Here is a 144179-nt window from a genome sequence, read left to right on the forward strand (position 1 = left end):
TGAGAAACAATCATTTCCATGGAGTGAATTATAAATGATAATACAGTGACAATGGCCATGGCCCTTGCTTTTCAGTATAGAGATGGGAAGAGAAAAAAGGGAAGGTAAATAGTAAATATTTACTGAGACTGACTACCTACTCTTTGCCAAACACTGCTCAAGGGACTTTGCTGTCATACTTTTGCTTGATCCTCACAATAATTCTGGGAGATAATTGATATTACCATTATTTTACTGATAATAATTCAGATGGGTTAAGCCATTGGCCCAGTGTCACATGGAGAGTAAGTGGCATGTGAACCTGGAGAAAGCATAATCTTTTTATTGCATTGTGCTACCCAAGGAAAACAAAATCAAGACTATCCCCATCTCCCTCAGCACCCTACTACCCCCACCTCCAATAAAGCTTTGCCCTAACATTCTGTATCCCCTTAAAAACAGAGAACTCCTAAAACACTCTTAGATGGTCATGTTATCTACTTTACCAGACATTAATCTTGGATTTAGGAGATCTGGCTTTGTTTTCTTGCCCATTATCACTTAGTTATGAATGATGTTGGGGTAGTCACTAATTATCTTTGAACATTGGTTTTCTTCTCACCACAGATGCTGAACTACTTCATACATAATATTAAGAGCTCATATTTATGAAAGTGCTTCCTTAACTCTAAAGTAAAACAAAACTATAAAAGATTGCTACTTTAAGAGACATTTAAACTCCCTGGGCTTCAATTTCCACATATATAAAATTGGAATTGTAACTCTTATCTATCTCACAGGGTTGTTAAATTGTTCATTCATCAATGCTTATTGTGCATCTATTATGCACTAAGCACATTTTGTTTTGTTAGGGGAGAGATAGTGGTGGTAGACATGTGATAAACAATCAGCAAAAAGCAAATATAATAATTGCCCATTGTGATAGGTACTTTGAAAGAAATAAAGAAGCAATTGGGTTGGAGGTTGAGGGTGTTACTTCAGGTAGGGCAGTGAGAGAAAGCCTTTCTCGGAAGGTGATAGAAACCTGAGAGCTGAAGGACAAGAGATCACCAAAAATGATACTATCCAAAGGCTCCAAAGTGTGGAAACTAGTGTTATTAAAAGATATTGACAGAAGGCAAGAGGGCCATAAGCATAGCTACTCACCCTGTGGTCCATACACTAGTGGTCATCGTCACACGCTTTGTCACTGATCTGTAACAAGCTTAGGCGCTTGCACAGGAATGTAAATCAATGCAATGCTTCCTTCACCGAGAAAGTCTTGCTAAATAAAAAGTCAGCTGAATGTAGCAGTATGCTTGGTTGTGTAGTTGATGTTCATTCTGGTGTCCATAATTCATCCTACCCCAGTAACAATTTTCAGACTTTTATAAGATTTATAAGATAAAGTTGGAGAAGGCAGAGGTTAGACTATGCAGGTCCTTGAGGCCATGATAAGGTGTCTGGGTTTTATTCGAAGAGCAATGGGAAACATTGATAATTCTAAGCAAGAGAGTAGAATATCCGCTGCTGAGAGAAACAGATGCTCTAATGCACATGAAAACATTTTATAAACTGTAAAGTGATGATGAATGTGAGTTTTGACTCAATAATCTCATTTAATTAGGGCTTCTCTAGCTATTCTGCCAACAGTCTCCTCTTGAACTGGTCTAAATAACATATTTCATGCATCTCTTAAGGCCATATTGCAGCATGACATTTTCTTATTGTACCAAAATATATGCAACATGATTTTGAGGTTATCTCTTTCCAATTCAAATGAAATTCCATGCTTGGGAAGTAAATAAGTTACGTGCCTCTAGTTCAAGGGTCACGATCTCAAAATAAATCTCCTTTTGGCAGCATTAGTATTCCATATTCACACTGACAGAGCTTATTACTCACCTAGTACCCAATCGTACACATTTTGCTAAGAACAACTGCTTAAAATCTAGGAACTTCATATCTGCCCTTCATTCATGGAGGGAGCTTTAGTGTTTTCTGCAATAGAAACTGGTGAGTTCACTTTCTTATCACCCAGGAAATAGCTACATCCTTTGGAAAAGCTATGGCACTGATTTGTTTGACCCAGAAATTATAATTATTTCCCTTTCTTTCCTCCCTCTCTCTCTTTTTTGCTTCTTTCTTGACTTTCTCCATGCATCCATCCCTTCCTCCTTCACTCCCTCATTTGCTCTTTTCTTTCCTCCCTCCCTCCTTCCCGCCCTCCCTTCCCTTCTTCCTTCTCTCCTTCCAACTACTTACTGAGCATTTATAATATGGGCTAATAACTATGCTAGGCCCTGGAAATACTTCAGTAAAAAAGACAGATGCAGTCTCTCTCCAAAAGGAGATTATAGTCTTTATGGGATACAGATGAGTAACTAGAAAATTACAACCCAGTGTGATCTATGCCACAGTGACGGAAAACATAGAGTGTATATTGGAGAACATAAGCTAAGCATCTAACTTAAATCGTAGTCAGAACATCTTCTAGGAGGAAAGAATATCAGAGTCCAAGGAATAAAAAGTTATTACGTCGAAGGTTTGGAGATGGGCAGAGCATTCTTGGTAAAAAGTTCATGTGTGAAATCTTGGAGATGAGACAGTGCAAATGTGAGTTGCAGTAAACAAAAGAAGTTAAGTCTGGCTGGAGCTTTAGAGTCAAAGCGGGGATTGGAGAGGGAAGAAGTAGGAGATGTAAGTAGGAAACAGATCATGAAGGGCCTTATATACCATGTTGATGAGTGTGGACTTTATCTTTAAAGTGACTTTAAAGAGAGTCATTGAGGGATTTCAACAGGCAGGTGACATGATCATATCTGCTTTTTGAGAAATGTACTGGATCTGGGAAGGAGAATGGATTAAAGGGGTAAAGTTAGAGTCAGAAGACCACATAGAAGGACATGTCAGAGAATAACAATGTGGAATGAACAAATTAGAACACTATGTATGCAGATGGTGAGATATTATATTTAATTAGACACCCAGAAAACTGCTGACTGATTTTCTGGGGGTCACAGGGCACTTTGGAAAAGCAAGAACAGAGGCCAGATCTTCTAATCTGAGCATTGCTTTTCCAGTTAGAGCTGTTTTGAGAGCAGTCATCACTCATTCTTCTCCCTGCGCCCTAACCTACCTTAAATAGCTTGAATTCTTAGTCTTAAAGTGCAGAGTTTCTCTTTGATGGTAATTTTACTCTTGGGAGCTGTCCAATATTCTATTGCTGCATTAAAATATAAACTGACTTTAAAAAATAATGAAGGGGATAATATGCAGGCAGCTGTCGAGGGAATGATTGGAAATTAGTCCTGAAATTCTGTTGTATCAAACTCTGCAGATTTTAATCTGTCCCCCTAAGGTCTTTCTCAACACACACCCATGATGGAAAGAAGGGGGATTAATCAAAGAGCAAACGTGTGAGCTCAGTACAGAATGAACCACCCTGGGGGACAACAAAGAGAAAAAGTCTCCACCCTGAAGTTGTCTAGTTTGAAAGACAAAAGCAAACACATATGAAAACATCAAGCCACTTTGAACAATATCTAAGAATGCATTATAGTTATATGCTTAAAAGTGCAGTGTTCTAGTTCAGAAAACAAAGAGGACCAAGTAATCAGGAAAACGCTTCTGGGGGAAGTGGTATTTAAGCTAAGCCTTGGAGGGGCAGAGAGGAGAGGCCAGTAGGCTGGAGATCTGGCGTGGTGAAGACATGGAGGTGTGAATGACTGTATCATGTTGATGATACTTTAGTATGGAGCCTACAAGAGTGGTGAGAAAGTACTGAGAAACAGTGGGACAGAAGTGCAGCCAGGCAGGGTGTGGGCAATAATGGATGACTTCTAAGTCATGACATAGAAATTTTGAGAAATGGGGACCCAGTGAAGGCTCTAAAGTAGAGATGTTATGGGAAAGAATGATAAGATGTCCATATGAGTGGGGAGAATGGTCATTCCCAACTCCTACTCTAACTCAACTCACCTGCTATCATTCATCCTGACCAGTTCATGTCTATACTTCCTCCTGTCTCTGAGCCATCTTGTAGGTTAAATGAGATAGATGATGTGAAAGTGCTTTGTGGATCTTAAGTGATCCCCTTAGTTGTTATTGCCACCATTGCTGCCACCTTCACATTTCCCATGTCTTTCACCAAGGCCCTTTTCCAAAATCCAGTCCAAGTACCTGACTCAGTGAACTCCCTTACTCCTCCCTGCCAGGCATCCTCCACTTCACCACATTGCCTTGCAGCATTCTCTGTCCAGCTTTAGTCCATTGTGCTCTTTGATACATTTTCATCTCTAGCATCTTATACACATCTGGTTTGACAGCATCCAGTCTGATTAAACAACCCAATAAAACAAATCATAAGCTGAATTCAGCATTAAAAACAATGGGGTGGTTTGATCTACATTAATATGTAATTTTTGATCTGAGCTTAGGGATTTGATGGTCATGGCCTGAGTCTTCTGTTTCTTTCAGAGTTCCCAACAGGACATCGCACAGCCTTAGTAACCAACAGCTTTTCTATTCAAGTTCCTGACTGACTGCCCAGGAGGTAGATTGTCGCTTCTCCTTGTGGTTAAAAGTGCCGGTTTAGCAGCTTTTCATCATGGTCTTCTGCTAATATTTTTAGATGGCCAAGATGTTATCAAAAATAGTATTTAGCTGGGCAACTTCAATTATTGCCTCTCTCTGACAATATAACTTCTTGGGCTCAGCTGTGTCTGTTTAAATCCTCAATTTTGATCAGTTCTTTGCAAGGCACTGCTCTGTGTGTTTTGCAATAAGGGGCTGTGCATTTTTCAGTAGGTTCCCTACGTAATGAAGATCCACAAAGACGCGACTTTTGATTGATGACTGTATTTAAGAAGCCTTTTAAGGGCTATTAGTTTTCCGTGTTCTTTTGCTTGGGATCAGCTTTTTAAACTCCTCTTTCTCAGAAGCTTCATTCTGACAAGGAACATTTTGTTTGCATTTCATTTTTATTTTTAGGCATTTGCAAAAGAGCCTACCCTGAAACAGCGATCTGCTCTATCCAGAGGGGGGTAGGCCAGTGTCAAAAATTCACGTATTCAGTCCACAAATTTTCATCGAGCAAGTGAAGCATGCAGGCCCTGTTCTAGGCACCAGAGATACAAGGATGTGTCAGGACAACCCAGTCCTTACCCTCAGGGAGTTTACAGATTTGTGAGAGTGTGATTATTTATTTATAGTGATGATAATTGCTATGAAGAGGAAATACTGGGAGCTATTAGAGCATATACTGGAAACTCATCTACTCTGGGGGGCTCGAGGAAGGACTTCTTGAAGAAGTGGTAACTGATTGTATTTATCTGAATGATACATAAAATCTAGTAAGATAAAGAAAACAGTGGGGAGGGTTAGGGGTGGGCAGAATAAATAGAATAAATGAATTCCCTGAGGTTGGAAGGAACTAAAAAAAGAACTACAAAAAGGAGAAGAGGCAACATGTCTGGAACCTAGAGAATGAGGATGAAAATATTTGTAAGTTGAAGCTGAAGAGATGGGCAGGGGTTGGACCATATGGAGGCCTCGTAGCTATTGAAAGGCCTGTAATTTTCCTCTTGAGAGTGTGGAGGAAGCCATCGAAGAGACTTAAGCAGTGGAGTAACCACATCTGATTTGTATTTGTCAAGGATATCCCTGGCTCTAGATGTCTATCACAGAAGTCTGGGTGAGAGGTGACGTTGGCTTGGACTGGAGTTGGCTGTGATGAAGTAAAGCGATGCTTATGACTGGTAATTAGGAAGGAACATTGGCAGGATTTAGTGATTTAGTGGATGTAGTGGGTGAGGGAGAGGGAAGTATCAAAAATAACTTCAAGTTTCTTGGTATAGCACATAAAGGGAGGAGAGGGGAAATCAGGTGTGAGTAAATGTGCCAACCTTTTCCCAGGCCAATAGGAAGAAATTACCACTCATTGCTAATGCACAGGAAGCATCTCAGTTCCTAATTGTCAATGACTTTATAAATATAGCTTCTTCCAGGGGAAGGGATACCCAGAAGTAGGAGAGCTAAGGAATAGATAGCTACTTTAATTATTCTAAACTCCAATTATACTGTCTCTGGTGGCTGAATTATTTCCTGATATTTTCCCATTCCTTTTAGCTAAATTGGCTGCATCTTCGTCTGAGTATCCCCAATTCTCTGAGCACGTATGACTTAGCCTTTACCAAATCATACTTTAATCATCTGTTGATGTGCTGGTCTCTTCTGATAGTTGATTTGCTACTTACACTTAAGAACTCTCTTCTTTTTAGGATCTTCAGACATCACATCTCCTTTCTTTGGTAACTACACCTTGATTTTCATTTGGGAATCACCTATCCTGCACTCTGGGTTCATGAAGGGCTAAAAAATTCTCCCTCCCCTATCTCTGTGGCCATATTGTTTGCTTCAAGGACTCAGCCTCAGCACTTTGATTGGAACTACTGAGAAAGAGATGGTCCCCTTCCCCTGGGGTTTGCAGAACCAATCGCCATTTTGGAGCCACTGGTGGCCATTTGTTATTGAATAGGAGTCAGCCTGAGAATGAAGGCAACAAGAAGGGAGCAGAGCAAAGAGATGCAGAAAAAGTTTCCTGATGACATCATTTGAGCTTCTGGGCAGTCTGATTTACATGCCCTTAGCTTTTTCAGTTGTGTGATCCAATGTATTCCCTTCTGTTTAAGTGAGTTTTGAGTTGGTTTTCTGTTACTTGCAAATGAGAGCTCTTTCTTTTTTTTTTTTTTAATTTTTTTTTTAAATTTATTTTTCGCCCAAAGCCCCAGTAGATAGTTGTATGTCATAGCTGCACATCCTTCTAGTTGCTGTATGTAGGACCTGGCCTCAGCATGGCCGGAGAAGCAGTGTGTCGGTGCGCGCCCGGGATCCGAACCCGGGCCGCCAGTAGCGAGTGCGCACACCCAACCGCTAAGCCACGGGGCCAGCCTGAGAGCTCTTTCAAATACGGTACTCTAAGAAACTGAGATCAAGCCAGAATTAATGACTGACAATGATGATGAATATTTATTTAGCTCTTACTATGTGTGAGGTGCCATGACACTTAACATGCTTTCTCTAAATTTAATCTTCCCAACAACTGTATGACATAGGAGTGATGATCCCCAATTTACAGATGAGATAACTGAGATTCAGAGCTTGGATTCAAATCTAGGCAGCCTGACTCCAAAGCCTATGCTCCACTATATTTCCCAAGAATTAGAAAAGATTCCGTTATAACTGATACTTGTAACATTACCTGCTTGAGAATCATAACCAGTTTCTCTATTTGTCCAGCGTCTTTCCTGTAATGGAGAAGAAAAAGCAGCAATGGAAGCCATCGCTCATATTTCCTAGCTTAAGTCATGTGAAATATCACCATTTAAGGTCTCAATATCATCAGATTTTGACTATTATAAAAGATCCTTCCATCTTATCCAGCACTGCAAACTCGATGAAGGCACAGATCTCTCCACCTGGTTTCAGACCTATACAACCAACTACCTGTTTGATGTCTCAGATTATTTGGGTTACAGGAATCTCAAACTTTACATGTCAAAAATGAGATTTCTGATTCCCAAATGCCACCTCAACCTATGCCTCTGGCCGACTCTTCTATTTCCAACAATGGCAGCACCAGGCACTCGGCTTCTCAAGATGATAATATAGGAGAACTCCCTGACCTCTCCCTTTCCCTCTTTCTCTATGTCCCATCCCTCAGCAAGTTGCCAGTCCTATATCCAAACTATATTTGAAAACCATTCAGCAGCCATATTGGCCTTCTGCAAGTTCTTAGAACATTCCAAACTCTTCTGTATACTAGGAAAATTATTCTTGAGGTTCCTACTACCCCAAATGCTATTTTCCTGGTTCTTTCTATGGCTAGATCCTTTTTATATTTCAGTTCTCAGTTTAAACACCACCCTTCCCAGAGCCCTTCCTGGACTGCTCTGTCTGAGTCAGTACTTCCCCCCAGGGCCAGTCACTTTCCATCACATCATTTTCTTTATAGCTCTTATCTCAAATTAGAATTTTTTTGGATTATTAATTTGCTTACTTGTTTTCTGTGTCTCCCACTAGAATATAAGCTTCTTGAAAGTAGGTCCCAGGTCTCTTTAGTAGACCTTTGTATTCCCATACATAATGTAATGTCTGGCATGTTGTAGGCACTCAGTAATTATGTAAAATTATGACAAATGAGCACAAGATGATAGAAATGATGTAGTTAGAGAATCAGATAACTTCCTCTCTCATTGTCCAGCTATACATCATTGGCTAAATCACTGAATCTCTCTGGACTTTATGCTCTTAATCTGGCAAAAAAAAAAAAGAGGGAGGGGGCTTATGATAACCATGTTGCCCTTCTCAACCAGCAGGATCACAAGGCCTTTAACTGGAAAGAGCAAGGGCAGTGCAAATATCCAGGGAAAATTGTTAATTCATGACCCACGACTCAGGAGGCAGGCAATCAGAGCTATGGAATGATGACAAAAATGACAGTGTGGGGACCGAAAAAGAGCCCACTTGTAACATTTGCAGAGTAATTAGTGCCACACAGAATGAAACATTATCTAAACTTATTGCAGAAATACATTCAGCCATGGGGAATTCTCTTTAAGTATTGAAAAAAATGTTCCAGAATCCATGCTCATGCTAATGTCTACCACTAGAGTCCAGAGTTCACTATTCAGGGTCTTTTCACTCAGAAAAACTTTTGTGTCCAACAAAATTAAATTCTTGGGCAGAATAATTACATGTAAATGCTGCTGGGCTATTAGTCTCAAGGGGCCAATTTTCTAGCCGTTTGTCGCCATCTGAAATGTCAAATTTATTACACAGAGGGCATGGTAATACACACAACATCCTCTCCTAAATAGGACATGAAAGGCACTAATCAGCAATGCAGCTGCAAATGGTGAAGGCAGTAAGATGTTGCTTTAGCTAATAAGGTGTTCTAAATTAATTACGTGGATTATTTTAAGGAAAATAAAACATTCTTGTAATAGAAGTGCTACCTGAACATAGATTCCTCAGTTCAAAGACTGTCTGCTCTTGAGAAGACTAATTATTCCACATCCTCTCATATTTTCATAGATTTCCAGGGCCCGGGAGAAAAGGCACTGGGCAAAAATAGAAGCTCTGATTTTAAATCCTGGCTCTACTCTTGCCTTACTATGTGACCTTTGGCAAGTCACTTACCCTCTCTGATCTTCAGTTTCAGTTTTCTTACCTGTAAAGTTAAAGCTTGTGTTGTTCTGGTGGCATCCTTGAGGGCTCAAAGGAGGGCATTGGTAGTTAAGTGCTTTGAAAGCTGAAAATGTTATATCAATGTACAACTGTGCTCTGTGTAGTAGGCATTTGTTGATTTTGCCTGCCCACTGTCATTTCTACTGCTTTTATTAATGCTGAAAGACTCTCAGCTTCATTTTTTGGAAATGCTCCTTCCTTTATTTTAGTTCTCATAGTTCAGTTTGTTCTTATAAGTCCAGAAATGGTCACATGACCCAGGCTTGACCAGTTGAGCATTCTATTCATCTTGGCCTCAGTGACTGGTTCATAGATGATGTGTGACTTAGGTCAAGACAATGAGACTTAATTCTGGTGTATATGTTGGGGGATGATGGAAAAGTCATAACTTTTGCCTTTCGGAAGGTAATCTGGCAGGATATAAAACATGGTGTAGAGCAGAGAGAAAGGGTGATGCTGAGTTGTAATGACATCTTTTGAGCCCTGGGGGCTCAAAATGAGGCAGAGCCATTCTAGAGGTTGGCAGTGCCAGCCCCCAATACAACTAGGCATGGGCACCTGGCTGAGACTTCTTGAATTAGGTGCATCAGACACAGACTTTGAAACTGAAATACATTCTGTAATGAAGTACTAACCGTGCAGACTTCTCTCTGGGGAGAGTGGTGCTAGCGGGGGCAACTGCATGTGATCTTAGAGTCCACAGTTCTAGCAGTAACACCCAAAGCCTTACCTCAGAGGTGCTGATGGTGCCAACTGCAGAGTCTGTTTGGCAATGGAGACTGTGTGCCCTCGTCAGACCATCCATGAAAAGAAAAGATTTCTGGCTGTGTAACTTCAGACATGGTTCTCTGGACTTCCTAAGGATTATGGACACTACCCAATATCAATTAAATACATCATTTTCTGCTTAAATTAGCCAGAATCCATTTCTCTTGCCTGAGATTAAGACCTGATTGATACTTTAGTTATGACAATATAATTTCAGTGATGATAAGACTATGTTGCAGGGGAAAAAACAATCACTCAATTTGTAATGTGGAGAATAGACAGAGAGGAGTGAGATGGAAAGCTGAGATTAGTATGAGGCTGATTGTACATAGGAAGAGTGATGTGGGGTGGTAAGAGATGGTGAGGGATGATATGGGCTGGTAGTAGGTCTCTAACTATGTAGATGAGCAGAAAGGACTCTCAAGAGAGATATTAGAGATGAAATTAACATGACAGTTCCTTCAGCCATTGGACCATCTATGGTACAGAAATATTGAGACTTCTTGGCCTTAGATGCCAATGTTATTTGTTCAACTAGAGGTATTTGTATTGCTGGGAGTACAATTCACCTGCTGTATTTTAAACTGGGTCAAAGAACAACTAGGGGTAAGGTGCAAGGTTGGATTACCTCCTCTGAGTGGGGTGACTTGGCCTTTTTCATTTTTGTTCTTTCAAGTAGGTGAGCCAGACATTTCTCCAGGAGTCTCATATGCTGATGACATCCAAGTACTTTGCAAATGGTAAATATGAAATAAAAGTGCTCATGAATAAATAATGGGCCACTCATCACAATTTCCTTTGATGCTTTCTCACTGCCAGAATGCTGTAAGGCCAGCTTAATGAGCCACTTGTGATCATGGGGTGTAGGTGGGAGGGGAGCACAGTTCAGAGAGGGTAATCACTTTTTATTGAGATGTATAATTTTCCCCTTAAATTCATTAAAAGTTTCTAAAACAAATAAATAAGACATAATTGATACAGAGCCAGTCTTCTCTCCTTCCGTAGATCATTAAGGAGTTGTAATTGCTTCCCAACCCCCAGGAAGCTCTCGTCTCTAAGAATAAAGTGTTAGTGTGCGACTCCCTGGCAATTGTTATTATTCTGAGGAATTAATTTCCTCTAATTAGTTTTAAGCCCATTAACAGAAATAGAAAGCTGAGCAAGGGAAGGGAGGTCTGAAAACAACATTTTCCTCAGCCGGTTCTAAGAACTTTTCATGTGCTTAACGATTTGGCCACTGAAAATCAAGCCTTGTTAAAAACCAAACAAAACACATATAAATCAGGATATAACTAGGATGATTCCTAAAAGGCACATTAGTTCTTATTCTATTTTCTGAAAGTAAGAAACCAAGTATAATTTTTCTCTCCCAGTGGAAGTCTCCAAATTGAGTTCTAAGGGAATCCAAAACCAGAGAAATGACTGAAATTGAGGTACACAAAAGGCTGGTTTTGCTTAGGCAAAATTGTTACCTGCTTGGGATGATTCAAGAGGTTTTGGGAAAGTTTTATTCTCCCAGAAAGTAGCTTTCCTCTCCTGAGTCACTGTGGCTAGGAGTCCACCATGAAAGAAAGAAAGTGATGTCTTTGAGTTCCTTTCTTCAAGTCTTCTTTGAATGGTCCATTCACCCAGGAGGGGCCACACACCATCCTGTTCTCATGGAAGGGCTTGTGCATCTCAGAGCTCAGCTGTGGGGTGGACTATTATAGGGTGATTTTGAAGGCTGGAGGCTAGTCCACTGGGATCGAGGTGTCTCTGGAAGACACAGAGCTGCTGTGGCCTTCAGGGTAAACTGGGGACAAATGGTGGAAGCCATGGGGTTCAGACTTGGTTTTCTAGGCAATGGGGAGACTTTGGTGTTTTTGAAGAGACGAGTGACAAATCAGGGCTGTGCCACTTGGTGGAACGTGAAGGATGAATTGAAGAGCAGAGGCTGAAGGATGAAAGGCAAGTTAGAAGATCCAGGTGAGAAGTACGGAAGGCCAGAGAGCAGGTCAGTGAAGCGGCGAGGAGGGGACGGATATTGGAAATATTTCTGGGGTGGAATGGACAGAATATAGTGAGGGATGGGGTATAGCTAGAGACACCCTGAGGCTTTGGTCTTGGGTAACTAGGACAGTGAGGCCAGCAACTGGGATAGGGAGGGAACAAAAAGCCAGCACATTCCCAGAGTTGGAGACACTGGATTTGGTTTTAGACAAAACAGCTAATACTAATTTTTAAAGAGATAGGCTTCTGGGGAGAATAATCAGAATTTCCTCTAAAGTAGACATTGGTCAAACTTGTATACATTTTGAACCAGGCAGGAAATAAATAAATGACACTGAATGGAATTAAGGGTCCTTGGGTTTGGAGAACGTGCCTCATATAAAGCGGCAGCTACCACCCAGCCGCAGAAGGTCACTGCTGTGCAAGAATGGGGCCAGGATTGCCAAAACATCCCATTCCTTAAGAGGAATCATCCAATTCCTTAAGCCAGAAATCAGAAATGTTATATAGAGTCTCCTGATTCTTAAATGTTGACAACTAATTCAATTTAATTCTTTTTTTCTTGAAACTCTAAGTGAGCCAACCCCAGGCAAGTGTGCAGAGCAGCCCAGGGGCCAAGAGTTTGAGATTCAATGAACTAACCTGAATGATGATGGAATGGTGCAGAAGGGGAAGAGGCAGCTAAAGGTGAATCATTGCAGAAGTATTTTTGAGCAGCTGTAATTTTGCTAGCACAATGCTAGATATTGTGGGAGATATTATCTATGGCTGCTGCCCTCAAGAAGCTGACAGCTTAGCTGAGAATGCCAGACCAATGTAATAGCCACAGAAAAACACAGCACACCCTGTGATTAAGGGCTATGGATAATAAGGTTTCAAGCAAGGGAGAGATCAACATTGAACAGACAAACTAAGGGAGACAATATGAAATCCCTGTGTCTCAAATAGGTGAAGGAGAGCTTTGGATAGGAGGCAGAGGATGCACAAAGAACTAGAGAATTTTCTCCAAAGTTCATTTCCAAGTCAATAACTGCAGTTCAACAGGTTTTGTGATTTCTCCAGGGAGTCAGACATGGAGTTTCTGGGAGCAAGTGGAAAAAGCAAATTACAAGTGGAGCCCTGGTTCCACACTAACAATCACTAACAGACCAGTTTGGGCTATTTACTTTATAGTATTTTTGAAAGGTTTTCCCTGTTATAATTGCTAGGTCCTTGGCATCTAGCTTAAGAATTAAACATAAATAAATAAAACCCTGACAGCTTGCATTAGGAGATGACACATCTCTCTAAAATAGTGAGATAATCCCTAAAGCTGGAGCATCTCAGCCAGTGTTGGCTTAGTTAGAACTGCCCAAGGAGTGTGAAAAGAGGTTAACAGAACCATGAGATTCTTAGGGCAGGGGAGGCTGGTACAAAAGGGGAGATTTGTCATGTTTTTTGTAACTGGGCTTTGGGGATGCTGCAGAACGTCAAATAGAGTTTTCCCTGATGATATGCTTTATATTTGCTTCTTAATTTCTTGTCTTTCTTTTCTATTATTTGCTATTTTTTTAAAAAAAAATCTCTGACATTAACAACGAGGACAGATTTATTTGTTGGGGGATAAAGAAAATAGTGTCTTTGTCCTGAGTTTGTATCAATCATTTTATTTAAATGAGCTTTTTACTGATAGGCAGAATCAATTTGTGAACCAATTTGATTACTTCAGTTCAATTACTGCGGAAGCTGCCTCTAGGCTCAGGTGAGGGGGACTGAGAATAAATTTTTGCATTTCTCTTTCTGCAAGGGAGGACACGAGACTGTAACAACCTCACAGAAAACAGCACGACATTTGTCTGACTGCTCAGCTTTGGGGTTGAATGGCTCTCAGGGAAGGAAGCATTTTCAGAGCTAAGATGCACCGTTTTCCATAAATAGGTAGAGATTGGCATCTCTTGCCTCTCCCACCAATTTCCATTATGTGTGGGTGAAAAAATCAGACCATATTTCTCCCACAACAGCATAGGTTCTCACACCTGATGCAGTTTTGAGATTACTGGGCTCTTATCTCTGAAAACAGAGTGAGTGAGAAGGAATGGACCAAGGGGTGGAGGGTCATAGTGCAAAACTCCAGAGGGCATCCTTCCTTGCAGATTTCTCTGGGAATGTCAGCTGCATGTCAAGTCATGTGGTAGATTGAACCCAAGGTTCTCATAGAAGTCTTTAGAACTAAAATAATACCCCTTCCAAGAGCTACTGTCTTCTCCATGAGAGTGGGGGCTATTTTGGTTGTGCACAGTGGACGGATACTTGAGAGAGTAGTGAGAAGTCTCATTTCAGGGAAGGCTAAAATAATAATGACATCTAATTGCTTTCTGGCTGACTTTGAAAAGTCAGATTTCAAGCACTCTTTGGGGATTAGGTGAATTCTTTCTTTTCAGTTTCCTCTTTTATAGGATTCTGTATCTTCCTTCCACGATAAAGTAACCAAGCATTGGGGCAATTACAGGATTATTCCTTTGGGTTAACACAGTTAATGTCATACTATTTGGAAAATGCTGAAATTGTGTGTGTGCTTTGAGTTACAAACAACAGATTAAAGCCCTCCCTTACCTGGATGATAAAGTTTCCTTTCTTCTTTCTTTCTCCAAGCCCCAGCAAGGGCTGCTCTCTCCATACAGCTCCTGAGATGTCCAAGTCAGAGAGCATTAATCAGGGCTGGTGTCTGGTCAAGAAGAATTCACAGTTGAATTTATCAAACACGTTGGGAATTTATTATATGCAAGATATTGGGCTCTGTGCTGGGGGTGCAAAGATGAACGAAGCACATTACTTGCCATCAAGAAGCTAATAAAACAGGGAGAGACACGGAAACAGGAAATTTTGATACGATGTGTAAGTGGTAAGCCATAAAATAATGCGGACCCTTAACTCAACCTGGAAATCTAGAGAAGGCATCCTGCAGAAGATGATATCTGACTTGAGTCTTGAAGGAACAGGAGAAAGCAATCAAAAGAAAGAGGGAACATCAATGTGCAAAGGACGACCTATAGTTAGCATTCATTGAGTGCTTTCCCTGTGCTAAACTCTGCACCTTACATACATTCATTGACAGAATTTTCACAAAAATCCTGTAAGTTAGGGATCCTTGTCTATTTTATAGATGAAAAACCTAAGGCTCAGAGAAGCTAATTAAGTTGCCAGGTTAATATTGTTACTGTCTGGGAGAGAGAGGATTCAAATCCAAGACCTGATTCCAAAACTCAAAAGCTTACCCATTGCAGTATACTACCTCTCTGGCCCACAAGACATAAACTGCTGTGATTATTTCCAAAAAACAGAGAAATCTCCTAGAGTCCCTTTATTGGAAACTTGTGTGTCCCCATTTGGCAGAGTGAGGAAGAACACAGAACATTTAAAGCAGAAGTATCAGGCCGTCATTGACCATTGGAAGTTAATAAGAAATTATGCAATAAAAGGCTGAAATGATAAAGTCAGCTAAGGAGAAGATAGAACAATTGATTTAATACGATGTTTAAGCATGTCTGAACAAGTGACAGGTTGTGAATAGTTTTGTTTCTGTGGGGTCAACCTGATCCCACTCTCCCTATCACTCACTCAGGTCCAGCTGTACTGGCCTTCTTTTCTGTTGCACAAAACACCAAACTTGCTCCCACTTGAGGGCCTCTGCACTCACTCTCCCTTCTGTCTAGAATGTTCTCCCTCTATATTTTCTCTTTTTCATCACCTCATGAATCAGTTCAAGTGTCAGCTCCTCAAAGAGGCCTTCCCTGACCTCCTGACCTAATGAACCCAATCACTCTCTATCAAATTACCCTATTTTATTTTCCCATTGCATTGATTGCTCTCTGAGATGTCATATTTATTTACACATTTATTTGTGTAGTCTGCCTCCGTCTACTAAGATATTAGCTCTAAGGGGGTGAGGATTCTGTTTTGCTTGCTGCTGTGTTCCCAGAAACTAAAATAGTGCTTAGTCCACATATGATTTGTTGAATGAGTGCATTTGATGGTTAAAATAACTTTGTGAAGTGGAAGAGGCGTTTGTTTTTCGATCTTCATTTTACAGAAAATAAAATGGGGCTCCTTGTGGTAATAGAATATGTTCAAAGTCAAATAATGAAAATAAATAGAAGAGTCAGGAATTGAACCCAACTCTCCTTTCCCCACTACATGCCCCTGTCAGCTATCTCAGAAAAAATATTTGCTGGTTTCCTACTTTCCTTTCCTTTTGACGCTCACATTTGGGGATAGAGTTCCCTAAGGTTAAAAACTATACTGTGATGACTAGAGTTGTAATTTCTCCATTTTCTACTTACTGTACCTCACTTATTCATCTTTCTTTAATTCTCAGGGAGATTTCCTTTTCTATGAGATAGATCCCAGATTGACTGGGAGGAAGTGGGGTGGAGGGTGGATTGTACACCAGAAGCCTGGGTCATGGTGTGACTCTTGCTGTATGACCTGGGGCCCATCTCCTCTTCTTCCTGGACCTGTTAAGTGAGGGGAATGAACTCAACGATCTATGAGCAAATCCTAGATGGATACTTCAATATGAGGTTGGTAGTGCTAGGACTGGGTATGGCATGTGTATTTGAACCAAGAGTACTGCTCAATAAATCCTTATGGACTGAAAGATGGAGTGAATGAAGACGTTTGCTCAAACTTTCTGGCTTAGTGCCTCAGTATCAGTTTATTTTCTTATTCACAAGCAACAGAAATTAATTTTAGCTAAACCAGCAAAAGGAATTTTTTGGAAGGTTTTTCAGAGGCCCTGCAGAATCCAAATGAGGTTGGAGGATCAGGCATGACGATGAGCAGGAACAAAGACAGTAGGGGAGGGCATGGAAAGAGGAAGCAAGGCAATGGTTCTGTCACTAGAAAAACTTAGTCAAGACCATCTTACAGCCACATCCACTTTCTAATGAACACCGCCAGCCCATGCCTCTCCTCCTTATCAAGTTATATAGGAGTTAACATCCTGAGTGAGGGTGCCTGAAGCAGTCATAGGATGGTAAGGAAAACAAACCCATGCTAATTATTTTAATAGAGAGACTTTAATGTAGGGAATTGGTTAAACAGAAGTTGGAAGATTGCAACAGCGAAGGCAACCCAGATTTAGTACTTGCAGGAAGAAGCTACCAAGCTAGGACTGGGAAACAAGAGTAAAAGTTGGTGTTACCAGAATCTAGAAGCTTGGAGAAGAAGCATGGAGGAGCTGAGTCTCAGACCTTTGAGGGGAGGGCACTGGGTAGCCTCTGCTCGTATCTCAGGGGTTGGAAAAAGATTCTCACAGGGCTGGGGCTCAACCTCAGAGGAGCGGGTACTGCCTGTCTGGTACCTCTGGAAGAGTGAGAAGAGGATGGTTCTAGAACTGTGGAAAGAAGCTGGAAAGGAGCTAGTTGCTATTGGAATGAACTGTAGCTGCCAGATGAAGAGCAGTGGCTGGGTGATGCTGAAAGGAAGGCCATCAAATGGGGAGGGGCCAGTCACTTTTCTCCTCCTCCTACTTCCAATTTATTGGCAGAACTGATCAGGAAGCCAGCTGACAATGGAGAAATACAGTCTGCAGAGCCCCAGGTCCAGCATTACAAAGCTGGGTAGAGAAGTGTGTTTGGAGCTGACAGTCGCTTCATAATCTGCAGAGCACCTCATTGGCAGGCCTTAGGTCAAGTGCTTACCCTCTGGCTTACTGGGGCAGGGACAGGGAGGGTCTGACCTTTCACTTCTGTCATTGAAAATGGCATACTGGGATTGTTTTCCCAGTACTACACCCATGGGGAAGAGGTAATTCTCCATGAGGAAATACAGGCAATGCTAGACAGAAGGAATGTATGCTTGGGAGGCAACATGCCAAATATCTACTGTGGCCTCTTAGTAAGGGATGTCTTGGTGGAGTGCTGATGAATGTTGCTATCATTTTCCCTTCTGTATAAATATATGGAATTGACCGTTTTTTCCCTTTTACAGCATTAAAGCTGGTTATTTATGTCAAGCCACAAATTGCAGATGCCCCGTTTAGATGGGGATTATAAATCCCCCACATTGAACTTTAATTGGGGCCAAATAAAGAAAAGAGTTTGGGATTATTTTCTTCCGTGGTTTGGAGATTTATATAGGCTACTTAGAACCTGTTTATCTCTGCAAGCAGAAAGATAGTTGCTTAAATGGATTTTCATGCTTGTGGCTTCAAAACACAAAGCCCTATGCAGCTTGGTGTTTGTTTTGCAAATCCTTATCACACCCAAATTATTGTTTGTGGAAGGAGGGAGGAAAACAGCTTATAGCAGTGTCCCTTAGCTCCCCCCATTCCTCTATTTTATGTCTAAAGAGATACATGCAAACATGTAATAGATCTGCATTTGGAGGAATTCAATGCATGTAATTAGTGCACCGGCAGCTTTTGAATTTCTTGAAATTAAGAACATTGATTCTTTGCTGAAATGTAAGTTACTTGCAGACACTTTACTCCTTTTATTCTAGGTTTGCTAAAACAACTTGAGCTTATTTTCTAAGTAAGGTTTTTCATTTATGTTTTATGCTGCTTGACTCAGAAGACTTGGACGGGCAGTTTCTTAAAATTAAAAGCTCTCATGGATTTCTTCAAGGGTGATTACAAAGAATTATTGACTGGCTAAACTACAACAGCCAAAAGGAAGGTCAATTGTCAATCTTGCATACAGATTTATTACTTGAAAAATACTGAAAAAGAAGTTAAAATTGCCGCTGTCTACATAAAGAATATATATATCAATTAAGAAGTGAAATTTCTTTCTCCTCAGAAGTAAACTTGTTAGTATCATAAGATTTTTGTATACATGCATACACATATATACATATACTAAAAATAGAACTATGAATTATGTATTAGTCTGAAACATATTTTTTCAGATAAAAATATGTCAGAGATATTTCTAGGTCATTACATGTGGATTGCCCTCTATTTTACACAACATGATTTTTCATAATTTATTTAACATCACTCTGTTGATGGCTATTGAGATTGTATTCTTATTTTTTCTACCAGAAATGATGCCACAGTGAACATTGTTGTACATCTGTCTTTACATATATGCCCTATAATTTCTGTAAGGTAGATATGGGATCACTGGCCTTTTGCACAAGGATCCAGTTCAGAATCATGACTTGCATTTAGTTGTCTTGTCTCTTTAGTCTCCTTCAATCTGAAGAGTTCTTCAGGCTTTCCTTTATTTTCATGATGTAGACCCTTTTGAAACTAGAGAAGACCAGTTATTTTGATTTCTTTTTACCATATTTTTATTTGTTACCATATTTTATTTTGAGAAAGAATCCAAAGAGATTATCTGGGCATGCCATTAGGGGAATGATGCTCAACCTTGGCTATACATTAGAATCACCTGGAGGTGTTTTTAAAAAAATTACCATGGCCAGGGCCCCATTCACAGAAGCTGATTTAATTGTTCTCTGGTGGGGCTTGGGTATCTGTATTTTTTAACATTTCCTTGTGATTCCATTGAGCATCCTGGGCTGACATTAGGTATGGATGAGATCAGCTGCATAATTTGTGGGGCCCAGGAGAAAACAAAAATAATAGGCCCCTGGTTCAAAATTATTAATGATTTCAAGATGGCAGTAGCACATAACTAAACCATGTGTGGGGTCCTAAGCATGGGGCCCTGTGCAACCGCATAGCATGCATGCCCATGAAGCCAGTCCTTGGTGTATCACATTTGGTATAAGAAAGAAGGCCATGCAAATGAAAGGTATAAAGGAATGGTGCCATGAGAAAGGATAGCAGAGACATGAATAAGTATCCATGTGCTCCCTTACATTCCAGCTCTCTTGCAGTTAGATGAGGCCATATGATCAGGCCTGGACAATGAGCAATAGCAGAAGTGGTGAAGAGCAAGTTTGACTTCTGCATGCACTCTCAAAAGCCTCGGTCTGCGATGACAGTGTCGCAAGGGATCCACACCAGGGATCCAGTGTGGGTCCCTGAGTGACCGTGTGAAGCAGAACTCCCTGGCAACTCACGTCAGCTATGTACCACGAACAAGAGATAAATCTTTGTTATACTGAGCCACTGAAATTTGTTACAGCAGCATAGTCCAGCCTATTCTGATAAATACAGAAAGAATCAGGTTAAATTCCACAGGATCTCTGATTTTTTGCTGTAGGCATCAGGCAGAGCTCCATGGAGGATGATAAATATGAAATGGGATGGATAGGATTTGGAAATGTAGAGTGGGGAAGACAAAGGCTGTATTAATTAACTATTACTAAATGGAAAACCACCCCAAAACTTAGTGGCTGAAAACAACTACCATCTACTATTTCTCATAAGACTATGGGCCAGCTACATGGTTCTGCTCTTATGAGCTAGACTTAGCTAATGCATGCTGGGCTCTCTTATGCATCCGTGGTCACTGCTGGGGTGGCTGTGGGCTGGCTGGTTTAGGTTGACCTCATTCACATGTCTGGAGGTTGGCTGGCTATGGAGTGTTGTGCCTTAGTTCTCCCTCACATGGTCTTTCATCCTCCAGCAGGCCAGCCCAGGCTTGCATATATCATGGTGGCAGGATCCCAAGAGATAGTGTGGAAACACACAGGCTCTCTTTGAGCCTAAGCTCAAGACTGGCACATTGCTACTTGCACCCCTTCGATTGGTCGAAGAAAGTCACAAAGCCAGCCTAGATTGAAAGGGCGGGGAAATAGTCTCTACTTGTTGATCTCGTATTTCTGGCTTATGGGAGGTGTTCAATATTTGTGGAATAAATGTATGAATAATGGACCAGATTGCCTGGACAATAGTTTTTTGGAGCTCAGTCCTTATACTTTACTTCCCTTTCTACACTCTCTCCCCAGGTACTCTCATCCTATGCTCCCAATTGTGTATCTCCAGCCCAGGTCTCTTCCCTGAAGTTTCTCTCATAAAACCAACTACCTACTTGATATCTCACTTAGCTCTCTAATAGGCAGCTTATGCTTAACATGTACAAACCTGGACCTTATATTCCTTTCCCCTAGATGCTTTCCTCCCACAGGTTTTCCCATTTTAGTCAATGGTAGCTCCATTGTTGCAGTTGATCAGGCCATAAACCTTGGAGTCATCTTGATCTCCTTTGTTTCTTTCATACCTCATGTCTAATCTATCAGGAAATCTTTTCAGCCCTGCCTTCTTTTCAGAACTGTATCCAGCCCTACCTTCTATCCAGAATACAATTACTTCTCACTGTCTCTACCGCTATCACTGGGGCTAAGCCATAATGTCTTTGCCTTGATTATTGCAATAGCCTCCTCTCCTGTCTCCCTGCCTCTGCTCTGACCTCTACAGTCAATCTTTTCACACAATCACCAGAGTGTTCTTATCAATATGTAAGTTATTTTATATCACTCCTCTGATTAAGACCCTCCAAGAGTTTCCCATCTCACTGAAAGAAAACGCCTAAGTCTTTACAAGGGCTTACAAAGCCCTGCACGAGCTGCTCTTCTGTGACCACTCTGCCCTCATTTCCTACTCCTCTCTTGCTCTTGTTCACTTGGCTCCAACCACACAGCCTCCTCCCTGCTCCTAGAGCACACCAACACGCACCTGCCTCAAGGCCTTTAGTTTTGTTCTCCTCTCTGCCTGGACCACTCTTTCTCCTCATAGCTGCATGCCTCACTCTCTTCTTTCCTTCAAGTCTCTATCAGTGTCAACTTCTTACCAATGAAGACTTTCTGGACCTCGGTATTTAAATAGCATCCCCAGAACTCTCTCTACCCCTCACCCTGTTGTCTTTCTTTTTCCTGAGGAAGATTTGCCCTAAGCTAACATCTGTGCCAGTCTTCCTCTATTTTGTATGCAGGTTGCCACCAAGGCATGGCTGACCAGTGGTGTAGGTCCGTGCTTAGGGTCCAAACCCGGGAACACAGGCCCCTGAAGCAGAGCGCACTGAACTTACCACTACGCCATGGGACTAGCCCCTCACCCTGTTTTTTAATTTCTTCATAGCCCTTCCAGCCTTTGACATGTTCTGTATGTACCTGTTTATCTGGTTATTGTCTGATTCCTCTCACTAGAACATAATTCTAGGCAGGCAGGGACATTTTTTTCTGTGCTGTATTTCCAGAGCCTAGAAAAGCGTGGAAATATTTTCTAAATCAATGAGTAAATCGAGTTTGAGATTCTTATGATGGGTGAGAGATTGAATGAGATAATATCTAACTTGCTGCAACTCAAGTAGTCTATGATGCCAATGGGAGTAGAAACTGAAGTATTCTAGAAGTTCTATTTAAGATCCACCAGCATCTGGTATCACCATTGTCTCCTCCAATCTGTGCTCTTTACTAGTGCCTAAATCTGATGATTTTCTAGCTTCCTTCTTCTCCTAATTAGTGTCTTCTCCTCCTTTAGATCTAAGCTTAACGGTCACCTCCTTGAACTTCCTGCCCAAATTCTCTTTACACTATCTTATAGTACCTTTCACTATTTCATTATAGCATTTATCACAACAAAAAGCTGTACATTTATTGAGGAGATTGTTTTCATAGACTGTAAGCTCTCTGAGGGCAGGGAATCTGGCTGGTTCTGTTCGTCAGTACATCCACAGAGTCTAGCCTAGGGTCTGATCCACAGCAGGCACTGAAGCCTGCTAGGGACTGAATACGAGACTGAATGAATGAATCTGTCTTACCCAGATTGTACTGTTCTCTGATCACTGATTCTGCACTCCTGACTCCCAATTAATTCTGAGAGAGACATTTAAAAATGGATACCGTGTTTGAAATCCCTTTTTAGATCCTGGTCTCCAGAAAAATGTTAAGGCTGGGATAAAGGGTTGAGGGGAGAGAAAAATCTTAAATCTGATTAATAAAAGGACCGTGTCGCAGGGGCTTTTTGACAACACATTACATTAGAGGGTTAAAACTCACCGTCAGGCGTCTGGAGTGCTCTTGGTATCCATCCCTGGGGACTGTTTGTGAGGTTGTCGATAACCGGGACTTAGGGATTTGCTTGCAAGACAATGTTGCACAGAAGCTCTGGTCTTGGTAAACTCTTCCTGGGAGGAAATGTCATCTGTTAACACTCCAGGAGCAATTAGATTATTTAACAAAAACAGGATGGTGTTTGTCAAGTAGCTTGAAAGAGTCCATGGGGTACATCAAAATTGATTTTAAAGTAGGTCAGAGCTGTTCTGTACCTAGGCCAATTATGATGTGTAGGCAAGTGAATTCAGTTATCCAGCGATTTGGCTCAGCAAAAAAAATGCTCAATGGTAGGTAAACTGTTTGTCTTTGGAAGACTCCAGGTGTGAGATCCTCCAAGACCATCTTAGGCAGAGTTCTGGAGCCCTAGGTGGGAGGCGAATGCCAAATTTACCCTCTTCCCTTCCAATCTTCTCTTTCTGCATATTCTTTCCATCCCAGGCAGTATAGTGGACTTGGAGCCCCAGAGTCAACAGATCTGACTTCAAATCCCAACATTGCCACTTACTAGCTGTGTGATCTTGGGCAAATGACTTCACCTCTCTGAGCCTTTGTTTCCTCACCCGTAAATGAGCAATCACAATGATAGTGAAGGCCAGATAGGATTTAGCAAGAATTAAATAATGGATGCAGATGGCTTAGTAGTGTACTTGACATATAGAAAATTCATCATAAATGTTGATTATTGTCATTATTTGGAATGCCCCCTCTATAGAGGCATGAGAAAGAAATGGATAACATGAATCCTTCATCAAAGTCAGGCCCTCCTGGGGGATTTCAGGAGTTGGATCCAGATTCTGCAGCTGTTTAGGCATTCAGTTCGTGTCAGAGCGCTTGCCATTTAATATGTGGCTGAAAATCAGTTTTACTCCGAGAATTCTTCACTCCTCCCCATTCCCTCACCAAAATGAAAATGTAATGTCTGAAGGAAATGTCAGTTATTTCTGTATTGATCTTGAGGGACAACTTATTTCTGTTTTAGAGAGCATAGATGTTTGGGCTGGACGTCGCTGAGACACACGAGAAGAGCGGCACCAACCCAGCAGGCACACCACAGGACGGCTTTAAAGGTGGATTTTATTTCTCTCTTCTCATCTGCCAGCTCTTGTGGTTCTGACTGAGGCCTCTTCTTCTCCCAGTGGGATGTCAGGGAAAACAATCGGCACATTTAATTCAGGGAGGGAAGGAAGGAGGAGTGGGTGGGACGTGAGCTGAGCTCAACGTGCAATAGTAATAATGGTGATGGGCTCCTGGGCGCCTTGCGTTTCTGCTCCTGGTCTCCACGAGAAGGCTGGGCAGGAGCCGGAAGGCAGAGTTGCATCTTTACACTTCTTTTGAATTAGTACTGCGAACATCTCAGGCAAAATAGGGAGCTAGCCTCTGACCCTTCAAATCTGGCATATCAGAGGTTTGGGGGTATCGTGTCTTCATTCTTTCATTCATTAATTCAACAGATATGTATTGAAGGCCTACTATGTGCCAGCTGCTCTGCTAGACACTTGAAACTACCACAAATAACAAGACAGGCAAGTTTCCTGCCTTCACAGAGTAGGAAATAAGAAGAAAGAAGGTGACTGCAGATTCCGAGGGGTCCTGTTATCATGTTATGCTGTGCCGGATGATGCGACAGATGCTCAAGAGGCGTGAAGGGCTCCTTTCGATGCGGGGGCATGGAAGGGCGTCACCTTTGGCTACATCAAGAGCAGCCAATCAAATGTAAACCAAGATTCTGTAGGAAACACATACTAGAAAACACGTTCTCACAGGTCGTTCAATGTCATGTGGCCACAAGAGCTGGCAGATGAGAAGAGAGAAATAAGAGATTTTGAATTGTGGAAAATTCTTTCTCTGCTTAAGAGTCAAGTCCTCCGGCCCTGTTCTCTGCTACGTTCTTGTCCAGCATGAGAGGAGGGAGTATGAATATATTGCTGATGCTTAAGACACAACCCCCATGTTCTAACAGGGTCAAATAGTGTCAGGGCAAATAAAAATGAAAAATAACAGGTTTAACTTACCCGGTTAAAAATAAGGGAAGAGACCTTTCCCCTCCCTTTTCTTAGAAGACATACTTTAGAAAACTTGTAATTGTGAATTCTTTCTCTGCCCTTTGACGTGTACCTCTTTTAAAAAGTCTCTTGCCTGTCTCACAACTCAGGACTGTCTTTCTCAGGGACCTACGAGCCATCCCTTTGAAATGTAAACATTAAGGGAGATAACACCCCCATCTCCCAGTTTTCTGTGGGGGCCTAACTTCAGTGGGCACCTTGCCCCAAGTTGCAAAACTACCTCCTTTCGTAAAGATATGAGAGGTTTATTTTTCCTTTGTATAAAGCCAATTAAGTAACACAGATGGTCACCCCAATTACCAGGTGAGTTTAGGATGAACTCTGTGTGACAAATGGTGCTGTCAACATATTGCCTCCCCTGACTTGTATGTAATGGGATGTATCTGCGTGACTGTATGAAAAGGCGAGATTTCTTCCTGTTTTTGCAATCTTTTAGCAGATTGCCTATGCTACGCATCACATTCTGGTTTATTGCTCATTCAGTAATAAAATTGTTTTCTTTCTCTTCTACCTGGAGAGGTTTTCTATGTTGGGAGAAGATGTTGTTTTTAATTATACTTCCCAACAATAGCAAAGATATCCTTTCTGGGAATTTCCCAATTAGATAGATTACAATCCCACCTTTTATCAGAGAGCTTCTCTGAATTTGTGGAAGTTTGACATACAGTAGGTTTTTTTTTTTGGTTGTTGAACCCTTTCTTCAAATGAAATCTTATGTGGAGCCCCAGTGTAGAAAACCATGGAAAGAGGAGCAGTTCCAACCCAGAGTCCTGCCTATACCCCACCCTCACTCTGCATCCACTGGGAGCCGATGGGGGAAACCTGAGAGGTTTTGCAGAGCACAGGGCGTGATACTACCGTGTAGATGGTCTCCCTGCCCCTCCTGCCTTCAGCTCCCGTCTGCATTTCCATCTTCTTTCACTTCCAAGGTTTCTCACTTAAACCGGAACATATTCGGTCAAAACTGCAACCTGCGTGCTTCTTGCCGGGTTGTAAATGCCTTCCATCCCACATCACAGTTACGCCCGACACCAACCTTGTGAAATAGGCTCTTATTATCATTCCCATTTTGCAGAAGAGGAAATGGAGGTTCAGAGAAGCAGAATGATATGCAAATTATCTTACACACATCTTTCTTCCTGCAGTCCCCACACTGTATCATAACTGTCCAACCAGTTGTCTGTCTCTCCCACTGCATCATGCTCCTTGAGGGCAGAGACATATTTCCTTCACCTGGTGTCCACTTTGCCTGGCACAGTGCTGGGCATGCCCTAAGTATTGATAGGATGAATAAATGCATCTGCTTAATATCATGCAGCAGGGGGAATGGCAAAGCTGATATGGAAATCTCTCTCTGTTTTGTCCCAGAGTCTCTATCCTTGTGTTGTTCTTCTAAAGGACAACTCTGCAGCTGGTGCCTGAGCTAATGGAGATGTGCAGAGTGTGGGAAGAGGAAAATAAACCGTCTTCCTTGCATAAGCTAAAGCTTCTGATGTATCATACATTTTCATTGTTCTGTGTTTGCTCTATCACTCAGAGTGAATGAATCCACAGTTCGGTAGTGGTAAAGGATAGTGCGGGGACTGTTACATTTCATTTATCCTGCCAGCCTTCAGAAATCATAGAAGTTGCAGGTGCCATTGCTGATAGTCAATCCCCTTCAAATCAGGGGGGCTGCCATCTACAAACGAGACAGTTGGGTACACACATTTCTCTCGGTGTTAGTGCTGTGGCAGTATAAAGGACCACCCTCGTTCCTGGAAAAGGTGCACTGTCCTAATAACAAGTATCTAGATCGATTTGCTTTCCCCGGAGCTAATGTTGACTGTTACAAAGATGCAGTCTCCTGAGCAGTTTCTCTTTGGGGTGAGACAGTATACTGAGCACAAGTTTGGGATCTGATAGGCCTGCGTTTGGGTCCTAGATTCCCCACTCATCATTTGAATGACACTAGTTATGATACCCAGCCTTGTTGGGCTTCAGTTTCCCCATCTGTAAAACGGGGATAATATCACCTATGTCGTAGGACTATTGAGAGGATTAAATAAGATGGGGCATGTGAAGGGCTCAGCATAGCACCAGGTCATAGGAAACCTCACATGAAGCTTTTTGACTTTTACACTCTGGATCTGACTGCAGATGCTCTGTATCTGGGCGGGGGATTGGGTTAGCATCCCTGCTATGAGCAAGGGCATTCCCACTGCAGTCTGTTTTTCGTAGGAGGAGGACCAGGCCAATGAGGCAGGGGGCCCTCATAAAGAGAGCCCCAGACAGGCCCCCCTTCCTCAGCCTTGCCAGTGCACATGGGTGAAGCATGCACTCAAGCATTTGCCCCTTAAAAACCACATTCAGAACTGTGAGCCTTTCTCATAATCAGAGAGAGGAGAAAGGACGCTCTGGGTCCACCTTAGACAAGCGTGGTTCTCTAGGGACTCCTCACAATCTTAGGACCTTTTGGACTTTCTTCTCATTTGCAGCCCCCTGGGCCAGCTCTGCCTTCCACGGGAAGAGTTTTCTAGTAGAAAGACCATGTGTGGGCACACGGAACTGAGTCCAAATCCCAGCTCTGCCACTTAATCCCAAGGCGAGCCTGGGCAGTGTGTGTATCTCTGGACTCCAAGTTCTCCTCCTGCAAAATGATGATAACAACCCCACCTCGTAGTTTATAGTATCTGGATGGCCCGGCATGGCCGATTTGAATCCTTTGCTGTTCACTCACATGTCCTAGAAAGGACTTATCTGCAGGAAACCTGGATCAAACATCTGGTATCTACCTAGGCTATTATATCTATTCCTCCTCACATCCTGATCATCACCATCAGCATCTGACCTTCAGTGGCTACCCACACATGCCAGACGCCACGCTAAGCCCTTGACATGCTTTATCTTGTATAATCCTATCACAGACTCTATTATAACAGTAGGAACTATTAGTTATAATTAACAATAGTAGGCACTGTTATTATACCCATTGCGCAGATGAGGAAACCGAGGCTTGGTGAGGGTAAGCAATTTTCCCAACGTCACACAGTCAGTGAGAATTGGAAATGATTCACAGCAAGGAGGTCTGCTCTGGAGCACATGTTTTCCATACCGAGAATTTTAGTTTTCCATCTTGATTTTCCTGGGTCCAATTCAAACCAAGTCCAAAATGTCTCCCAGCATAAATTCAGTTTTTGCCCTAAATCCAAGGGTCTATATTTCAGAGATAAACCAATTCTAATTGTTTACAGATGTACCTGGTCATCTTTGTAGTATGAGGGCTTAAGTATCTCTGCTCAGGGCAAAATGTGCTGAGTCTTGAATTTACTCTGGGGACCAGGGAGCTTGCGGCCTCCCTTATCTTTTTCCCACCCACAGGGAAGCCATTTTTGCTAGGGGCACTTGAGACAGAGCCGTGCATCCTTGGGCAAGCCACTTTACCTCTCTGAGACGCTCTTTGAATCTCATTATAATGCGGATGCCTCAGTGTCGTTCCTTCCTTTGGGAGAGAAAGCTTGGAGAACATCTCTTCTCCATGTTTCAGATAGTCCAAAGACACCAAGCCAGACACTCTCCTTCTCCCCGAGTAGAGGATAAAACCGAGCTTGTGTGCAAAGGAGAGTGAAAAATGCCTGTTATTTCCTGCAGGCTGGAGAATGATGTATGTTCCTGGGGGTAATCTGCTACCTCGGAATTAGTCATTCCACATCGTGTGCTCTCTGCTGCTTGAAGTGTCTCATTTTAAAAATGTTAGGATTTGTTCCCCTCTCACTTAACTGTAGGAACATTAAATGCACAACTTTATCAAAATGACATAAGATATATGTATCTGCCAACAGCAACAGGAGAGGATTAACAATTCAAATGGGAACGGGGAAAAGTTCCTCTGAAAAGATGGGAAGAAGAAAGTTTGATTGGGGATCCTGCTCTTTCCTCAGCCTAAAGCACATTATTACACATTCGGAGGCCCTGAGGTCCTAGAGGAAGAAAAACTTTTATGTTATAGGGGGAAAAAGTTTTACTTTATATTATTTTGTTCTGTCTCCTTGAGATCAGGACCAGCTGCGCACATTTGTCAAGTGTACAACTGTATACAGACATCTCAAAAATAATCCTCACTTGCCCAGTGGCTGACGCCTGAATTTGGTCGGGGCTCACATTTCTAGCCATTATCAGATCCTGATGCTGTTATCCAATGAAGAGACAGAAAGCCAGCATCGAACACAAATAGGGAATGGGAGGAGAGTGTGAGGGTGTGGAATCCTAGGAGATGAGAGGGTGGGAAAAAAGGAATCACTCTGTGCGGTTGGTTGTGGCACAACAGAAACAGAATTCTGTATATATAGATGGCAAATGGTCTCCTGCACCATTTGGCTGTAAAAGGAGATGCTCATATTAGATTCAACTGGGAATTTTTGAGGAAGAGAGTTGTTAGGATTCTGGATAGAGTAACAGAATTGCCTTGGTCTTAAAAGGAATAGCATATCATTTTGCAATACTTTGGTATCATTCTAGCAGGATATATTAGTGGATCTTTTGACTTCTGAAAATCCTTTTCTGGTATGTGATTTACACGTATTGATTTATTTTCCAGAACTCTCTTTTGCCTACCACTGTCTTAATCAGGAGATCTTGGACATTGGTTTTTCCAAGCCCCATCTCACCAATCCCATCTCATTTTCCATCACCACAGAGCATGAGATAGGAGCTAAGGCATTGACATCAAGGAGACTGGTAGAGAAGGCCTCTACATAATGACTAAGAGGAAAAGTCCCCTGCAGGGCAAGAGGACAGAAATGATGAACTTGACCCAGTAAGAATATTTTGGTGATTCGAGAGGAGGGGTGATTCTGGGTGCAGTCTGATGTTAGCCACTTGGACTAACCCTCCACCTCTCCCATCTCAGGACCTGCAATCTCCCACTTGCTCAGTGGACCCCAGGCATACTGTCTCTAGAATTTATCAAGTGTTTTCCTCACCCAAGGCCTTTGCACTCACCTTTCCTTTTTCTTGGAACGTCTTTCTATAAGATCTTCTCATGAGTAGTTCCTTCTTGAGATTCGGGGCAGAGCTCAAAAGTCACCTCCTGTGAAAGGACTTCCTTCATTATACTATCTAAAAAGCTACACTCCCCTCACTCCCTGTCACATTCATCATGTTTATTTTCTTCTTAGTTTTTATCACTTTCTGAAATGACCTTACTTATTCATTTACTTGATAATTATTTGTTTCTCCCTACCTGAAAGTGAGCTTTATGTGAACAGGAACATAAAAGCTCCCTGTGGAGCTTTGCGAATGGCTAGTTAGCATCAGAAAATGATGCATTTTGCAGAGGAGTTTGCAGAAGGATTGTCAAAACAGCAGTGGATTCTACAAGCTGGAGGGGAATTGCAAGGATGCAAGATGCAATATATTTTGACACTGCAGTTTATTGAGTAAAGTTTTTTTTTTCCTTCTTTTTCTCCCCTACCTAGATACATGATAAATGAGGTAACTTCTTCTTTCTGGTCCCATGGTGGACAATGCAATAACCATTCCTTGACAGCAAGCAACATGTTATTTCTTTTGGTGTGCATTTTGTCAAAATATGTTTCCCTAGGAGATTCTCCTGAGTCTCAGATTTTTATTTTCAGAGTATTTTTGCTGATATCCCTAATTCTATCTGAAATGTCGTAACTCACCTGGGGGCCTTAGGATCACGTGAGAGGGAAAAATGGATGCTTTATGGATCTTAGAAGGCCCATTTGGACGTATGGAGCTGAGATCCAATAACATCCCCTGTTCTCCACTCAACAACTACCATTACAGCCTCACATTCAGGATAGGGTCTGACTCATTTGTCTGGGGCTGCTCTGGGCTTAGTGATAAGTATTAAGAATAGCAGTTGACTATAGTTCCAGTTGCTCCCTGGTGCCATCAGGAGAACATCCAGATATTTTTCTGTGTATACATCCTTTTCTTTCTAACCTTTATTTACTTATGTAGCCTTAAATCTCAGTAATACTCACCTTGCACTCTGACCTTAGCTGGACCACTTGGATTTTCTCAAACTTCCCATATTCTTTCTCACTTCTGAGCATTTTCTTCTGTTCCTCTTCACCTGGGTAATTCATCCTCATCCCACAACCTACATTATTGATTCTCTGATCTGATTTCTCTTATTGCCTTGTTTCCATAGCTTGTATTCTTTGTTCCAGGGGAGAGTCTCAGGGAGCTTTACTTTGAGAGGGTAGCTTAACCATCTGCTTGGAAATTAGAGTCTAGTGTAAAAGAAGTTTTTATAGATAGCTTTATATCTACTGTATAAGTTTTAAGTAACGAAAGTCTCATATTTATTCTACTTCAAGGGTTGGCAAACGTTAAGGGCCAGAGAGTAAATATTTTAGGCTTTGTGGGCTCAGTACTGTCTCTGTCACGAATTCTTTTTTTTTTTTTCCTTAGCTTATAGGCTATGAGACACATTTGATCCACAGGTTATGGTTTGCTAACCCCTCGGACTCTGGTTATTAGTATTGTCAATAATAAGACATCAAAATTTTGCTAAGGCTCCTATGAGACTGTGAAGGACAAATAGCTCTGCTGAACAATGAAACTTCATTTTAAGGTCAATTATCTGATAATGTCCCAGTAGCTTGTTAGAGGGTGTTGGTTGTTTTCATGATGGTTAGGGGAAATTGGAAAATTAGAAGAATGTATGCTGAATCTTACACAAACCTTTGTAAAAGATTACTTTTTTGAACTAGTCTTAAGAGGTCACTTGACATCTACCTGTGAAGTTGATAGGCATCACCTGGTTGATATATCTACCCCAGTTTCTGTTTTCCAGAATGGTTTCTGCTTTTGCTTTCTTACTCCAGCCTCCAAGAAGCCACAGCTATTAAAGCTAGTAGGGAAGGGAAAGTGATAAGCCCGGAAGATGGTAAAAGAGGCTATTTTTATTGTAGAACTGTGGCAATGGTGATAGTCAGAGAAGGCCAGCACTGGAAGGTAACTTAGTAGCCATCTGGTTGGAGAAAATGAAGCCCAAGTTTTGAGATGAGTACCTGGCTGAGCTGGACTGGAGTCCAGGCTCCATGACTCCCAGCCGTGGGTTCTTTACATCTCACTTGGTTGCCTCGCCAGACTATCTTAAGTCATTTAGACACTCCCCTTCAATCTGATGGGTGTTTAACGCATGCCTGCAGATGTCTTGTCTGTTGGTTCACCAACAAATGCAACGCACAAGATTGTGCTTTATCCCACTGCAGTCTCCCCACAGCAAGCAGGCTTATCCCAAAGCCAGGCTATTCTCTTGCTCTATGGAGGTGCTCCATTGACACTTGTCCTGGCAGAGTGGAGGCTGCCAAGTTGTATGTTCCCTGAGAAGATTGACAGCTGGGCTGTGGTTCTGAAATCAAAGAATCTACAGATGGTGTTGGTCTTTTCTCCTTGATATTCTTGCTCTACTATATTGTGACTTAATTATTAATATCACTCTCCATAATGCACTCATTAAAGCCAGGCCAGCATCTGATTGTGTGATGGATTGTCCCAGATTCATATCTCTCTACACATTAATCTTGCACATTAGCAGTAATCAAATAACTGAAGCTTCTCTTGGTGAGAAGTTTGGTGCTTCCCCAAACAAAGTAGTAAGGTGTGATGGAGAGAGGAGGAGGTGGCAGGAGATTAGAGCCTTCTGCCGGGCAAATGAGATTTGACATAGAGGCATAGCATTTGGAGACAAATATAGTCAGACTACGCCACTAGACAACATGGATCTGTGCCATCAGCTGCATCAGGGTGGGGGACATGGTGGGCAAGATGTTCTTGTCAGGGCAATATTTGATGGTATGCTTGGAGAACTTTCCCGTACTTTTCTTTCAGGAACTGTATTATTGGTTGGCTATAGGGCCAATGAAGGCTTTTTTTCTTCTTTTTTTAATGATAGGATGTCTGTTTTTGGTATGTACTACTAAAATTGATCACTGTTACAGAACAAATCATGGCTCTGTTTTCAGAGTGTCTTGTGTTCTCGGCAATCCAGCTATGTTATTTATTTAAATATCCCTTCATACCCCATACGTCCTCAGCATCTAGGCCTATATACATTCCATTCTCTTCTCCCTGCTATTAATCTGGCTAACTCCCCTAATGCTTTATGCCCCAGCTAGATATCACTTCCTAGAGAGACATTCTCTGTTCTTCCAAAATAGGATTAGGTGTCCTTCTTAGGTGCTCCCACTGTCCTTATACCCATCAGAGCTCCATCACACTGTACTGAAGATACTTCCTTGCTTGCCTATCTCCCTAACCAAACTGTGAAGGTAGACACCTATCTTGGGTTTTTGTGGCTATAGCGTGGCATTCACCTATTAGGTACCCAATAGATATTTGTTGAGTATTTGAATAAATCATACAACTTCTCTTACACTCAATTACTAGTATTATTTACTAGAAACATTGTTAGAAGGTCTGATATAAGTTTCTGGCTTTCTCAATTAAATGAGTGTGCATTTCCGTAGTGGCAATACAAGCAGTGTTCCTGTACCATCTCAGCCCCTCCCCTGGACTACTGACAATTTAAATTTCAGAGACTAAGTGAGCAACTCAACTCTCATTTCCAATAACTGTATCCTTCATTTTTTTCAAGTTTGTGTGCCAGGCTGCCAAGAGAGATTTTTAGAACAACTCCCACGAGTTTTAATTTCAATTCATTTGGACTGTGTGAGATGTATGCTGTATTTTATGTTAAATAGAGCTGTTACCACTTATTTGAGCTTTTTGGAAGGAAGATGTTCCCTACATGCAAAGCAGGCAGAATAGCAGAATTTACATTTTAATGCGTTACTTTGTCCCTTTAGTAAAAATTCTCTGGGGAGCAGCAAACCTCAGACGTCAACAGGTATTGATATTTGGGCTTTCATAGGTACTGCAGAGCAGAGGTGTTTATTGCCTCTGTGTCAGGTGATGAGTTGTCTTGTCACCCATTGTAGACATGTGGAAGCAATTCAGTTACATCATCCACAAGCTCATCTATGATCACCTGTTCGTATTTCCCTGCTATCTTCCTTCTTGTGTAACAGCCACAAGCTCTGATCAATCAATCGATAAGTAGTTATCGAGGGCAGACCTGCCTGGATCTTTGCTTCAAGCAATAAGAGAGGCAGATGAAATATGAAGCATGGTTCTTAGCTATAGGGAAGTTATGGTTTATCGGGGAGATAAAGAATGAAATAACCAGCAAGTATTACAGGGCAGAATGTGATATAGGATATTCCTTCACCAAAGATTTATCAAATGGGTATTATGTGCCAGGCAATGTACTAGGAGCTAGAGCTACAGTGGTGAACAAGAAAAAGCTCTTATCTTCATAGAGCTTATCTTATAGTGTAGAAAAACAGAAAATAAATAAGTAAACATAGAAATTTAAAAAATTAATTTCAGATAGTGTTAAGTGCTAAGAGGGAGATAACAAAACAGGATGACATGATAGATATTGATGGGAGGTGGGTGGTGGAGGATGGGAGAAGTGTTCCTTTCGATGGTGGCCCTGGTAGCCTTGACAAAAAAGTGGTATTTGAGCTATGCCTTGAGTCACAAGAAGGAGCCAGCCATGCAGAGATTTAGGGGAAGAGATTCCAGACAGAGGGAACAGTAAGGATCAATTGTTGATTCAGAAATGGGCTTGGCATGTTTGAGAAACAGAGAAAAGGCCAACTGTGGCTAGAGCAGAGTAAGGAGGAGGGGTGGTATGATTTAGTGTCTGAATGCAGGCAGAGGGCCAGGTGTGTGTGGTTCAGACTGCAAGGTCTGCCAGAGTGTAGAGAAATAAGGCATCATGAGAGCTGGGGCAATCATTAAAGACATTATGAAGGTGATAGAGATTAAACTAGGCTTTGTAAAATGGGTCCAATTAATGGAAGAGGGAGAAAGAAAAGCACTACTGGACAAGAGAATATCGTCATCAAATGCCTAGAGACCTGTTAGCTTTGCTATCTATAATGTTTCCCTATTTTCACTTGCCACTTGCTAGACTAAGATGCACTCAATTATTGTAGCTTTTCAGAAATGGGTTATATATTTATTAATTAATTAACACCTTACTAATTCATATTCAAAATGCCGGTGATTTTTATTTTTATATTTTGTATAAGTAATACTAAGGTACAGAATTCAAGGTAGAAAAGACACACAGTGAAATATGTTCATTTTGCCCCACCCCAAAAGCACCCAACTCCCCACCCTAGGAATAATTAGTACTGAGCAATGCATTTTTGTTGTAATATTTCTCTCATCCTCATCCTTTATTTCTTGAGCCTTCTCTTCTGATTTTTATTAAGTGTTTGAAATTTTATTTTACCTGTCTTAATGGTAAGCCTCCTAAAATGTTTTTATTTTTAAATGGTATTTTGCCACTCTTAAATTTGTAATATTGGTTTAATTATCTTTAAATGATGATCTAGATAATTAGGAGCCATGTGTGGGTAAAACAGTGTAATCACAACTAAACATCTTTAGTTTTCAAGTGCATAGACATTCATTTAAAAAGAAATAGTGTGAACTAGTTAAAACGTCCTTGGATCAGGTGTCAGATGATATGAATTCTAGATGTCATGACATGGCATACATCACCTAACTCTGGCCTCACTTTCACATGGTGAGAAAGTGGTCCTTTCCATCTTTAATATTCTACAATTTTATTTGAAAACCAAATTTTTTCTCCGTGGGTACTCTATTTACATTGTATGTGGAATTTCACTAGCTCAATGTAGCCATGTAGCTACATTCCCATTGGAGAAATAAAAGACTTAAATAAGAGTTCACAAATATTTGGGGTTTTTTGACATATCTTATAGCAACGTTTAATTTTAGTTGTTCAGTTTTGATGATATGACAGTTGTATCATTGCATATATATATTTGGTCATTCACATTACCTAATCGAGTATAATTTACAAAGTAGGTGCTATGTAAATATCTATTGATTTATTGACTATTGTTGATAATTCATGTAAGACAATTTTTGAGGAGACCATGAATTATCAAGCTAGGTCACTGACCTTTAGAAAAGGCAGAGAGCTTATCACTCAAAATGAAGTGGCTTGCTGAGTTCAGTGAGAGAAACAAACCAGGCGTTCAACTTTGTTTGGACTGCTCCCGGGAGAACCAGTGTTATAAAGTGACTTCGAATAAGCAATTCCCTGAAATGCAATGTTCTGATTCCAGAGATTGAAGCTCCTCTATTAAAATGATCATATCAAGTACTCAGTCACTATTTCAACAAGAATTAAGAATTTTCTTTATGAGATATTTGTGTAATAGAGAGATACAGCTTCTGTATCTCTAGTGGGATATGTAAACTATAAAAATAATGCCAATAAAAGACAGAAAATAATAAGGACCAAGAAAGAGAGAGATGTTCAGAGAGAGAAAAGATAGTTTCAGTTTGTACAGGATCTGAAAAGACTTTATGAAGGATTCATGAAGGTGGCATTTGAGTTGGACCTTGAAGGGTACGATGTCGTTTATGGTCTAAATATAAATAATTCCACTTCTAGAGACCAGTTCAATTGGATGAATTTCCATGAATGGAAATGTAAAATGCAATAGTTCTCTGGTGCTATCTGTATGTATAGGCCAACAGTTCTTTGTAAAAGAGGAAACAGTCCTACATTATTTACTACCATGTGTTACAGGAATAAAAAATATATGAGTTGCAAAATTTTGATGGCTAAGATTTCTCATAGCTAAAGCAAATTGGTTTCCAACCTAGATCCTACCAGACAGGGTGGTCACTTTACATTTTTCCTCCCTACAGTGTTGCCCAGGCAACTACATCCTCTGATGGAAGATGCCATTAGAGCAACACTTCCAAAAGCATTTTCTGCAGAACATTAGTGCTTCAAGATGCTCTAGAAGATGAAAAAAAATTCCGTAGACAAATAACTCTGGGCAATTATACAGACTATGTTCTTTCAAAGACCCGTACAATGCATATTTGTCTTCTTAAAGGCTCTGAGAAGTCCCTCAGGAAAGGAGTCTGCTTAATTTGGTAAACCTGGTGTTTTCCAATCTAATTTTATTAAAAGACAAGTTTTTAAATTTTAAAATACTTCTATTGAGGTAAAATTTACATGATGTAATACACAGACCTTTTGTAACACACGAAACTTAATGTTTTCATGAATGCATACATTTGTGTAATCACTGCCCAAATCAAGGTGTAGAACATTCCTATTATCACCCCAAATTCCCTCCTACCCTGTTCCAGTCAATATCTATTCTCCATTGAAAACTACTAGAACATTATCTCAGATTATTTTGCTTGTTCTTACATTTTACATAAATGGAATCACACAGGATGAAATCTTTTGTTTCTGCCTTATTTTGCTCAACATATGTTTTTGAGATTCATTCATGTTGTTGTATCTGCACATCATTAATTTTTATTCCTAGAGAAGTATTCCATTGCATGGATACACCACAATTTGGTTATTCATTTGCCTATTGATGAACATTTGCATTGTCTTCAGTTTTGGATATTATGACTAAAGTAGTTTTGAATATTATTGTGGAGCTCTTTTCTTGTGGACTTAAGTTTCCATTTATCTTAGATAAATGCCTTTGAGAGAAGTTGATAGGAATATGTCCAATTTTACATTTTCTCTAGCAACGTATGAAAGGCCCACTTGTTTCATATCTTGCCCACATCTGGTGTTGTCAGTCTGTTCAAGTTTATCTATTCTGTTGAGCGTAAAATGATACATTGTTGTGATTTTCATTTTCATTTACTTGGAGCTTGATGATTTTGAGCATCTTCTCATGTGCATACTGGCCATTTGTATATCTTCTTTTACGAAGTGTGGTCTAAGTTTTAAATTGGATTGTTTGTCTTTTTATTAATGATTTGTAGTAGTTCGTTATGTATTCTAGATGCAAATATGTTTATTCTGCCAGTCTTCAGTCCTCTCTAAGAAATTTTTGGGTTTTCTTCCTAGAAAATCTCTTTAAGACATTTTTACCTACCCCAACATCACAAAGATATGTCTGATCTTATATTCTAATTCCCTCGTATTTTCTTCTAGAAGCTTTTTACTTCTAGCTCTTATGTGTAGGTCTACAATTCATCTCCAATTAATTTTTATGTGTAGTGTGAGGTAGATATTAAGGTTTATCTTTTTTCCTCAGCTTATATTTAATTATTTTACATAATTTGTTGAAAAGATTTTTCTTTCTCTACTGAAGTACTTTGGATCCTTTGACAAAAATCATTTGACTGTAGTTTAAGTACGGGTCTATTTCTGGATTATCTATTTGTTCCACTTCTTTATTTGATAGTCGTTATGCCAACGCCACTATCCACCATCTTAACAACTTTAGTTTATTTATTTATTTTTTTTTGTGAGGGAGATCAGCCCTGAGCTACCATCCGTGCTAATCCTCCTCTTTTTGCTGAGGAAGACCGGCTCTGAGCTAACATCTATTGCCAATCCTCCTCCTTTTTTTCCCTAAAGCCCCGGTAGATAGTTGTATGTCATAGTTGCACATCCTTCTAGTTGCTGTATGTGGGACGCGGCCTCAGCATGGCCAGAGAAGCAGTGCGTCGGTGTGCGCCCGGGATGCGAACCTGGGCCGCCAGTAGTGGAGCGCGTGCACTTAACCGCTAAGCCATCGGGCCGGCCCCTTAACAACTTTAGTTTTATAGTAGATTTTGGGTAATGTGAGTATTCCAGATATTTCTTCTTTTTCAGTATAATTTTCTTTTGCTATTCTAGTTTTTTTTTTTTTTTTGCTTTTTCACATATTTTAGAATTAATTTGTCAATTTTTATTTTTATTTTTTATTTTTTGGTGAGGAATATTGGCCCTGAGCTAACACCTGTTGCCAATCTTCCTCTTTTTGCTTGAGGAAGAGTGGCCCTGAGCTAACATCTGTGCCTATCTTCCTCTACTTTGTATGTGAGATGCTGCCATAGCATGGCTTGATGAGTGGTGTAGGTCTGTGCCTGGGACCTGATCCTGGAAACCTGGGCCTCAAAGTGGAGCATGCCAAACTTCACCACTATGCCACTGGGCCAGCCCCCAATTTTTATTTTTAAAAAATCTGTTGTGAAGTAGATTGGGGTTGTATTGAGTCTATAGAGCAATTTGGAAGAATTGATATCTTAACAATATTGAGTATTCCAATCCATGAATATGGTATACCTCTCCATTGATTTAGGTCTTTTAATTTTCTCTTGGCAGTGTTTTAGAGGTTTTAGTATAGAGTCTGGCATATTTTTGCTAAATTTTACCCTAAGCATCTCATGTTGTTTTAAATGAAACTTTTAAAATTTCGTTTTTGGCATATGGAAATATAATTAATTTTTGTATACTGACCTTGTTTGCTGAAGGCTTTCTTATTCACTTATTAGTTTTAGTAGTTGGTTTGTAGCTTTCTTAGTATATTCTGCTTATATTATCTTGTCAAATTTGAATAGAGATGGTTTAACTTATTCTTTTACCATTCTAATGCCTTTTATTTCTTTTTATTGCTCATGGCACTGTCTAGGTCCTCCAGTACAACGTTGAATATAAGTAGTGAGATCAGACATCTTTGCTTTGCCTAATTATAGAGTAGAAATAGTCACCATTAAATGTAATGATCACTATAGGCATTTCATTGATGTTCATTATCAGATTGAGCAGTTTTTCCTTCAGTCATAGTTTTCTGAGGGCTTTTTATATATATATATATCAGAAATAGACATTGAATTTTGCCAGATATTTGGTTTATGTCTATTTAGATGATTATGTGATTTTTTTACTTTATGCTATCTTGAGATAATTTAAAGTGATTTATTTTCCAAATGTTAAATTAATCTGCATTTCTGGTTAAAACCAACTGGTCAAGGTATATTATTCTTTTTACCACTGATAGATTTGATTTGCTGATATTTCCTCCAAAGTTTTTGTGTCTATGTTCACGATAGCATGTGTGTGTGATGTTATTTTCATATTTATGTCTGTTTTTTCATTTGGTATCAAGGCTAGGCTGACCTCATAAAATGAGCTGAGAAGTGATTCCTCCTTTTCTATTTTCTGAAGGGTTAGAATTCCACAGCGAAACCATGAGGTCCTGGAATTTTCTTTGTCATAATAAACTCAATTTCCTTAAAAGGATTATTTGTATATTCTATTTCTACTTGACTCATTTTTGGTAAGTTGTGTTTTAAAGGAATTTGTCCATTTCATGTAAGTTGTCACATTTTTTGTGATATACAATTGCGATATTCCTTTAATATCTTTTTAACATCTATAGGATTGTTTTGATATGACCTTTTACTCCTTGATATTATTAATTTATGTTTTCTTGCTGTTTTTCCCAATTGGTCTTAGTAGATTTGCATCAACTTTTGCTCTATTGTTTGTTTTCTATTTAATTGATTTCTTCCACCATTTTAATTTTTTTCCTTTTTTCTTCTTAATTTGGGCATATTGTGACTGCTAATTTAGCTTCTGTACTAATACAAGTACTTAAAGATATACATGTTTATTTAAGCACTGCTTCATCCCATAGATTTTGATGTGTTGTGTTTTTATCATTTAGTTCAAAATAATTTTTATTTTCCTTGTGCTTTTTTCTTTGACCCATGGGAAATTTAGAAGCATGTTATTTAATTTCCAAGTAGTTGGGAGGGGGGCGTGTTCTATATATTGTACATTTATTGTTTTTTAATAAAATCTCTTGTGATTGGGAACAAAGTCTGTATGATTTTAATTTTTAAAAACATTTTGAGACTTATTTTATGGCCCAGCATATGATCAATCTTTGTTAATTTTCTGTTTGCCATTTTTGTGTATAATTCTTTACAAATATTAAATAGGTCAATGTGGCTGATAGTGTTGTTCAAGATTTCTATATCTTTGCTCTTTCAACTAAAGTAAGAATGTTTAAAATCTCTAAACATAGTTGTGGGTCTGTCTATTTCTCTCTCTAGTTTTATCAGTTTTTGTTTTGTGTATTTTGAAGCTCTGTTATTAGATGCATGCATATTTAGAATTGTTATACATTTGTGATGAACTTAGCCTATTATAATTATGAAATGTCCCTCTTTTATCTCTGAAAATATTTTTTTCCTTGAATTTTGTCTTAATTCTATTTCAGATTTCTTTTGAAAAATTAAAAAAATTTATATATATAAAATCCAATAGTACTTTATTTTTATATATGGGCTTATTTACATAGTCCAATACTACATTATTTATATTGTTGCTTAAATTTTTCCAACGTTGGCTACTGGGAGCTCTTTTAGTTGTCAGCAGTAGTTTTCACCAGGCGCCCCTGCCTCCCATCCTGATGTATTTGTTGGTCCTCTGCTTTGAGTACTACCTCTGAAGTCCAGGGCCTCACCCTCATTGGCAGAGCCTCTGAGTCCATTCTGCCTGGAGCCAGGCCATCTCCAAATCCTAAGCCAGGAATGGACTTTTAATGCTTTATTCCTCTTTAATCATTCTGTTTCAGATTTCTCATGCTTATTTTTCCCCATTCTTTTGCTTTTAACCTATTGATATATTGATATTTAAAGTGTGGCTCATGCAGATAACATATAGTTATCTTGCTTTTTATACAATCTGGATTTATGCCTTATAATTACAATATTTGGTCCATTTATATTTAACGTAAGTATTGATATGTTTTGGTTAAGCCTACCATTCTGCTATTTGATATCTATTTTGTTTAATTCCTCCTTTTATGTCTTCTTTTGGGTTAATGGAATATTTTAAAGTATTTCATTTTAATCCCTTTCTTGGTTTTTCAGATCTAGCCCTATCTATTTGTAGTTTTTTAAAGTGATTACATATTTAATCTATCACAGTGTATTTGTAAATATGTTATAGAACTTCATATACAATATAATTCCCTTTATTCCACTCTTTTGTGCCACATATTTTACAACTACAAGTGTTTATAATACACTTCAAATGATTCTAGTTGTTGATTTCCACTGAGCTTCTTATATTGTCTCCCATACATGTAGAGTATAAGCATCAGCCAAGGATTAGAGAAGTTTATATGTAGATTTTGTGGCTCCCCATTCTGTGGCATTCTCCTTTCCAGGATTTCTCTCCTCTTTTTCCAGTCTCTCTGACAGTCCTGAACTTTTTCTTTAACACTTGAATTCAGAAAGATTGTGTCTTTCTGCTTGAGACTCAGATGTCTTTATGGAAAGCACCCTCCAGGGAGTAGATGTGTAAATATGGATTGGCCCCTGTTTGGTTCCGGTCTTTCAAGGGTCAAATCTGTTTCGGTTTTTGCCTGCTTTTGATCATTCTCCAGGGCCTTTAAATTATTGTTATTGTGTTTTAAAAATAATTTATTCAGAGTTTGTAGTTGTTAACTGTGAAAGGGTCAGTCGTATGCAAAATACACTGCTATTACTGGAATCAGAATTTCCAGTGGATCCTTCTTTTAAAAAATGTAACAACTGTTCTATCACATCTCATAGAATTAGTGTTCTATGTTACATAGTTTTTGTTGTTCCAGAACATGTATAAAAATTCAATGTGTCCCATAGTTATGAGGTCAACAATAACTGAATTTTTTCATATAACCCTTATTGAGCCCCTATGTTGTAGATGGCAATGTTTAAGGCATTTGTGGAGGCAAAAAATAAAAAAAAAGTAAGGCTCAATCACAGCCTTCAAGGACCTTGTAGTCATTCATTCATTCATTCACTCAACTAATATTTGTGTAATGCCGATTACAGTGAGGAAAACCAGAAATGATCTCTGCTCTAAAAACTGGATGAAGTTTGAAGAGCGAACTAAAAATAACTTTAAAAAATCTCATGATTATGAATAAATGAACATGAAAAATTCCATAAAATGTAGTAAAAGGCATTTGCTGTGAGTGTATAAGATTGGAAATGCTGATTTAGAGCGAGAACTACGAAGACTTTGTTGAGAAAAGATATTTGAGCTGAGACAATAAGTTAATTAGGCAAAGAGGGAGTCAGAAAGGAGGACCTTTATGTGAGAGAGAATAGTATATTTTCAAAGTCCCCGAGGGGCCAGGAAGAACATGAGCTTTGAGAAATATTTATGAAATAAAATATACAGTTCATAGTGATGGGTTGAATGTTAATACTATATGAAGGAGAGGGAAAAGTCAAGGGTGATGTTCAGGGTTTGGAGTTTCCAAGGTGTTAGGTATGGTGCCATTTACAGTGATAAGAAGTGAGAGGAGGAGGACCAGGTTAAAGGCATTGGTTGGGTTTGGACATGATGAGTTTGAGATGCCTTGACAACACCAATTGAAGACATTAAGTAGGAAATAGGATGTACAGTTTAGCATCTAGAAGTGGGTGCTTTGGTCATTCCCCCTCCCTACTCTTTGGCAACCAACTCTTTGGTGACCTTAGAGCCCTAAAACTTTCTATTATGACACTTCCATCTAACAAATTCAATCAATTAATATTTATTGAGTGCTATATATATTCTAGGTATTATACTAGTTGTTGAGGATATGGCTTTGGATGAGACAAACAAAGTTATTGCTCTCAAGGAACTCAGATTCCAGTTGGGAGAGACAGGCAAAAATATATAAATAAATGACTGAATAATAAAACTTCAGACAATTACTGCTTTGAGGAAAGTCAAACTAGGACAATAGTATATTGGGTTGGAAGGAAATGCAACTTTGTATGGAGTGGCCAAGGAGGGTTTTTCTGAGGAGTTGACATTTCATCATCGACCTAAATGATGAGAGAGAAGAGTCATATGAAGATTTTTGAGCAAGAAAGTTCCAGAAAGAGGAAAAATCTGGAGAAAGATTCTGAGGTAGGAAGGAGCTAATATTATCTTATGTAGCTGGATTTTAGTAGATGTGAGGAAGAATGGTAGGAACCTTCTTATATATTTCCTTCTGGATAAAATGTCCTAATCAGACCAGTTTGCTGGGTGATGGTTTTTGTAAGCCTTTTGACTCCTTGTGCACACTCTAACCTGCTAAATCAGAAAAGTATTTTAATAGAGTAAGGAATGTCAGGAATATTCCTTTTTGAGCATTTCCTTGAGATTGTAGTAAATTCCGTAAAATGAGTCATCTATGGATCGCTCTCATTCTGAGTCATCCACGTGTCCTCATTTGTTTGAGGAAAGAGGAGACAAGACTGATGACTTTGAGCACAGTGTGGTGCCTTATGAGGCACAGAGATATGCTGTGGTTTGTGAGAACATAGACAGTTTCAACGGGAATAGTCAAAGTATGTCAATAGTCTAAGAGCTATGCGGAACAAAAGATGATGAAATAAATTATAATAGAATATTTTTTGTCCTGTTATGTTACTTGATGTGATTTAAAGAAGGAATCCTCTTGGCAGGAGCCATCCAATCCTCTCAACAATGCTTAGTGACACTTGAAGTTCCCTCTTTCCTTCCAGACTGTCACTTAGTTAATCTGGGGGGTGGAGGATTTGACAAATCACGTTTGCCAACTAAACAATACTCCAATTCTTGTTATTTTCTCCCTCCACTCATATTTTCCAAGTGTCAGAATTTTCTATGGGAAACTATTGGACCTGTTCAGAAGGCATAAATGTGCATACAAATTAGAGTTGCAGATACAAACATAGAGCTATTAGTGTCTTATAGGACCTGCTCAGGTTATTTATACCCAAGTTACTCCTTGGAAACAAGAATAAACTCTGAGGGAATTTGTGGATGAAGAACATCACAAAAACCTAGTCTACTAATTGTGAAACATATGTCCTCCCACAGTTTTCATAAAAATCCTTTTCTCTCCCTCCTGTCTTCCACATAGCCACTTAAGTTAATTTAGGTAAAGTCTGCACAGGTAAATTGAAGTAGAGAGGTAAGATAAATCATACAGATATTTTAGAAGTAGAAAATTGCTATTTAGGAAAAAAAAAAAACACCTAGTTTGGCCTGCATATCTAGAGAGCATTTTTTCCCCCACTTATATTTATCAGAGAACCACTTATTTTTTACTTTGTCAGGATAATTTTTTTTTTGTCTTAAGTGTGATGGGGACTTGGGACACCTAGTCATCACCTAGGCCCAATGGATTTCCAGAAAATCAACCCTAGAAAGATTCTGAAAGATCATCCTGTCCTACAGTCTTGTTGAGGCGCCAATGCTGAAATCTTTGATCAAGACCACTTCATCAGTTACTGGCAGAGGGAGACCAAGTATTTCTAGCCCAGCACCCTGCCATCTATGCCAGAACAGAATAAATCCATCTGAATGTTTTTATGGTCCCATTTGGTTTTGGTTATTCGAATATATTCTTGCTACTTCACACTGAGCCTGAGTACAACAGGCGCACTTTAGGGCAAGTACTTAGGCCCAAATTGGGTTAAACTCCCCCTTTAGGGACTTCTCTCTAAAGACCCACACGTGAATATATGGACAGTTGGCTCTATGTGTAGTCACCATTATATGTAAAAGTCTCAGGTCAGTTTTCTCTAGAAAGATAGCAAGAGTCAGTCAGTAACAATCCTTTTAGACTACTTTGTGTAGTCCAACAATTGAATGTTTTATTTCCTATGTTTATTTACCACTGACAGGTCCTAGATTAATATTTGCTTTTGGGAGTTTTCAGAAATGCTTTTTTATAGGACTGAGTTTGGTGGGCTGCAGTCAGGTGCTTAGGATATACTTTACAGAGACTCAAAGAACGGGCAGGGCTTTTACCACACAGTTACTGATAGATGTAAGAAATTGTATAATTTGGTGAAATCTAAGTATTGTTTGTATAAATCATAAAATTTCAATTTTAGGTAAATACCAAAAAGGCCTAAATTTGCTCTCCAGGAGCTGTTCCTCTCCCCTTATCCGTTGTCTTTCTGTTGTGGTAGCCTGGTCCTTACACTGTTCACTCCTTTCATTTCATTCATTTGACATTCAACTAACGTTTATTGAGTAGCGACGTGCATTTGGCGCTGTTTTAGAAGCTGAGGACACAGCAGTAGATAAAACAAATTCTCTCTCCTCAGGGAGCTTGCATTTTAATGGCGGAGCAGGAAAGTACAGCAAGAAAATATGGTAAATGATTTAAAGGCAAAATAATTCGACAAATACGTAACTTATTTCGGTACATATCCTGGCATGGAGAAGTTGTTTAGAGCATAGCAAATTACCCCTTTACTACAAATTGGAATCCAACAGCTGTAACGCATCCCCCAGATGCCAAAAATCTAATCAAATCATCACCAGAATCCAGAAACTTAAAGGGACTGCGGAAAGAGAAAGCATTTCAATTTGGATATTGACAGAATACTTCTCTTTGCATTTATTTCAAGCCAAATAGTTTTCCCTCCAGTTTTGTTTACATTTGGTATTTGTATCAAGCTCTTATTTTCTTCTGATAACCCATTAGCTTTAAGTAGCTCTTTTGAAGCAATAGTGACTTTTCCATTATTGAGTATCTGTTTCAAAGTCGTTTAATCTTCCAAGCGGAATTTGTTGTATGAAGTTTTATGCAGCCAGGAATAATTTATTTGCAAATGTACCAACAGCATACAATCAGCCAAACAAGATTGAGTTTTTTTTCTCCAAATAATATTTTACTGAAAGTTTAAATGTTTCTCGTCTGTGTTTCATTATAACTTGAATAGGTATGTGCTGCTACTTGAAATGTTCTCTGACAGTGGAATATTATTTGGGAAACAGAACCCTGTAAACATAAGTCTGCCTTTCAGAACACCGACACATTCAAATGTCCTACTCAAGCAAATATTATTTGGAAGGAAACAATGCTTAAACCAAAGAATATAATTCAGATTATGATTCTAGTACTGCGTACTAAAGAACTAATTAATTTGGTAAATATATTGTAGGTATACAGATACAGATACATTCTCTTATAATTATTAAGAATTTTCTCTTCACTCTTCTTTAGCAGTGTTATTTTAAAAAAGGTTGTAGTAAACATTAAAAGTTTAAGGGAAATTTTTAAGTGATCTATGAGGTCATAATCTCTGTTACAATATTTGCACAATTAGCCTAAACAAGACGTAGGCATTGTGTCATAACACTTCTGAGTTTGCCTACTTTCCATGGCTAGTCCTTCAGTAGCTGTTATGAGATTGTCTTTGATTTTCCTTACTGTAGAATATAGAGAAGCTGTCATAATAAGCCTGTAATAAATCAAAAAGTGGAAGCAACAGTTTCCAAATTTGGATGCTAATACATTTATATGGGTTGAGTTATTCAGTCTCCAGAACTTTGATATACCTCATGGGTATTGACAATGATAACCAGTGATATATTCACTCTTCTTTCTTATGGTGGTGAGATATTTGTGCTGAACTAGCCACATCATTTTCTCTGGTTCTTCTTGTGGCCATTATGTGTGGCTACAATCAAGAATGCAGGCCTTATTTATTCAAAAAAACTAGTTGTCCTCTATGGTGGAGGGAAGAAAACCAGCTCCAGCTCTTTGGATGTTACAAGTATAAGGTCTGGAGATCTAAATTAGAGGGGGAGAGATTGAGGAAGAGTGACCCACGGTGTGGTGTTGAAGCAGAAACAAGCAAATTTATCATTATTTATTTACTTCATGTGGAAGCTGCTTTCTGGCCATTGAGCAGTTTTTTGTATGTCTTAGAAAGATCTGTTCCTTGCACAGCAGCCAAAACAGCACATAAATGAGGGCACCCCTCAAATTTTTGCCCAGGAGTTATCACTGATACGTCATTGGAACAAGGATGACTATGTTTCTTCTCTCAATAATCCTGATGTAGCAAAAGTATTTAGTTAGCCTAAATTCATCATATCACTCTCATTTTTCCCACTTAGTCCTAGATCCTTGACCTACAGCAGTCAGATTTTCTCATTTCCGTCAGTGGAGTATATTCTACTATTTATTCACTCAACTATTTAGAAAATATTTATTTAGTGCATATTACATACCAGGATCTGGGCCATGCTTTGAGGACACAAAAATGAACAAAACCAGAAACTTGCTTTCAGGGAATCAGAAGAAACAGACAAAAAAGTGAATCACAACAGTGATGTGGTAAGGTTGTGATAGTGGTGTGAATGGATCTCTGTGGAAATACATAGCAGAATGTGCTTTACTATGCCTGAAGGTATTGGGGTAGGCTTGCCAACTATGTGAACTGAAATTTCAGGGGTAGCTATGAGGACCCTGAAGATGATCAGGGTTTCTCCCTTCCCAACCTCCACTCTCTTATGAAAGGCTTCAAATACTCACCTTCTCTTGACTAGGCAGCAATTCCCAGCGTGGCTTTCTTAACTTTCTTCATTTAACATATATGTATTAGGCACCTGTGGTATGCACAGCACTATACTAGACACTGAGAACAGTAATGAATGAGACAAACATGGGCCCGCGCTTGTGGAGTGTATATTGTAGTGAGGAAACTGATCATAACCCAAGGGCTTATGTAATCGTGATTGTGTTGAGTGCTATGCATGAGAGTTACAAGTTGCTCCAGGTCCATGTAACAGGGCACCTGGCATAATCTGGGGTCAAAAAAGTTCCTTGAGAAGCTAAACTTTCAACTGAAATCTGAGGTGTGATTTGGAATTTTTCCGACAAAAAGTGAGGAGGAAGATGAGTGGGGAGGTTGCTTTCCTGGTAGGAGGGCTTGAGTGAAGGCACCAGAAACAGAATGAAGGCCAGCCAGTGTAAGCTAGAGCTCAGAGAAGCAGGTGAGGTGTGGTTCAAGAAGGATCCAGAGCAGGCCCAGATTGTGAGGAGCCTGGTGGGCCATTTTGAAGGTGATGGACAAAGGGAAGAAGCCCAAGCTTTTAAGGGTTGGATGGGGGTGGGAGACATAGGATGAGATTGCCAATCTGCACTTAAAAAATAGCTTTCTGGGTGGTGTATGGAGATTTGATCAAAGCAAAATTCCTCTGGGGCCTTTTAGCCAACAATCTGTGTTCCTTAAGGAATCCTGAATATAAGATTAAATGGATAAAGTCTCAATAGGGACCAGAGCTGCATATCTAGCATCTGGCTCTTGCCAGCTGTTCTAAGGGACTCAACAGTTAGCAGAAGCCCTCCCCCCCACCCCCCTCCCCCTGCAGCAGGCATCTTTGGGAAGCATCATGGAAATTGTATTATTTTCTTATTGTTTTTACTCTGCCACTCATTCTCCAGCCTTGCTATTATCTGCTTTCATTTAGAAAGCACTTAGAACTGCTTTTATAACAGAATAAACCAAAATACTTCTATGTTCCTGCTTTTCCATCTAAGCAATTGCAAATGTATTCTCTCCACTGCACATCCAGCCTCCAGCACTGAAGACATTCTCTGGACAATGGATGCATAATTGGGCACTATGTAACTGAACACAGTCGTGTCTCCACGCTGTCCAGCGTTTCTTTCACTCCAGCTGTTTTTACTGTCAAATGCTACTCTAAACTTTAGCTAAGGTATATTTGAGGATGCAAATTTATCACACATGCTCTAATTATGGGAGAAGGCCTTACTTAAACAAACAATTAGTCAGTCCCAACTTGACTACTGGAACAGGCTAAGGGGCATTCCTGAGTCCAGCTTCCACCTCCTCTGATGCATCCCACGAAATAGGCTGGACCAGCTATGTACAGAATCGTCCAGTTGAATGAATCGATATGCCCTTTCCGTACCTTACTCCTTACTTCCATTTCTTACTTCCTACCAAGCCCAAACTTCCTAGAAGCTGTCTGCTGAGGATCCCAAAAGGATCTTCAGTCCCAGACACCATAGACTGCTACCTTCCTTCATTCTTCTCCCAAAACTTATCTATTCTGGTTCTCATTCTCTCATCTCTATCTCTTATCAAGGTTAAACTATATGTGATTTTGAGCTAAGGTGTTAAGGGCTGATTATAATTTATAATGCCATCTTCTCAGAAAATATTTGCATTTTTTAACGTCAGCTTTTACGGTTTTAACAAAACTTTGAGTACTATGGCCAAATCAAATACTGTGGCATGAACATAAGGGAGATCACTTGGAAAAAAGAAATTTCCCCAATAGAAGAGCACCGTCGAACATTTGGATAGTGTTATAAAGTTTACAAAGTATTTTTGCATCAGTATTTAATCCTTTTAATGACCTTGCAGGTGGGTAAATGAGAAAACTTAGGTAAGAATATCTACTTGATTCCATCCACAGAGCATAAAAGTAAGATACAGATATTATCGTATCTTGATGGTATTTAGACCACTGTGAGTACTATGCAATAAGAATATCGTATTTATTTATATATATGCCAGTTCTTAAAACGAAAAGATGCATGGAACAAAATTAGTATAATAATATTGTAAAGAGAAATTATGAGCTAGAAAGAGGTGTGGAGATATGCTAAATCAAAGGATTAGAATTGGGGCCCCAGCCCGGTGGCATAGTAGTTGAGTTTGCGGGCTCCGCTTTGGCAGCCTGGGGTTCACAGGTTCGGATCCCCGGTGTGAACCTACTCACCGCTCATCAAGCCATGCTGTAGCAGCATCCCATATACAAAGTGGAGGAAGATGGTGGTGGATGTTAGCTCAGGGCCAATCTCCCTCACCAAAAAAAAGGAGTAAGATTATTATGATGATTAAGTATAAAATGGAGTTATCAGTGTCCTGGAAGCCAAGTCAAAAAGAGAAGTGTGATGGTTCTCTTTGTCTTATAGACAGGAAGAACAGGTGTTGGTGAGGAGTGTCAACATTTTTTATTTTCTTGGCACTAAATTTTGAAAGGTGTTTCTTACACAACACTTTCTAAAATGGATACTGAATGATGAAATGGGAAATTCCCTCAAGTAGCTGTTATTGTACAAGTAAAATATAACTGGATGCTAGGCCTCTCCATTCTGGAATCCAACTCAGGACACGTGCAGGGTTTGTTCTTATGTCATCTGGCTAGACCGTAGTCCATCCTCCTTCTTGCATCTCTATGAGAGGTCTCACCTGTAATTCTATGCTGGCCACGTTCCTGACTCCCACTGCTCACCTCTATTGCTCTCCTTTCCCACTTCTCTGTTGTTTACTCTCACTCTACTCCTTACCTTAGAGATGCCGGGACTGGTCTCCTCCTGCCACATTTTATGGGCTGCCCACATGGCAATGCTGACCTATCCTTGGATCCAAAGAATCCTCAAGGGGCTATTTTCCTCATTAGTATCACATCATCCTCCTTTGTTTCATACCAGCCAATGCTTCTTGGTCTGTAACTTGCTTTTGGGTGAGGGGGATGCCACCAGAGCATGGCTGGGCCCCTAGTGATATAGTTCTTTCGGCTTTACTGGTGCTCTCAACACCTTCAGAAGCCCTGGGCTTCATCTGCCTTGGTTTCTCTGACTTCTCTTTCACTTATAGCCATTCTCTCAGGAGTTCTGTTTTCTCTAGTTCCTGCCTCAGTCTATCCAATATGTCTGTATGAGATTGATCCTCACTGTGAACATGCTTAAAGTTTATTCCCATGGGGCTCTTTTGGACCAAAGGAAGCAGGGGACATGGCTTGCTAGCAGTTATATAACTCTACATACCAGCATATCTGAGCCTCAGCTCCAACCCAGCTGGGATCCCATTGCAAAATGAAACAGAAATGGATTTCAAAATTCTATTTCTTGTAGCAACCCCTGATAACAGTCAAAGAGCAATTCAGTGAGGAGTGTTGTATAAGGCTAATGTGATACAAGTATATACCCTTCTAGCTTTTTAACTTGATGCAAGGAATGGCTTTTTAATAGTTAGAGAAGTGAATGGATGGCTCTGAAACCATCCTTACTTTTATGATATTGGAAAAATCAATTCTGCATCTGATTTCTACCATGTGATCATAATTGATGTTGTGATAACCGTGGAGGAGCAAAGGAAACTTTGTTTTCTTGTTGAAATTCCTAGGGGTCATTTTGTTGAGAAATTCTAAACAGTATCTTCCTTAATAGGCCATCTCATTTCCTGCAGTTTTGTCCCTGATTGAATGTGGTACATCTGAGAACAGGGGGAGATTAATGGAGGATAGCCGTGGTTCATTCTTAGTGGGCAGCTGTGATGGATTGAATGCCAACGGCCGCATGGCACTAGGTTTTCTGGCAAATGCTGTTTCTGACAATACACTGTCCAGAGTATTGATTATGCTAACCTCTAGTTGTAAATTCATGTCTGGAGTGAAGACTTGCACTAAGGCCCATTTGTCAAGCACAGGCTTAATCAAAGATTATAATTGGCATTAATGAGCCCTCAGTAAAAGAACAGGTTTGGAGTGCCAGTTAAAGATTGGTCCAGGTCAGTACATCCATCAGTCATCACCGTCTGCAAGGAAAGCAGACAGCTGTGCAGGGAATTAGGGGAGTCGCTGCTGGGATACTTCTCTTCTTGATGGGCAGGTGTCCACAGTCCTCATTATGAATTATGTTTGGACTGAGTGGATGACCTTTTCGGCAAGCCCAGTACTATGATCCCTTAATCTTCTCTAATGGGAAATTCATTCACTAGGTAATTTTAAAGCTTACAAAGAAGAAGCAGGGGGCCAGTTTAAACTTAATTCCAGAACCTTGGATTTGTCAATCACAATTTTGCAGGTATTTTGCATGCATATTTGGGAAGCAAAATCAAGACCTCTCTCTATTTCTCTATCCAAGGATCAGTGTCAAAAACACTGAAGGGGCCATTCTCCCTCTCACAGGATTCTGTCTTTTGGGTACCATCTTTGTTTCAGTTCCATTACATTAAAGAGGTGACATCTCTCTTTGGCTTTCATCTTCTCTCCTTTTGGTCACACTCTTTTCCATGAGGCTAGAGTTAAAGTGGGCTAGCAGTTGTTTTCACCTGGGAGAAGACTTGGTCCTATCTTTTTTGAGCTCCCTTGGGTTTTCTTTTCCACACCATTAATGAGAGACAGGACAGCTGAGCCTTCATCATCTCTGCAAGAAGTACCTTCCCTAAACCTTGTCTCCTCTTCTTAGAGGGTCCAGCAGGAGCCAGATTGAGGCCTAGGGAAAAGGAAATCTTAGACTTCTTAGGTTGTCAAAAAAAGGCATCCATCCAACTCCTTGCAATCCATTATAGTGTACAAGGGTGAAAAGCGAAAACCCAAGCCTATGGTAAAGGTTAATTTGTCTGGCCTTATCTTTGTGCATGTATTTCCTTTGTGAACTCCTCCTATTTTGTGTCCTAGTTATCCTTCAGTCTTTGTATCCTTAACATTCTGGAATCTCACAAATACATAAGGTTTCATTATGACTATTGGCTACATTCTAAGGATCTGCCAAATGTTCTCTGATTTCTTAATCCCCTCTTCGTTATGCTTCCTTGGCTTTGCATTTCTGAGGGATTATTACTTTTCACACTTAATATAACTCACTCTTCTCCTTGATATAAGGTCTCTGAAAAAGATATAGTTCATAAGGCCAAAGGATATTATCTCATTCTTAAATCTCAAAATCTTTTCTTCTCCATTTTCAAAGAGACATTTGTGGTTCTTGTATTGTAAGGATGTGTGGAACGTCAGAAACCCATGTCTTCAGATATATTGTACTTCATTGGCTGATAGGAGCAACACCATTCAAAAAGGCCATTCAATCGTGCATTCTTTCATCCAATAATTGTTAAATATTTCCCATATGTGTCAAGCATTATGCTAAGTGCAGATGATGTAATCGTGACAAAGAAAGACAAGGTCTTTAAACTCACAGAGCGTACATTCTGAGTTCATGTTAAGTTACACAGTATGCTAAGAAATAACAGTGAAATAGGCATAGTACCTGATCTCTTAACAAATTTCAGAGATTAAATGCTTGTATGTTAAATTTGTAAATAAGTAAGTTGTGTGTGCATTAGCACCTATACACTCAAATTATAGCTGCTTTCTGACTCACAGCCAATTTAGTTACAAAAAACCATCTCTTCACAGTCAAGCCAGTATTTGCAAGCCATAAATTATTTCTGCACACAAAAAAATGTTGCTGTTGGAGGTTCAATTAGAGTATCTGGCATAGAGTATGTACATGATGTATTTTTAGTGGTATAGTAGTATTTACAGTGCTAATAATAATTGCTACATTTACATGCCTACTATGTAACACTGTGCTAGACAAGCTACATACCATCTCATGTAATTTTCAGAACAATTCTGTAAGATGTGACTACCCAGATTTCACAGAAGAGGATCTGAAATGTTAGATAATTTATTTTCAGTAACCCCATTAGTAAGTGGCAGAATTTAGATTTAAATCAAAGACCACGTCTTGACAACCATCTTCTTGGTGGGCCCTCCAAGCATGAGCATGAGTGTATGCATGGCCTGCTGCCTCTGACTTCCCGTAGTAGACTGTGTAAATTCTCAAGGTTCTTTTGTGTTCTAAACTCATCTAACATGTTAAAAATCTTTAGTTAGTAAGAAACAATGTCATCAGCAGGATCACCTTATTATGAAAGGAAATAAAACATAGCTCTTTCCCTCGATCTCTACATACATACACACACACATGAAGAGAGAAAATTGTTAAAAATACTTGTGAATACTTTATTTAACCTTTAATATTTCCATTAACTTAATTACTATGCACCTACTGCAATATGTCAGAAGGTTGGCTCAAAATCCATCCTATTGGGGCCGGCCAGGTGGCGAAAGTGGTTAAGTGTGAGCACTCCCCTCTGGTGACCCGGGGTTCACAGGTTGGGATCCCGGGCATGCACTGACACACTGCTTGTTAAGCCATGCTGTGGTGGCATCCATATAAAGTAGAGGAAGATGGCCACAGATATTAGCTTAGGGCCAATCTTCCTCAAGAAAAAAGGGGAGGATTGGCATCAGATGTTAGCTCAGGGCTAGTCCTCCTCACAAAAAAAAAAAAAAAAATTCCATCCTATCAATGTGTGGTTAATTCCATGACACTTTTTTCCCTGTGGTTTTTTTTTTAAAATCTTCTCTTGCTTTTATAAAGTGTTTTTTTTTTTAAACAATTTATAGGTTCTTTTTTCTCTTTAGAGAAAAATATCATTAAATTTTATTGCCATGAATATACAACACAAACCCCCAACTACACAGCCCATCTTAAAATAAATCACCGATTTTATAAATCCTGAATATGAAACACTATCTTTAATAAAGAGGCTCATTACATACTAGTTAGTGGTTCTAGCCACTGAACCAATTTTCATTTCATCATCAATTTTGTTTGGTCTCTAATAGCATCAGTTGAGATACACTTCATTGTTAGGACCAAATAAAAGGAGAGCTTATTCAATCATTCAAGCAGCTCAAATGAACAATGTAGACATTGCGTGATAATTTAATTTGCTTAGTTGATTAGGTCTCACTAATCTCTCCCCTCTCCCTCAGATGACATAGTGAAAAAGTTTAAGAATGATCCATGATTTCGTTAAGGATTATATAGATCCACCCATTCATCCCTTTCTCCGGAATACTGTGGGTCAAGTTTACTTAAGAAATCTAGCCTGATTGTTATATTAGCCCACATACATGATGGATTTGTTGCTGGAGTTTTAAAAGCCTTATTGAAGTAATTCTGCACAGGAGTCGAGACAGAAAGCAAATGGGTATTGCTCTTGAGGTTGGAAATTTGCAGTGAATATCTGTCATAATAAATTATACAGATGGGCAGTAGAAAGGTTCATTAATGTGAAGAACTAGTAAATTAGGAAAAAAAAATCTATGAAGGTAGGGAGATTGTTTTCAATCAGGAGTCCTCTTCTTTTCCCACCTTCCATAAATCCTGAGTATTGTCACCTCACAGTGACTCCATCAAGAATGGAGAATGAAGAAAAGTTGGACCCTGTCAAAATAAAATATAAACATAGGATGTGGCAACCTCTCTAAATTGTGCCAAATTTTGTCTCTTAGTGTACAAAAGACAGTGGACAAGGATTATGAACTCTGGCTCAGCAGCCTATTTCTGCCGTGTCCTAGTTGTGCCACCTCAAGGAAAGTCATTGAACATCTCAGAACCGCTGTTTCCTTATTGCTAAGGGTGGGATGATAATTCCAGCCTTCCAGGCTTGTTGTTGACCAAGTTGAGTGACCAGGTTGAAAGACCAAGTGAGAGTGTTTGGAAAGCACTCTGAAATCATAAAGTGCATCTAAATGAGATGGGTTATGGTGCTGAAGCCAGATTACTTGGCTGCTTTTCCAGGGATTTGAACTTCTGAGTATCCTCCCTTCCTAACTCTTGAGTAGAAGAAGGAAGTACAAATGCTTAATTTCGCAGTAACCATTGGATATAGTAAGGACAACTCAGTAAAGTTAGTGAGAATCTAGAAAGCTGGAGAAGGACCTCAGAAAATTCCTTATGACCATGAATGAGGCTCCTTCACCCCTCCCAGAATATCTGAGTGAATTAGACTTTGGGCTCTGAAGTCAGAGAGACAGATCCGAGTTGCAATCTTAGCTCTGCCACTCAGTGGATTTGTAAGCTTGGGCAAGTCACTTAATCTTTGAGCCTCAATTTTCTCTTTTATAAATTGGAGTTAGCTGCACCTACTCATTGTGTTGTAAGAATTAAATTACATAAGGCATTTCAAGTATTTACTCATTGACTGGCCTGTATCTAATGCTCAATAACAGTTTGCCATTGTCATTTTACCAGACAAGTCCCCTTCATGTTCAATAAGTGGATCCACTGGGCATGCTCTGGGCTCACATCTCACAAGCCAGGGTGCGCCCTTCTAGGAAATTCTCAGCTTAGAACATGGGAGAATGTGGGGTTCTCACTGCCTGGGCTGCTGCCATTTATTCAAATCTTTGCCTCCCTTCCTGGAGCACAGAAATCTTGTATACAGGAGTTGAGCCCCAGAATCATCTCAGCTCTGTGCTAGTGGTCCTCTTAACTCTGATTCCTTCTGAGCATGGCAGTTTGACATAAACTGTGTGTGCACATGTGGATATTCACGTGTGTAAGAGAGATTACAGAAAAAACCGTGAGGGCAAGTGATGAGTGACGCCCCACAAGAAAATGACATATAATAACTGAATATGCTTTTATTTTCCAGTTTCCATGGTTGGGCTTCAAAGTACCCAGTCACCCCTCAACCTGCCTTCCTAGTCTTATCATATGCTAGCTATCTCCCTGCTCACCATCACACTGACGTTGCCTCCTATCCCTTCTCTCCCAGTTTCCCCTACACTTTATGGAATTCCAAGTCTTAGAGCCTTTGTAGATCACTGTGACTTCTGCCCACAAGTACCTTCCTTGCCTCTTATCTGCTTAGTGAATTCTCATACATTCTTCAAGACTCAGATCAAATACCACTCTTTGGTGAAATCCTTTCAATGCCTTTCAGACTGATAGTCTCTTCCTCATGTAAATTTTCTAGTACCGTATATATAATAATAAAATAAACTTAAAATTATTAAAGACTATCATGATTGAGAAGTTATTACTGTATATGCTAAGCACTCTTCAGGTCGTATCTTATTTGATGCACACATAAACTTATGAAGGAGGTTCTGTAATTATGTCTATTTTCCAGATGAGGAAAGTTACGCTCAGACAATTTAAGTATTTTCTCCAGGGTCCCAAATGTAGTAAGCAGAATTCAATGTGTGTCTAAAGCTGGTGCTCTTACCCACTAGAGTTCTATTTATTTTATGCGTAATAACTCCTCTACTAGGCTGAGAGTCCTTGTCTTATTCCTCTTGAGATCTCTTCTTGGCACGTAGTAGGAGCTTAATTATTGTTTACTGAATAAATGTTGATGTGCATTCTCAATAAATATTTATTGAGTAAATGTTGAGCAGTAGCACTTACATTTAGATGATTTGACACACATTTGACACTTCAATGGACTGAAGTCCATTAATGGCACTACAATTTCCTGGTTTGAATTATTATTTTTTTATGCATTTTCTTATCATAAAGAACATATCTCAGAAATAGTTGTAGGTACTATGGATTTTAATCTTTAATACATGCTATTTTATAATGCATAATATAGTGTTAGCTGCAGAGATTTCTTCTTATTTTTTCTAATTAAAGGTGTGTGGGGGAAGGGGGAGATTTTTTTTTTGTCCTTTGAGATTTGCTATATGAGCATCTCTTCACAGTTTCAAGAAGCAATTATCCTTCTAGGCACAAGATTTGTAAGAAAAAATCAAATTAAATCATACAGTTGTGAATGTGGCTTCCTCTTCTTTGTTCCCAGGCTGGGAGGTATATTTGGGATTTAATGCTTAAATTTTGACTTTGGAGCTTGGTTCAAACATCTGATCGTGGATTCAAATATCTAGGAGAGAATTGTGGAGATATTCAATTAATATTCATTAGATTTAATTGATTTAGCACAGGTAATACACTTTGTGTAAAAGGGAACATACTTTCTCAGTTCTGAATTTCAGAACACATTGATCCAAAGACATATCTCATGTTATCAACTGATTTTATTGAAAAGATTAGATTGAGAAAATGGACAGGCATTTACACTACTAGGAGAGGAAGCATAAGTTTATATCAATATGGGGGTGTCTTTATTTCTAAGAAAGTTATATTTAAAATCAATCTGTCTGCCATTACGGTCAAATCAGGTTAAAAAAAACAACAACAAATAGACAAACTTTTTGGATTAGACTGCTCTGAGTCGACATTTCTAGTTTTTCACTCCTTGAGTCTAACTATATTATATCCCCTTCTTATTAGTGGTTAATTTGTAAAAGAAAAAGCCATGTTAATATGGTAGATACATCAGATTGCCTAATCAAAGGTCTTTCCCAGCTTCCTTCTCCCTTAGGTGCTCAATTGTAGAGATTCACTTTCCCTGCTATCTTTGTGGCAATGAGTGTCCACGTTTCAAAAATTTGGCCAGTGAAATATGAGAGAAATCTGCTAGTGGCTTCTGGGAAAATGCTTATACTTTCCTGATTTAACAAAGTACACAGGCAGCTTCTGCTATCTCTTTATGCCCTTGCTTTTGCATAGAGCTGCCCACAGATATGGCAGTTTCTTTAACCTTGAGATGCCAAGTGTGAAGAGAAAAATCAGCATGCTAAGGACATCAGAGCAAAGAGAAAGAGCTTGGGTTCCTGATGGCATAGTCAAACAACTAAGGTCAGGCATCACCTGCCTTGGCTTCTTCTGGTGTGAGGACAAAAGATTCATCTGTTTAAGCCATACCTAGTGAGGTTTTCCTGTCAGTTTCAGCCAAAAAGTCAGCATCTATAACTGATGGAGAAGCCCCAAGAGGACTTCAGGGAGCATCTGAGAGTTAGGGGGAAAGTGAACTGGCCCCATTTCATTCTCAGAAAAGAACTGTTTGGTTCTAACTTGGCCCCATATCAAGATGAGAATAAGAGCAGTCTTATCGTGTCTAACTTTTGACCCTTCCCTGGAAGCCAATCAACTAGGTCACGACTGTGACTGAGAGAGAAGACATTAAGGTAAACTCCTTCTTCATTATTTTCAGGAAAATATATCTTGAGATCATCAGTGCTACACAAAACCTGGTGGTTAAAGTCTTTTTGAGTGTTTTACCAATATGACTCCATGAAAATTCCCTGTTCTTCATTTATTCATTCAATAAATATTTGAATATCAACAAAACCAAACATAGCCTCTCTCATGTAGATTGTAGCCTAATGAGAGAGGTGAGCATAATTCAAATAATTATAAAGATGAGTAGACTTTTATAAGCTAAGGTAAGTGCTACGAAATAAAGGGACAAAGTTCTAAGAGTACATATACTGAAGACATCTGGCCTTTGAGATGCTGCAAGTTGGGAGATAAATCCTGTGAAGGTGACACTTGAGTAATGAAGAATGAGTGGGTGTTAACTAAGCCTAGAACTCATTCACAGACAAAGGAAGTGCATACACAAGGGACTCAAGACAGGAAGCAGCACGATGAGTTTGAGGATCTCAAAGAAGATCACTGTGGTTGGAGAGTTGAGAATAAGGCAAAGTCTGGAGAGGTAGGCAGGAGCCAGGGCTTTGTTGTCTATCTTAAAGCCATTGGCCTTTATCATGAGGACCGTGAGAAGTCATTGAAGAGTTTAAACAAGAGTCCTAAATACTTTAGTGTTTGGAAAAGATCAATCTGGCTGCATCATAGATAATGGATTAGCAAGGAGCCAGTCTGAGTGCATTTAGATAATTACAAATTTATTGAATTAATTCAGGTGGGAGATAATGGTAGTTTGGTGTTGGGTGGTTCTGTTGGTGGTTGTTGTGATGCTATTGGAAGTGGGAGAAATGGATGTATTTGAGAATTATATTCAGGAGGTAAATGGACAGATTTGGTGCTAGTTTGTATATGAGTTGTATAGAAAAAGGGGCTATCAAGGATGACCCCAAAGTCCTTTCCTTGCTACCTGGATGGGTCATGATCCTATTCTCTCAGATTAAGACCAGGAAGAGAGCCAGAATCGGAGGAGAATATTACAGTTTCATTCTTGGATCCATTGATTGTGTTTTAATGGGCTTATGTGTAACGGGTGGTGGTGGGGGGTGTATGATAAAATGCGATGGAAAAGCTTCAGTCACATTCACTAATTTGTTTATCATTATTGACAATATGTTTATTTCTCCTGTTTGTTGCCACTCACTTTTCTGATGTTTTTGACTGATCATGGATTCCTTGCTGACATTGAGGATATCAGGATAAATTGCCTGTTTATGGCATCTTAATGACTCGTAAGACTTTGTTCTTCGGAGGATTTTTTTTCCTTCTTGCACAAAGTCTTTTTCTTAGCTAAAAATATACAGTGATCTGACTTAAAACACTGGAAACATTTGGATCAAAATAGTCAAGTCTCTTTCCCCCATTGGTTCTGCTAGGGGAAAAATCTATGTTTAGAAAATGGTTATCTTTTTTTATAGGCTTAGTTTTTTACAAGTTTTAGGTTTTCAGAAATATTGAAGAGATAATGCAGACAGTCCCATGTATCCTCACACAAAGTTTCCTCTATTATTAACATCTTACGTTAGTGTGGTCCATTCTTTACAATTAACCAATATTGATGCATTATTATCATTAAAGTCCATACTTTGTTCATATTTCTTTGGTTTTTACCTAATGTCTTTTTTCCAAGATCCCATCTAAGTCATCACATTACATTTAGTTGTCATGTCTTCTTAGGTTCTTCTTGGTGGTAACAGTTTCCCAACTTTGTTTTTCATAACCTTAACAGCATTGAGGAGTACTGGTCAGCTGTATTACAGGGTGCCCTCATATTGAAACAATGTTTTTCTCGTGATTAGACTGGGATTGTAGGTTTGGGGAGGAAGAACATAGAGGTAAAGTGCTATATCTGACATATTGTATCAAGAGTACATACTATCAATATAACTTACCACTGCTGATGTTAACTTTGATCACCTAGCCAAAATAGTGTTTGTAAGGTTTCTCTAATATATTCTTTTGTCTCCCTTTCCATACTGTACTCTTTGGAAGGAAGTCACTATATGCATAGCCCAGACTTAAAGAGTGGGGAGTTATTTGAAATTCTTCTGCATGGGAGATTTCTCTTCTTATTTATTTATTTATTTACTCAATCACCTATTTATATCATTGGACTCTTGGAAATTTATTTTGTACTTCAGATTAAAACTCAATATTGCTTTATTTTGTTGTTTAAGTTGTTCCAGCTTTGGCTTTTAGAAGCTCTTTAAATTGGCTCCTGTGTTCCTCTGACATATCTCCATCATTGTGGGTGGTTTTATTTTTTTTTCATTTTCTTACTTTCTGACACTACAAGATGCTCCAAATTCATCTTGTATATTTCCTTTCCCTGTTCCAGAATCAGTCATTTTCCAAGAAACTCTGGTTCATTTTATTGGAGAATGGTATTAGAAATTCAAACCTGGATGCTAGGTGTACACACTGCTATTGGTTGTTATTTCTTTTGGGCCCTCTCAGCTGAGAGAGCAAATAAATATATGTGTATATACTAACCCATGTGTATACACATATCTATAGGTATTTCTTTATGTAATTATCTGTATCTATATTAAGTTAAACAAGATTTCTTCTTGATGTCTCTAACTCTAATCCATTACTACATGGATCAGTCTAGTTTCTCCCCTTGCTTATCTGTAAATCCAGCAGTGAGAAACCTCACTCATAGTCTGCCATCCATTTATTTAATTGTTCAATTCCAGTATAGATGTATAGAGATCAGAATTGTTACCCACTCTCCCATGAGCAACAACTTTTCAACTAGAATACAGCGTTCATGTGCAGTTCCTTTTGCCTTTAGCCTTGAAAAGTCTACTTATTTCTGGGGCCGGCCTGGTGGCATAGCAGTTAGGCGCGCGCACTCCGCTGCAGCAGCCTGGAGTTTGCAGGTTCAGATCCCGGGCGCGTACCGAAGCACCGCTTATCAAGCTATGTTGTGGTGGCATCCCACATAAAGTAGAGGAAGATGCGCAGGGATGTTAGGCCAGGGCCAATCTTCCTCAGCAAAAAGAGGAGGACTGGCAACAGATGTTAGCTCAGGGCTAATCTTCCTCACACACACACACACAAAAAGTGTACTCATTTCCAAAGGTTACTTAGGTTAGCACATTTTCCCCCAAATTCCTTTAGAAAGGAATACAGTCTGCATTCCTTCCTAGGATCCTTGACCTCCTAAATGATTTTTTTCTAATTTGCATACATTAGGTTCACTGTTTGTGCTGTAAGGTTCTCTGGGTTTTGACAAATGCATAGTGTTACATATCCACCATTATGGTATCTCACAGAATAATGTCACAGCCCTAAAATTCCCCCAAAGAGCATGTTCTCACTTACTAGCAAGAGGATGAAAGCTTCTAGTAAGAGGCAGGAGCGAATGAACACATCTAACTCACTACTCTGACACACCAAAATGAGCACAAATAACTAAAAATAGAAAAAGAAAACTCCACCAATAGTAAAATAGCCATCATAAACCCACATCACTAACCAGAATATTTTTGAGCTACAACAAAAAGTGGTTCATAGAGGGTTCGAAGAGGAAACCCAAGTTGATAGCACCTGCCTTATTTTTGAGCAAACAGCCATTTTCAGGAGAGGGCTCTTAAAGGCATCACGCACTCGTGATGACTATGGACATAGGTGAACCAGGGGACAAGCAGACAAGCAGTCCCTTTGAGGCTCATTTCCTTATCACAAAGCTTCCAAGAGGTGAAAAGATCACATGGCTATGCCATTTTAATTTTTCCAACTCAGCTTCCTAAATTAGGGTGGCAGCCTGGAGGCCAGGCTTAGCAAGGGGACAGATCCAGCTTTGTCACTTCTGGGCAACACTGGTTGAGCAGAAATAAACAAGCACTGACCTAGTGAATGGAAGGTTCCTGAGATGTAGCATTTTACATTCTGACTGCATATCTACCCAGGAAGATCTGCTGCTCTGGAAGGAGAAGAAGGAAAGGCTTCTCTTTCCTACACAGGACCAGACATTTCTCTCCCTATACACACACAGAGCTTTAAAGTCATAAAAACAGGTGGAGGCTGGAACACTGTGACCACATCTGCTCTGGAGAATATGGATACCTTTCTCTATCCAGGTCAAGCGGCATTGAAGCCCTGTAGCCCAGGTATGCTCACAAATCAATTTATTTGTTTTTCTTTTCATCTCTCTCAGCCCGAAAACTGATATTCTTCCTTTCTGGCATTTAGAAATAAGAATAGTTTAAATAGTTCACACGTAGGAAATGCAGGTCTAGAGAAATTTTCAATGCTTTGAGACCAAAATCAGCTTCTCTTTCCACTGACAGATTAAAACATATCACCTGGTCAAAACCAGGGAGGAGAGCGTTCTCTTGCAAAGGCCAGATGGTTTTGTCAATAATTTACTCTGACTGTAGAAATAGCCGGGCTCTTGGAGAAGAGATCCAGGTTTCTGATGCTCATTTTGCTATTATAGCCCTTTAAATCTTAGCTGCTATTAGGTTTAAAGCCCCTAAAATGGAACAGGCCTGTTAGACTATCTTTAGTCAATAATTCCCTTCCCATTCTAAAACAATTTAATGCATTATCTTAGGCCAAGAATAAGAGAAGGGGAGTGGTAACATTTTCCTTAAATGATGTTGCTAATGCAACAGGCAATGTTCGTGATCCCGCTCGTCAAACTCTCTCTTGAGAAGGAAATATAGGTGCTGTCAATCTTACACATCTGAGCAACAAAATAAATATGAGATTAAGATCATCAAGCTCTCACTGACTGCGATTCAAATGTAAGCCTGACTTCCTCTGAGGCTTTCAGAGTTCTGTGTTTTTACCTCTAGCTCTAGAGGAATTATGAATGTTAATAATGGAAAATTAACTCATAGGGTATTAGTGCTGAAGGTCTTTTAATATCTAGTTCAATCCTTTTGCTTCGCATATAAGTAAACAGAAGTTCAGACAGGTTAAGTAATTCGCCTTGGGTCACAGAGCTGGTAAGAGGCAGAAAGGAGACTAGAGTGTGCTGTGGTCTATTAAAGAAATGTTGTTTAGGGGCGGGCCCCATGGCTCAGCGGTTAAGTGTGTGCTCTCCTCTACTGGCGGCCGGGGTTCGGATCCCGGGGAGCACCGATGCACTGCTTGTCCGGCCATGCTGAGGCTGCGTCCCACATACAGCAACTAGAGGGATGTGCAACTATGACATACAACTATCTACTGGGCTTTGGGGAGAAAAGGGGGGAAAAAAAAGGAGGAGGATTGGCAATAGATGTTAGCTCAGGGCCGGTCTTCCTCAGCAAAAAGAGGATGATTGGCATGGTTGTTAGCTCAGGGCTGATCTTCTTCTTCAAAAAAGAAATGTTGTTTAACTTTATTTTGTCACTGTCTGCACAAACCTAGGTGCCAGCAGACTCCCAGTGATGCTGCCATTTGTCATTAGCTCATTTGTAGGTGAGCCTCAGTTTAGATATCTGGGAGTTGGGATAGAAATGCCCGCCCTCACAGTGTGCTTGTGATGCACGTGAGAAGTGTGTGAAATGACTGTGTAGGCGTGTGTGTGTGTGTGGAGGGTTGGTGGTCATTTTGCAGCTTCATCATTGCTGGAAGCATTCATATTTCACAAGTCAAAAGCTCTAATAGCCCAGCATTTGACAATTATTTTCAGAGTACGTTAACGTGTCTTTTTCTCAAAGCGCTTCACTTGCAGAGATTGTAATCTGTTTACATACGATGCTGAAATGAGAAGGTTATTATTAGCTTGGAAGTAGGCAATGCCAGACAAAGAGAGTTTTCTTTTACTTGGATGTTACAAACTAGGAGGCTAAGAAAGGCTTGGTGTGGGAGCTGTCCTGACTTTATTCTCAGCTCTTCCCGTCTTCCTTCAATATTCCTGCAGAGGGAAAACACTACAAGTTTGTGAGTTTCAAGGGTGTCATTCCACTCATGGATCAGTTTGGGCTCTCTTATTCCGAGGCCTCAGGCGCTTCAAAAAATGAGTCTGTGGTCATAAGAGTCACTCGACTAGAAAACAGCCAGATGAGAACATGCCTTCCCTTAGCTCACTGAGCATGAGGAGAGAAGTTGTGTCTTATCACTTTCATATCCCGAGAGCCTAGCGGGAATGCTGTAATAATTATTGAAATAAAAAGAATGACATATCTTTACCTCACACCTGAAAATGGAATTAATTTCAATAGATAATTAAAGATTTAAATGTAAAAACAAAACGAAACAGAAAAATACTAGAAGAAAATGTTGGTGACCATTTATATAAATTTGAAGGAACACCCTTGGCAGAAACCACAAATGAAGGTTGATAGTTTCAATCAGGTAAAAGAATCAATTCTCACTTGGAAAAACCCAATACAAAATTTAAAACGAAATTCTAAATTGGGAATGAGATTTGGAAGTTGCGCAGCATAGGTTGATACTTATTGTGCATAAAGAATGTTAAAAACCAGTAAAAGATGATGAATATCCCAATAGCAAAAAGTGAGATAAGGACATAAATAGGCAATTCACTAAAGAAAGAATATAAGTGCTTAATAAACACGAAAACATGTGTACTCTTACTAGTACACAATATGGCATATCAGAGAACAGAGCTACTATTTATAACTAGGAAATTGATATAAATTTTGAGAATATAACAATGCCCAGCATCGACAGGGGTGTCGCTCTCATGTACCACAGGTAGGAATGTGTCTGGGTAAACTATTTTGCATTACGTACTCATTATCTTAAAATCATGTTTGCCTTTTGATCCAGAAATTATACTTTTAAGAAGTATTTGGAGGAGTATGCAAAGATATATATGCAAGAATATCTACTAAAGCATAGTTTATAATATGAAAAAAATTAGAAACAGCCTCAATGTCCCAAAACAGGGGATTTGTTAAAAAATTATGATATACTAGAATGTATTGGAATATTAAAATTATGATATATTGGAATTATATATTTATGTTATATGATATAAAGCCAAATGTTAGACTCAGAATGTAGGAAGTTTTAGTTTGGATTCCCCAGAAGCTGACTCTGAGACAAGGATCAAGTGTAAGTCGTTAATTTGGGAAACATTAGTAGGGCAGTGGGAAATGAGGGAGGGAGGAAAAGAAAGCTAATAGTATTTCCATTATGTGGAAGTTACTATTGTGAGTAACTAGAGCTTAACTCTGCTAAGGAGACTCTAAGGAATGTGTACTTCAGAATTATATTATCTAGGAGAAAAGGGAGCTGGGATATTTATCTACCAACAACTGTCAGTCACTGGTTGAGAACTGCTCCCGGGGCGTGTAAATTCCCAGAATTTCTGGCCTTCTTTATTGCCAGGGAAAGAGATGCAGGTCCTGGCAGTTGGAAATGGCCTGGCGTGTGTAGACATAGTAGGGGCTGAGATCACATGGTGGGACAGCAATAGCTTCTGCTCTGTTGGAGTTGGAAATTTGTCAGTTAATAGGTGAAGGCACTTTGGTTCATGAAACAAAAAGCATTTATTTGCATGATCATATAGTTAATGACTAAGCTAGCCTCAAACATCAGGTCTTCTAACGTCCATCTAGGACTTTTTTGTTGCATGATGACCAGGCCCATCTTTGTCATAGTCATTTCTATGCACGACAGGTACCCGAGCTCTCTCCATTAAAGATAGGATGCAGGATGCTTGTGGTCTTATTCCTTCTGCCAACTATCATCCCGCCCAAGAATAGACCGCCCAACAGTGGTTTTTTAAAAGGAATTAAGCCATCCAACCCTTATATCTAATGAGAGTGTAGGAGGATGACCTATACACAAAACTAATAAATACAGCACTGCTCAGATTAAAGGAGACGAGGGGATTCGTGTTATGTAAGAACCCTCTAGAGGAATTTCAAGGAGCACCATTTGAAAACACCTATTTCCCCTGTATTCTGGCTAGAGAAAAAGGGAGTAATTATTCCAAGGAGTGTCAGGCCAACAGTGGCTCTACAGAAGAAACTCATGCAGGAAAAGAAATAACTGTAAAAGGCATATGGTGCCAATTGTAAAGTGACAGATTCTCTTGGGAAAATTCACCAATTCTTTGCTTATTCTGCTAATTACTCTTCTGTCAGATGTTCAACTTGAATGACTGGGCCCAGACTTCCCCAAAATCTCGCTTTGTTTTAGAAGATTAAAGGGTGGTTGGGGCCGGCTAAGTGGTGTAGTGGTTAAGTTTGGGCACTCCGTTTTGGCAGCCCAGGGTTCACAGGTTCGTATCCTGGGCACAGACATACACAGTGCTCATCAAGCCATGTGTAGCAGTGTTCCATACACAAAATAGAGGCAGATGGGCACAGATGTTAGCTCAGGGCTAATCTTCCCCAGCAAAAAGAGGAGGATTGGCAACAGATGTTAGCTCAGAGCAAATCTTCTTCACCAAAAAAAAAAAAAAAAAGATTAAAGGGTGGTAACTACATTGAAGATGATCATCCAATTCTCAGGATTGATACTTCAAAAGTCAAGTTTATAATAGCCCAGCACAGTACAATTGTTTGCAAATAAACTTAATGTATGTAAAAAGCACTTTTTTCTCACTGGGTGATTTGCTTATATGGTAGAATAATGAGCACATAAGAATGAGAAATATCCCACAGCTCCTGTGAAATTCTTTGAACTGGGTAACTTAAGGGAGAGTCATTCTCACTTTGTAACTCACTGTAAAATGCCTCCTCTCTTCTATCCACACTTAAGGGGGGTGATGAGGCATATGTTTAAATACATGACCTGTGTTTAAAACCTTGTCAAAATTTAGCTATTTTCATAATTTAAGCAATTCACTTGAAATGTGCAGATAATTATGGATAAAACTCATATCTACTTTGATCCCAAGTACTAAGGCTTGATTTAACTGATTATTTATGTCAACACTTTGATTCACGTATAGCACAGCATGCACACAGGGGCATAGTGGTTAAGTACATAGGCATTGGAGCCAGACACATGTGGATTCGGATCTCATGACCATGAAACAACAGCTGTGTGATGTTGCTCAAGTGTTACTATTATTCTGAGAATAATGCTTGCTGTGATTGAAAATCAGATGGAATATGCTAGATATTGTGGCTGGCACATAGTAAGTGCTTAAAAAGTGTTACTGTCAGGGAGAAAAAAATTTCTCCTCTACCTTTCTAAGTTCTTCTGGCTGGTCTAAGAATTAAATTGACGTGAGATGGATTAACAGGAGAAAATCAAATTTAATTTCATACATATAAGAACCCCAAAGATATGAGGTTTCCCAACAGTCAACCTATTGAGGTTTTTATGTCATCCTGAGCTAAGGAGAGGGGGCAAGGGTCTGGGATTTCAAGAAGAAAGGTAATTCACAGGAAGAATGAAAAGAGTAAATGTCTGGTAAACAAATGTTTGCTGGGCCATCCAGAAACAATGGGACACAGAGAGGACTTTGATCAAACAGGCCTTGCTAGGTTCCTGCCTGTCTACCATACCTAGCTCATATTCTTTGTAGATATCTCTGGTGATAACTCTTCTTCCTGGAATAGGCCTTTTATTTAAATTCTTTTAGGCAGTTAAGGGGGAGATAAAAGAAAATCTTCCTCATGCCAAAGAGACACATTTTGGGGTGGCAAATTTTGCTCACCTACAGTAGCTAATATTCTTTACTTGATATATACAGGTCTAGATCTTGAAAAAGAAAATCATTTCTAGCTATGAAACGTGATGAGGGAGAGAAGTCAAGATGGCAGCGTAAGCAGACACTGAACTCACCTCCTCTCGTGGACACAGCCAATTTACAGCTACTCGTGGAAAAATTACCCCTGAGACAGAACTGAAAGCTGGATAAGAGGAACTCCTGCAACAAAGGACAATCCTAATTGAGGTGGAAGAGGCAGAAACTCCCTTCTGGAGAGAAAAAACGCTGCTTTCACAAGCTACAGTGCCTCACGGCCATCGGGGAGCAGCACAAAGGTACACAGCCCTCCCTGGAGGCACAGGGCCTTGAGCCGGGAGCGCCCCCAATGTGGGCACATTGTGGACCCAGCACAATTGAGATGAATGGCATAATATCTGACTTTGCCTGCTACTAAAACATTGGGGAGCACCCCCAGAAAAGCTGGCTCACAAAGAAACTAAAACCGACTCTTAAAGGGCCCATGCGCAAACTCACCCGTTTCAGAAAGCAACCGAAAATCACCAGAAAGAAAGGTACACAGTGCTTTGGTGAAAAGAGTCTCACCTGATAGGCTCTGAGTCCATTGCAGTGAGAGGTGAGACCTCCCCAGGGACTGGGACATTGGCGGTGGCCATTGTTGTGGCCTGGTGTGGGCATGCTGACACAGAAGCCATTGGAGTTCTCCCTGAGGCCAACCCAGGTCTGCCCCACCCGCTAGAGCACCGATTTAATCCAGCTCAGCCAGGGCAGGCAGCCCACCCTAGAGACTGGCCCCACCCAACAACAAGCCCTCAGGCAACTTGTGGGCCTGCAGAGATCGGTGACTGGATACTCTGCAGCCTGGTGACTGAGACCACTTCAGTGGGGCAGGACATGCACAAGGAGCAGGTGGAGAGTGTGGGGCAGTGGTAGAGTGTGTGGGGCTCCCGCCGTGGAGAGACTGGGTCTGCTTTGAGAGGTCTGGGCATGCACACAGGGCAGGATGGTGTTGACTGTGTGTGTGGACCTGTGGGCGGCAGGGCTTGTCAGCTGCAGAAGACTTGTGCTTCTCAAAGACCCACATAGGGGGTTGGCCCCACCTTCCAAAGCCTGAAACAATTGGGTGTTCCTGTGCTTGAGGCCAGCCCCACACAGCTGTATTCCTCAGAGACCTGACAAGAGACCTAAAGGCTGGAGGCTTATAGCAATTGTAAGCCCCTGAGCCTAACAACCTGCCATGCTGGGGGCCTACTCACTTAAAAGAGATACAACACAAATGTGGTATTAGAACTTGCAGCCAATTGTGCTGTGGCTCCCCAGACCTGATAAAGAGACTGAAGGGCCCACAACAACTACAAGCAGCTGAGCATTACAATAGCTGACCAAGAGCATAACTCAGCCTCCCGGGGCACCTACAGGGAGAGCAAACAGGCCACAACAGAAGGGCACACGTAGCCCACATAGGGGTCACCCCTGGCACATTGAGAACTGAGGGAAGCACACTGCAGGCCTCCTAAGGCATCACTTACATAAGGTCACCTATCCAAGAGCAGGAGATGTAGCTGACCTGCCTAATACGTAGACACAAGCACAGGGAAAGAGGCAAAATGAGGAGGCAAAAGAATACATTCCAAGTAAGGGAACAGGACAAAACTCCAAAAAAGGAACTACGTGAAACAGAAATGAGCAACCTAGCTGCCAAAGAGTTCAAACAAAGAGTGTTAAGGATGCTCACTGATCTGGGGAGAAGAATAGATGAACTCAGTAAGAATGTCAACAAAGAAATGGAAGACATAAAAAAGAACCAATCAGAAATGAAGAATACAATACTGGAAATGAAAAATTCACTAGAGGTACTCAAAAGCAGAGTAGAGGATACAGAAGAACGAATCTGCGAGCTGGATGAAAGACTAGAAGAAATTACTCAAGGTGAAAAGGTAAAAGAGAGAAGAATTAAAAAGAGTGAGGACAGTCTAAGGGACCTCTGGGACAACATCAAGCGCACTAACATCCGTGTTATAGGTGTCCCGGAAGGAGAAGAGCGAGACAAAGGCGCAGAGAATCTATTTCAAGAAATAATAGATGAAAACTTCCCTAACCTAAGGAAGGAAACAGACATCCAGGTACAGGAAGCACAGAGAGACCCAAACAAGATAAACCCAAAGAGGCCCACACCAAGACACATCATAATCAAAATGTCTAGAATTAAAGATAAAAAGAGAATCCTAAAAGCTACAAGAGAAAGACAAGTTACATACAAAGGAAACCCCATAAGGCTATCAGCTGACTTCTCAGCGGAAACCTTACAGGCTAGGAGAGAGTGGCATGATATATTTAAAGTGCTAAAAGGAAAAAACTTACAGCCAAGAATATTCTACCCAGCAAGGTTATCATTCAAAATGGAAGGAAAGATAAAAAATTTCCCAGACAAGCAAAAATTAAAGAAGTTTGTCAACAAGAAACCATTGCTACAAGAAATGTTAAAGGGACTGATTTAAGGGGAAAAAAGAAGACTGCAAATAGGAAAAATGTTCTATTTCCATGATAAGAATGTAATGGATACAAATGCACAAAAAAGAGGTTAGATATGATATCAAAAACATAAAATGAGGGAGAAGGGGAGTTAACGAGTAGAACTTTCAGACAGAGGTCAAAGTAAAGAGACCATCAATTCTGTATAGAAGGAGAAAGGAACAGAGAAGGACTACTAAAACACTGAGAAAAAAAAAGTTAAAAAATGGCAGTAAGTACATACTTATCAATAGCTACTTTAAACGTCAATGGACCAAATGCTCCAATTAAAAGACATAGGGTGGGTGACTGGATAAAACAACAAGACCCATATATATGCTGCATACAAGAGACACACTTCAGACCTAAAGACACTCACAAACTGAAAGTGAAGGGATGGATAAAGATACTCCACACAAATAGCAATAAAAAGAAAGCTGGGGGACCAGCCCCGTGGCTTAGCTGCTAAGTGCACGCACTCCGCTGCTGGCATTCCGGGTTCAGATCCTGGGCGCGCACCGAGGCACTGCTTCTCTGGCCATACTGAGGCCGCGTCCCACATACAGCAACTAGAAGGACATGCAACTATGACGTACAACTATCTACTGGGGCTTTGGGGGGGAAAAAAGGAGGAGGATTGGCAATAGATATTAGCTCAGAGCCGGTCTTCCTCAGCAAAAAGAGGAGGATTAGCATGGATGTTAGCTCAGGGCTGATCTTCCTCACAAAAAAAAAAAAAAGAAAGAAAAGAAAGCTGGGGTAGCAATACTCATATCAGACAAAATAGACTTTAAAACAAAAACTGTAAAAAGAGACAAAGAAGGGCATTACATAATGATCAAGGGAACAATCCAACAAGAGGATGTAACACTTGTAAATATCTACGCACCCAATGTAGGTGCACCTAAATATATAAAGCAATTATTAACAGACATAAAAAGAGAAATAGACAGTAACACAATATAGTAGGGGACTTTAACACTCCACTTACACCAATGGATAGATCATCCAAACAAAAGATCAATAAGGAAACATTGCCCTTAAATGACACACTAGAACAGGTGGACCTAGTAGATATATACAGAGCATTCCATCCAAAAACCGAAGAATACACGTTCTTTTCAAATGCACATGGAACATTCTCCAGGATTGATCACATATTAGGCCACAAAACAAGTCTCCATAAGTTTAAGAAGATTGAAATAATACCAAGCATCTTTTCTGAACACAATAGTATGAAAATAGAAATCAACTATGGGAAGAAATTCAGAAAAGCCACAAATACGTGGACATTAAACAAAATGCTACTGAACAACAATTGAGTCAACGAAGAAATCAAAGGAGAAATCAAAAAATGCCTGGAGACAAATGAAAATGAAAATACGACATGCCAGAATTTATGGGATACAGCAAAAGCGGTTCTAAGAGGGAAGTTTATAGCAATACAGGCCTAGCTCAACAAACAAGAAAAATTTCAAATAAACAATCTAACAATGCACCTAAAGGAACTGGAAACAGAAGAACAAACAAAGTCCAAAATCAGTAGAAGAAGGGAAATAATAAAAATCAGAGTAGAAATAAATAAAATAGAGACTAAAAAAACAATAGAAAAAATTAATAAAACCAAGAGCTGGTTCTTTGAAAAGATCAACAAAATTGACAAACCTTTAGCTAGACTCACCAAGAAAGAAAGAGAGAAAGCACAAATAAGTAAAATCAGAAATGAAAGAGGAGAAATTACAGCAGACACCTCAGAAATACAAAAGATTATAAGAGAATACTGAAAGACAATCTGGAAGAAATGGATAAATTCTTAGAATCATACAACCTTCCAAAACTGGAGCAAGAAGAAATAGAGAATTTGAATAGACCAATCACCAGTAAGGAGATCAAAATAGTAATCAAAAACCTCCCCAAAAATAAAAGTCCAGGACCAGACGGCTTCCCTGGTGAATTCTACCAAACATTCAAAGAAGACTTAATACCTATCCTTCTCAAACTCTTCCAAAAAATTGAGGAGGGGGGGAAGCTCCCTAACTCATTCTACGAAGCCGACATTACCCTGATACCAAAACCAGACAAGGACAACACAAAAAAAGAAAATTACAGGCCAATATCACTGATGAACATCGATGTAAAAATCCTCAACTAAATACTAGCAAATCGCATACAACAATACATTAAAAAGATTATACACCATGATCAAGTGGGATTTATTCCAAGTATGCAGGGATGGTTTAACATTCGCAAATCAATCAACGAAATACACCACATTAATAAAATGAAGAATAAAAATCACATGATCATCTCAATAGATGCAGAGAAAGCATTTGACAAGATCCAGCATCCATTTATGATAAAAACTCTGAATAAAATGGGTATAGAAGGAAAGTACCTCAACATAATAAAGGCCATATATGACAAACCCACAGCTAATATCATCCTCAATGGTGAAAAACTGAAAGTTATCCCTCTAAGAACAGGAACCAGACAAGGATGCCCACTCTCACCACTCCTATTTAACATAGTACTGGAAGTCCTAGCCAGAGCAATCAGGCAAGAAAAAGAAATAAAAGGGATTCAAATTGGAAAGGAAGAAGTGACACTGTCACTATTTGCAGATGAGATGATTTTATATATAGAAAACCCTAAAGAATCCACCAAAAAACTTTTAGAAGTAATAAACGAATACAGTAAGGTTGCAGGATACAAAATCAACATACAAAAATCAGTTGCATTTCTATACACTAACAATAAAGTAGCAGAAAGAGAAATTAAGAATACAATCCCATTTACAATTGCAACAAAAAGAATAAAATACCTAGGAATACACTTAACCAAAGAGGTGAAAGAGCTGTACACGGAAAACTATAAAACATTGCTGAAAGAAATTGAAGAAGACACAAAGAAATGGAAAGATATTCCGTGCTCTTGGATTGGAAGAATTAACATAGTTAAGATGTCCATACTTCCTAAAGCAATCTGTAGATTCAATGCAATCCCTGTCAAAGTTCCAACAACATTTTTCACAGAAATAGAACAAAGAATCCTAAAATTTATATGGATCAACAAAAGACCCTGAATAGATAAAGGAATCCTGAGAGAAAGGAACAAAGCTGGAGGTATCACACTCCCTGATTTCAAAATATACTACAAACCTATAGTAACCAAAACAGCATGATACTGGCACAAAAATAGACACACAGATCAATGGAATAGAATCGAAAGCCCAGATGTATACCCACACATCTATGGACAGCTAATCTTTGACAAAGAAGCCAAGAACATACAATGGAGAAAAGAAAGTCTCTTCAACAAATGGTGTTGGGAAAAGTGGACAGCCACAAGCAAAAAAATGAAAGTAGACCCTTACCTTACACCATGCACAAAAATTAACTCCAAATGGATTAAAGACTTGAAGGTAAGACCTGAAACTATGAAACTTCTAGAAGAAAACATACGAAGTACACTCTTCGACATCGGTCTTAGCAACATATTTTCAAGCACAATGTCTGACCGGGCAAGAGAAACAATAGAAAAAATAAACAAATGGGACTACATCAAACTAAAAAGCTTCTGCACAGCAAAGGAAACCATCAACCAAATGAAAAGACAACCTAACAATTGGGAGAAAATATTTGCAAACCATACATCAGATACAGGGTTAATCTCCAAAATATATAAAGAACTCATGCATCTCAACAACAAAAAAACTACCAACCCAATTAAAAAATGGGCAAAAGACCTGAACAGACATTTCTCCAAAGAAGATATACAGATGGCCAACAGACACATGAAAAGATGTTCAAAATCACTAACTATCAGGGAAATGCAAATCAAAACTACAATGAGATATCACCTCACGCCCATCAGAATGGCTATAATTAACAAGACAGGAAACAACATGTGCTGGAGAGGATGTGGAGAAAAGGGAACTCTCATACACTGCTGGTGGGAGTGCAAACTGGTGCAGCCACTATGGAAAACAGTATGGAGATTCCTCAAAAAATCAAGGATAGAACTACCATATGATCTAGTTATTCCACTGCTGAGTATTTATACAAAGAACTTGAAAACACCAATGCGTAAAGATACATGCACCCCTGTGTTCATTGCAGTGTTATTCACAATAGCCAAGACTTGGAAGCAACCTAAGTGCCCATCAAGGGGCAAATGGATAAAGAAGCTGTGGTATATATACACAATGGAATACTACTCAGCAATAAGAAATGATGAAATCCAGCCATTTGTGACAACATGGATGGACATTGAGGGTATAATGCAAAGTGAAATAAATCAGAGGGAGAAGGTCAAATACCGTATGATTTCCCTCATTAAGTAGTAGATAATATCCACAACAAACAAACACATAGGGACAGAGATTGGATTGGTGGTTACCAGACGGGAACTGGGGAGGGAGGAGGGTGAAAGGGATAATTCGGCACATGTGTGTGGTGATGGGTTGTAATTAGTATTTGGGTGGTGAACATGATGAAACCTATGCAGAAATAGAACTATAATGATGTACACCTGAAATTTATACAATGTTATAAACCAATGTTACTGCAATAGACACAAAATTAAAAAAAAAAAGAAACGTGATGAGGCATTAAACATCCAAGTTTCTCAGGCCAATTTATTTCAGGCACATGTCAAAAGTTATGCTAGCAAGAAGACCAATATGTTGGCAAAAAGTCTGCCTCTTTAGAGGGGGTATAAAAATTAATGGGTTACATAGCTGGCGTGTGTGTGTGTGTGTGTGTGTATGAGAGAGAGAGAGTTTTTGTTTTTTTAAGAAAGATTGCTGTTTCATTTTACAATGTCATTAAAAACATCATGTACCTGTGATTTGTTACAAGGAAGAGTGTAGCAGGTAGTCCAGGTGCACAAACTACCAATCAGAGACACAAACATCACCTCCAAGAAACAAATAAGAACGCTTCTGTGTCCGAAATTAGAATAGCAAAGTTCCTCCCCAAGAGTGGTGTGTCATAGGTCAAACTAACATGAAAGAACGGGACAGTGTCAACAGGAACTGAAACCAGAGTGATAGCAGCGCTTTTTAAAATTTTTTGTGACCATCTTTTAATGTATTAATTCAGACTTTATACATAAAATTTTGAATAAATGGAATCATATTACATCTGTTTTATTGAAGATTGTTTTTAAATAGATTTGTTTCTTTCTTGGAGTTATAAATTACATTTTAAATTAACTTTAGTGAAGTATACATACATTAAAATATATACATTTTGAGCTAACAGTTTGATGAGTTTCGACGAACTTTTACATCCTTATCACCTCCAGCCTGATCAAGGTGTAGGAAGTTTCCACCATCCTCAGAAGTTTCCTCAGGCTGATTTGTGGTCAATTCTCCTCATCTTCTGCCCCAGGCAATCACTGATCTTATTTCTACCACTGAGATATTAGTGATTATTATTAGTGAGTAATACTAAATGTTAGTGAATATTAGTTTTGCCTGGTCTAGAACTTCATATAAATGAAATCTTACACGATGTACTCCCTGTGTCTGGATTTTTTTCACTTGGCACAAATCTTTGAGATTCATCCATGTCATTGCATTATGGCGGCCATGAAAACGTGCTGCTCAGATCTCTTGCTATAGGGAACATAACTGACCAAGGGCCCCAGCTGCTGAGCCCTGAGTCCATCACTGTGTTCACAGCTGATGCCCGACTTCCCTCAGCCTGCTCTCAGCCAATAACTGCATGTGGCAGGGATGCTTGGGCAGGCCCTATACTGTGAGAAGCAGGACTTTCTGACCGGCACCTTTGGCTCCAGAACTCCCTATCAGTCTGGCCAAAATCTTCTTAGAACTATGCTACCATCTGAGATGCTTCCTACCCAATCCTTTTTCCTTGCTTCTCTCCTTCATGGGAGCTAGATCTGCATTGCCGTCTGATGACTCTGGCTTTGTCGTCTTATCCCTCCCATTTTTCTCTGAAGATGTTTTCCCCAATCTCATCACGTTTAATTCCATCTTGTTGTCTGCTTGTTGGAAGACCTGAACTAGCTCGTTTGCTATTTAGTAGTTCATTCCTTTTTATTGCCGATTATTATTCCATTGTAAGAATATGTCACAATTGTTTATTCTTTCTTTTATTGATGGACATGTGGGTTGTTTCCAGTTTTTGACTATTATAATTAAAATTGCTATGAACATTTATGTAAAAGTTTATGTGTTTCTATTTGTCTTGGATAAAGGCCTAGGAGCGTAGTTGCTGGATCAAATGGTTAGTGTATGTTTAACTTGAAAAGACTGCCAAAATGCTTTACAAAGTAGTTGTACTGTTTTGCATCCCCACAAGCAATGTATAAGAGGTGTTGTTCCTCCACATCCTTACCAATACTTAGTATTGTCAGTCTTTTTAATTTTGGCTGTTTTAGTGGGTCTGTATTGATATTTCATTGTCATTTTAATTTGCATTTCCCTGATGACTAAAGATGCTGAGCATCTTTTCTGCTGCCTTTGGCCATTCATACATTTATTTTTTGGTAAAGTATGTGTTCTACTCTTTGACCATTTTTCTTGGACTCTTGTGTTCTCTTATTCTAGAGTTGAAAGAGTGCTTTATGTATTCCGAATATAAATTCTTTGTCAGTATATGTGTTGAAAATGTTTTCTCCCAGTTCTTAGCTTACATTTTCACTTTCTTACTTGTGTCTTTTGACAAACAGCTGTTTTAATTTTGATGAACTCCAATGCATCAGCTCCTATTTTTCTTTCACAGTTAGTGCTTTTTTTTTTTCTTTGCTGAGAAAGATTTGCCCTGAGTTAACATCTGGGCCCATCTTTCTCTATTTTGTATGTGGGTGCCTGCCACAGCGTGGCTGACAAGAGGTGTAGGTCTGTGCCTGGGATCCGAACCCATGAACCCAGGCCACTGAAGTGGAGTGTGCTGCACCCAGCCACTACGATGGGGCTGGCCCCCACAGTTAGTGCTTTTTTTGATATTTAAGAAATCCTTGCCTACCACAAAGTTGTGAAGATTTCCTTCTATCTTTTGTTATAAGTTATATATTATAGTTTTTATGTTTATTTCTATGACCCATTTTTGTTACTTTTCCTCTATAGTGTATGGTAGGGGGTTGAGGTTAATATTTTTTTATATGGATCTACAACTGTTCCATCTCTACTTGATAAAAATACAATCCTCTCCCCATTGATTTATTTTGATATGATTGTCAAGAATCAATTGACTCTATATGAATCGGTCTATTTCTGGACTCTATTCCATTCCATTGATCTGTATGTCTATCCTTACTCTAATATCACATTTTTTTACTACTATAGCTTTATAGTAAGTCTTGAAATAAGGTAATAACATTCTTTAACTTTGTTCTGCCTTTTTTCAAAATTACCTTGGATATTCTAGGTCCTTTGCATTTCATATGGATTTTAGAATCATCTTGAATATTTATACAAAGACTGCTGGGATTTTGATTGGAATTGTGTTGATCAGTTGGGGGAGAATTTACATATTCATAATATTGAGTTTTTGGATCATGTGCAGACTGTTTTCCAATGTCAATAAAGACGTGCTTCATATATTTTGGGAAGGTAGTGTGGTACCAGTTACTCCATCGAGACAGAAGAGGAAACTGGACAAATCTAATTGTAAACAGATTTCCAAACAGGCCATTGCTAGTGATTTTTCTCTAACTGCAAACATAGTTTGCACAGTTTTAATTCTGATACTTTTTTTACTCTCCCTTTGACATAAGGGAGTAGGAAAAAAAAACATTAGAAAAATCTAATTAAGGTAGGCAGCCAAAGTCCATCAGTAAAGAGGCAGGCAAGGTAAATGAGAGGGAAAAGGTTGGAAGACCAAAGTTTGAGTATAGGCTTCATTTCAGACTGGTATAGTCTTGGGCAAACTACTTAATTTCTTCCAATTTTAAGTTTCTTATCCGAAAAGTGGGGCTAATCCTACCCTGCCTTTTCCACAGGGATATTTTAAGTCCTTTGTAAAATAATGCATGAAATTGAAAACTCTCTAAACTCTATGGCACCAAACACAACTAAGAGTTACTTCTATTATCCTTTATTAAAATAAAATCGTGTTCTTTCAGACTACTCTAGTTTTCTTTCCACCTCCCCAATTGCTTGGATATTTATCTCAGGATTCTTTTGTGCCTCTTTTTTTCTGTTAGTTTGTAGTTTGCAATAAGAGAGAGATGCCTCTGAGCACTCAGCTGGAAAGAAACACTCTCCAAAGCTTTTGCCTTGTAGGGAAAATTTTCCTCCTTTCTGTGGGATTATGCTGAGAAATAATATATTTTGGGCTTTCCGCCAATCAAGACAGCAACAGCAAGAAAACCTGTTTACTTTTACTTACAGAGGAGAAAGGTGATTTTGACTTTATAAGATTTCCTTATTTAAAAGTATTTTTGCATATTTAAAAAAAAGTTTAAAATGGAACTTTTTAAAGATTGTTGCTTATAGGAAAGTGTCGTGACTTTCCAGTGATGGGAGAAATTGTTCTGGCTTTGGGATCCTATCATCTCCAGGAGACTTGAACCCAGCCGCCCATGACTTTTCAGAAATGTTCACTCATGAGATAAAGGGTTAACTTTGTCTCAGTATATCAAAGAAAACAGAACCTACAGATACTTGGCTTTTCTTGATTAGTTCTATGTATTCTAAAGTATGAAAGCCAGACTCCCTTCCTTCTAGTCCTAGCTCCTCTTTGATTAACTATGTGATCTCAGGAAGTTATTCAACCTCTCTAGGCCTTAGTCTCCTCATCTATGAAATGGGTTTATGTGAGTACCAACACACAGGGTAGAGGTAGGATTGAACAAATTAATAATATAAAGCACTTAGAATAGTGCCTTATGTGTGGTAAGCATATAAGGATTCAACAAGCATTCAATAAGCATTATCATAAAAACACTCTCTTGGTCTTGTGCTATTCTCATAGGATATGTGGTACAAAATTTATTGTGGTACTAAATTTATTGGTAATAACTGTGCTAGTTTTTGAGGATCTGAATCGGGTGGGCAGAAAGCTTGACATTTCCAAATCAGTTTTGTTCCAGAACCAAGGAACTCTTGGAACTTACCATCAACAAACTTAACACATCAGTTGTTTGGGGGAATATCTAAGTTTATGCAATTTACAGATTGAAGCCTGGATCTTAGAGTTGAAAGTCCTCCTTTAGTTTAAGCATTCCAACTGCTTCATAGGTGGGAAGATAATGGCCTGTGCATTTTTGGACATATCTTTTTCATCATGGCCTTGGATAGCAGTTTGTGAAAGGAGAGGGATAGGTTGCTTCCCTCCCAACAATGCCATTGGCTGGCCATTTAAATGAGTGGTTAAAAGAGAAAGAAATCATTCCCAGGTAGTAGTCAGTCCCATTCTTTGTTGAAAGCCAAAGTCCTTCAGTGTTTTGCGTGTGCTCTATGCTGTTTGCTCTAAGGAGAGAGTTGGGATTCCTGCAGACCTAAGGGGAAGGAACCTAATGTCATCATCTCAGCAATGCATATTTAGCTATGACTGTGACTTTCATGAAAACTTCTAGTTTTGATCCTCTTTAAATGTATACTCCACATAGCAGCAAGAACAATCTTTTAACAATGCACATCTGATCATATATCTTCTGTGCTTAAAACTCTTTAATGGCTTCTCATTGGACTTGGAGTCAAATCCACAACACCCTGGCTTCTAGGGCCCTCATGCTTTAGCCTTGCTGACCTTCTGATTGCACTTGAAGCCATTTTTCCCCTCACTCTCTGTGCTCCAGCTGTTCTTAACTTCCTTTCAGGTCCTCCAGCATGCCTGTTCCAGCTTTAAAGCTTTAGCACGTATTTTTTCCTCTGCTGGTACTTTCTTCCCCACTGATTGTCCCATGCTTGCCCTTTCTTCTTTTCAGATCCTCCCTGAAAACCACTCTAGAGGAGAAACCCACATTTATTTGGCATTTCAGCACCCTGTTTGCATGCTTCTTAGCTCTTACCACTATTTGTTAATTATGCATTTATTAATGAGCTCTTTTTAATTTGTTTTCTTGCTGGTAGCATATAAGTTGTATGTGGTATTAGACTAAATATATTCCCAATTAAATATAAATATATAAATTTATAAGGTTATAAAATTTCATAAGTTTTATGTTTGTCTTTTATTTTTGCAGTGCCAAGCACAGTGCTGTTTCTTAGTAAACATTTGTTGAAATAATTATGTGTTAGTTAAGTTTTCTAATTTAATTTGCATCCTTTTTCTTGTCTCACTCGGCAGGGAGGTGAGTGTTTGGTGGTGACATACATTAATATAAAAGTGTGTTGGTGGATGTGGGCGACTGGATGTCCAGGTCTGTAGACTCACTGTGTTGAGTGGACTTCTCATTTTGGCTGAGGCATGAGGGCATTGTATCTCAGAGGAAGGAATGCATCAGATCAAAAGGAAGTTATGAAGAGACAGGTTTACCAGTGTGGAGAGCTGAAATCTCATTCCCCCAAGCCCAGAAGAGGTCCTCACGAGCATGGAAAGGACAACCTAGTATCTAGTTATAAGGGATGTATTTTGGGATAATGAAATAAAATCCTTGTTACGAGTGCTTTCAAATGAACTGCAAACGGGTAAGGAAACTTGCCATGGTTAACATTATTCTGAGATAATTTTTTTGATCCTATGGATATTTTGGCTACTTTCAAATCATCTCAGCAAATCACAAAGAAGGGCCAGGAATCATTAATATTTATTCAGAGTGGAGAATCACGTTCAAATAAGGTAGAATAAATCCCTCTTTTCAATAGATCTCAAACTGTAAAATGTTCTGTACACAAACAAAAATCAGTCAAAATAAATCTCACACTCAGTGCACATCCTTCTCCTATGAGGATGATGAAATCCACAGCCACATCATGGTGGACTTTCCAGATTGAATTGGCCTGCCTTCGTGTTAGGTCTTTATTACCCAGGGCCATCCCTTCTAGATTACATTTCAGTGTATTAATTTATTTGCGTGAGGAAGGGAGGGCAGCACAAATCATCTCATACCATGGAGAGCTCTTCTCAGCACAGAGATAGTTTTGTATTTCTCCTGTAAGACAGAAACTTGGCAAATTATAGCTTTGAAAAGCTTAGTTTCACAGAGGGGGCAATTGCTACAGCTTGATGAATTTAAATCAATAACCAAACCTCAGTGCTTTCCCTTCCCTCTTATGTCCAACAACAAAATAGGGTCCTTGGGATAAGGGAAGAAGAAACGAAAGCATTATTAAGGGGGATCTGTCAGTGGAGTAGCAAAATGTCTTTTTGCTCTCAAAAAGCAATATTGTTAGTGGGCAATACAAATTACCTGGGCGCAGTATTTACATTGCACAAGCTGTGCACTAAAATTTATTGGGACACATGTCCAGTGTCTTTCAGAATGTGGAACAGGCAGTTGCAATTGGCTTCTATAGCATCCTCAGCTACCCAGGAAGAAATTTCAAAGAAAAGTACTATCTAAATTAGCTTCTCTGTAAATGGAATTCATGTTGCCTAGCTCTGGATTCTCATTAATATGTAACTTCTTAGTAACTTTAAAAATAAAGTCTGTATATGCAGGAGAGTTTGAATGGTTTTCTTAAATTTTCTGATCACTAACAGGTCTCTTCCTAGTCAATGTCAATTCCTAACCCAGCTACTCTGCTCTAGTGACTCATTAAAAAGAAGTAATAATGGTGTGGAACCTGGGGCTTGAAACCAGGGGGACCTGCTTTTAATTTCAATTTTTAAACTAAATAGTGGTGAAAGCCTGCTAATTTATTTAACCCCCTTGAGCCTCAGTTTTTGCTTCTGTAAAATGGGACTAATAATATTGACTTTTGGGCGTGAAATGAGAATTAACTGAGATAACGCATGTAAGTGTTTAGCACAGTGCTGGGCATGTAAGCTGCACTCAGTAGATAATAGCTAAAAATTTCAGTAACAATGACCCTGGCCGGCTTAAATGAGCTAAACTTTTGAGTCAAGTCAAATGTCTAATTGGATTATAGACATAAGTATACCCTCAAAACTAGAGAGGAAAATAATAAACAAAAAAGCACATTTATTTTTCTCATTTTTCAGTCTTTCCGGATTATGGTAAGTTATTCTAAATTATAATATCTCCTTTTTTTCTATTTATAATGACAAAAAAGCAAGGCAAAATTTCCCCAACATTGCTCTTTCAACATGTCTCACAGCAATACAGGCAAAATCAAGTGGAGAAATGTCATTGTGATGAGCGTTGGGAAAAGTGTATCCTTTGTATGGGTTATCCAGGTATGAATTATCCTCTCTATGCTAACCTACTTCCCAGGTCATTGTTCTGCACTTTGCTTCACTTGTCCATGTATACAAAGCTGTTGAGTCCTGATGGGTTTTGATATGTGGCAACTGCTGGTAGGAAATGCAAGTGCAGGTAGCTTAGGGAACATTCAAGGAAACTATTTCCTGACTAAAAATACGATGAGACATTGCATCTTAAATCCAATCCAGCGTGTAACCATGGTAAATGGAACAGAAGAATAAAATGTATTTTATTCATAATGAACTGAGACTGCACATAAAAGAATCTTTTAAATATACGAATGTTAAAAATGGATTATATTTCCCTTTGGGAAAGGAAGTAGTCAAAGGGATAGGGCTGATGAACTGAGCTTATTAAATTGGTTTTTGGTGGTGATGAAAACAGTATTGACAAAAAGGCAGTGGTATATATTTCACACACATTTGCAGGGGTAATGAACATAAAGTACAGCTCTGGTAGAAGTTGAGATGCTTTGTATTCTGACACCTGGACTCTGGTGGCATGCTTATCATCCAGAGTATAGCTCAGCTTCGAGAAACCAAAGTAATTTCATGAATAAACACATTTAATCATTGGTGGGATTGGTTTCCTATTTGAGACAACTCTGCATTACTGGAGAAAAGATTCAGGCATAGGATGGGTGGATACCACTTGCTTCAGTTGATGTTATTAGGGAAGCTTTAGTCCTTTTAGTCCATTACAAGGAATCCATGAGCACTGTGACAGAATTCATGGCATCTGAAGGCGAGTCATTAACCTCGTTCTCAGAAACCCTCGTTTTCCAAGAGTTTACTGTAGACTACATGCTAGGCTAGATTGTGAGTCATTTTATCATTTTTTATGTATCCCATTTGACTTAGACATAATAAATTGCATGAAATTACTGCCTTCATTAGCAAAATAAAACTCAGATCCTGAGAGTATTAGTGAAGAAAGGCAATTTTGTGTATAGGAGGTAGCTGGAATGGACAGCTATGGCTGGGTTCTTGAGATTTGCATTCCTTTGCTTCATCTTCCTTTATGTGGATGGCACCACCATATTGGCCTTTTGGAAACATAGATACTTCTATAATACTTTGGCTAAACATAGAAAAATAATCCTTCCCTTACTTCCCAGTAGCCCAGTTAGGACTTGACTGGAACTGTAAATAATATTTAATAAAAGCTTAGGGATAATATAAGCTGAATAGACACTGCTTCAGTTTCTCCATCTGTAGGGTAGAATAACAAAAATACCTACCCCATAGGGATGTTGAGAGTCTCCAATCTTTAGAAGAGTGTCTGACACCTAACAGGCTATCAGCAAATGTTAGCTGCTATTACTATTATTATTACAATGAGATCTATGGACCTAGAATTTTGATAATTTGTGTATTAGTCAGGATCTAAATGTAGGAATTCAGAAAACACTTCAAGTATTTACAAGAGATGAAATTTAAAGCAAGCACTGGCTACGCAGATGAGGATTTGCTGAGGATCAAACATGTTACAGTGAGGTAACCTAGTGATGAACACCAGAGGAAACCAATACCCTTCCTAGGTTGGTGAGACACAGGGAATAGTTGCTGTCAGTGGAGCCCAGGGACAAGGTTCCCTGAGAGAAGTGTGAACCTTGAAAGAGCTTTCTGGAGTGAACTGATGTCACAGAAGAGATTTAGCCACACTGGGGAATATATTCAAGGCACAGAGGGGAGAAAAATACCTTGAATTCTACCTTTCCTCCACCCTCCAATGTCTCACCAGTCCCTTTATTGTTCAAATCCAGCCAGGAGCCAAATGACACAGCAGCCTGGTAAACAAAACTTTCAGAGGTCAGCAGTCCCTACCCTTCATTACAGAGCAGGTGAGGCCAAAGGCAAGGGAATGATTTGAGGGCAACCAGGCCTGGGAAGAGCACAAGCTGACTTACAAGTAGAGCTTGCTCTCAGGGTTCACAGACTCTCCTTAACCGCCAGCTTCCTAGCCACTGGATATCCTCCATTGTAGGAGTCATTTTGAAACCTACCACTCAAGCATACCCTTTTCTATATCTTGGCAATGTCTTATCCAACTTTGTACCTCAGCTTCCAGAATAACGTCTGGTTCAATGGGTTCTAAAAAAATGTTGCTAAACTGAACTGATACTTCAAAGGACCATTATGAGGACCCATTGGGAGGATGTACATGAAAGCACGTTTTAAACTGGACAAACACAAGGGATTGCCCTGAGTTCACACCGGGCCCCCAGTTATTTAATGAAGAACTCTGACGTTGCGTCCACTGCACCCTGACATTTAAAGCGCTGGTCTTCCATTTTCTTCTATCACTCTCAGCCAGAGAGTGGATTCCAAAAGGGCAGGATGTATCCCGGTGAAATTTGATTTCTTCTTAGATAAAATGATCTTTTGGAAATGTGATGATTAATGAGAGCAAAACTATGTTCTTCAAAGTTAAATGGAATTGTGATAAATGAGGGAGAAAGGACTAAATGAGAACGTCATTTGAATGCATGCATGTTTTCAATGAGGGAGCAAACTTTGTTGGTGACTTTGATACAAGCTCTCCTTTTATATGAAATGGCTTTAGGAACTGAGATAAATGGGGTTCATCCAAACAAGCTAGGAAACATGGTGTTTTCTTAGCTCTATTTCTCTAGTAGAAATGCACCTTGCTCCAAGGGCTAGCCCTAATTCTCAGATCTAGGTCTAAGCTCCAGTAAATATACAAGGTATTGCAAAAACTGCAGGCAGTGCTATCATTATAGGAATTGTTCTCATCCTTTTATTTTCACCCTTATTTCTCACCTGTCTAATAGACTTCTTTAATTAGTTCTTCATCAAGCTTCCATTCCTTGAACATTGGGAGTCGAGGAAGGAGGTAGAGCTTTTGGCTATATGATGTATGATTGGGTGATTGATACATGGTGTTCTGGTAAATGTTTAATAATAGGGTCTCCAAATATAGTTCCAACGTGAATGTTGGTTGATATTTTTGTTTATGTTAATGAGTATGATCAAAGAAAAAAAGAAAGACGTATGTCAACATCACTGGTGTGTCAATGACATGAGCAACTTGGCTGATTCAGGTATTAGTTTTGAATACCGAAGGGTATTTCCTTTTTTGTGCTATTCATAATGTAACAGTTACAATACATTTTTAAATTTAATCTACATTACTAGCACTTTCTCCACTTTGTTTAGTCTGGACAGAGAAAAAACAAAACAGAAAATAGTAACCAGGCCCCAATTTGTAGTGCTTACTGGTTCCTGTGGTGTAAACACTCTTCCCATGGCCAATTTCAAGGTACAAATGTGACATCACTGAATGTGGAATTGGGAAGAGAAACACAGTAGCAAACCATTATATAGTATTTGCACCATATAGACACAGAGAGGTAAATAACCTCAAGAGCATAGATAATAGTAAATGGAGTAAAATAATTAGGAAATTATGAGTTTTGAGTATTATCTTTTTAATAGCTTTATTGAGGTATAATTGACATATAAAAATTGTATGTATGTATTTAAGACATATGACAACGTTTTGACATACGTATAAATTGTGAAATGATCACCACAATCAAGCTAATTAAATACACATTACTTCCACATAGTTACGGTTTCAGTGCTCTCCATTCCTGTGTGGGTTCAGCCTAACATTTCATGTAAAATGTGCCAACCTTTATTTAACATTTTTCAGGGACATGTAGGTTATTTCCAGATTTTCTCTCTTGTCAACATATATTTGAAACTGCCACTTGGTGTATATATGTGAGGATGTACCATTTCCAGAAATAATATCTAACTGATATGATTGCTGCACAAAAAAACAAACAAAAAAACTGAAAGAACAAGCAAACTTCAGGACGGTCAGGTAAATTAGTCATGGACAGGAAAAATCTGAAGAGATTAAATCTAAAATGTTCATAATTCTTCACTTTAAATGAAAAGAAATTGGAAATTATTCTTCCTGATTAGATATAGCCATATGCATAAATACATATATAAGAATGATTGTAGAGTATATTAATTAATCAATGGGAGGATTTAATGTGCAGTTATAACCTTCCACATCTATTTATCTTTCAAGATCAAAGAAAACAAATCATAAGCCATACAATAAAAATTACAATTTAAAAACACAACAGAGAAGTATAAAATTCAGATCCAAACAGTAAGGTGACAGATGGTAAAGGATGACCAAGAAGCAATATGAGTAAATTATAAATTTCTCCCATTAAATGTTAGAATCTCCATACAAATAAAAAGCAAATTCAAAATATTAATTTTTTAGGTGCCATAATAATTTTACGTGGGAAACTTGTCCTTAATTTTTAGTGACTAGGGATGATATGGCAATTTACTTTAAAGTGATACAGAAAAAAACATTTAAATTACTATGGCAGAATCTCAATCATTGTTGAATTTACATGGTAGATGTAAGGATATTTATTGCATTATTTGTTTTACTCTTCGTATTTTTGAAAATTAAAAAACTTAAAAGTTGGAAAAGTAAAAATATCAATAAAAGAAATATCCCTGCAAAACCTCATTTAAATCCTATCAGTTACTTTCTTGAAAATTTTCCATACTCTGATTAATTTTGTAATTTACAACACTGTATTCCTAAAGTGAATAAATAGTTATGTTATCTCTAGTAGATGAAAAGTAAATTTTGTTCTTATTTTTTTCCCTCATGCCAGATAGAAAAATAAAAACCATCGGTTTATTTAGATTTATGAAACAACTAAACAAAACAAACTTAACAATGCTACTACTTACATGAAACATATATAAAGTGAAAGATAAAGTGAGGCTAAAAATGAAAGTCTAGGCAAAGAAACAAAATGCGCTTCAATCTTATGAAAAACAAGGGGATTCTGGATCTACCCAGGGCTCAGTCCCAGCACTATTGCTTAGTAGAGCTGTGTTTTTGGCTAAGTGACTATCTTGGCATCTTGCTTTCCTCATTTATGACAAAAATCTCATGGTCCCTGCCTATTTCAAATGTTCCCCTAACTATAAAATGATATAATATAATTCAAAATGCCAATTCAAAATTGGTAAACTGTACAATGCTATATAGTGTATTATAATTACTTATGGCCAGAGTATTAAAGCTCTCAATGGGAAAATAGACACTTGAAATGGCCATCAGAAGAAGAGTCTAGGGCACTCTTTGCTCTTGATATTCACTGATTCCCCTACCTCCTAAATGGGGGCTGTCCCAGAGAATTTCTTCAAGGTTCTTTCAATTCCATTTCTTTATAATATTTCATTATACCCTGGTACTTAGACAAACTATTCGACTTTTTCAATTTTTAAACCGTAAAACTAGCCAAGTAATGTAATTCTGCAACTATGTGGGGGGTGAAGGGTAGGAGAGAAACGGGATGATTATTCCTCTGCATTCCCAGGCTGTTGCCTGGCCATAGAATCATGCTACCTTCTCTGGAAGTGAAAATACATCCTCTCTGCTGCCATTCCAAATAAAACCACCTTCCAACCTCTTTTCTGCCAACACTGCCTCATGGGATCCCACAAAAGCCATTGTCATTTGGCTGAACAGACCAAAGAGCTATTATCTGAGAACAGATGCAGGAAAAGATTTCACCAAATTGCACATTTTAAGGTGAGCAGGTTTTCACAAATGGAGCGTTAATCACAATTCTCTGACACTATCAATTATGGAAGCAGACCGAGAATAAAACTTCGAATAAGAAGAGTTCTTTCTTTCTCTTTCAAATTAAGAATGCAAGCATACTGGAAATGCAAAGGAAAACGAGTTTGCTGAAAGATAAACACGTCCAAGAGAAAAAACTTCATATAATATTTTTTTACAATCAGAACAAACTTTTAACTTTTTTTTTTACTGGATCGGTATTTAGCAGAAATGCCTTTAAATACGTATAGCATTAATTTCTCATTTCTTTATACCTATACGTTTCATGGCATTACCTAGAACCTTGCTACCTAAAGTGGGCTTCTATAGGCTGGTAACAACAGAAGTAATTGAGAGCTTGTTAAAAATGCAGAATCGCAGGCCCATTCTCAGCATCTGTCTATCAAGTCAGAATCTCCTTTTTGCTCAGGAGATTTAGATGCACATTCAAGTATGGAAAGCGCTGCTCTAGAGTATAAACTTTAGAGAACAGTCACTTCACTCTTCCACGTGCTTCCATGTCATCTAGCACCTGGGCTGACAGGAATCACTCGACATACTGAGCTGCATAAAGTATGAACAGAGTATTCCTTTATCAGACTATTTAACTCTAAACATTAGTACCTTTCCTTGGAATTTATGTTATTGCTTAGGGAAGTTCGTGCGGCGGGGAAAATACTATGTTTTCACCAGCAAATAGTGTATAAAAAAAGCTACATTTCCCAGCCACTCTTGCAAAAATCAAGGCCCTGGCCTGAGGACTGGACAATGGGGTAGATCAATGGATGGAAGGCGTGGCCATAAGAGTTCCTATGCAACCCTCAGGACTGACTAATAATTTGTGGGGCCCAGTGCGAAGCGAAAATGAGTCCTCTTGTTCAAAAGTTAAGAATTTTCAGATGGCAACAGCAGAGCATTAAACCAAACATAGGCCCTTTTTAGTGGAGAATGGGTTGGTGGTGAGGGTGCTGTGCTACTGCACAGGTTGCATACCATGGAACCAGCTCTGGCAACACTCTAGTTCCTCTCTTCGCTGGCCCTGGCAACTCCTGAAACCATGTATGAGATTGTGGCATTATAAAATGCTAGGGCCTCTGTCAGCCTATGTCTCTGAGTGACCCTGGGGAGCAGAGCACCTGCCAACACTCTTTGGACATATAGTGAATGAGAAATAAACTTTTGTTTCTGCAAACCACTAGATTTCAGAGTTAATTTGTTACCACCTCGTAATCTAGCCCATTCTCACTTATACATCTGAGTTGTTGGCAATCATAGATGAATCAAAGCAAAAGGAAGAGGTTAAAACTTAACTGACAGACTGAGAGGGTAAAGCTAGGAAGTGTTGGCATGGAGAACAGAACTGGAATATCCACGCTTGTAACAGAAAAATATTCAAGGGAGGATTGGAACGTTTATTTAGAGAGAGTTTGAGGAAAATAGAAAGAGAATGGAGGGGAGATTTCACCTGATGCTGCCTCTTTTCTAGTTAATATGGAAGAAAATTCACCTGTTAATCATGGAAAGTGAGATTCAGAATTTATGAAGATGTACTTTGAAATAACAACTGCTGGAAACCTCCTAGGAAACCAACAGGAGATGAATAAGAGGATGTGTGTCAGAAAAGATCAAGATGAATGTAGCCTTTGGGTGGGGTCAAGAAACACAATCGATGGAGCTGGGGGGGACAGAAGGAAGAGGTGGCCCAACATCATGAACAAGAAAGGTAATTTGAGTTAAATTTTACAGAATATCTATCACTTCTGTAGTTAAGATTGACTGCTCCGTTAATATTAATCATGACCGGTTTCACCTAGGTCCACAGAATCACACACGGTGATTGTCTCTTGAGTAAGGGCGTCTGTCCACTCATAAAGGCTTCCAAAAGTGGCATTTTCTTTGGTAAAATTACCACAATGTGGATAATGATTGTTATCTCTGCAAACTTAGAAGCTGATATTATAGTCATGCATTGCTTAACAACGGGATATGTTCTGAGAAATGTATCGTTAGGTCATGTCGTCATGTGAACATCTTAGAGTGTACTTACACAAACCTGGATGGTATAGTCTACTATACACCTAGGCTATATGGTACTAATCTTATGGGACCGCCATTGTATATGGGGTCCATTGTTGCCTGAAGCATTGTTATTCAGCGCATGACTGTATAAGGAAAAATACAAATGTCAAGCAGACTAAGAGTAATCACATTCTCTTCCTCTACCCAAACTACGTAGGAAGCCAATTTAAAACTGGATTGCTAATTGATTAAATTTCACCCAAATAAATAATGATAATTGCAAACACTTATTAAATGCTTACTATGTGCCAGGTACTCTTCTAAATGCTTTGCATGTGTTCCTTTAATTCTCACAACAAGCCTAAAAGCAAGATTCTGTTATAATCCCCATTTTTTCCAGATGAGTATACTGGGGTGAAGAGATACTGAAGAACGTATCCAAGGTCACATAAGTGGTAACTGGTTGAGCTGTGATTTGAGTTGCTTGTCCATGCTGGGGTTTTGGAGTGAAGAGAAGCAGTCTGGTATCACACCGTTGGTAAGAAGACATTCCTCCAGTTGGCCCTGGCAGCCAGCCTTTCCCTTTAGACAAGCTACAAGGGAGCTATTCTCTTACAAGGCTGCTTGGAGAGGCAGGATAGCTTCGTGGTTAAGAGCATGAGAGCTGGAGTCACACTTCTTGGGGTCACGTCTTTGCTCCACCCTCTTGATCTTATGTGATTTGGGCAAATTACAGAACATTTTGTTTGTTACCTTACGTGTAAAATGTGGAGCTAATAGTTGTAAAGATCAAGTGAGCTAGGAGGACGGAGCACAGTACTTTGCATATTAAGAACTCAATCAACGTCAGCTACAATTATTGGTGAGACAAAACCAGATCAAAGGTAATTATTGATTATTTTATTAGGCCCATCTCATATCACTGCCAGCAAACTTTCTTTAAACACTCAATGCAACTGGATCCCAAAGTTAGAGGGGCTCCTTTCTGTCAGCAGGGCCAAGTTGTAACTCTTTAGCTTAGCTGTTATGTCCTTCTGCAATCCTGCACCAATTTTTTTTTCTGTCGTTGTTTTTCTCTATTCTCCAACATGAACATTTCAGTCCAGTCCCTCAAACAAGCCCCAGTGCCTTCTTATGTCATTTCTCTTTTTTCATCCTTCAACTCGGACCTCACCTTCTCAGGAACTTTGCTTGGAACACCCTCTTTACAGTAATGCCCTTTCTCTTCTGAGCTTTAAGAACACTAATCTCTGCTAATATTCCTTGCATTGATTAATTCTCACAGTATTTTTTCTTCTCAGTGTTTGCTTACAGATGCATAGGAGTGATAAAGCCTCCAGGCATCAAATGCTACATTTTAATGCAGCTGATTAAGCTCTATTATTTAACAGGACTACTTTGAGGTAGAGATATCTTAAGGTGTCAAAATGTAAGAACAATTTCTAGTGATCCAGTTCTATATACAAAAGAGATCTCAGACACTTACTTCATCCCTGCTGCCTAAGGTATTCCTGAGCCATGTTCCATCCACGAGTGGAGTCAGGGATGGAGTGGGGGTCAGGGATCAGGGAATGTCTGTGCTGTCACTTAATTCATATATAAAAAAAAATTTCGATGGCATCAAAATGTCTCTGTGGTCAACATGGCTTTGTGAAAGCAGCTTTGTAAAAATGAAAAAAAAGCTTTCAGAAAGTGTTCACATCCTGTTTGAATCCTTAGTTGCCATCCATTTTTAAACTCTTTCTAGAAGCTGTATGTCAGCATCCACTACGTGTTAAGGCTCAGCTAGAAGTCCTGAAACTATTAAATGCTCAAAAAATGTTTGCTGAAAGAATACATTATAGACAAAGGAATACCTTCCAACTCCTTAATTAAAAATATCAGTATCTCTCTCTCTCTATCACTGATCAATCCATCTTATCTATCTATCTATCTATCTATCTATCTATCTGTCATCTGTCTATATTTCTGTTTATCTAGATAGACATGTAGATAGATACATAGATCTATATGATGACAGAGTAATTAGCATTAATTTGTGAGAACACTCCTGAATCAGTGTGCCTATAGTACCCTGCAATATAGTTAAAAAAAATTCAACTTGGAATTATATGTGAAAACTGAAAAGTAAGCATAGGCGATAAAAAATATTTTTAAAAATATCACATTACAAAAAAGGAAGGCAAAGTGACTCTTACAGCGGGGGAGATGGATGATTCTTTCCACAGCTTAAATCTTTGTCGATTAGCACATCTATTTTCCTCCTAGAGATATGTTTGTTAGCACTAAATCACGGGCCCATCCATACAGACAGGATATATATGTACATATCCTAGAACTGCTGGGCTTTTGGGTTCTGCGCTTGTCTCCAAGAATAATGGCTAATATAGGTAAGGGGCCATCAGTCATCTTCAGGTGCCCGGGTGCCCTTTCTCAGTCTGATAATGGCTCATGCCTCTTTGGTCAAGTAGTTAGTGGTGGCTTTTATGAGAGTTTATTACCACCTTCTCCCTTCAAAAGACCCCTCTTTCACTGTGCTGCACCTCTCACCTTAATTGGACTAAATATACAGAGAGTGGTAGAGCAATGAACAGTTAGGGAGATTGTATGTTAAACAGACAGGCCAGAGAATGAGGGACTCAGACCACCTCTGCCACGAGGCCTGATAAATGACCATGCATAGATACTCAGGTCAAGGCTCTTTTTCGCAGTTTTTAAAAAAGTGCCCAAAGTGAATGGGCTCTAAGCAGATCTTTCCTTTTCTCCTGCTCTGCTGGTCCCGCTGGTGCTGCTGGTCTTGTTGCTATGACTCAGATTCCCTCTGAGGACACATGGGCTCCTTTTGGGTACATGAGAGTGATGATCTGATGAACACTTTTGGTGGGTGTATGTGGGGGTAGGTTGAGTAGGCATGTCACACACACAGGATTGGGAGAGAGAGATATGATATTCTATTCCACAGGCCTCTGGATTAGGTGGGAGTGGGTCAGGTTTGACATGTTGGAGGTGAGGAGGTATTTTCCTTCTTGCGCTGAGTAACAGAGGGTCTTTAGCAAGTATATCAGACTCAGTTTAAGTGCCTTCCTAGATTCACTTGGCCCCATCCGCCCATGGACCTCAGCTGCTATTGCTGTGGAGAGACTCGGGCCACCAGCTGGGTGAGCTTCCCTCAGGGGGAGGACTGGGCTTTGGCCTCGCCTCCACTGTACCTGCTGCAGAGAGAGCTCTGGAGGCTCCAGCACCCAGGGCTGTCTCAACCAGACCCGGGAGGCTATGGCTCTTCACACTGCTTTAGCTGAGATGAGGCATCCTGCCTTAGGCTGTGGGATCTGGTTTCCCGTGTGGCGGCCTGAAAGGACTAAGCAACAGAACACAAATAACAGAAATAAAGGAGAATTAATATCCCGTGTGACAATTTTTGACCAGGTCTGCCTTTAACAATAGCTTGGTTATGCAAGACTTCTAATAGCACATGTATAAATACGTAAGTTATAGAAGAAATAAACCAATTGTAAAATTAAAAATAAGTTCTATCTCCTACTTTGACAAGCATACCTTTATAATGACAAGATTGAAAAATAAGAAACAAGCTATATTATTTATATGAATTAATGTTGGTAAAATATCAAAAATGACTGAATTTAATAACTGACACATTCTAGATATTCTGTTGATGGACCGTGATGTTTTAATGAGTATTAAAAATAAAGATATGTATGTGATTCATAAATTAGTATAATACTTTTTTCCTTATTTCAGCAAAATCACTAATTAATTATTATAATCAAGCTTTTCATATAACTTGGATTGAACTGATAATAGTCCTCTAAAAGATTAAAAAATAAAATATGATTTACTTGAGTGTACATGACTTGAGTGTATTTCATCAAAAAAGTAAATTAAAATAAATGTAAAATAAAATTATTTTTCACTTATGTTTTTAAAAAAGTTGTTTTCTTTGAAATAACTAATGTAAAATTAGTTTTATATTTTTTCTATTAAAATTAAACGGCAAATACAAATTAATATCAAGCATTAAATCAAATTTACTTAAGTAAATCTTAAACTATTTAATTTTTAAAAATTTGATTGAATCATTAAATATTTTTATTAAATAAAACTATTTTCAATGGAAGGGTTGAAACTTCATGTAGTTACCAATATAAACAATCAGCAACACATTTCACATATGTTATATCCAGATCTACATATAATTTATACAAATTTAAGTGTAATATTCATTGTTCGCTATTGCAAATGACTGTTAAGCACCATGAGTCACTGTTGTAAATACTGCATTAATTTTTGAGTACTTCTAGAATGTAGAATAGGTATCCGAAGGAGATGGATACTCGACACTTCCAGGAAACAATACTTTGTCATGCAAGAGTCCATGGCATTCCTACTGTCTGAGAAGAAGCGTTCAACAAATTCATTACTTTGTTTTTTCTCTGACCGAAGTGTTTCCCCTGGTCAAATCATGTCATATCCTGGAGTGTATCCATCTTTCTATCATCAGCGGTCCACCACGGGCTTCTGTACAAAGATGATACACAGGGTAAGAGATGCAGAGAAGTATTTCCCTGGGGCATGTGTAGTATGAGCTTTGAGAGCAACTGTTAAGGGTTAAGGATTGCTCTGTTCCAGGGCTGAGGGCTGGATCCTGAGTGACAGAGGTACCTATGTGTTTTGTAATAAATTATTTTTCTTGTGAGTGCTTATGCTCTGCAGAGCCTTTAACAACACTCGACACAAGGCAGGGGCCTCTCTCACCTTGACCGGTGAAAGGCAGGAGAAGAGAATGAGCACAGAGATAAAATTCCTTTCCTCTTTCCACTGATGGAATATTCTGACGAGTAGTGGTTAAACATGGCTTACCTGGAAGTGACCAATTGTGTGTTCATTATGGTACATCACCCTCAGCTGAGTCTGATACCCCCTAGTCTAAAGACTCTCTGTTTTTCCCTCTCCAGAGAATTAAGCTACAATCTTCCTTGGGGTGGAAAGGGTAGTCATCTGGAAATAGAGTTGGATCTTTCAACCAATCATTCTGTCTACAGTAGCATCTTCATTCTTACTTGTAGAGATACCTGGTGCCACCAATTTCTGAATCTTTGGTAGGATCTACAATGCAGATTGGTTTGCTTTTCCATTTTTCTTACTGTCAGTTTACTTCACATTTGCATATCTATTAATCTTGCTTTCCAGCTTTCAAAAGTTTGTTCCTGTAATCTCTTGCCCTATTCTCTTTATCCTCTGGATCTATGCTTATGTTGTAAAAATCCCTTTACTGTCATTTTCAGTGAAGTTTCTGAAGATAGTGGAAATAGTTGTATGCATTCAATCTTTCATCATTCATGACAGTGTAGTTTATCATAGTTATAAATTAAGAAAATCCTGCATGTCTTCAATAGAAGATGGATTAATTATTAGTACTTCTATACTCATTTATTCATTCAACAAATATTTTCTGAGTTTCTACTATGTCTGTTGTACTATATTCTAAACTTAAATAAAGCTTTTCAAGTAATATAAAGACATAAAATCAATGTAATAAGAATTTAAAAAGCAAAATAAAGCCTATATATACCCTATGACTTTAGCTGTGAAAAACTATGTAACATATATAACCTTACTGAAAGTTAAGAAAAGATTCCTGAGGCTCTTAAAACATACTTCGAAATTACCTTCTAAAATGGGTTTTCCAGCTAATACTCAGGCAATGTTGAGTAAGAGTGCCAAAGGTGATTTCATTCAGTGCAAATGTAATAAATAATGCTAAATAAACTACTTGTTAACAAAATTCCAGAATGTTATCCTAATAATGAAATTTGGAAATTAGAGTAACACCCTCATATATTTGATGTCTTTTCTATACTGTACAGGGAGAAATTTGTCCCATGATGGCAGACCCAGTTTGACCTCACAGAATGTGAATCTTTAAGTGGGAGAATGGTGCAATGAACGGAACATAGTCTTGGTGTCTGGAAGTCTAAGGCTTAAATCTCAGCACTGATGTAACTTTAATATTGAGAAGATGGGGCAGTGATGTATATTGGAAAGCCTACACGGTCTGGAGTCAGAGGTACATGGGTTGAAATCTGGGCTCTGATACTTACTACTTGTATGACCTTGAGCAAATCCATCAGCCTATGTCTCAGTTTTGTTATCTCCATAACAGGAATGATTAAACTCATTTCAAAATTTGATGTAAAGATGGACAGAAATAAAGTATTTAACTTGCCTAGCACAGTCATGATACCAACAGGATATATGTATAGTAGGAAAAACTATTAAAATATTGAGTGCTTGTCTTGGAAGGTGGGTTATGGATAATTTTTTGTGTCACTTTGGACAAGTTATTTCACTTTTCAAAGGACTTTACTATATAAAGATAATAATAATAATGCTTTCATTGGGTTCTTATGAGAATTTGATTCATAAAATTTTGAAAATAAAGCATTAGGACACGACTTGGGAAGTATTAAGTGCTCAATATATACTAGTGCTCAATATATACTAGCCATTATGTGTTATTTTTATTTCTTTTGCTATGTTTTGCCAGTTTTCTACAAGTAGCCTGCTTTATTCTCTTAATCACAAAAAAAATCAACTTTACTGTTTTTAGAAGAAAATGTCCCTCACCCGTGTATTTCCAAATGGAAGCCAAATTAAGAAGATGAAACTGAAGCAGCATATTGCTTGCTCCAGTTCCATCACACCCTGATGATAGTCACTGAGTATAATTATACAGCCCCAACAGAGGTGTCATGAGTGCTAGAGAATGATTAAAAAGACATGCAACAATGATGGTCATTTCCAATAGACTTACTTGTCCCTGAATACATCCTTGGGGTTTTAGAGGACAGCCATCTTCATGAAATGGAAACTTTTATAATTGTAACAATAAAGTAGTCCTTTCAACTTTGTGCTGTCATACTTTTTGTAATCAGTGGAAATTCAATTAACCCAGTTAATTAAACGTTTGTGAACCCAGAGTGAATTCTATTAATTAATGTTTCTGTATAAAGACATACCAGACCACACAGTGCTTTCCATCAAGCTCACAGATGGCTGCCCAATTGTAGCTGTCACATTTCCCATGTTGCTGGGGAGAGAAAGAAAGAAAGATACAGTAAAGACACAATTCCCAGCCAAGGGTCTATAGATATGCTCTCAGGGGCCCATGAATTCACTATAAGAATTTAAACATGCTTAATTTCTATTAGATGATAATATAAAAGTAATATAAGATTCTGGGGCCGGCCTGGTGGCGTAGCAGTTAAATTCTCGTGCTCTGCTTCGGCGGCCTGGGGTTCGCAGGTTCGGATCCCAGGTGTGAACATATGCACTGCTTGTCAAACCATGCTGTGGCGGCATCCCATATAAAGTGGAGGAGGATAGGCACGATGTTAGCCCAGGGTCAATCTTCCGCAACAAAAAGAGGAGGATTGGCAACAGATGTTAATTCAGGGCTAATCTTCCTCACAAAAAAAAAGTAATATAAGATTCTGAATGTTCTGCATGATGACCTTAAATGGAAAACTGCCACACAATTTTAGGGTTCCCATTTCTCTTTGTGCTTGCCATCATATCAGGATTCTATGGTTAACTTAAGGTAGCAGTGTTGACTTCATTATTTCTGTTAGGTAAGCATCAGAAACAACCTTAAGCACTATCTCTAAATCAAAATGTAGCTAATATTGTATTTTTCTCCTACTCTTCGGGATGCTTTACAAGTGTTATTTAATTCTGACAACATTATAAGGATTTATATTATTGTTGTCAAGTTCTAAAGCTCAGAGAGGTCAAGTTATTCTCCTAGTTCACACAACTAGTTAGTGACAGAGCTGAGGGTTAAATCTACAACTGCTTGACTCCAAGACTGGGCTCTTCTCAATGTTACCTGTGATCATGGAAATTAAAAAATATGACATGGGGGGAGGAGTGTTTGTATCATGTTCACAAAATATCATGGTCCTATTAGTGTCAAAGCCCGAGTTTCCATCAATGGCTTGACACTAGGCTTAAGCGAACAAACAAAAACCAACAAACCAGTGATCAGTTTGAAGAAATAACTAATTGATTAGCTGACCTTAGCAACATCTAGACCTTTAGGACCACTACTATGATAAGAGGGATTTGAGGACACACAGTTATTCATATATTCATACAGTTCTTGAATATATTCTGAAAGATGCTTTGTACTTTAGATTCTTAGCCATTGAAACTTGAATCCAGCTTGATTGTGCTTAATCTTCTTTCAACATTTTTTTTTACTCATTCAAGAATGATACTGGCTATCTGATTTGTGTATGTCTTATGATAGATATTTAATGCACATGAAGGCTAGTCTTTGTAACAGTTCTATAAGGTAGATATTACTAATCCCCATTACAGAGGAGGAAACTAAGGCTCGTGGAGTGGAGTTAATTTGCACAGAGTCAGATAGCTAGTAAGAGGCAGAGTCAAGATTTAGAATTGGTACTGTGCCATTTCCAACATACCATACTGTTTACTCTGTGCCAGTAATGTGGATATATAGAACATGACCTCAAATCCAAAGGTTCAATAATGTAGGATCACAAAAATAAATTATGGAAAATACTAATGATCCAGCATACTTCAGTCATAAAAACGACATCTTGGAATGCTTGATAAGTAGGGAAAATAACAATGATATAATGTTAACTAAAAAACAAAACAAAACAACCAGGTTATAGTACACTACTAATAGTCGTTAATAACCCACTACAGTCTGATGGTGAGCATTAAATATATCTTTATCTCTAGAGCTAAATTTCAATGATGAAATGACTGTATGTTCTGACAGTGTTGTTGTTAGTGCCCTCAAGTCACTTCCTGACTCCTAGTGACCCTGTGTACAGCAGAGCGGAACCCTGCCTGGTATTTTTGCACCATCCTCTCACCTTCCAGCACTATATCAGACAATGCTTCTCTGCTATTCATAGGGTTTTCATGGCCACTTTTTCAGAAGTGGGTGGCCAGGTCTTTCTTCCTAGACTGTCTTAGTCTGAAAGCTCTGCTGAAACCTGTCCACCATGGGTGACCCTGCTGGTATTTGAGATACTGGTGACATAGCTTTCAGCATCACAGCAACGTGCAGCCACCACAGTATGACAGCCAACAGATGGGTGGTGTGGTTCCCTGACTGGGGAGTGAACCTGAGGCACGGTGGCGTGAGCACTGAACATTAACCTCTAGACCACCAGAGTCTATCTCACAGTGTAGATAAAGTGTAATTATCAAAAATTGGAGGGGAATGGGAAGATATATGAAAAGTATGATAATTGTGATCGCTTTATAGTTCTTAACTACTTTTTTTACTTATTATCTATTCAAATCAGATCCTGTCGGAGGGGTTTGGGAGTTAAATAATTTCAACGTTACTCATAGTAGAGGACAGTAGATAAGAAGTCTCCCCAAAAAAGGGCACAAATGATATTATATAAAGGTATCAGGATAAAAGGTACTATTAGAACAAACAGATCAAAACATATCATCATACCTTAAAGAATAAAATAAAAAGAGAGAGCGATCAAATGAAATGGAACATAGATTCAAAAGCTAATTCTATTGAAGGCTTGTATATATTGATATAATATTTTAAAAAGACAAAATTGAGACAAAAATATTAGTAAATGTAAATGGTCATAACTCATCTATTAAAATTAAAGAAATCACATTAGTTAACAATACAAACTCCAATTCTATCTGTATATTGAAAGACACTTAAAATGAAGAGATTCAGAAAGGTAAAAAATAAACAAATATAGGCCGGCCCCATGGCGTAGTGGTTAAGTTCGGTGTGCTTCACATCGGCAGCCTGGGTTCACGGGTTCGGATCCCAGGTGCAGACCTACACCACTCATCAGCTATGCTGAGGCGGCGACCCACATGCAAAATAGAGGAAGACTGGCACAGGTGTTAGCTCAGGGCTAATCTTCCTCAAGCAAAAAAAGATGAAGACTGGCAACAGATGTTACCTCAGGGCAAATCTTCCTCAGCAAAAAAAATAATAATAATAACAAAATAAAAAAAAAATAAAGGGATATGAAACTATATAGCAGACAAATGCAAATGAAAGGAAAGCAAGGGTCAAAATCTTGATATCTAGAAAGATGAAATTTAAATTAAAAAATTGTTAAAAGAAGACCTACATAAATGAAGGCATGTACCATGTTTGAAGATTGGAAAATCCAAAATTTTTAAGGTATAAATTTTCTTCAAGTTGATCTATTAAGTCAATGCACTCTCAATAAAAATCTGTTGTTTTTTTGGTGTAAATTGACGGCCTTGTTCTAAAATTATTTGAAAATGCAAATAACCTAGATTAGCTTAAAAAAAAGACCTATAAAAATAAAAAAGAATGAAGTTGACCAGTGTAGGTTACCTGTTTTTCAAGATATATAAATCTAGAATAACCAAGACAGTATGGTTCTGGTGTATGGATATTCAAAGTGATAGTCAAGAATAGAGAGTCTAGAAAGAAATCCTAAGATATATAGGCAATTAATTTTGACAAAGATGCCAATGAAATTTAATGGAGAAAAGAAAAGTCTTTTCTATAATCTGTAATCAAACAATCTTGACTCCTACCTCACACTATACACAAAATTGACTTGACAAGGATCATACGTAAAAGCATAACAACTAAAAGTATAAAGCTTCCAGAATTAAATATAGGAGAGTATCTTTGTGACCTTGGAGTAGACAAGGAACTCTTAGGGAGGACCTGAAAGCATGAACCGTGAAAGAAAGACTGACAAATTTAGTTTATTCACAATTTGAAATTTCGACTCTTCAAAAGACACCACTAAGAAAATGAATAGGCAAGCCTAGACTGGCAGAAAATATTCGCATTGTACATGTCTGATTCAAGAATAATTAAAGGGTTACCACAAATTTATAATAAAAAGGTAAACTAATAAAAATGGGCAAAAGCTTTGAACAGATCCTTCACAAAAGAAAATATATGAACATTCAATCAGCACATCAAAATGTGCTCAGTATCATTAGGTTTAAGGGAAATGAAAATTAAGATCACAGTGTTATACAATTTTACAGCCGCTAGAATGAATGTAATTAAAAATTTGACAACACTAAATGTTGGCCAATACGTGGTCAACTGAACCTCCCAGATATTGCTGGCGGGAATGTAAAATGGTACAAACCATGTTGGGAAACTGTCAGTTGCTTACAGTTAAAACTACAGCTACCATATGATCCAGGCATTCTGCTTATATGTGTTTACTCCAAAGAAATGAAAACATGTTCACAAAGTGACTTGTACAAGAATGTTTATGAAAAGTTTATTCATAATAGGCATGAACTGGAAACAACTCAAATTCTATCAATGGGAAAATGAATAAGTAAATTGAAGTATATTCATAAAATGGAATACTACTCAGAAATAAAGAATAAACTGTGGATACGTGTAAAACACAAATGTGTCCCAAAATATCATATGCAAAAGAAGGCAGATGTAAAAGACTACATGCTGTATAGCTACATTTATATGAAGTGAGGTATGAGATCAGGCAAAACTAATTTATAGTGGTAAAAGTCAGAGAATGATTGTCTTTGGGGCAGAACTGACTGAAAGGGGACAAGAGAAAACTTTCTGATGGAAATGTTCTCCATCTTGATAAAGGTGTTGGAAAATCAGGAGTGTACATTTGTCAAGACTCATCAAACATATCACTTACGTCAGAATTAAAAGATCACTATTTTGCAGCCCCCAATGAAATGATGGATCTACCCATTAGTAACCAACAGCTGCTAATATCACAAATGAGAATCATCCAAAACCTTAAAACATCTATAAAGTAGTGATGGGGAAAAAAAATCAAACCTGAATTTGCTCAGGCCTCAGGATGTAACTACGAGGTGACAGAACATACAGAGCACAGAGGAATATCTTAAACAACGTAACAAGTCTACAATCAGCAAATGTGTATTTGTTCAACAAATACACTGAAGAAAAAAAAAAAAAGACAGAACTGAAAGTGATGAAGGGAAACTTATAGATTAAAAATGACCTTAGAGTTATAGCAATCAATCTCAATATGTTCGTCTTATTTTGACTCCGATTCAAACTCTAAAAAGAATGATATTTATAAGACAACTAGAAACTTGAATATTAATTGAATGTCTAATGATACTAAGAACATATTGTTAAAAACTGTAGAAATGAGATTGTACTTATGTTAACAAAAAGCAAATATATATGAGATTCGGGATTAGTTCCAAAATGATGTGGAAGGCCAAGATAGGGGCCAGGTACAACATGATTGGTCTTGAGTTGACAATTATTGGAAGTTACATGATGAATATATGGGACTCATTATTCTATTCTATCTCTGCTAAAATTTTCCATAATAAAAAGTTAAAAATAGTATACATATGGCAAAATGTAAGATTTAATAAGACTACACAAGTTTTATAGTGTTTTTACGTTGTTTCACATAACATTCTTTTAAACTTGTAACATTTCAAAATAAAATATTTTAAGTACTGTATTATATATTTTATAGTGAAAATACATGAAAGCAATAACTATATATATGTCCCATTAAATATGTAACATAGTAAGATATATAACATTAAAATATATAGTATACTATATGTATGTTTTAAAAGATTGATCCTCTCTGCTGTCACTGAGATTCTAGTCTCATGGAACTCATCCATCAATCTCATTTTCCTATATGTTCTCTGTTTTGGAAATCTCCTTAGCAGCTTTACACGAAGACTTTTTCTGATCATATATCTTTCCTAGTATAAACAACTACTAATTCCTAATTATTTTTTTCAAATTTTCATAAATTATCCCTCTGATTCTCCTTTTCATAACAAAATATGGTTTTTAAATTTCGTTATTTACTCATTCATTTGTTCATTTATTTAACAAATTATTATTGTTGATTCTTCCATCAAACTGCTGTGTGAACACAGACAAGTTTTTGTTTTCATTCTAAATCTGTTTTCATATCTGGAAAATGATGTGCTTGGATCATAAGTTGTCAAAGAATTTTTCCAGCTTTAAAATTCTACAGACCAATGAGTCAATCACTTATTTTTATCTGTCATGCATTACTTGTATTTACATCTTGAGGGTACTTCCTATTCTGTACTCTGTCAACACTTGGACCATTAAGAAATCAACTTCTTCTCTCTTTTGATTGCAGCAAAATAGACTTCACTTCAGCCGTCATTTCCCTATGGGTCAGGGTTCCATTATCAAACATGTTTGGGAAACACTGCAAAGTGGGTGGCTTTGACTTTAACTAGTTACCTAATTAGAGAGAGTAAATTATATTACTATGCTTCTTTTTTTTGTCGAGTTACTGCTTAGAATTGAGTCTTTACAACAAAATAATTGTAAAATAAATTTGTCATCAAAGGAATTTAGAAATCAAATTTTTGGAGGGTTATACTTGTAGAGATTTCAACTAAATATTCATCTTTTCATTTGGATAGTCTAAAGTTTACTGTGCTGTATTCCAGTGTATCATAAATGTTTCCACATCAGTATGGCTCATCGGGCAAAATGGATGAGGCTGCTCATAGCCGAAAGCAAGCAGCCCAGGACAGGCAATAAGCCCAGAGGTTGATGGAATCAATATCCAGGCTTCCCAGTAACTCATTCACAGCAAAATGGTTGGGAAGCTCTGATGTATTTTCTGCTCTGATAGAATGAGAAACATATTTGTTGTTTGGACAGCACACTTTTCAGCATATCTATCAAAAGAAAATTCATCCACCCAGGACCTCTCCTTTTTAGGCCAGTACAGTTTAGTGGTATCCCCAAGCAGAGATTTCACTTGTAAGTTACCAGAGTTTCAGGGAAATATGACATTAAATGCAGACATAGAACATTAATGTAGAGATTCATGACTCTAATACCTAAACTACATGAATCAGGATAAGTGTATTCCAAGTAAACAAGTTACTTACACAAGTTACAAATGTATGGCTAATCACAAAATGACTTTAATGTACTCAGCAGTATTCGTAAACAATGACAAGCTCTAGCAGCTGCCCAATAAGAGTTAATAATCTTGATGTGGAAAACAAAGGCCTTCATGTTGTGAAGTTGTCAAAGTGATATGATATTGCCCATACAGAGTTGGCAATGGAATTGTAGAACTGTTTACGTAGCTGTGTACAGTGTAGATAGATACAGAATTTCTGGTTTCAAAAAAATTTAAGAACTCTAAGTCATTTGGTCTTATCCCTACCCGTAGTCGGTGATGCAACCTATTCTGGGCTGATGGGTACCAATTCAAAGATCAAGATTATTTACATCAGCAGAATGGCAACTTGCCAGAAAAGCTAATTCTTTAGTGTCCTTGAACTTCCGCTGCTTCTACCAGTTAGTCATTATTCATGTCCTGCGTGATGGCATTCCTACATGGAAGGAAACTGTCACAGGTTGAGTTCCCCAGAAAGCAGATTCAGACTTGAAGTGTAGTGTGCAGGATTTTTTGTTAAAGGAGTATCCTTGGGATCTAACCTATAAAAGAGGAGAAGAATGCACAATTGAACAGGGAGAGTTGGATTGTGTTGCTGGCCCAAAGATTTTTTTCGGTTGACTGAACATGGAGCTCTGGAGCTAGAATGGTCCAGCAGTGTCAGGTGTTGGGCACAGATGGCCAGGTTTTTATGCTGACACATCAAGTGGTCCTTAGATGTGGGCCTTTGTGCCCAGGAAGGCATGACCTTGGGCCAGGTAGCTCTCTGCAGCTGAGATAATACCTGATGGGGCTGAGAGCTGATGTCTGCTGACAGCATTCCCAGCAGCTGGGACAAAGAATCCTTCAGTAAAGGGGGATCTGGGCAGCATACGCAGTGTCTACTACAGAAACCATAGAGAGGGCTGAGTAGGTTGAATAAACAGGGTTACTGCAAGTGTCTCCAAGTTGGTCTCTAGTCTTTGATCTTTTCTCTCCACCATCTTCCAATTCCTTTGCCACATAGAAGTCAGAGCATTCCTCTTCAGGTGTATATCTGCTTAAAAACTTCAATAATTTTTCACAGCCTTGAGAATAAATTCCAAACACTTGAATATAGTTCACGAAGTCTTTTTTGAGCTATATCTTGCTTACTTCTTTAAGCTCTTTTTCTCATCCTCATAATTTTACTCCTTAAACTTAGGGCATTCTGAATTGCTTAAAAACCCACAAACAACTCATGATCTCCCTCACCTCTAGGTCTTTGCACATGCTATTTTCTCCGACTGGAGCATTCTCTCCTCTCTTCACTACTCTATTCCCTATTTGTCCCAAGCAGGTCAATGAAACCTGATATTGCCTCTCTTCCCATGGTGCCTGTTCCCTCCTTAAATTTCATTTATTTAAGAAGGCTTCTTTGATCTTCTAAGTCTTGCTCCTATCTTTTGCTCAGCTAACACTTTTAGTTAATGTGCTATATTAGAATTGACTGTTTACTTGATTCCACCCCACCTACCCTAACTCTGACAATAAGCAACTGGAGGGAGGGCCACAACTGTGTCTTCTTCATCATGGTATCTACAGCGCCTAGCACAGTGCCTGGCATATGGTATAAGTTCAATAACTGTTTTATGAAAATCGTATAACTGGAAGCTAACTGCCTCTTATCTGACATGTAGCAGGATAGCTTGCAGAGAAAGAATTGTGTGTTTGGAAAAATACAAAATTGTAAATTTATAAGGCTTTAGGTTTCTTGGCATTGTGCCACTGTTGTTAGCCTCATGTGGTCATCCCTGGGGCCTGTAATTTGAAGCTTGGAATCAACCCAGCACTTGCATCTCTCACAGGTCAATGAAGCCTGGGGTTTCCTCACTTCCTATGATCCCTGTTTCCCTCCTCCCCTACCCTTTTCATCTGGGCAAATGCCCGTCACTATGGCTCAGTCTCATTCATCTGGAGACAGTGTTCTTTTCATTCTCTAACTCTAAAATATACTTCTCTCTGACTTATATTGAAGAACAACAGTGAGCCCAGATTGAGGACTGACTATGTAGCTAGAGTTGCGTATGAGCTTTACCTGCGTTATCCTGAGTCCTCATGACAAGCAGCAAGGTGACTATTACTATCAACATTGAACATATGAGTAAATAGGGGGCTTAATGACATGCCCAAGGTCACAGAGCTAGTAGGTAGTAAAGTCACTTTGAATCTGTCTATTCTTTCCATTACATTCACACTATAGCACTAAGAATGGATTTGAAAGATCACAAGTCACCAGGAATGAGTTCCTCTTGCTCTCAACAGGCTGACAGGGTGGTTCGAATCATAGTGAAATGGTTATTAGTTCAGGTCTGAGCTTCTATCCATATTCTGCCTCATATTTGCTATGCCTTTGAGCAAGATGGTTACCTCTCAGCTATAATATAAAAAAGAACAAAAATTATAGCTACTACCTAGGATTATTGTAAAGAATAAAACATATTTTTCATGCCAAGTACTTAGCATAGTGCCTGGCATAGCTCTAATTCTCAACAAATGACATTTTCTTATTATGAAAATTGTTATGAGAGAATTTGTTTGTTCTCGTAACCCCCCCAAAATCCCTGTAAATATTGAGACACTCAAGTCTATATAACAAGGGTGGAAAACTCAAATATGTTCATGAGAACCAGGCAGATAAGGCAAATGAGTAAAGATGGCCATGTGTTTGACAAGCAGGAGTTGTAGGGATTTTGGAAACTGTGCAGCACGTGCCCTCTCCTAGTGGAGTATAACTGTTCAGTTACAGTCCATGAGAATAAAGACTCAATGTTGCTGAATTCTCTGAATTTTGTGAAGCTAAGGCTGAAATCTGGATTTTTATCTCAATTTTTCCCACTTAAAAATATTTGAAACTAATTCATTTTTTTAAGAAATACTATTTTTTAACTTTTTAATTGTGATATACTTAAAACACACCTCTGACCCAGATTCAGCCCTCGGCCCATCAGTCTCTTACCCATTTTACTATAGTTTTTTCAAGCTTATGGCATCATCTTTCATTCAACGAACATTTGCTGAGTTGTGACTGTGTGTGAGACTTGGTGCTCAAAGTAGGGGAGTAGGGAAGACAACAGTCACCAAGAAAGAGTCCTTGTCTTTTTGGACGTTGCTTTATAACATGTGTGTCCCTCACAGTAGTTTGCGTGTTGGGAGTGGAGGAGGAGTGTCCCGTTACTATTGCATTTCCATGAAGTCATGAAATGAGTCAGCTGTAGGGCAGGACTTCATATTTCATAATAAATCCCTCCCTTGTCTTGTTTAGCCTGAATGCAAAATTCCTCCACAGCTGATATAGAAAGCACACATCCCAACATTTAAAATTTCATAATATATATTTTTCTAAATCTGTGACTCTAAAGGAGAGTTTATCTTCTTCAATGCCTAGAGGTACAAATAAGAAAATGATTATGAATCATTTTCAGTTGATGTAAGAAATTTATATCATCACTTTTGTGTAGTGCCTAGAGAAATGGAAGTTTCTTTTCTTTTTGATGAACGATCTAGAGGAAAGGAAGAGCAATAAAATATGCTGTTGCAAACATAAAAAAATTATGAAAGAATTTAATGGATTATATCATGTATGGAGAATAACCAAGTATTAAAAAGTATAGCTCAGAACCACACAAATATAGTTAACTTATTTTTGACAAAGATGCAAAGGTAATTCGATTGAGAAAGGATAGTCGTTTTAACAAATGGCGTTGGAACAATTGGATGTCCACATGCAAAATATTGACCCTAGACACAGACCTTATATCTTTAACAAAAATTAACTCAAAATGGATCATATATATAAATGTAAAATGAAAAACTTTAAAACTTATAGAAAAATACATAGGAGAAAATCTAAGTGACTTTGGGTTTGGTAATGAGTTTTTAGAAACAACACCAAAAGCATGATCCTTGAAGGAAATATAAATGATAAATTGGACTGTATTAGTTTCCGAGGGCTGCCATAACAAAGTACCACACACCAAGTGGCTTAAAACAACAGCAATTTATTCTCTCTCATTTCTGGAGGCTCCAAGTCCAAAATTAAAGTGTTGGCAGATGCATGCTCCTTCTGAAGGCTCTAGGGAGGCATCCCTCCTTGCCTCTTCCTAGTTTCTGGTAGCTGCTGGCACCCCTGGTGTTTTTGGCTAACAGATGCATTACTCCAATCTCTGCCTCCATCATCACACATGACCTTCTCCCCTGTGTGTCTGTGTTCAAATCTCCCTCTCCTTTCTCTTAAAGAGACCTCAGTCATTGCGTTTAGGGCCCACTCTAATCCAGATTGACCTCATCTCAAGTTGATGATATCTGCAGAAACTCTATTTCCAAATAGTGTCATGTTCACATATACTGGGGGTTAGAACTTGGGCATATCTTTTTGGGAAATACTATTCTATCCACTTATTAAAATTGTTAAATTTTGCTCTGTGAAAGACACTGTTACAAGAATGAAAAGACAAGCCCAGACTTGGAAAAATTTTTTACAAAACACATAAATGTAGTAAGGACTTGTATCCCAAATATAGAAAGAACTCTCAAGTCTCTATAAAAAGAAATCAAGCAACCCAATTAAAAGTAGGCAAAAAATCTGAACAAATACCTCACTGAAGGTGTTAGTACAAAAGTATAAAGAAGATATACAGATGCCAAAGGTATAAAGAAGATATACAGATACCAAATACGCGTATGAAAAGATGATCAATATTATTTTTTCGTTATATAAATGTAAATTGAAACAATGATGAGATACCACTATACATTTATTAGAATGGCTAAAATTAAAAAACAAAAAAAACCTGACAATACCAATTGCTGGTAAAGATGTGGAGCAACAGGTATTCTCATTCATTGCTGGTGAGAAAACAAAATGACACTGCCACTTTGGAAGACAATTTGGCAGTTTCTTACAAAGCTAAATACTGTCTTTCTCTACAATCTAGAAATAGTGCTCCTAGATATTTACATATCTGATTTGAAAATTAACATCCACACAAAAACCAGCATGCAAATATTTATTTATGCTGTATTATCTGCCATGGAACCACCAATGCACTTATGCTGTATTATTAATCACCAAAAAACTGGAAGCAAGCAAGAGGTCCTTAAATAGGTGAACAGATAAACAAACTCTGGTATATCCATACAACAGGATATTATTCAGTAATAAAAACTAATGAGTTATCAAGCTATGAAAAGACATGGGTAAATCTTAAACATATATTGCTAAGTGACAGAAGCCAGCCTGTCACTGAGTACACACTGTATGATTCCACTTATATGACATTCTGAAAAACGCAAAACTATAGAGACAGTAGAAAGTTCTGTGACTGACAGGGATTTAGAGGAGGGGGTTAAGTAAGTGAAGCACATGAGAATCTCTAGGACAGAGAAACTATTCTGTATGATCCTGTAATAGTGGATACATGATGCTCTACAATTGTTATAACCTGTAGAACTTTACAGTGATCAAAAAGAGTGATCCTTGATGTATGCAAATTAAAAAATATCATTTAGGAGGTTAAGGGAACCCAAGATGGAATGCACACTGTGACAAAAGAAATCTAACTATAGTAGAAACGTATGAAACAACCTTACTGAAGGAGGTAGTTGGGAAAGGTGCTGACCAAAGTAACTTTGTAAGGGAGTGGAGTCTTAAGACTAAAGGCAAAAGGAAATGTACATAAGCACTGTTCTCTACTGGATAAAGTTGTTGCCCATGGGGTATGTGTTAACAATTCTGATGCTTCTATACATGTATACTGGAACTGAACAATTAAATAAATGAATAGCAAATGGTGCAAGCCAGGTTTCTCATTGTTAGAGTGAGAAGTTGTAGACAAACAGGGGAGGAGGCTATACTGACAATATGGTAACAGATTAGAGTTGGAGATTAACATAGCATAGATGGATATTTTGTACTTATGGATATGTGTGTATATACAGGTTAATAGACACACATATGTCCTTGCTCTGTCAGCTGAGAGAGCCTAGAAGCAATGACATCCAGTCACAGTGAGAACACTCAACACTCAGATATTGGTTTCTAATACCCTTCTCCAGTAAAAGGACTTTGGAGAAATAGTTGATTCTAGAGTCCTGGCAGGAAATATACAAGATGATCCTGGAGCATCTTGTAGTGCCAGAATCTAACTGACTTGCTCAAAAACAAGAACAAACACTGTGATGGGAGTATGTCAGAAGGACACAGGAGCCAGTTGAAAGAGCTCCCAATGGTCAAAGCTGGAACAATTTGAGCCACAAAGAAAATAAAGTGGGATTGGACTATAACCAAAAGTATAAGATAAATGTCCTTGAATCTATATTGATATAAATAAATTATTGAATAAATAAATTAGGAGTGAATAGACAAATCTCCCATGCATAACTCTCTACTCCTTAAAGTGTATGCTGCTTATAGTAACTTTCTTCCAAAAAGTACCAGATGGAGAGGGAGAAAAGGTAGCTTTCCAGTGGAGAATCTAATACTACCTCAGCCAGGAGATCCAGGTTATAGGTCACGTTAATAGCATATACTTTTGATATGATGTGATGAGAATGACACTTTACCTCTGTGGTCTTCCTCCTCAAACCTACAACCTAAGTCTAATCATGACATGAACTCAGACAAACCCCAATTGAGGGACATTCTACCTGAATAATTACTCCTCAAAACTGTCAAGGTCATTGGATGAGATTGGGCGTGTTCAGGGTGGTATGGCCGTAGACTCAAGGTCATCAAAAACAAGGAAAGTCTGAAAAATTGTCATAGCCAAGAGGAGCCTAAGAAGACATGATGACTAAATGTAATGTGCTATCCTGGCTGGGGATCTTGAAACAGAAAAAGGACAATAAACTCAAGGAAATCTGGATAAAGTATGGACTTCAGTTCACAATAATGTATCAATATAGGTACATTAAATTGTAACAAAGGTACCATACTAATGTAAGATGTTAATAATAGGGGAAACTGGGTGTAGGGCATGTGGGAACTCTCTGCAAATTTTATGTAAATCTAAATCTATTCTAAAATAAAGTGCGTTAAAAAAAGTTTTAAATGCAGCTCAAACATACTTACGGGAGAGTTGAGTTTAAGTGTAGTAATGGGAATCTCTATGTTGGAAAATTGAATCCCACTTTCCTCGTTTACTTTTAAGTTAGAAATCAGTACTCAGTGGTTCAGAGTACTTAAAGCTTTACTGATGGAACAAAAGCCCTTCTTGAGAGGTGTGATGAGAGGGGGTTAGGCATGTGGGCTGAGTGAGGTGATCTGAGTGTGAGATTTATTCTGATTCAATGACGGGAAAAATTGCATGTTGTCTCTGAGCCTCAGTCTCCTTATCTATAAAATGGGACCAATAATTGCATCTACCTCGTCGAATTGTCATATTGATTTAATGAAATAACCTATGTAAAGTGCTCAGCACAATTCATGTTGGCCCATAGGAAGCCCTGAACAAAAGGTGACTGCTATTAATACGGCAAAGTGCAGTATAGCAAGTATAATGACAAAGAACACGGGCTGTGCATACATCCTGGCTTTGAACCTCAGATCCACCCTTTCCTAACATATAGTCTTGGGCACATTTCTAATCTTTCTGTGCTTTAGTTTCCCACCTTAAGATAGTGATAAAAATAGTACCTTCCTCACCGGGTTGTGGTGGGGATGAATTAGTAGAGGTAAACTACTTAGAAAAGTGTCTGGCACATTAATTAATCAATATATTAATTATGATTGTTACAGAGGTACCTGTATCAAAAGACCTCAAGTTCAATGGCCATCTGGCTTTGTTAGGGCTGAGAAGTCGCATAAAGTCCATTTTGAAATCTGTGTACTTAGAGCTGGAGATGCAGCGATCAGTGGAAAGATGAAGTCCTTATGCTCTTGGATTTTGCCAATCATCTGCAGATCTGTGGAGTGAATCCACTTTTAGATTTTTCTTGATGTATACTTAACACTGTTATAGACGATCTTTTTAGATCCTCTTACCAGAAGGTAAGATCTCTGTCGTTTGACCATTTGAAGGGTGGCTTGACATCACCTCCTTCTTGTCTGTGACATTGGAACCTGACAAAATCTTCAGTTCAGAGGGGAGAACCCTGAGCACTGCAGGAGGTCTCCACCTTCTTCTGTGGTCCAAGCATCCAGAGAGGGAGAGGTATATACTATTTTCACTTAAAATGATTTGTTTTCACCAAATAATTACATCATGTTTGAAAACACTTCACTTACAAAAAGTGATGTTTTTAAATGTTCTATGAGTCACAGTAATTCAGTTTATATAAGCTTTTATAGAATTTATTGTTTGCCCAGTTTTGACCCAGGCAATGAAAAACAGTTTCTGCTGTTTGAGGAGATTCAAGGGAGTTTGGGATAGGAACTCCGGAGGGGAGTGGTTCTGTTCTTGGTGCCGTCTTTTTAGTGCCCTCATCAAGGAGCATCTGCCCCAGCTCCATCCTTAAACTCTCAACTCCCAACATTATGGTCCCAATTTAGCTCCCCTTTGTAGTCAGTTTCCATGGTTATGACATCTTCTAATTCTGCCTCAGACCCATGGTATGAATGATGGGGGGTGCTATCTCTCTTCTGTCACCTGGCTCCTTGACACAGGGATGAATGTCACAAGTCCATAGAAATGAGCACAATTATTAAGGCCTCAGGTTTTGATTGTACAAACCCAGGTATGAGTTCTGTTTCTCACCGTTATCCATTGCCTGACCCTTGGAAAGCATTCTAAACCCCAGTTTTCTTAATACCTACCTCCCAGAGTTGTTGTGAGGATGAAATTAGACCGATACAAGTGAAGTGCTTCACACAGTGCCTGGCACATGGTAGGTTTCAATTAAAATTAGTTTTCCCTATTATTAATAACAGATATATTGAATGCATTCTTCATATCCTGAAATAAATTCTTCCAAGAAGGGTTAAGAAATCTCTTTTGGAATTTTGAAGAGTTTAGATCAAAAGTCTATTTTTAGTGCAGAAAACTCCCTGATATGGAAAGTAATACCAGCAGAATCCAAGCCAACCACTTTCATTTTTACTTGGTGGAGGCCTGGCTCATTGTTGGGGGTAGAAGAAAGAACAGGAAGCTGAGAATTAAAGAGCTGAGTTTTAGGATAAGCTCTACCATTGATTCATTGTGTTAGTTGGGTAAGTTTGGATTTGTTTCCTAAACTGGTAAAATGGGGTTCCTTCTCCTATTCCCAGGGTTTGATTAGACTTCACTAGACAGGCTTTTCCTTTAAATAAAATAAGAAGAGCAAATAAACAAAAAACATTCTTGAGTTTGCCATTCTTGAATGGCCTCGTTATCCATATTGCTCAGCATTTGTTGTCCAGCCATGATTGATGCTCTTTAATGTACAGAACACTTAGGGCAGATATTCCTTCCCAGTCTCCTGTTGTTGTGTCTGCTTATGATTTCTCAGTGTACAGAGCATTTCCTAAATATCTAAAATCATTTAGCTAATGTTTTGCCTACTGAGCCTAGATAGATTGTTAAAAACAAACAAAACAAAGCAAAACTACTTTCCATTCATATTGCAGAACTTAACTTTGTAAAAACAAACAAAACAAAGCAAAACTACTTTCCATTCATGTTGCAGAACTTAACTTTGTATTCATGAGGATGTAGTGATCATTTTTTCAGCATTAACCTCTACTGAGTGCATGGTATGTATCAGACAATGTGCTAAGCACTTTATGTGCATTAATCCCTGGAATGAACATGTGAGAAAGGTACTGTTATTATCCTCATTTTATAGATGAACAATATGCTTAGAGAGATTCATAACTTTCCAAATTCAAACACCTCAAAAATGGTGAGCTAGGTTTCAAACCAAGATCTCTTTGACTGTGGCACTCTTACTTTTAACGACTTGGTTTCTGAAGACTCTGGAAATTAGGAAAGGCAGTAAAACCACCACCACCTCTCCCCTGAAAAAAAAAATTTTTAAAAAACCCAGAAGGAGATCTTTATCGTAAGAGCTTACTGAATGCAGTGATGGTTTTTAGCTGAACATACATAATTAATTTCCTCTCAAATCAATTTAACATCTAAATAATGCAGCACCAGCTAATGGGTTTTCAGCTGGCCAAACATTAAGAGATATATTGCCCTGTATGTTCATCATAGAGAATGAAGATGAACAACTTGCCTGGTTACATAACATTGTTGTACAACAGAAATAAAAGATTCTCTCGGTTTGGCAATTGTTTGGTACTGTTCTAAGTTTTGCTAAATCAGACTTCCTTCTAATCTAACAGATGCCAGCAGTTTAAAAGCAGTTCAAGAATCCTTATTTATATCTGGTGTTCAGCTTGAATAAAATGGGCCAGCAAATGCAGGGGGTGGGGAGAAAGCATAACTTAAAGATGGAATTTATTTCCAGCCTTCTAAACACAGATTTCCAATAAACATCCACTTAGAGAACCATTTCATTAAGCTAACTGCAGCCGAAAACAAGTTCCCTGATGTTTCTTTGAGCATTTTATTTTCTAAAATGAATCATTACATTCTATGTTTTGGCTTGACAATCTTTTCCCCCCAATTGTGTAATTTTGCATTTGTCACTTGAATTGCTTTTATTTCCAGAGAATTGTTCCAAGGCATTTATGCTTTGGAGTGAGACTCTTAATATGGTGGCATGAGTTTGGAGAAGCCCCCAAACCACTGAGGTGCGTTGCTTTGTCCTTGAAAAAACTGGAGAGGGTCTTGACTTCCTCATTCCAATTAAAGTTTAGCAGCCCCCTAAGGCTGATTCTGGGGGTGGCTGCAATGAACTTGTAATAAACAAGATGGATAGCTGTGGCCCTGTGAGGAGGCAGAAGAAATGAAAACAAGGGCTTTAGACACTCTCTCCCATTTGTGGTTTGGTAAATAATTCAGATATTTGCAAACCCATTCTTCACCACTCTACCTTCAAGTGATGAGCCTTTAACAATGGAGAACTAATGGAATATGAAGAAAATTGAAGCAAAGTGTTGGAGGGAAAATTTTTGATATACAAGTTCTACACAGGCAAATGACACCTAAGAATAACTCTCTCAAAAGTCAATTCATCCCAGTAGAATTTGGCTTTGATTTCTTTGGTTAAACAGTCAAACTGAGAGAGAAGATTCTATTCAATTTACTAAAAGATGGTTATATTTCATGCCTGGTTATAAGCATAGGAGAAATAGGGTTAAGAAGGTTATATTTTATCTTATGGAGAAACTCTCAGTGTAGTAGTTACATATTCATTCTCCCATTCAAAAGATCAGATACAATAATGATAATTACAATAAGCAAGCCCTAGAGCCATTTATTGAACATTTGCTATACGCCAATAGGGTGCTATGATAATAAAAGTAAATTCAATCATATCAACTTCGTGGCAGCCATGAAAATGAGTATTATTATCAACAACAGCAATATCTTACATTTGTGGACTGCTTACCACATTCCAGACAATCTACTAAACACATTACATGATTATATCACTTGATCTTCACAAGTTGGTACTGTAATTATCCCCAATTTACAGATGAGAAAACTGAGAGGCAGAGTAATTTGTCCAAATATCAAGGCGAAGATCCTAATTCAGGCAGTGAACTCCAAAGTTAATGCTTTTTAAGCCCTGTGCCATACTCTCTCCTGTATTCTTACCGTTTGCACATAAGGTAACGGGCTTACAGAGCCATGTCTCTTACCAAGGTCCCATGGTTGTTAAATGGCAGACTTGGGAGTCAAACACAAAAAGAAAAGCTAGGATTCTCTGGTTTGTAATCCAGGGCATCTAATGGATCAGGCATGGAATTAGCGAAGAAAGCCCACTATGAAAATGATAAACTGCAGAAGACTAAAGGTTGGAGGGCAGTGACAACTATCTTCAGCTGCCTGACTTCCTAGGAAAGACTGTGCATATAAGCTCAAAACTCTAAAGAAGCATGCAAATATAGATTTCATCCCCTCTACTCCATCTGTGCTATCCCTATAACGATGCCCAAAGTTATGGGATTTTACCCTGATTTTATGAGGATAAAATACATACCAAAGCCTTTTAAACTCTTTCTGTGCACGTCTTTCCTCATGATGTGCCTTTTCTAAAAACTGAATATTGTGCTACTTTTGCCGGTGAGAGAAGTCAGAATGAGTCTTTTTTGTGTGTTTGCTTCAATTCTCTGATCTTTTTTACTGACATGTCCTTCTCTTTTGCAGAGTTGGTTTTCCAAAGTATCCATTATTTCCTCAGTAGCTTTTTATATCAATCTTGAAGGGCTGTTCTTATTACTATATATGACTATATGACTCTTGCACTTGATTTCTGCTATGGCTAATCCTCATTACAAATCTGCAGGGTAAATATCATTATCCCTATTTTAGAGATGAGAAAACTTAGGTGTAGAGAGGTTAAACAACTTGTCTAACATGATATAGCCAATTGATTTAAAAATTAATAGCTGTTATTTATTGAGGACCTGAGATAGAATTTTAACCAAAGTCTGTAGAGTTCTAAGTTCTACTCATTCTACTGTGTCGATACTGCTCTTTCCTCTTGGAATTAACAAGCTGTAATTCTTAGGTTACTGATTTGTTAATGAAGGAATGCATAAACAAGACTCTCCAATCATGAGGGCAGGCATGAGGTCTCTGTTCATTCTATGTGAGAACACTGTGAAGCATTCACGGGTCCCCACAATAGTTTCCTTTGAAGGTATTGTCATTAGTGTCTTATTTCATGGTAGATAGAGCAAGACAAGCTGCCGGTATTGACCCCGGCAGGTAAAGTGCCTTATCTTAGTGTTACAGAGTCAACTACTAAAAGGGTAGAAGTTCTAGCAGGCACTATAGGTGACTAGAGTTTAAACTGGCTCTGGACAGAAACAACGTAATAATCACTGAAGGGTAGAGCACAGCTATTTCTGACTGACCACTGCACCTCAGCAGAAGCTATCTCTTTCTCTGAGACACATCTCCCCAATTTACAGACCACAGGGTTTTGGTAACGGAGGCTGACTTCACTTCCAGGTCTAGGAGGTAAACAGCTGATCCAGTTCTAATGAATAAGACCACCACATTTCCATGGCTAGTGATTTATTCTGGGTTGGACATTTGGATCTAGCTGGAGCCCACTAATCATTGAATTATTGAGAAAAAAGCATGTTTTTCCAGCTTAAGTTGTTAGGCTAATAGGATATAATCCTGATTTTCCGGTTACCCATTTTGCTGCTTCTTAGAGAGAACCTGAGAATGGAGCCCACAAAGAAGAATACAGAATAGAGAGACAGAATGAGAATTCTGATTTCATCAGTTGAGTTTGTGGATCCTGCTGTTCGTAAAGGTGAGTATCCCATGGAGTTTCCCATGATGTGAGCTGATACATTTCCTTTTCCCTTGATGAAGCCAGTTTTAGTTGAGTTGCTGTCATTTGTAACTACAATTATCCTGTGTAATCCAGCAAATGAGAAAAACTATACAGGAAAATGTTCCAATCTATTTTTCTCAAGAATCAGGCAGCACCTCATTATTAATAGGATCTACAAGTAAGCTAAGGTCTAGAAAATACATCTCTGTTCTTCCTTTTTCCATCCAGACAGAAATAGTAAATTAAAATACAAACATTTCCTGACTGCCAATACACACACACACACACACACATGCATATATATGTAAATAAAACATCACACAGAGCTGCGTGATCATTCAGTTAATGCATGCCATACATCACCACTGTTTAAATCTATGATCGGGAGTGTATTTCTTTTTAACAACATGAGCAAAGAAATTATTTCCAGTTGCATTTTTACAAACTGCTCTCAATTGTGACATTTATCTTCCATCCCAATCAAGTGTAATTTACCAGACAGACTGCAGAATGTTTCTGTATTTAAAATGTGTGAGATTTTTGTGACAACCCCCAGCCCTCTCCCCCTCGAGTTTCCCTACTAAGGAAGGATGGGACTGGCATGGTTCAAACAAACTCATCAAGTTATAATGGCTCCCCCGAACCCCATCTACCACAAAAATAAGTTGGCCAAATTGCTAAGAAGTTTCATTGGTTCAGTTCACAGTGAATCAATCAAAATAGCTTGTAAGTTTGAGGCCCGGTTTGATTTCAGGTATCTTAATGAAAAACGTGTGTTGATGTAGGATGAGCCAATCATTCATTTAGTGATTGAGATATAAGAGGGCAGTAACATGAGCTCTAAAACTCTGGTCTGATGAGACCTTGGGCTTCTAATCCAGCAGTTGCCAAACCCTAGGCTATGGATCAGTGAGAATCCATGATGAAGTTTTCACCATGCTGTGGCAACATGAGAAAAATCAATACTGGAGAGTGAGGTGTTTTTTGTGTTTTTTTCCCAAAAGCTAAATTTATTCCATTTAAAAGGACTGTCCTTTAATTCAAGATTATGTCCTCCCAATTCTTTGGTTTGAAATCTTTTTTTCTTTGATAAAAGAATGGTGATATTAAATGATAGCTTTGAAACTGAGTTTAATTGGGAAAATTAAAAATTGGCAGCCCCACATTTCTTGAATTTTTATTGGTCTGGCAGCCAATCACTGTTCTTGGCAATAGTAATGATGTTAATTGTAGGCACTAGCATTTGTGAAATGCTATCAAATGCTGAGTACTATGCTAAATGGTGTGTGTACTTAATCCTCGTGTCAACACTGCTGCGTAGGTGCTATTATTGTCTCCATTTCACAGGTGAGGAAACTGAAGCCTATGGAGCTTAAGGAACTTGTCTGGGATTACACAGTTATCCAGTGGAAGAAGCCAATTTTTTCTGACCGAAAAGATTTTTCTTCAGAACCTCGCCATACCTGTCATTCAGAATGTTAATCCACTAGGTCAGGGATGATGATGGTGACACCTTTTTGAGCCAACTTGGCAAAAGAAACCTGACCATGATAGCTGGTAGATACTGAAATGAGAATAGAGGGGTGGATTTGTAGGTCCACCTATTCTGTGGAGGCTTTCGGATATGACAATGCATAGACAAACAGAATTGGAAAGAGCCGTGGAAATTGAGAACTGCTTTTTAAGAATACGGGTGAAAAAATGTTGCCTGGAAAGTATTGTGGATAATTTGAATAGCGGACTCCTGTCGCCATGCTCTTTCTATTATGTTGCACTGCTGTAGCATTTTTGTTCTGTATAACGACCATTTCTGCTCACATTTTCTCCCACTCCTCAGAAAAATTACTCTTGGATAAATCTCCTCAACTCTAAGAGATTTCTAGGTTTGTTATTTTCCTTCCCACTCTAGGCTGAATATCCTGGAAAGGCAAGAGCCTAAAGTATCACAGAAGACATTTTTTTCTACTATTGATAAGGGTAAGAAATAGTCACTCTAGTTAGGGCTAAAATAAGCAGAATATAGCCAAAGGGTAGTGGACAAATTCTAAGGTGGCCCCCAGGACTCTACCTCCTGGTAGTCCACACCCCTGTGTGGGCCCCTTCCCATGAGGGAGGACAGCACCTGACTTGCTTCTGGACAACTGAATATGGCAAAGGTGATGAGATATCACCTCTGTGATTACATTACATAGGATTATAACACTTGTCTTGCTAGAACTCTCTTGCCCCTGCTGGCTTTATGAAGCAAACTGCCATATTATGAGCTGCCTATGGAGAGAACCATGTGGTGAGGAACCGAGGGTAGTCTCTGGTCAACAGCCAGCAAGAAGCCAAGGCTCTTATTCCTGCAGCCTGCAAGGAACTGAATCTTCCGATGACTATGTGAGCTTGGAAGTGAATCCTTCCACTTGGATGGGATGCCAGCTCTGGCCAACACCTTGATCACAGCTTTGTAGAGGACCCAGCTGTGCCACAGACTATGCACCTTGTATTTGATGCCTTATCATTTGACCTCCAGAATGTTAGACTACTGCTCACCTTACACAAACCTTAATGCTCCCACCCATTTAACTCTTCAGCCCAGAGTCATCCATGGCTTGTTCCATTCTGCTCATCATTCATGCAAAGATATGTCAACCAGGCATGGCGTGGCTTCTGAATCGAGGAAACTTGGGCTTCATTTCCCCTCTCATTTACCACTGTACAGCCTCAAATGAGTTATTTAACCTCCATCAATCTCATCTCCTGCATTTGTAAAATGGAGAAATAACCATTATCCTGCAGAGTTGCTTTAAGGACTATTTCTGATTCATTAATTCAAAAAAATGTATTGAGTACCCACAATGTGCCAACCTTGTATTAACTTTTTTCTGAAAGTTACATCACTGCATCTTCAAAACATGAAATATATCATACTGCCAAGTATGAACATTTACTATTGCAGAAAGAATTTCATGATAGTATCATAATCAATGAATTAACTAGATGAGTCAAGCAATCCTTTGTTAACAAGTAAGAATAAGAAATTGAGCTGACATTTTTCAGGAGTTAGGAATTTGATACCCTACCATTCACTGACAGAGAAGTGAGGAAAATTAACATCAGGGATAGCATTTTACACAATGAATCCTGTTGGCCATGGTGATTTTAGAGACTCCCAATATTTGAATGATTCTACTCTGGACCCCTTCTTTCATTCAGACAATTGCTTTTCATAATAGTCTTTCTCACATCAAATATGTACACTTTGACCATGTGGAACATTATACAAAGATGACAAACTAGACTGAAAAGAGAAACATTAAACTGCTAAAAAGAGAGAGAGGCAACTTAGATGAAAGATTTTAATGGAATGGTACAGGAGAAAGACATTTAATCTCCAAGACCAGAGCAGTACTTCTAACCAATGTACATTTGTCATCAGTGTGCTTCCACCACTTTCTTTAAAGGTCTTTTAAAGGAAAATTATATCATAAATAAAAATGTTATTTGAGAGTGAAAGAGGAACTAATCAATAAATTCTTGCTAAATTGATCATTAAGAAAGAATTCTGCTTTTTACCTTTATTCTCCTTCAACTGACATCTTCATGTGTTATGTAGATTTTATCTCCTGACCTTCTTCCTAATGATAAAAGTTGACGTATACTGAATGTTATTATGTGCCAGGAACTGATATGTATCCAGTCATTTAACTCTACTCATGAGGTGTGTACCATGATTAGCCCCAATGTATAGTTGAGGAAACTTAGGCACAGAGAGACTAGGGTAGTCGCCTGAGGTCACAGTGTTGATGAGTGGTAGAGCCAAGATTTAACCTACATAGTCTGACCCAGAGCTCTAGTTCAGAACCATTGCACTAAATGGCCTCTCAAAATCATCGGACAATCGTCTCCTCATTTACCTCTTAATGCGCCGGTAGTGCTTACATTAGCGTGTACCCCTCTGCACACCCTTCACGTCACCACAGCAATCATACTTCTGTTTTCCCCAAATGGTCTGATGCCCACTTAATGGCTCCAGACTCATCGCACACCACTCTGTTTTCCTCCTAATCCTGCTGACTTCACTCAGCCCCTCCAACATATGAGGATCTCTTCTGCCTGCCGCCAGGAAACGTGTTGTTTCCTCTTTGTTGAGTAACCCACACCCACTTCTTCCTTTAGCTTATGCCTACACCCTCTTCCGGACTTGGCTTAAAGCTCCCTTCCTCTGGACGCCCTTCCTTGACTCTTCTTTGCAGCATGTTGCACAAATATGATTCATTACTAAATTACTTATTTATATAAAATCCCATATTGGATGCCCATCTTCCCCACTAGCCACCAAGACCCATGAGGACAGGGCCGTGTCTTCCTGTATCCCCAGTTCTTTGCATAGCTCTCTGCACATGCTCAGTTAGTATTTTGGAGGTCTTATAAGCTAATTATGTCCCCTCAAATTCATATGTTGAAGTCCTAAGCCCCAGTATCTCAGAATGTGACTGTATTTGGAAACAGGGCCTTTAAAGAGGTAATTAATGTAAAATGAAGTCCTATGTATGGGCCCCAATCCAATAGGATTGGTGTCCATATAAGAAGAGGAGATTAGGACACAGAAAAAATACAGATCTAGGGACAATCATGCGAGGACACAGTGAGAAGGCAGCCATCTGCAAGCTAAGGAGAGAGGCCTCAGGAGAAACTAAATCTGCTGACATCTTGATCTCGGACTTCCAGCCTCCTGAACTTGAGAAAATAAACTTCTCTTGTTTAGGCATATTTTGTTATGGCAGCCCAAGCAGACTAACACATTGGATAATTGACAGACACTTTCTATGTCAAGCTGGCCTTTGTTAGACTCTGATTTCCATTGCCTTCCATGCATCAAGCTGAGACTTCCTCTTTACTATGTTTTATCCACCAGGCTCTGTCTTCTTTTTCTCTCCTCTTGACTCAAAGTAATTGATAGACTAGAATATATATGCAAATGCTTTTCATTGTCTTTACTAGTGTTATTTATTACTTCTAGCAGGGTGATTACAATGGTGCAAGCTTCCTTGCCAAGGTGCCCACTTTTTAACCTCTAAATCTGTGCCCATCTCAAACATCCATATAATCCTTTTGAATACTTGGTGTGGAAGCTGTTGATGAGCAAATGAGAGAACTTCTCCCAGCTGTCGTGGGGTCCATAAATTCGAGTGAGCTCATTATTTTCTTTTCTAATGCATAATGTCACTCTAGAAAATTATCATTTAATCAGCAGTAATGGCTCTCATATTTCTGCTGCACTGCTTGTTAATCTCCCTACTCAGTATAAAGAAAAAGTCTTTAGCAATGCAAATAAAATTTCAGCTTAGAAACAGAGCTACGGAGAAGGATGGAATCTTACGCCATTCTTCTATTGTCATACGTATAGCCTTTGATATTCACAGAAGCAAAACAATGATTGTACTCCATCTAGTGTACTAAAATTTTCCATGGAAGGTGGTCAAAATAGGAAGCCATTCATTTGAATTTAATAATCTTATAAAATACCTGAATGCTTGCATCCCTGGGTCTATTGCAACCGTTACACATTTATCAAAAGCTTGTGACTTCACACCCTGCAAACCCTCACCTCTCCATCCTCATTGTATGCCACCATCTCTCTTGCTCACCACGCTCTTGTCACTCCAGTCTTCTTCTATCTCCTTGGACATCAATCCTCTTTTACTTCAGTGCCTTTGTACATGCTGTTGCTTCTGTCTGTGACCACTTTCCCAGTGTTCTTTGCCTGATAACTTCAGCTTTTAGGGCTCATTTCACTGCCACCTTCTGCAGGAAGCCTTTCCCAAATTCCCCAGGACACAATAGGTACAAAAATTGCATGGTATTTTTTTCAGAGTACTGGTCACAATGACGTTAAATATTTATGTTCATAATCAATAACCTGTTAGCTCTGTCCCTAATATTTGGGAGGGCAAAAACATAGGCCCTTCCTCTCAGACTATCAACCACACACATGTATCCAGAGGAGGCTGCAAAACATTTTTGTCTTTTTTCCCCCCTTTGAGTGGCTTGTTAGTCACACCTAGTCCTCTTCTCCTGGCCCTTCACTCTTCCTTTCCTCTCCCAGGCACCTTGGTTCCATAGTCCCATCACTACCATCTGCAGGGCTCCCTTTCTTCCTCTCTACCTCTGGCTCAGACTGTTGGTCATTTGGTTACATCAGATTTTCTTCAGTATTTGGGGTAGGTGGTAGAGAGTGGGAGGACAGGAGGGTTGGGAGGGCTTAGGATCAGAAGAGGGGGATACAGAAAAGAGTTCACTTCCATCCAGCCAGGAAGGAACATCTGAAAGACAAAGAAATCTCTTTTTTAGTAACGTTAGCCTCTTCTTATAGTATAACTCCAGGAAAAATAATTCGAGTGTCCTTGCTGATGTTTCTTCAGTCCATTCCCGATGAGAGCGATTTTTCTAGAAGACAATTATGGGCCCAAACATTAAAATCCTTCAGTGGCTCCCCTTGCCGTTTAGGATAATGTAGAGTAATGTCCACATTTTTCAGCATGGGAAACAAGTTCTCCACGATCTGGTGAGCTGATTTTGGTCTACCTCTCTGGCATAACCTACTGCTACCCTCTTTTTGCTAGAGAAATCATCCTTCTATCTACCTACGTACTTACCTACCTATCTATCTAGAAAATTATAGAGTACTAACAACGTTTCAGTTACTAGTTCAAACATGCTATATATATAATTTAATCCTCTCAACAACTTTTTTAACAGATAGGAAATTAAGGTCCTCAAACTCAAGTAACATATCCAAGGTCCCACCATTTCATAGAGGTAGAATAGGGATTTAAACTGAAGTAATCCTGCTCCAGAGCCCATGCGTTTTACCACCACCCATTTACCTCCGCAGCGCTGTGTGTTGTACAAGCAACTATTACCTGTTTGTGCAGGCATCATGCCATATTACAGTAATTTATTATTTGTTTGTTTGTGTTTTTTACAAGACTGAGTATCCCAAGACCGGAGACTATTTCTGCTTGATTTTTGTAACATTAGCACAGTCCTTACCATGTAGTAATATTTGCTGAATTTATCTTTGGGGCACATTGTGCAAATCTTGGAAGCTGGTTTCCTTGTCTGATCAAGTCCCTCGACTTCCATCTTATCTTCCAGCTAAGGATTGAAATTTTTAATCTTCTCAGTATAGTCAAACTTAATTATTGCAGTTATGTTTCTGTGCCCAGAGGTGAGGATTGTGTGTTCTCAATAAGTCAAAGTAATAAATGAACGTAGTACACTTATAAGGTAGGTCATTTGATGCTTCTAGGAATAGAAAATGCCCCCATCTTATCCTCCCAGATTCCAGGAATTCCACACCAAATGAGTGAGGAATCCACAGGAGAAAGAGCCACCAGAGAAAGTTAATGTGATCAAGGAAGTAATCCACAGGGAGTTTATTGGACATGAAATAAACCCTGCTACCGGCATGTTAAGAGTCTCTCATATTAACTATGAGATACTTCAGATAGTCTTAAAATTGGTGAAATTTGATGGCTTAGCGAGATATTTAAGAAGTAGTGTCCATAAGTCTTGGATATGGATTGGATATTGTAGAAGGAGAGAGATGGCCAGGCTTCTGGTTTTGATCGGTTGGAAGGAGGTGCCAATAATCAAGAAGGGAGACGCAGAAGGAGGAGCAAATCATATGCATTCCCCCAAACCAGGAGGGACGGCAAGACAATGGAAGAAAAAAGTAATGATTTTCCTGCTTTTAGTACACACTTCTTTGTTTGGGAATGAGAGAAATCCAACTGGGACTAATTTAAGCATAAAATAGAGCTGTGTTGGCTTTGGTAACCAAATCTTAATAAGAGTAGGTGTAGATTTTGGCCTTAGGGACAATTGAAAGTGAGAACTCACAATTACGATTTTAGATATACTTTACGTGTAGTGACAGGCAAGGATATTAATTGTACAGTTCTATGTAACACACATGCCTATCAGGAAATAGAACATTACCATGATTCCAGAAAGTTTTTAGTATCCCTCTTTTTGATGACATGTGCCCCTAAAAAACATTTTACAGGAAAAGTATTCATAGCCACTTTAATCATAATAGGTAAAAACTATTATGATTTCTAGAACCATGCTTTTGGTTTGCATATTCATATAAATCAGATTATGTGGAATTCATTCTTTTATGTCCAGCTTCTTTCACTCAGCATGTTTTTGAGATTCCTCTACATAGTTGTGCTTATTAAAAAAAGTGTTCTTTTTTATTCCTGAATATTATTCCATTTTATGATCATGGTACAATTTACTTATCCATTCGCTTATTGATAGACACTGGGATGTTTCCAGTTTTTAGCTATTATGATTAAAGCTGCAATGGATATTCTTGTAAAATGTTTTTTAGGGGCTCATGTTGTCAATCCTCTTGCATAAATATTTAGGAATTCAATTGCTATTCACAATATAGATATATGTTTACTTTTAAAAGAAACTGCTGACGAGTTTTTCAAAGTGGTTGTTCATTTTACCAACTGCTACCAATAGTGTATGAGAGTTGTGGTTGCTTATGAACATTTAATGATATTAGTCTTTTAATTTTAGTCATTCTAGTCTGTGTGTAGTCATACCTCATTGTGGTTTTAGTTTGCTTTTTTTTTTGCTGAGAAAGATTCACCCTGAGCTAACATCTGTTGCCAATCTTCCTCTTTCTGCTTGAGGAAGATTTGCTCTGAGCTAACATCTGTGCCAATCTGCCTCTATTTTGTATGTGGGTTGCCACCACAGCATGGCCACCGATAAGTGGTGTAGATGCAGGCCTGGGAACCAAACCCGGGCCACCAAAGCAGAGTGCACAAAACTTAACCACTAGGCCTCAGGGCCAGCCCTTAGTTTGCATTTTTAATGATGTTTAGCACATTTTTATGTGTTTATTGATCTTTTACATCTTCTTTCATTAAATATCTGCTCAAGTGTTATATATATATTTATAATAGTATATTACGTGTAAATGTATGCTATAGATGTAAATATTTTCTCCCACGCTACAGCTTGACTCTTCTTAATGATGTCTTTGGAGAGCAGAAGTTTTTAATTTTGACCAAGATCTATGAATAATTTTTTGTTGTGGTCATTGATTTCTGTTTTCTCTTTAAAAAATATTTGCCTATCTTAAGGGCACAATTTTGTTCTGTGTTTTCTCGTGGAAGCTTTACAGTTTTAAGTTCTATATTTTCTCTATAATCCATTTCGAATTAATTTTCAGGTGTGGTGTGAGGTTGCAATTGATTTCATTTTTCTTCCATGAGGATATCCAGTTGTACCAGCACCAGTGGTTAAAAAGACGTTCCTTTCACTATTGGATTGGCCATATGTGTGTTGATTGATTTTTGCAATTTCTGTTCTGTTTAATTGATCTATTTATTTATCCTTTTACCAAGACTGCATTGACTTAATCATAGTTTTATAGTAAATATTTCCATATTTTTCTTGTTTTAAAAAATTGTTTTGGCTACTATAGTTCTTTGCATTTTCATATGAGTTCTAGATTCCCCTTGTAATTTCTACAAAAAGATCTTGATGGGATTTTGATTGGGATTGTGTTGATTATATAGATTAATTTGGAGAGTATTGGCATCTTAATAATATTGAATTTTTACTATATGAAAGTGGTATATTTTTCTATTTATTTAGTTCTTCTTTAATTTCTATAAATGTTGTTTTACAGTTTTTACAGTAGAGGTTTTGCCCACTTTTGCTACATTTATTCATGACTACATTTATGTTTTTGGATGATATAAATAATATTGTTTTTCCAATTTCATTTTCCAATTTTTCATTACTAATATAAACAAGTAAACTTATTTTTATATTTATTTTGTATCCTATGACATTCTTAAATTCACTTATTGACCTATTAGTATTTTTGGAGCTTTCCTAGCATTTTCTACATACACAATCATGCTATCTGTGAATAAAGATAGTTATCTTTTCTTGTCAACTTTTATGCCTTTAATTTTGTTTTCTTGCCTTATCAGACTAGATACGACCTCTTGCATAATGCTGAATAGAAGATATAAGATTGAGCATGTTTGTCTTGTTTCTGATGTTAGGGAAAAGGTGTACAACATTTACGTGAAGTATGATTTTAGCTTTTACACAAGTGTCTTAACCTCAGTTGAGGAAGACTCCTTAATTGCTAGTTTTTGAGTATTTTTATAAAGAACGTATGTTAAATTTTATTCGTGTTTTTTATTTATTTTATTATAAATATATATTTATTTATTTTATTTATTCTTTTGTTTTTTTTTAATCGGTTAATGTAGTGCATTACATTGACTTGTGAACCATGATTCCGCTTAGTCATGCTGTAATATTCTTTTTATATATTATTGTACTTGCTGAGGTAATATTTTGTTGGTCAGTCCCCTCAGACCAACCCTACACCCCGTAGTCCACGACTTCAAGTCCTTTTGATCTATATTCTCAACTTCCTAGTCCTCTTGTCAATGATTTGATTGCAAGTAGGTCACTCCAGTAGCTTCTTTACAAGACTAACTCTGATTCTCTCTGAAGTGGTTGGCTTGGTTCAAACATCTGCATTTTGAATGCAGTCAGACATCCTGAATCCTCAAAACCATTGATGCAGAATAAGCCCCCTACAAATACGTTTAAGGTATTTCAGGCTATAAAATACTCTTCAAGTCAGATACATTATTCATGCAAAAATATTGCACATTGCAGACCTGATTCTTGCCCCAACATAGTTCATGCTGAATGAGGTTTGTCTGTGTGTATTTGAGAATATATTTCAGCTTTGATGACCATAATCCAAAAGAGAGGTGGTTTCTCTGGAAAGAACACGAAATCGGATACAATATTGCCTTTTCAAGCTGCATTTTGTAAAGACAACACAACTTAAAAATTCTAGGTCTATAATGAAAATTCAGGTTCTGGATTTTCAATTAAATATTTACAGCAAGATTGTATGCACATTATCATTGGTCATGCACTGGAGAGAGAGAGAGAGAACATTAGAGAAACACATGGAAATGATGTTGTGAAAGAATGGTACCCCCAGCTTCAATCACTTTGCTATTCATTGAAGCCAATGCTCCAGGATTTTAAATTATTACTTCTTTTTTTTTTTTTTTTTGTACAGAATGTTCTAGCAGTTTTATTCATAACAGACAAAACCTGGAGAAGAGATAAACGTGGTTAATGCATTCAGTGGAGTACTACTCAATAAAAAGGAATTTAAAATACATGCAACAATATGAATTCAAAACCATGTCGTGTGAAAAAAATCAAACATGAAAGAGTACATACTACATGATTTCATTTATATGAAATTCAACAACAGGAAAAGTAATCTATGGTGATAGACATCAGAACAGTGGTTGCCTCTTGTGAAAGGATTGACTGGAAATGGGCATGAGGTAATTGTGTCGGGTTTTCCATGATCAGGCCCCATCTACTTTGTAGTCTTTCTTCTCGCATTACTCCACACTAGGGACTCTGTTTTAGCAAGGCAGCTTAGATCTGTCATGTTCCCACAAAACCCACTCCATCCCCAACAGCCCCATTACCAGTGAAAGCACTTTGCAAATCGGGCTGTTATTCTACAAGTGCTACCATTACACATCCTGCAAAGCCTATTTACAGCTATCTTCATAAAGTCTTCCCATACCTTTTTATCCCACTGTATCATAATTTAGCCCTTGATTTTATAGTGCTTTAAGGTACACATATGCCTCTTGATCCTAGTAATTTTAATAGAGCATTTTCTCCATTTTCATCTCAACATCCAGTTGAGGTGTTGTTAGCACTCGATTGATAAATGGATGTTCAACATTTAATCACACACCATTCCTAAATACCATGAATCATGTTAGAGAGAGCTGCAGAGACAGACCACATGGAAAAGTAACGCCTTATCAGAGTTCTATTTGTTGGGCCCTATTCTCCAGGCCAAAGCAGCAGTATTTGTTTTCAGAAGCTTGACACAAAATGAAGTTATACCTGGCCCTCCAGTGGTATTTCTTGGAACCCACTCAAGGGATGGACACACAATAGAAGGGCCTAAGAAAATTGTAATTATATACAACTTTCTTTTATTGCTCTACTCCTTTCATTTTGAAATGTGGGTGACTGCCACTTCCTAGCATCCTTTATTCACCTAGGACACATTTCCCCTCCAGGAGCTTATGACAAAACAGCCAACCTGCTTTGTAATGTCAGGATAAAATGAGAACATCAACAAAAGTTAAAACTGTAGGGAAACTACAAGAAAAACTGGAAAAATGAACAAAGATTTAGTGGAAAACATAACACACTGGAGAATAAAATGGGGAGTCTATGGGGTGCAATTGTAATTGGTCGTGTTTTTTCCATAATTGATAAATTCAATTAACCAGTATTTTATTAAGGATTTTCACATCTAGGTCCATAATTAAACTGGTCTACAACTGTCCTATAATATCCTTACCTTGTTTTGGAGCCAAGGTTATAACAGCCTTGTTGAATGTGTCCTAGGTGAATAAAGTTTTCCTACTTTTTGTCTTCAACTTGGAAACAGTGTGGTAAGTGTTTGAGCAAGGGCTGGAAGGAAGGGATTGCCAAGGGGCACGAGGAAACTTTTAGGGGTGATAGTTGGGTTTATTACAATATGGAGATGGTTGTAGGGATGCATATAGGCTAAAACTCATCAAACTGTACACTTTAATTATATGAAGTTTATTGTATGTCAAGTATACCTCAACACAGCTGTAAAAATAAAACAAAATAAAAAACGAAACTTAGGTCTGGGCTCTATGCCTGGGCTCTGAAAGGTGGTGGCAGTGCCCTGAATTCCCACACCGACTGACCCCTGGGAGATGACGGGGTTCAGGGCAGGCCGCCCCAAGATGCACCACTCTGGATTCTTCAGCTGGATTATTTCCAGCTGAAGAAAATAGAGGCTCAGAAGACCCACGAAGAACATTTGGCCTTTCCCCGAATTGCCTAAAAGAATTTAAGATAGAAGGCCTGTTCCAGGAAGGAGCTAATACCATGAGATAACTAGAGTATAATGTAAAATAGGTGTGATAAGAAAGGCACCAACATGCCCATCTTATCGAAATTCTGTCTCTCAGGCCACATTCACTATAGATGGCCCAGTAAACAGCTGTTTTACCAAACATTTACTTTTGCATCTCCATGTGAATTGCCTTCCTCCCCTTTGAAGTCCCAAACCACTACCCCCAAGATCCTCCTTTGTCTTTACCTGAAGATGCTATTTAAGATGACAACCTCAGCCAGATGACTGAGCTGCTCAAGTTTCCTGAGTTTCTCCCATGTATCCATGTTATTAAACTTTTATTTTCTCCTGCTAACCTGCTTTTTTAATTATTTGACCAGCCATAAGAATCTTAAGGGAAAGGGAGGGGGGGATTCTCCCTCTACAGAGAGAACAGAGAGAACCATGCTGTGCCCACTGCCATTGCCTAAGGAAAGAACACCAGAAAGAGTTACTAAGGGAAAAACATTAAGACAGTTACACTGTCAAGAAGGACAATCAAGAATATCGCCTTGCAAATTGATCATTTCCATTGGAACAATTTCTGGAAAGAGACTGGATCTTTATGTACTCCTTCACAGTATTTCAGACAGTCCAAGATTCCTCTAGCCAACGACTTCAAAGTTGGTTTGAAAGAGAAGCACGTTACCTTCACAATGATTCTTTAGCATGTATTGCTCAAGTTGTTGGGATCACAGGTGCCAGATTACAGTTAAGACTGGATGGTAGTGATAACAGAAATGATTTTAGGACGCTTGTAGATTCCTTGGTCACACAGCCGTTTGGGACACATGAGGGGGAAAAAAAGAGGACTTTACTTGAGACTTCTCTGGAGTTCCAGATGAATGTGTCATCTTGGCCAATGCTCCTCTTATGAACTCTCAGTGGATCTGCAGCACAACTTCAACATTCTTTAAGAAGGAATTACTAAAGCCAGCATTAAATAATTTAAAGCGAGAATGAAACTGGAAGCAATAGACAGAAAGAACGCTTATCTGCTCTGCGCTGCAACTACTGGAGGTGTCAAAGGAGACCAAGTTCATGTCACAGTTGACGGCTACATGCGAGTTTTTGATTGTTGCTACAAGTACAGTTCTTGAGATATTTCCCTAGTTGGGAATGTCACTTGTTACAACCACCAGGAAATAATGTTGCCATTACAAACAATATAACAAAAGCACAATCTCCTTCCAAAGCGACTCAGTGGTCAATGCAGTCTCCATAGAAAACTGTTCCCAACCACGATTGCAGTGGGTCAAGAAGGCAGGACAGCAGCTTAAACCGTCTGGACAGACTTCAGTCTCCAACAAGGATAAGTATCTTAAAAATGTTTCCCTGCCAAAAATCAGCGTTCATTTTTAAAAGGCCTAAAATTAGGAGAAAAGGGAGTTTTCTCATTTTATGTTCTCCTACATGTCAACTCGTGTAAAGTTGCTAGACAGAGCTCCTGGCCTTCCATTCAGTAAAAGGTGACATTGCTGAGACCACTCCTGCGGTGATGTCTGCAGTCTGTGTCTCTGGCAACAGTCAGGGACACTCTGGTGCTCATCTGGATCAGAAGACAGCCCCACAGTGGCCCACACTCGCTGGCCGGAGCCCGGGGATGGGGAGTGCTGGCAGGTCGCACACGCTCATGTGGCCTGTGCTCTCCAAACTGGACCGTTCATGGATTCCTCCCTAAAAGAGACATGGTTGCTGCTTCCTTTGGTGGGGCAAAATACCTTCCTTCAGTGACTAACACTTTCTCAAGATAAAATGACAAAAATAAATCAGCAAAAGAAGACACATCAGGAAAGAGAAGTGCCAAACGGTCTCGTGAGAGCCTCCGCCTTAGGCCATTCCTCTCTCCTAAGCACCACACCAGAGCTGCAGGCACCTGCTGTGGTGTTGTCTTAGGAGGAAATGCCATGCCTGCATGCCTGACGAGCAAAGGCTTTCTGAAAAACCCACTAACGCAGCAAACTCATCCTCCAAGCCCTGCCTGCAGAAATTCCATACCCCTTCCCTTCGCTGTAGGAATTCTTCCCAGCCTGTCAGCTGCATCAAGCTCGTCATCAGCTCTGAATAAACTGTCACTGGCCTCTACCAAGGACAAGGACCTGAAGTCAGTAACACACAGGGCAACACCTGGACCTGACCTCAGTGCACTGAGACGAGCTTCCAGGACCTCCACACTGGTCTGTGGATGAAGCAATTCAGTTTGTGAAAGGCAGCTCCTCAGAGTTGGGCACTACTCCAACAGCTCTTCAGTAGACGCGAAATTGATGAAGGCTCTGTTGTGACTGAGGGGTTGATATGATGATGAAATACATGAGACTGAAGCTAAGGCCAGCGTTAAAGCTAGGTCACCACATCGAGAGACTTGACAATCAACAAGAACTCCATGTCCCTTCAGACTGTACATACTCCTTCGCAGACGCACTGATGCCTTCTCAGTCGACAAGTGTGTTTGCTGCCCTGAGCAGTCTTCCTTTAGCAGAAGAATGGTTCCCCTTCAATCACGTCTAAATCGGCCTCCCTGTAGCTTCCACCTGTTGGGTTTGGCCGTGCTCTTAAGGAGATACCGCGACGGGGGGACACCAGGCTGCACCAGAAATAGCCGCGGGCCCCTCGGCCACCCCTCTCGGCATCCCAGGTCACCACCCGTCGTCCCGGCCTCGCCCCACCGCTCCCGCCCGCAGCGGCCGGCCTCTCTCTCCACGGAGAAACCGTGCTGGAGCAGAGGCACTTCCCGCCCGGCGAGGCCGCGGTTTTCTGCTTCCACAGGGCTGGTCATAGCCTTGATATGGACGACCCCGCTCCCAGGTCCCAGACCACACCGCCCAACCCTTCCCAACCGCCTCGCCAACGGCCGCCAGCGCGGCCCAAGCCACGAGGCCGGGGCCCGCCGGACCCCGCCGGACCCTATTACTTCTTTTCTGGAAAGAATCATAAGATTCCTTCAGGCATTCCAAAACAGAGAACTGAGCTTAATAGTGGAAAGTAGACCCAAGAATCTGTCTTCTCTGTTGGTTGAAATATAGTATTTTTCCTTTAAAATAATGTTGAAGGAAGGTGAACCTTTAAACATACAGATTTGCAGCTTAACACTGTAATTTATTTCTCCTGGCAACAGTTGCAATGTTCCTAGATTTATGTAGAGAAGAAAAAATATAATTCCTCTATCTGAAATGGACAAAACTCTAGAAAGGGAAAAAAATGAGGATTTTACCTTCACTGTTAAAAGAGGAAAATAGGCTTGGGGAATGTAACATTTCATTGCCCAATCCTCTGAGAATTTGGGAAGGTAATTATAGAAAAGCATTTATATATTCAAAGTACTCAAAATGAAGTATAAGGCTCAGACAGCCCAAATACTACTGAATTAAAAGAATCTTATCAACTAATAGTAATGGATGGATGACGTGCATGGGAGACATGAAAGCAAAGTGCTTATTTACTAACAAGAACTTGTGAGCTGGGAAAGGGCATGTTAATCTCAATCAGCTTTATCTCTTTGGGGCTTGGTGCAAAAGCCAAAATAGGAGAATTCTAAATTTCTCTATTCTTCAACAAATCGTTAATTTGTGCCTTTGTAATTCATTTAAAAATGAGGCTCGTATTATATTTTGTATGAAATGCGGTGATGTTTATTAATATGCAGGAAATATGCTGACAGCAATAGGGGAGAAAGGCTCCTGAAACTGAGCAAACATCAGCATAGTATTTATTGAGCTCATATAACTGAAACACATGATGGCCTAAAATAATGGGTTGGCACTGAAAACTTTTGTTGTGGTCCCTGAGACATTTTCTTCTTAACTTGAGTTGTTGGCTTCTGATTATTGCTCCAATGGTTTTGGCTCCCAAGGATTTGAGATGAGGAGACAATGCCAGAGAACAGATCAAATTCTCTGATTTCACAAGAAACGGCCCAAGATACACTTAGAGCAGTGATATCCTGACTCCCAGATTCTCTTCCCCTCTTAACACAGAGCTGGCTTCTCATTCTATTCAAATATGTTAAGCATTTTTTATAATTCTGATTTTAAGTTAATTTTTTAATTATAAGAGAAAAACGCTCATTGTATAGAACTTGAAAAAATACATCTAAGCAAGGAGAACAACATAAATATTTTTGTCTCCCTCCATCCCTTCTACTCGTTCCTCTATGCACATACAAGAGTTGAGAGGAAGAAGGAAAATACAAGGATTTTACTTTTTAATCTACTATTATATCCTGAGTACTTCCTCCTGTTAAGAAGATTTTGTTGAATTATCACTGTTAATGGCTATTTAATATTTTATTGTAATTTATCAAACTAGTTCTCTACTGTTGGATACAGTTAACTACTTCACAAGGCACATCAGTCATAATTTTCCTCATGGACTCCTGTGACTCCAGCTCCCTTCCAAATGTTGATGTTACTCAAAAGTCTGTCTTTGGCTCCTCTTCTTCTTTCTCATCTTTCTCCTTCATTGATTTTATCCATTTCCATTTTTTTTCAATCCCCTTCTATACATGCTAGTGACTCTCCTGAGTCACATATATATTCACATATCTATTCCTCTGCCTCTTGAATGTCTTTGCCTAGGTTTCTATGGATAACACAAACCCTAACAGATCTTCACACTTGATTCCTATGTCATGTGATCAGTGTAACACTTTTCACACAGTTAGCCAAATCAGAACCTTGGAAATCATCTCAAATTCCTCTCTCTCATTGAGTTTGCACTTGTAATGGAATAATCTGCTTTGGAACAGGTGCCCACTCTTGGATTGCATAGTACACGATGTGGCCGCCAAGGCTATAACAACAGTGCACAGGGCAATTTTGCTCAGAAATGATTGTGAGCATGGCGCAAATCCAAAGTGACATGTCTAACTCAGTCCTTTAAAATATTTCTTTGGATGAAGTTAAGAAGCACTGTGGTAATGATGGATATGTTACTTAAGTATTATTGGTATACTAATTTACATAGCATGCGTATCACTATGAATATGTAGTTCACAAATATTTCTTGAATACTGTATTGACGTAGATGGCTCAGAGAGACGTATTGTGTTCTCTAATCTTGGGAAGTATAGATGCAACTGAAGACGTGTGGTTCATGTGAGACAGTTAATGTAAAAGTAGTGGGGAGGGCCTTGACTGTCATATTGAAGAGTTTGGCCTTTTTTTGTAAATAATAGGTAGCCACTAGCAGGTTTTAGATGAATCTGGCGTAGAATGTAGGATGGCTACGTGTAAGAGGGAGATGCATCAGAACCCTCTTGTGTTCCACGTTAGACTTTCTTGGCCTTTCCTCTAGTTCCGGCCCCTATTATGGGGACCAGCTTTATGCATGTGCAAATGGAAGGGCCTTGTCTAGGGCACAGACCCCATACCTCTTGATTAATGTGGGACAGAAGCTCACAGAAAAATGCTTTCTTTTTTCTTCCCTCAGGCAGATGGTGCAGAGAGGCATTTCATTTAAGACTTCTCAGCTGGCCCTATGTGACCGAGAGGCCAGTCGTCTCCTGGAGTAGTGGCACATCTGATAAGGTAGTCTTCTGTTGGCTCTCTTGCTCCCTGTCTCTCATGCTTGCTCCTAAATAACCTTCTCATGCATGACCTTTTTCACAGGGTGCTAAGAAAGGAGTGAATATAATTGCTTTTCCCCAGAGAGGTTTTCTCAATCTAAATCAGAATATCTTTTAATACATCACACTTTTCCCCTGGAGTAATTATGTATTTTAATTTTAGTTAATTAATTAATTAATTTTTATTGAAGTATAGTTGACATACAATATTGTATTAGTTTCAGGTGCGCAACATAGTGATTCAACACTTATTTACATTACAAAATGATCACCCTGTTAGGCTAGTTACCATCTGTCATCATCCAAAGTTATTACAATATTGTTGACTATATTCCCTGCACTGTACATTACATCCCCATGACTTATTTATTGTATGACTGGAAGTTAGTACCTCTTATCTTCTTCACCTGTTTCACCCTTCCCTCCCCCCCCTCCCCTCTGGCAAGCAATAATTTGTTCTCTGTATCTATGAGTCATTTATTTGGTTTGTTCGTTTGTTTTGTTTTTTTTTAGATTCCACATATAAATGAAATCATACTATATTCTTCTTTCTCTGTCTTGCTTATTTCACTTAGCATAATACTCTTTAGACCCATCCATGTGGTCACAAATGGGAGGATGTCATTCTTTTTTATGGTTGATTAATATTCCATTGCTATATATACCACATCTTCTTTACCCATTCATCTACCAATGGACACTTAGGTTACTTCCATATCTTGGCTATTATAAAGAATGCTGCACTGAATGTAGGGGTGCATGTATCTTTTCCAATTAATGTTTTCATTTTCTTTGGATAACTACTCAGAAGTGGTATTGTTGGATCATATGATAGTTCTATTTTTAATTTTATGAAATTACTATATTTTTGTTTTTTTATTTGTGTGACTATATATGTGTGACTCTCTCCCCCATTTGAGTATAAGATCCATGAAGCAAAGAACATGTTTCTTTTATTCGTTATTATATCCCAGAACTTGATAAAAAAAATTATCAAATAAACAAAACAATCAATATGATTTTAAAACTTTCCTCCAAACCCCAAACTTCTGAGAGTGGTCAAAAGTCACGTACTCTATATCACCTTCATCGGGGCTGGGAGTTAGTGAGAAAGATCTAACTATTTTTCTTAGTATTCTCTGATTTTCTCATTATAGGATGATAGAAAAATGTATTTGACATTAATTAGGATAAAACAAAATTTCATTAATATTCTCATTTGCCAGATTTATGATTTTCTAATCTAACTTTTTCATCCGAATTTTGTGTATTACAAGTAAAATACCCGCTCCCCAGTTCAAGGTTCTCATAACTGCAGATGATCTGCCTTGTTTCATGGTGTCGCAGATTAAGCCAAGTGTTCCGTGACCTCTCCTGTCCTCTTTCCAGAGACTTCTTTGAAGATTAGCTGAGGCCAGTATAATAAAAAAAACAGAAATGTGTTGAGTACCACTGTGCTTTTTACGTTGACATACGCAGTCCCATTACAGGAGGAATCATCAGCCACATTTTACAGTTGAAGAAAATGAGGCTCAGAGAGATTAAGTGAACTGCCCAAGTTCACACAGCTAATAAGGTCTCATTCCAAAGCCTGTGCTGTAAACGATTACATTTAAGAGCTGCTTGAATCTGCTTAATTTCAGTTTCTTTCAAATGAACACTGGGTTTTTTCCTGCCCTGTGCAGTCATTGTTAATCCTTCAGGGAAGCTGAGAAGTGTCTTAATCAGGGCCTCTGACCTTGTCATTCATTCTTTTTCTTGCTGTCCTCTTAACCGCAGGCACCCTAAGGAATGGAAATGGAGCTGCTTCAGACTTCAGAGGAGTGGGCCTAGCCAGAGAGACTACCCCAAAGACCTCACAGCAGGCCCATGCTGATGCTTTCTCCTGTTAATGTCCTCTCTCTCTCTTCTCTCTCCTCTCTTCTCTCCCTCTCTTCTCTCCACACCCTTTCTCTCTCTGCGTCTGCCTGCCTGCCTGGTTTCTTTACTTTGGGTGGAAGTGAGGGTTATAAATAAGAAGGATGTCTTCATTTAACTTTCTTTATTTTTGCTGAAATGCAAGTTTATTTAAAATTGACCTCTGAGGATTTATAGCAGTTTTTACTATTGGGCACTGCAACAATTTAAACTAGCTTCTCAGCATTAAATCTAAATCTATGAAAATAAATCATGGTGGAAAGCTCATTATTTCTTAATTACAGGACATATTTGTGTCTAGCTTTAAGAATTCCCCAGTGGCTTAAAGGAACATTTGGCTTTAGAGGAAAGTTTCCGCTTAACCTTTCTGCTAGAGGGACATCAATAAAGTATGATTATTATTACATAAAGAAAAAATTAGATAAAAAGAAAAATGTACAGGAATAAAAGACATGCTTTGAATACTTTGGAGATAAGTCAGAGGAAAAACATCAATTCTTTTTTGTAATATTTCTTTTTCTCTTATCTGGAGTAAATCCTAAAGAAGACTCAAACTACAGTTTTATTCCAGGTAGAACTGTGGGTAGGCAAAATTTGTTTTGCATCTAAAGGAAAATTAGAGTAAAGTCAAATCTAATCTGAGTTGGACTTCAATAAGTAACAGCTATCTCAAAAAGTTATGATTAGATATTAAATTTTACATATTTGAATAACATATTCAGCATATTTTCTAAATCCATTTGAGACCTTCCTTGCTACACAGAAACTTAATATACTACAAGTTGAGATTATGGAATAATTTAAATGAAGACTCTTTCAACAAGGGCTGAAGTCCCTGTGTCTGTAAGCCTATATCCAGTCCTCACCATTTTTCCAGTCCTGGAGAACGTGGGCTCATAACAGCCTTTCCTCCTGTTCATTCCCCAAAGCTGTATTCTTGCATCTTTTTGTCTCTTCAATTCAGGTCACCATGCCAACCTTCCATTCACTTTGCAGATGTTTGTGGAGCATCTACCACCTGCCAGGCACTGGGCTAACTGCTTGGAGTAGAGCAGTGGACAAGACAGAAGTGGTCCCTGTTCTCGCAAAGCTGTCAGTTCAGAGGGGAGAAAAGGATTGAGTAAGCAAATTAGAGGAGAAATAAATGTTACAAAAAAGTTGGTAGTAAAAGGTCCTGAGGAAGTAGGTATAACAGAGCAAACTAACAAACAGGACCTACGTAACTCTAGGGAAATGCATGATCTCCATCTCAAGAAAATGGAGCATTTATGAAATAATATCAATGCTAATAATAATAGTAACAACAACTAGCATTTGTTGAGTACTTACTATCTGCAAGGCCTTAAAATAACTCTATAAACCTTAAATGCATTACTGCTAAGTGAAAGAAGCCAATCTGAAAAGGCTGTATACCATATGATTCCATTTATGCTACATGTGGAAAAGGCAAAACTGTGGCCCCGGGATAAGGATCAGTGACCACTAGGGGCGGAGGGCCATTGTGGGGTGGTGGGGAGGGGGAGATGAAGAAGTGAAGCACAGAAGATTTTCAGGGCAGTGAAACTATTCTGAATGGTACTGTAATGGTGGGTAGATGTCATACACTTGTGCAAACTCATAGATTGTACAACACAATGAAAGAGTGAACCCTAATATAAACCATGGACTTCAGTTAATAATGGTGTATCCACACTGGCTCATCAATGGTAACAAATGCACCACACTAATGCAAGGTGTTAATAAGGGAAATGGGGGGGAGTGAGGTGCTATATTGGACTGTACTTTCTGCTCAGTTTTTTTGTAAACCTAAAAGTGCTGGAACATACTAAAGTCTATTAACCAAAAAAACCCAATAAAAAACCTCTATGAGGAAGGCGCTAAGATGAGCATGGATTTTCAGGTGAGGAAACAAAGACTCAGAGACTTGCCTGATTTCCCACACCCAGTAAGGGGCAGAAAAGGGCTTGAATTCACATCTGTCCAAGTCCCTGTTCTTAAGTGCAGTAAGACCAGAAACACCTCATTGTTTCCTCACTCCTGTTTGTAACCTGCTCTCTACCCTCCACTCTTCCCTTAGCTGTTGATGGCCTCATTATTCTGAGCATTTGGAATTAGAACCTCAGCAATATATTTGTCTCCTTTTTCTCTCTCTTACAACCCTAGAGCTGCAATCATTCGTCACATCCCACGGACCCTCCTTCCACTGTGTTGCTTGGCCCTGCCTTCTCCTTCCAGCCTTTCTAGCCGTCTGTCACTGCATGGGTCCACATAGTCATTAATGCTTCCCCTGTTTCTCTGCTCATGGTGTCTCTTTTCTCTCCCTTCATTTCCCCCATACTAACTCCAGACTGATCATTCTAACAATTAGTCAGCACCACGCCAGGCTCTTGACACTCAATGAATAGTAAATATTTTTATGAGGATGAAGATGATGGTGGTGATGATGATGATAGTGAGGGAGATAATGTAAGGTGATCACATCTTTTTTTAAGCTTAGCTGCCAAAACATCAAAGCAAAATTTGGGTGTCAATCAAATGATGGCGGATGCACTTTACTATTTGGATACTTGTGCTCCCCTTTTTTCTGGTTTGGGAAAGATAGACTTAGCTACATTGCCATTGCTTTCTTCATTCCCTGCGTACATGTTCATAGGTAGTCATTTTATTAAAGTCTCTTCATTTGAGTCATATGGGGTGAATTCTGTTTCCTGCTGGCACGCTTCCTAATAAAAAGGATATTCTACGCGTATTTGCTGAACTGATTTAGAACTGAAAAGCATTTCTATCTTTTGTTGTTTTTGTTGTTGTATTTGTTCAATTTAGCATAAAAATTATACAACAACAGCAAAACAAGTGGAAATACCTTTCAGTTCTTACTCTGAACTCTTTATGTTTTGTTTGGAATATTCTTATTAAATTTTGAAGAAAGTATAATTTTCTTTTAAATGCATGATTATTTACAATTTTGTTATATTTGTGAGGTTTTATAAAAAGGTCTGTTAGCCATTCTTCTTTTTCTAAAGAATTATGTCTCAAATGGAATAATGAAAATAAATGGGAAATAGGATTTAAATATATAAATATTTGTTATATAGCTGTTTCTCAGGAACATATGTAGAGGTTAAATTTTGGTACTAAAAGATCCAAAGCGCTTGCCAATTCACTTTATTGCCTAAAAATTTGTTTTGTTTACTCTTTGCTGAAACCACTATGCTATTAGAGTGAGGCTCAGTAAACCTTTCTTATTTCAGGTATTTTCATTGGAATTATTGGACTAGGGTTTAATCTACTGCTTATTAAGCAGTAGATTGGGTGTGGCTGATAATACCTTCCTATATGCAAACCCATTGCAGAGCATGGTGCAAATGTAAGGGATAACCATTTAATTCTGTATTTAGAAAGATACATTTGATGGTGTTATTTAACATCTTATGGTCCCTCGAGAGTCAAAATCCTCTGAAAAATATTTCAGCTAGTCTCAACTGGAAGTTCTAACCTTAGAAAATAAACCAAGTTTGAATACTTTTTTGCCTCTATGCTAATAAAATGGCATACATATTTTATATACATATTCTAAATCATCCTTGGTATCCTTTTTCCTTTCCCTTCCTTTGGTAAAAAATACCATTTTTGCAAAATGAACAATACCCCAAATTGAGCATTTTTCTTTCATGTCTATGGTCCTCAAGAGGAAAACTTGGGAAACATATTCCTGTTTGGTGTGACTTTGCTGTAGACAATTCAGAACCATTATAGGCGCCTTTCTCTTGTTGTTGGATTTTTTTAATGCAATAGATTTTCTTTTGAATATTTCTCTCTTTCCTGAAGAATGTTTCCTCCTGGATTTTTTCAGCTAGTACTCTGGGATTTATGCTCTAAGCGTTTCAGTAAATTTAGGAAAACAGTGTTTATTGGTAAAGCTAAGAAAAGATATGAAGAATCTGTGTCTTTGAGTTGAATAAACCCATTTAGCTGTATTAAGATTAACCCCTGTAGCCTGGAGTTAAAATGGGGACTAGAAGGAAACAAGGAGATGAGGTAAAATACATTGCAGATAGACAAGTGACCCTTGGACTCACGTATTATCAAGTTGTGGATTGTCTGCAGCGAATTTTTGGTTCTGAACTCCTTTTATCTATTCATTCTTCATATTTTGAGATCAAAATTTTCTCTTCTTTAAACAATATGTGATAAGAGAATAATAATAGGCAAGTCTATTAGTTTAGAAAGGCTAACAGCTATAACAGGACCGACAAAACATTTCAAATGTAACACAATATACTTTTGTTCCTCACTGATGTAATGATAGTTCGATGTGGTTGGTGGGTGGTGGAGTTCTTGTTCCATACGTTCATTCATAGATCCGGGCTCCTTCCATCCTGTGGTTCCACCTGCTCTAGGTCCTTGGGGTTGTCTCTATTCAGCTGGCTGATTGGGAAATGGATGAGGATCATGTCTTAAAGGTATTTATGGATTAGGCCAGTAAATGACACACATCAATTCATCTCACATTCTAGTCTCATGGACATACTTAACTGCAAAGTAGGCTGGAAAATTAATTCAGTAGTGTTCCCAGGAAGAAGAAGAAAATATGTAGCATTTATTGAACACTTACATGTGCCAGATACTGTTTTGAATCCATTTTATGGATCAATTCATTTAATCTTCGGAAGAGCCGTAAGAGATAGATATTATAACTATCTCATTTTCTAGACGAGGAGCCTGAAGCACAAAAAAGTTATTTAACTTGATTGAGGCATAGAACTAGCCATAGATATGGAATCAATTAATCTGATCTGAGAACTCACTTCTTAATTGTTACACATTCTGCTTTTATATTCATAGGCAGGGTTTCTGGACTCATGTTTCTGTTCACTAAATGTAGAAAATAAACAAATATTTAAAAAATTTTT

This window comes from Ceratotherium simum, chromosome 4, assembly GCF_057802395.1.
Source record: "Ceratotherium simum simum isolate JZ-2026a chromosome 4, ASM5780239v1, whole genome shotgun sequence".
In the NCBI taxonomy this organism is placed as follows: Eukaryota; Metazoa; Chordata; class Mammalia; order Perissodactyla; family Rhinocerotidae; genus Ceratotherium; species Ceratotherium simum.